Source organism: Sardina pilchardus, chromosome 10 (assembly GCF_963854185.1).
Source record: "Sardina pilchardus chromosome 10, fSarPil1.1, whole genome shotgun sequence".
In the NCBI taxonomy this organism is placed as follows: domain Eukaryota; kingdom Metazoa; phylum Chordata; class Actinopteri; order Clupeiformes; family Clupeidae; genus Sardina; species Sardina pilchardus.
Genome location: NC_085003.1, coordinates 6,493,327 through 6,614,706, shown reverse-complemented (window position 1 = coordinate 6,614,706; position 121,380 = coordinate 6,493,327). Strand labels below are relative to the sequence as shown.

At 44.5% G+C, this 121,380-nt stretch overlaps 5 protein-coding genes across 12 annotated transcripts; 2 read left to right on the top strand and 3 right to left on the bottom strand.

Annotated features, from left to right (window-relative positions):
• The first annotated feature begins 582 nt into the window (after nt 1-582).
• map1ab (microtubule-associated protein 1Ab) lies at nt 583-36,939 on the top strand. Its single transcript, XM_062547203.1, has 6 exons — nt 583-646; nt 19,173-19,255; nt 19,719-19,856; nt 20,010-31,851; nt 32,200-32,432; nt 32,535-36,939. The coding sequence occupies exons 4-6, from the start codon at nt 20,163-20,165 to the stop codon at nt 32,688-32,690; spliced, it is 12,078 nt and encodes a 4,025-aa protein (XP_062403187.1). The 5' UTR covers nt 583-646; nt 19,173-19,255; nt 19,719-19,856; nt 20,010-20,162; the 3' UTR covers nt 32,691-36,939.
• Nucleotides 36,940-38,349: 1,410 nt separating this feature from the next.
• Nucleotides 38,350-69,446, bottom strand: ppip5k1b (diphosphoinositol pentakisphosphate kinase 1b). 5 transcript variants are annotated; one of them, XM_062548223.1, is made up of 31 exons: nt 69,344-69,446; nt 65,762-66,179; nt 65,297-65,492; nt 64,872-64,962; nt 64,679-64,764; nt 63,552-63,706; nt 63,065-63,166; nt 62,342-62,503; nt 62,120-62,241; nt 61,440-61,541; nt 60,692-60,778; nt 60,501-60,576; nt 60,229-60,338; nt 59,040-59,063; nt 57,708-57,793; nt 57,235-57,360; nt 54,916-55,037; nt 54,300-54,482; nt 53,875-54,016; nt 53,448-53,671; nt 52,548-52,675; nt 51,848-51,962; nt 51,518-51,625; nt 51,147-51,263; nt 50,849-50,986; nt 50,395-50,494; nt 49,047-49,151; nt 46,643-46,705; nt 41,894-42,031; nt 41,043-41,168; nt 38,350-39,611 (listed from the first exon to the last, which is right to left on the bottom strand). In XM_062548223.1, the coding sequence occupies exons 2-31, from the start codon at nt 65,897-65,899 to the stop codon at nt 39,538-39,540; spliced, it is 3,546 nt and encodes a 1,181-aa protein (XP_062404207.1). In that variant the 5' UTR covers nt 65,900-66,179; nt 69,344-69,446; the 3' UTR covers nt 38,350-39,537. The 5 variants fall into 5 exon arrangements, with proteins under 5 accessions (XP_062404207.1, XP_062404208.1, XP_062404206.1 ...); XM_062548224.1 differs by lacking the exon at nt 49,047-49,151 and having other exon boundaries at nt 41,013-41,168; XM_062548222.1 differs by lacking the exon at nt 59,040-59,063 and having other exon boundaries at nt 41,013-41,168.
• Nucleotides 69,447-74,594: 5,148 nt separating this feature from the next.
• On the top strand, nt 74,595-90,170 carry acanb (aggrecan b). 2 transcript variants are annotated; one of them, XM_062548220.1, is made up of 19 exons: nt 74,595-74,632; nt 76,017-76,243; nt 79,561-79,647; nt 80,517-80,900; nt 81,095-81,269; nt 81,439-81,566; nt 81,694-81,987; nt 82,340-82,615; nt 82,990-83,164; nt 83,365-83,492; nt 83,609-83,902; nt 84,107-84,202; nt 84,305-85,402; nt 85,952-86,065; nt 86,427-86,585; nt 86,682-86,764; nt 87,772-87,916; nt 88,067-88,249; nt 88,344-90,170. In XM_062548220.1, the coding sequence occupies exons 3-19, from the start codon at nt 79,569-79,571 to the stop codon at nt 88,427-88,429; spliced, it is 3,897 nt and encodes a 1,298-aa protein (XP_062404204.1). In that variant the 5' UTR covers nt 74,595-74,632; nt 76,017-76,243; nt 79,561-79,568; the 3' UTR covers nt 88,430-90,170. The 2 variants fall into 2 exon arrangements, with proteins under 2 accessions (XP_062404204.1, XP_062404205.1); XM_062548221.1 differs by lacking the exons at nt 86,427-86,585; nt 86,682-86,764; nt 87,772-87,916; nt 88,067-88,249; nt 88,344-90,170 and adding an exon at nt 86,292-86,408.
• A 905-nt stretch (nt 90,171-91,075) lies between these two features.
• hapln3 (hyaluronan and proteoglycan link protein 3) lies at nt 91,076-95,860 on the bottom strand. 2 transcript variants are annotated; one of them, XM_062548246.1, is made up of 6 exons: nt 95,829-95,860; nt 95,001-95,431; nt 94,248-94,414; nt 93,530-93,901; nt 92,730-93,032; nt 91,076-92,384 (listed from the first exon to the last, which is right to left on the bottom strand). In XM_062548246.1, the coding sequence occupies exons 2-6, from the start codon at nt 95,141-95,143 to the stop codon at nt 92,098-92,100; spliced, it is 1,272 nt and encodes a 423-aa protein (XP_062404230.1). In that variant the 5' UTR covers nt 95,144-95,431; nt 95,829-95,860; the 3' UTR covers nt 91,076-92,097. The 2 variants fall into 2 exon arrangements, with proteins under 2 accessions (XP_062404230.1, XP_062404231.1); XM_062548247.1 differs by lacking the exon at nt 95,829-95,860 and having other exon boundaries at nt 94,248-94,410; nt 95,001-95,107.
• A 1,589-nt stretch (nt 95,861-97,449) lies between these two features.
• On the bottom strand, nt 97,450-118,229 carry mfge8b (milk fat globule EGF and factor V/VIII domain containing b). Of its 2 annotated transcripts, none has more exons than XM_062546958.1 (10): nt 118,059-118,229; nt 111,623-111,748; nt 111,102-111,233; nt 105,024-105,137; nt 103,376-103,557; nt 102,637-102,792; nt 102,003-102,147; nt 100,468-100,670; nt 100,038-100,193; nt 97,450-99,733 (listed from the first exon to the last, which is right to left on the bottom strand). In XM_062546958.1, exons 1-10 carry the CDS (start codon nt 118,138-118,140, stop codon nt 99,590-99,592), a joined length of 1,440 nt encoding a protein of 479 aa, XP_062402942.1. In that variant the 5' UTR covers nt 118,141-118,229; the 3' UTR covers nt 97,450-99,589. The 2 variants fall into 2 exon arrangements, with proteins under 2 accessions (XP_062402942.1, XP_062402943.1); XM_062546959.1 differs by having other exon boundaries at nt 100,468-100,652.
• Between the last annotated feature and the right edge of the window lie 3,151 nt (nt 118,230-121,380).

Below are 121,380 nucleotides of genomic sequence, written 5' to 3'. Positions count from 1 at the left end.
TCACAGTCATCTTAAACTTTTTTTCTTTTCTTTCTTTCTTCCTTTTTTTTTAAGAGTATTGAGTTACGTAAGGTGCGATAACGTTCTATGAATAAAAGCATGCTCCGGTTCTGGAGTGGGCACGATGTTCTCATCCAAATCAGCTTTTTAAAATTCACCAAGAAATCTAATTACCAACTTTTAAATGAATGGCCTGAGCGAATCAGGATCACTGAGAGTGAGAGTAGGGAGTGATAATAATCCATTTAGTGGAGTCAGGTTCTCATCTTATTCAACAGTCAGGGACTTCAACATAAGTAATAGACCCACTGACTTCCTCTTGAGTGCCTGCTTTAGCTTATTGGCCACTTCTCCTTATTTCATCACTGTGTTTGGTATGCTTGTGTTTGCATTTTACATCTTTACTATACTTATTTGATGTATAATAATGTATGTAACATGCTGTATAGCATACTACAGAAGGACTTTCAATCCCTTCGAAAGGCTTTATTTTAAGTAGTGTGGAAAGCTGACGTACTCTATGTTGCTTCTTTGTGATTGTCAGGCATCCGCTCCTGGGACATCAGCCTTGCGTCATGTGACCTGGATCAGCAGCTGCAGCTTTTTGTGACGCGGCACTCTGCCCACTTCTCCACCGAGGTCAGAGGTCAGTCACACGTCATGTGACCCGCATGGGTCTTTTGTCTCAGGAGACACAGCGCATCACACAGGGTGAGGGAGGCTGGAGTCGAAGAAGGGAGATCAGCAGAGTTTTCCTGCCACTCAATGGCAAACTGAGGGATCCTAGTAACAGCAATACATATGTGGGGATATTTGAATCTAAACAGGGGACATTTTATCCTTTGATTATGCACTGCTGGGGATTTTGATGAGATCGAGATGAGATGCCATCTCTCAATTAAGGACAGGGAGACAGACGATGGAAAAGGGGTATTCTGATGCATTGTGTGGAAATTGAGTCTGCCCTTTGAATTTGTTCAATATGGCCTGAGTGTCACATTTCAACAATCAGAGAAATGGCTCGCAATGAGCCAGAGAGAATATTAAGAACGTTATACAGCTATCAGAGTTATCTGAAAGAAGGATTGAGTTGAAACTCTGATTTACTGTAAGTAATCTCATAGTAATTCATGAAGAGTTTCTTAGATAAGTACCAAGTGTTAGCGTAAGTATTACTGTAACTAGTTAGAAAAATGTCAACGTTGCATGGTAGTTCTGAAGAAGTTACAGAAAAAAAGAAACCTTTGATGTGTTTGATCAATGTTGCACCATCATGTAGTTTACTACTGAACAGTCCCACTGGGATCTAGTGATTTGTTGTGATTATTTAGGACCACAAATCATGCAGAATTTCCATGATTCTGCGATTTCCACTGAAGTATGATGATGCAGAGACATTTGCAAGCTGTAATTACAATTGCTCCTGATAAATGTCTGTGACCTCAGAAGCAAAAGCAACAACAACAGAAATACATTGGATTGATATTGCGCTTTTTCAAGGCACCCAAAGCACTTTACAGTGCTAGGGGAGCCTCTTTAGCGACAACCAGAGCATCTTTAGTAACAGCTAAGTTACAGGTTCAGTGTTCACCTTCCAAAATAGTAGTATCATCTGTGCATTGTTCACTGTCATGGCAGTGAACCTGAAGTATAGACTGCAGACATGCAGAACTTGATAATATCATACTCCCAAGCCCTCCCCTCTGGTATCACTTTTTGCACATCAGTGCTCTCTTCTCAGAGATTGCTGTCATGTGCAAAGCTGTGTCTCCTCATCGTCTATCATCGTAGCGATTATCCCAGAGAGCTGTGTCAGGAGACGGGGCGCTGCAGAGTCAGGGCTGTGCCGTTAGCCTTAGCGTTAGCCTCGGCCTCTGCCCCTCTGCCACCACTGCAGTCTGCTTTCAGGGTTGCCCGCGGCTCAGTGTCTCTCTGTTGTGTGTGTGTGTGTGTGAGTGTGTGTGTGTGTGAGAGAGAGAGCATCATAGGCCTCTGCTGCCGCACACCAGCAGTCCTGAGATTCAGAGACATTAGCACACAATGTCTGCCTGCGGGCTCAGCTGGGTCTGACTCAGGGACTGATTCCTGATATGGGAGGCTTAAGATCAAAAGAACCGTGGTGTGTGTGTGTGTGTGTGTGTGTGTGTGTGTGTGTGTGTGTGTGTGTGTGTGTGTGTGTGTGTGTGTGTGTGTGTGTGTGTGTGTGTGTGTGTGTGTGTGTGTGTGTGTGTGTGTGTGTGTGTGTGTGTGTGTGTGTGTGTGTGTGTGTGTGTGTGTGTGTGTGTGTGTGTGTTTGTTAATGTGTGTTTGTGTTTGTATGTCAGTGTATTGTTTGTATTTGATTGTATTTGATCATCTCAAATAGATTATGCACCGTCATATTGTGTGATATAGGCCTAGTGATTGCTAAATGACCACTCACCAGCCTTAACAGAATTAGGCAGTAACTTTTGAATGTTTGAGCAGCCATCATCTAATTACACAATGTGCTTGCGGCACCAGATGTGAAATTGCTTGAAAGCTCAGCATTGGTTAGACATCCTTTTGTTGGTAGGATTGCACAATTTCTGAGGGCTCAAGACACCAATTATGATTGCTTACAATCAGCGTATACTCAGCGTTACCTATATTTCGATTTTTACAGAAACACAAAAATACAATTTTTAACTAGAACCTATTTATTGTGCTTTTCAATATTTTATCAAAACTGTTTAGTTACATACATATATACAACATGATTCATTTAAGAGATGTATAGCATAACAAAACTTAATGCAATGTAAAGCCATGTTGCAATAAGTACTCTCGCTAGTCTAGGACTACGCTACATCACCTAAAGCACCAAGATCCATAGATTACTAAAGACATTACATTAGAAACAAAACACACCATAGAACACCATCAACAATGAGCAGCAGCACAATGCATTTCCTGCCAGAGCAGAGGGCATAGAAGGACACGCAAGGCTGGGATCAGATTCTGTTGACCACACACTGAGGACATGCAAGGACTCCAGTGACGCGTCAGATTGTGCTTCCTCCCTGGCGGACTCAATCCTGTCCTGAGGACCGGAATATGGCAATATCGATCCTCCGTTCGCTGTCACAGTTCAACAGGGTGTCGATCAATAACTCTCTTGTTGAAAGGGGATACTGTGTCTTCAGTGCAGGTATAGAATCTCCCTGTCTCTAAGTGGGACCGTGCCTCTTTATAATAAAACAATAATCATATTGCCTGTTTGTCTCTGTGCTCTACTAATCTTGTTGTTGTTGTTGCCTTTTGGTCTGATAGAACCAATGTGGGAATAGGTATGCTGTAGTTCAAACTGTATAAATTCTATCTCATAAATATTCCCATAGACAGGCAGTGAATATGGAGTTAGGGGTGTGAGCACACACAGCAGTGATTTTAGAGCGTCATACCTTCATTATGCTTACTACTGCCCTCAGGTGATGCAATAGAGTACTGCTACAGTGTGCTGATATTCGCTGCATTGCCATGCAGTCTGCTCTACATGCGAGGCCCAATACAGTTGATAACAAGCACCATTTGGCCAATTATCTCACTATTGACTGAATCTGTGAGTTCTGATTCTCATACTCTGAATGGATTCTGTTGTATATTATGAAGGCTTAGTGAGGAATATCAAAGATGAGAGAAAGATGTGATGTGAATTGGAAACAACTGCTCCAACTGTATATTGGAATATATTTTATATATGTTTGTGTGTGTGTGTGTGTGTGTGTGTGTGTGTGTGTGTGTGTGTGTGTGTGTGGATGTGTGCATGCATGCATGTGTGTATGCACACATTTGTATGTGTGTATGTGTGTATGTGTGTGTGTGTGTGTGTGTGTGTGTGAGAGTGTGTGTGTGTGTGTGTGTGTGTGTGTGTGTGTGTGTGTGTGTGTGTGTGTGTGTGTGTGTGTGCGTGCGGTTCACAGGACTAACACACTTTCATTCAGTTGCCCAACAGACTCTATGCAGTCGAGTTGTGCAGTGAGGTTACTAGGTTGTGTTGAATTATCACTAATACTCCAATCCCCCCTGATGGCATATTGGAGAGAGTGTGTGTGTGTGTGTTTGTTTGTGTGTGTGAGAGAGAGAGAGAGAGAGAGAGAGAGAGAGAGAGAGTGACGGCAAACTTACGGGTGGCATTAAGTGGCTTAATATGTTCACCCTGCACCTCAAACATATGTGACCCAGATTTGCAGGAAGTTGCTTATGCAGCTCAGGCTGATCTGAATCACGTTCTCTCTGGGATGACGGTGACAGAGGGAGGGGGAGCGGAGCAGAGCAGAGCAGAGCGGACGGGAGATGCAGAGGATTACAGCAGAGCTGCACCGGCCGCGCAACTCAAGCGCTCCGTTAGCGAGGCGTATGCTGCAACTATTTGCCTCCGTTATAATCAATGGGCGTACACCGTACAGCGGACGGGAGATGCAGAGGATTAGGATGGTGCCGCGATCAATGGGCCTGTTCCGCTGAGTCGCTGCTCCTCGCTTCCTCTTGGCCCATGTTGCCATGGTGATGGGCAGTTGTAGACGGACAAAAGGTCTGGCCACTGACCTCAAGGCCGGGGAGGGGGGGGGGGGGGGGGGTGCTGGGGTTAATGCCTGTCCATTAGGCAGTCAGGGTCATCCAGGAAACTGGGATTGCACAAATGCAAATAAGAGAAAAGGCATCGTTTATCTGTGTTTGTGTGTCTGTTTGAGTCTGTCTGTCTCTCTCTCTCTCTCTCTCTCTCTCCCTCTCTCTCTCTCTCTTTCTTTCTCTCCCCCTCTCTGCTTGTGTGTACCTGTCAGACTCTCTGAGACAGACAGAGGAATAGGGAGGAATAAAGGTACACAAGGTTTTGGATCATATGTTTGCCAGTGAATTTGACTAATAAGTCACTGAGTTCCTAGAAGAGATGGATGCAGGACTCCTTTTAGTTCTCATTCTCTTGTTTTGTATTTCTGATGAGGTAATCTGGCACCTATTACCGTCCCTAGAAGCCTATATGATTAATCCTCCGAGCTGGTGCACAATGGATTCGAAAAAGGCAATCTCATCAATTCGCACACACTACCTCCTCATCATTTTTGCAGAGCAAGCAGCTGATTTTGCATCTCACCTGATATCATGTATCAGATTTACAGAATGGACTCTTTCAACATGAAATACAAAAATGGTATATAGATATTTAATCCAAATCATAATAGTGTTTATTATAGGAACAATCAAGTCATTCTTCCTGGTTGGCTCAGATTGAAAACCAACAAGAATTCAGCTCCAATGCCATGTCAATCTTAAGCCCAGGTAGAGAACCGCATCGTCACTTTCACACCCATAAAGAAATGTGGCTGAGGTCCGATTCCAGTATGGGCCTCGGGCCTTTGCTTCTCAAAGTGTACACAGTCAGCAACTCCATGAAGCTGCGCCAGCCCTGGAGCCGTGTCCCCATTTCCTTTGGCTTGTGCTGCTGAGAGTCCTCAGTCTGTGCTATCAGCTTGTGAGTGACCCAAGCCAGTCACCTCTTTGCAGCCCCTGTGTCCCATTAATTCTGTACTGTGACACAGCACACGTTCTTAATCGTGTGCTATCTCCGAAGATTTGGGTTAAGTTATATTTACCCCTTATACTCTATGTAGCTAACAGTAAGTCAAGATTGAGTATGATGCTTATCTCTATCTCTCTCTCTCTCTCTCTTTCTCTCTCTCTCTCTCTCTCTCTCTCTCTGTGTGTGTGTGTGTATGTGTGTCTTATCGTTGTGGAAGGGGTAATATATACTGATGTTTTGCCTAACAGGAGGTGAGAAGCTGCCAAACGCTATCATGACTCAGTGAATTTCACTAATGCTCTCTCTGTCTCTCTATCTCTCTCTCTCTCTCTTTTTCTCTCTCTGTCTCAGTCTCTCTCTCATCACACTCTCTTTTGGTTAAGGTTCACTGAGCTTCTTCAGTTTATGCTTTCAAGAATATCACAGCACAGCACCGTACCTCAAGTGTTTTTACTGTGCAAGATAACACATTTCTAGTTATGACCTTCACGCATTATGTGGATATGTCGGTGAAGAACTAGGCCTGCTGAGTTTTTTACAGTAATCGGCTAGAAAACATAATGAAAAGTGCAATAACCTCCCAGTGTACAGACAGGAGGAATGTAGTAATGCTGTAATGGGGCAATCAACTGTATCATCATCGCCTCCCATCATATCTCCACATGCACTTGTATCCCCAATCAAAAGAGAAAAACTACACCCGACTAACGTTGATGATTTGATCAATATTTCACATGTTAGTTGTAGATTGTTGGAGTTTTGAGGGGCCTGAGCTTCTATTGGGATGTACAGTACACTCGAGCTCCATGGTCACGTAACTCAGTGTTCTGAGTGTAAATCCAGAGCAGTGAAGTGCAATGTCATCATGGCTGACTGTTTTAAACCTCCCAAATTCACCAGCGTCAGACGTGAGAGAGCTTTTGGTGTGAGACTTTAAGCACTTCTCTGGAATTCCTGCCTGTCTGATCTCCCTTCTTAAGTCCAGCGCTGCAAATATTCATTGCTTTCAGAGCCTTTGTCATTTTTTGACAGTCTATATTTTTGGAAAATGCTTTTGATTATTCCATGCCAAAAACCGGTGAAGACAAAATTTAGGATCAGGACCTTAAGAAGTATTTTTCTGCATTTTGTCGTGAAATGCGAGCAGGGCTGACGTAGGCTCCAGCAGTGCTTTACGTCCCACTCCAGAGTTAAGTGGCTAAAATGACGGTCTAATTCCATATCACTTCTAAGAGAAAGGGCTGTAAACATTCGGGCGTTTGAGGAAACTACTTGGGATCGTTCGACAATGAACATTCTGTGACCTCTGGCAACAGTTAGCCCTTTTTTTGCAGTTAATAAATATTGTCCTGGATTAAGTTGGGGGAACGGACCAGAAATAGAATGCCCTCTATGTGCAAGGACGAACCAGTGGGAGAATGTTGATTCCACAGAGGCAAAGGCCTTGTGACGAAGACTAGCACATAAGGAGCCGCAGAAGAGAGCTTTTCTATTCAGTACACTTGAGACTGAAGGTATCGTCTCAAGTCTTTCAATTAGTAGCAATTACTTTGCAAGCATGAAACCCGAGCATCAGTACTGCCACAATTAAAAGCATGTCTGAATTACCCATAGCATTAACTGACAGCATCAACAGGGTGCATTAAAAAGGTCCATACAAGGCTTGTAATCTCAATGACGGAGTGTCCAAACACAGATGATAGGGATAAAGGGATGCTCATATATGAATTCACACATCTAGACTTAATATTCAGAGAACGGCATGAATTCTTACTGCTGTGCAGAGTATATAGACTGACTTGTGTTAGTATTAACATACACTTATTCATGTATACGGTTGAGACACAGTAAACCAAAAAGGATACTAAAATATACCTGCCGTGATATGACTGCTGATGTATTTGTGTTTGTTAAATTGGGCATAAATGTGTAGGACATTGTGCCAGAGGTCGTTTATAGTCACCGTTCTTATTGTTTTCCCAAGAACAAGCTGTTTCAAGAAATCCGTTTATGGCACTGTAGCCAAGCTGAATGCCATCTCCTATTCTTTGTTTATTGCCTTTTGAATTATGTATTACTTTTGTTTTGTTTATGAAATCAAAATGTAATGGGGCTTTCAGAAATACCTGATGTAGACCTTTTTGCACTTGAGTTATGAATAATTAAACTGTTCAATAATTTAGGTTGAAGATATTGATATGGCTGCACTTCAAGTCAGTCTTAGTGCCTTAGTGCATTTGCATTAGTCGTCAAGACACACAGGCAGGGTCTAGATATACAAACTGTTTTGCATTTCTTAAGAGTTTGACAGAATACTTGCAATCCTAGAAGATAGCCAGGTATATATTTCAGTTTGATTTCATTTAACCGCAAACTACATCCTCAGATATTTTTTCTCTCTGAAACCTGAATTAAGGCAAATCTTTCTTTTCTTCCATGTGAAATTGTGTGTGTAGTCAGCAGATTCTGAACACTGGCTGAAGTATTTTTCTACGTAGCGTGAATCTGTGACAAGACAAAGAGAGAGAGAGAGAGAGAGAGAGAGAGAGAGAGAGTGTAGGACAGTCTTACCACGCCTCTTTTGTTTATTACAGCATCAAAACACAAGAGAGGCTTTGCTACTGTGCTGGGCCTTACCTTCTGGCTAAACTGCTGAGTAAGGCTACCAGACATCTCATAACATAATAGCCATGGCAACTGCGCACACTCCTCACATGTGAATGAGCCCACATCAGACTAGCAGCTGGGCTCTGTGATGTGGAGTATTAGCATAGAGAATCGGTAAAATGGAGGCCAGAGAAAGAGAGATGAGTTTGCTCTTATCTTTGCTTTCACTCACCACTTTGATGTGCTGCAGTACATCTGAGGAACAGAGAGAGAGAGAGAGAGAGAGAGAGGCAGCATGGGGCGGTGAAAGAGAGGAGGAGTGAGAAAGGGCAGATGGTGGTGTACCTAAAGATAACAACCTCAATCACCTTCATGTAGAAGTGTTAATGAAGTAGCTGATCAAATGAGTGCGTTTCCACATGCAGAATCCCAACAACATTTGGGTGTAGCTCTGGTCTGACTGAAGCAATGGGGTGGAGGCTTCACCAACGGGCACAGACCAGAGGAGGCAGTACACGGGCCAGACTTGGTCTGGTACTGCACCAAGCAGCTGCCTGGGATTAAGACCTCCCATTCGAGCTTATTACAATAACAGATCCCTTCAACCGTTGTTACAGAAGGTCATCATTGCACAAGAGCCGCAGACGGATCGCTGTCTTTTGAAGGGGGGAATTTGTTGCTAATGACTGAATTCTTCCAAATAATTAATCCTGATGAGCTTTGCGCTTAGCGTGCCGTTTGGCTGGTGCTGGTGGCTGCAGGCCTGGTCCTGGATAAATCATATTGATGAGCCTGGGAGGGAATGAATCTACTGGAGTTTGTCTAAATAGGTCACTTGCTCTCTTAGCCATGTACGTGCCAACCATTAATATTGCTCTAATTTCTCTGCAGTTCAGACAGGGTTATTGTGACTGGGCAGAAAACGACAACAATCCTGCAATCCCTCTCAGACACAGCACATACAGTGCAAACCTTTTGTACATACACACTCACTGTGCCCATTCGGAGCAAATCACGATGATTTTGTTAACAATACTAATATTGTTGTTGTTAATTATTATATATTGTTAATTGTCAATAATAGTAGTATGAAGGAAACTACTTGTGCATGAATGTGATGTGTTGTATTATTATTGTGCCACTGAAATCAGTGCACTTTTGGATGATACAGCTCAATTTCAGATAATTAGGAAAACTGTGGATCTTTGATGTGTCATCATCCAAAGCATTTTTTCAGTAAATTAGTTAGCTGAAGTCTAGTTTACCATGATAATGAGTCAGTCATACCATTTTTGTTGACTATTTTTTTCCACAAATATAATTTTACATTTGACACAAATAAAATAACACGATTTATGAATGAAAGTAACTACCTTATAATAATATAATGAGTATAATGAATCATAATTTAAGTATTCACCTTATAATGTAGTAACCTATGCTTTCTGACCACTAGTGTGTTTGGGTTCTGCCTTTAAAGTCAGACTCTTGAGCGCACTTTTGGTCTTGCTATTCCTCAAAGCTTCTCAATAATTTATCTACTGCAATCTGTTGCAGAAGAACTTGTTACTCAGTTGTGACTTTGCTTTGCTCAGTATATGTGTACTTAGATGTTAAACCCTCTATTGCAAATAAGACGATTTGAATTTGCGCTGGTGAATAATCGATTCCAGATCAATTACCATTCAAAGCAGTGGGATAGTTGCGGCACTGAAATGGTTACGACTGGTGCAGTGAGTGCGTCTACTGTGAGCCGCCCCTCCTTTATAGTTCGAAGCAGCATCTGGAGCATAGACGGCTGGTGGCTGCAGACGATGTTGCTGCAGCCATCCCGTTTTGCGACTGAGCTGCGTCTATAACAACACCTGCCAATCCACCTCATCGCGCCCCTCCTACTCTCCGCCCGCCGGCCGGACCCACACACGACTGCGCTCCTCTACAGTTGCTAGACATACAACGCTCTCTCTGAAGTAGCCCTGCATCAGCACCGGTATGTATCAGATAGTGTTTTTATTTTTTGGGATACACTGAAAGGCAGTGTTGGAGGCATTGCAGAGCTATCAATTATTAGTGCTGATACTTTAGCAGTAGAGCAGGTTGATTGTTGAGGCTTTTCACAAGCAGTCGTATGACGTCGCAGATTCAGCGCTTGTGCCGTATCCTTAAATGACCGCTCTGCCTGCCAGACGAACTCATCACTGGGTGTTTTTTTCTTCACTCTGTACAGTGCATTTGCTAGTGAAATTTCAACTCGCATGCTTTATTAATGAAAATGAATGTAGCATTTAAAGAGGTTTGCTCCTGTAGTCCTGCTAAAATACTTGGTCTCTCCGGAGAATTAAGGCAATGGACTAACCAGTTAGTATAGTATATCTCAACTTATACGTGGGAAAATGACGCACAATGACATGCACCCATTCTCAAAGTACCTGGGCTAATAAGGAAAAAACAATAGATAAGAAACCTGTTCTATTTAGAAATGGCAATGAGACCAATCCCCATAGTTGTAGCCTACATTCTTTCTGAAACGTTTATAAAGCCTTTCAAATAACTTTTGGTTGGCGTAGTATTTTCTGTGCGTAGTATTTTCTTTTCGTTTTCTGCTCTCGATGAGGACTTGAGCTCCTCCATATGTCAAATTATACTGCGCCACACTTTCGGCACAGACCAAAAGGACCCTTAAGAATTCACTAGAAGCAATCGTCCTCAACCCAGATTTGGTCTCTCCTAGCAGGGATTTCTGCATAGCTACGGCACCCAGTCAAGTGATGATTCACTGAAAGAGGAATGTCAGTCAAAGATGCGGTAGCGAGAGGTGCTGAAATCAGTCATATGATAAATAAATATTAGGCTAGCCTACTTTAAATATACAATAATCGACTTGTGGTTAATTGGTGATCAATTGGAGTCAGTCTTGTCTTTTACAGTTTTGCATATACTTGTGATGTGAATACTGTCTGTCATTATGAAGTGACTTGATGTGCTGTGTTTGTAGATGTGTGGCCTTGGAAACTGTAACATTGGCCAACCTATCTGTTTTGTGATCTAGTGTTGTATTAAAGTTAGCATATAAGATATGAGAAAGATATAAGAAATGTTGGGCTGTCTGTTTTAGTTAATCAAACAAAGCTAGATATAGCTGGATTTTGGTACTGTAGCTGTTATTCTTGTTTTTCACTTAAGTGACATATTAGTGATTGCATATAAGCCCTTTTCAGAGTGATCTCATTGCACATATTAAAGTTTGGCAGGAAATCTAAAGGCAAAACCAGTCTAGGGTGGGTTATCTGGCAGCTGTTTCGGTGTGTGTCGGCTGAGTCATTCTGTGGTAGCCCTTTTCTGTTAAAGCTACACCCGAACTCAGTGGCGTCCATCCTGGTTGAAATGAGAAAACCCAGGTTAGAAAGCAGTTAAGTTTACTCGCAGGAAACAATGTTTGTGTCTTCCATGTTCCACGACTGCAATTGAAAAAAAAAAAAATCAGTTTCTGACGGCATTTCATTTCTTTGTATCTAACCCTTTGCCTTAGTTGATGCTTAATACAAAAAGGCTCTTGTTCTAACTGTTAGAACCACACAAAGTTGTTATTTGTGGTCTGGTGAGTCACCCTGGAGAAAATTGGCAGACAAGGGTAGTCAGCTGACCAAGTGATGTCCAATGATTCGCCAGTTTTATGTGTAACATGCTGGATACACCAACCATAGTTGTCACAACCACGGTTTGTTGTTCTAGATTGAAATTGAGGCCCTGAATGGCTGATTACATGGACATTAGCAACCCTACAAGGTCCCGGTTACCTTAATTAGCCAAGCTAGAGGATTGAATCAAGACAAAGAACCTCTGTCTCATGGATTAGTGGCATACATTTCATAACCTGAGTGACAGCTGCCTACCCAGGAAAAGCCCTTGCATATGCAGCCAAAGGGCTTGATGTCACCTCTGTATACTTATTATACAGATCGTTCAGAGCTTCACGCATCATGTACCAATCTCATGGGAACACATAAATGCAGTATTTTTTGTTAATTAGCCTGCCTCTTTGAAAAGTATCCTTCCGCCTGTTTTCCAAGCTTATCTGGTTTATACTCTAGCATTGGTTTATGTAATGATACGATTGAGCTGTGCCTGCATTTAGTGTTTTAGTATGGGCTGGATTTAGCCCATATCCTTTGGGATTGGCTCACTTTTGGGGCAAGTGGGAACTGAGTGCTGTGAGCTCTGTTCTGACAGCATAATATTGGCCTTGTGCTGCATTCATGTCCTTTGGCTGATTAGGATGGCTCAACACTGCACTGTGCTTTGTTTCTTCCGTTTTCTCTCTCTTGTGCTCCCTCCCTCCCTCCTCTGTTTAAAAAACAGTTCTCTTTCTGTTCAGTGTAGGTGTTATGGAATGTGTGGGTGCTCGCTAAATTTGCTGCTGAGAGCCTGTGTATCTTCTGCTCACACTGTTCCAGCTCAGTCTCTTGTTACCTGAGTCTTGCAGCAGTAAACATATGCTGGCCATTTTACACTGGTCCTCATAATGTTACCTCTAGGTTTGCTGAACACTCTGTTAAAGGATATCTTTTGGTGGCAATGATATCAACTGAAACACTGAAACTATTACCCCACTTAAACACCTCCAATCCACCTAATGAGGTAATATATTATGAGTTGTCAATGTTAGCTAATCAACTAAATTGCTATTGTTATTTATGTATAGAGTGTTGTCTAAATGTTATGGTCATTGCATTTGATAATGTTATATTTGTGGGTAACTAACCGGCCAGCATCTCAAACCTGCCTGCTGCCACATTTCAAATCCACCTTAAGCTGTTTGTTAAATCCCCTGGCCCTCTTACTTACTGTTAAGAGGCCGTGCTTAAAGCTGCTGCCCTAATGCATACGAGACTTATTCAACACATCTGCTCCTATTCGCCTGGACAGGCAGAGGCAGACTTTTCATGAGGCCTCTTTGGTCTGAGCAGAAAAAACAGGCCATCAGCTGAAAGCAAGCCAGCCTGACAGGTAGTTGACAACTCTGCAACAGCTTCTGCTCGAGGCGGTATGAGCCTGTGGTCTAATAGTGACTTCTTCTCTCCTCTGCTCGTAGTGTGTCTTGTCATACGACCTTGTGTGTCCCCTGAGACCTGTGATGAATGACTTGTCTGAGCACATTGATTCAGCTTGAGCCACATCTTCATAATCAATGTGCAGTACAACCTTACTCCCACCCCCAACCATTCTCAACCATAACCCATAGCATTGCCATCAAGCCTGGGTGTTCCCAGGGAAACTGTTTTGATAAACATTACCTAATATGACCTCTTCTCTCCTCTCCTTATTAGCTTCGTATAGTATGAGAAGCAATGTGATAATGTCCCATTGGAAATACTCGTTTTAGCCTGAAACACATACCACATTTTGGTCCCCTCTTCATGTTATTTCTGTGGATTAAGAGCATGACAAAGTAATGACGTGACTGTGCCACAGACATTTAAACCTTTCAGGTTTGCCCTTCAGGTCCGCCCTCGGGTTTGTGTGTCTGCGTGGTCTTTGAGGCGGAGAGATTGTGATCTCATCAGTGGCGTGGTGTGAGGCTGCTGACGTGGTGCCAGGTGCTGTGCCCTTGGCCCCCTGGGCATCTGCCTGGCCACTGACTACCGTGTTTGTTTGAGTCTTCGGCCCTCCCCTCCCCTCAGCCATTGTCTCCGTTCTCTCGTCCTTGATGGCCTGTCTGACCCTCTCTGCTGCTGCATTGACCGACTTAGTCCCCTCGAGTGGGGCCTGAGAGCTCCTGACTAGATTCTCCTTGACAGTTGGCTCTAGTGCTCTTTCTTTGCTCTGGCTTTCTCAGAATCGCCTTTGCCCTCCGTTCCCACCTCCTCTGACCATCCTGTCACCTCTTTCTCCCACCTTCTCTGTCTCTTTCTGTCTCTCTCTCTCTCTCTCTATCTCTCTCTCTCTCTCCACATTTTGATAGAGGTGAGATTCTAGGTTCATTGACATCTCCAGATGCTGACATCCCATTCCTTACCTCCATAGCAACCACTGAAGTGATGGTATTTGTGTGTGTACGTGTCGTATGTGAGTCCAAGGATACGGAAAGTTCCCAAGAAGCACCCCTAAACAGGGTACCACCTTTTGCCACACCCTTGCCCAGGTGGTGGTCAAGAGATCTAATGGACACAGATACAATTAGCATTGAGACTCTAATGGGCTTAGTTTTACAACATTCAGCTGTGCCAAGTCACAGGACTAGGATTACCAAGAACAAACTGGGACATTCACTCCCTGAAAATGGGCAGAGGAGAGGGAGGTTAATGCCAGGGGGGGTAGGGCAGGGCAATGGGACAGCATGAACTCTGAGACGTCTGGGAGTAGTCGGGATTGGCATTTGATCGGCAATTAGGACTGAAGCCGCCCACTGAGGCAACTTGTTTTTCTCTGGACAATTGACAAGTGGTGAAAGCCATTTGAGTTTGGTCAACAAATATTTTTGTGAGCAATTTTACGGTCAGTCTGAGCTTTGAACAGCACTTCAAACTGCAGCTGACTTGGTGGCCAGGAGTGGTAGATCTGTGCTGTTAAAGCGTATTGTGATTTATGGTTTCATTCAGACTCGACTTGATGGAGGTTGGTGCTGTCCTGGGTGCTGAAAATATCCAGAGGCTCTTGTTGCATGCGCACATACACACACACACACACACACACACACAGGCATACAGACACAGGCACACACACACACACACACACTCACACACCCCTCTCCCTCTGACGTGGCGTCTACTCATGTGGCTCCGTCAGCCAGCGGAGCAGACTAAACGCTCCCCATCACAGACACCACAAACTCAACGACCCCACCTGCTTGAATGAATACGATGTCATAGCACTCCGTGTGTAACAAAGGTCAAGGTTGGGTGGTGTAGCGACAAGAAAAAGATTTTCTTACAGAGAGCTTGCACCCAGACACCCTGCCTGGGGGCCACTAGGAGTCCAAACACTTCCTTTTGATTCCTTGAACCTTCTCTGCCTGTCCGTTGCTAAATCTGGAAGCGCTTATCTGGAGCAGTGCAGTGGCTGGTCTGTGCGCTGTCACTGCTCTGATTTGGGTTATTTTAACCGTGTGCTCTCATTTTAGGCGCCCATGCGATGGGTATTTATATCAAGCAGGTCAGTTCAGGTAGGACTACGTGGCAACATGGCGGCCAGTGAGGAAAAGGGCTGGCCCACCTCTGACCCTCCTGCTTCGGTGGCTGAGGAGCTTCCTGAGAGACACAATGCGCTGCGAGTATTTCGTGACAGCAGAGGTAGTCCTGTTAGGGAGAAAGTCTAAAACGTGGCTGATCACAGACCTGTCCAGCTAGACATAGTGTTTACCTGTCTCATGACCTGGAGATTAGCCGGTCTTTTGAAAGTCTCTGAACCCAGGACCCAGGCTGCTATCACTGGGCAACATAGCAGCACTGCTCCTGTGTCCTCATGCCAGGGATTATCTGTTCCATTTTAGTGTCAGTTTATTTTAGTTTGTGTGTGTCTGTGTGTGTGTGTGTGTGCATGCATGTTTGCGTTTCTGCGTGTGTATGTATGCATGTTTGTGTATATGCATATGTGTGTATATCTGTGCGCGTGCGTGTGTACTGTATGTACAGTATGCTTGTGTGTGTGGGTGCATGTGTGTGTATCTGTGTGCCTGTGTGTGTGTGTGTGTGTGTGTGTGTGTGTGCGTGCGTGCGTGCGTGCGTGCATGTGTGTGCCGTATGTTTGTGTTCATGCACACTGTTTGTGATTTTATGATACCTTGATATACAGTGTCATTTATGATTTATGAACATTAGGTAACAAGATTCTAATAATTACTTCCTTGGCTTGGCTCGGCTCCAACAGTCATTAGCCCACAGCCTCATTAAAAACATGCCGACACCAAAGCATGCAGCAGCACCTCTACACCCCCCCCCCCCAACCCCCCCGTTACTGATTCGTGGCAGGAAATGACTCAGCAGCCAGGGTGTGCGAGAAGCGAAAGAGGAAAAAAAAGACAGCAGCGCTTTGCAGATACAGCGCCAGAGTGTTGATGAACGCTCGCAGATGAAGCTGTGTGCTTTTCTTAGGCTAGCATGAGGAGCCTTTTGTTAAAGACTGAGCCTTTTGTCACAGAGTGCTTACTGGTGTGCGCAATGCTTAAGGAATTTCCCTGTAGACGGCTGGATGTTTTCCCTGGCGTCGCCGTGCCAGTGACAGAGAGCCAGAGGACTGAATAGCAGAAGGGATCTTGGCTGAACACTCTGGTCTCCAGAAAGGACTGTTTGAATCAGACCTGCAGGGGGAGTGGTATTGTCTGACTTACAGTCCCCACTACAGCACAGAGGAAGTGGATCCCTCTGTTTCTCTTGGCCTATACTTAAAGTTATATAATAACATCTCCCACCCACCTTTAGATCTGCTTCCTTAGTAGCAGTTACAATAACAGGGTGACTACATGGTCTGTATGACTAAGATCCAACTACAGGCTATTTTAGTCCCCTGATATGTGTTATGTATCTTATCCATTGCAACAGCAGTTCTTTTTTTCTAGCCAGCCTTTGCAGTTTTTTGAGCAGTGGAAAGCATCCTTGTTAGCTGGGAGAACTGTGCTCCCCCTCCTTTGTGTTTCTGTTGTTCATGAAACTAGTGCGTTAAATTATCTTTGTCATCTTAGTATTTCCATATAATGTTAGAAAAAGCTAAATAGAAAAATGTTGGACTGGCAGCTTGTTGTTGTTTTTGGTTAAATAGTTGTCATAAATCTGGCAAAAAAAACGTCAGTGTCAGAGGTCTTCAAACAGAAATGGCTACGTCTGAACAAGTTGCCATGGCCGCGTCTGTGGAGCTTGCATCCTGTAGGACAGTGTTTCTCGCAGCTCTGACAGAAGGAGGCCGTGCAGAAGGGCGTGTCCTCTGATTCGGCCGCGTCTCCCCTGGCTCACCTCAGCAGGCTCCGCAGGGGGGTACTGGTACACGGCAGACACTGCGCATATGCTCCAGTGTTGCCAGCTTATTAAAGGAGGGCTGCATACTCTACTCCATCACTGATATAGCCAAAGAATAGGCCATATATTTATTTTTAAACAATCACGTCTAGTCTGTAGACTGTTGCAAGCACAGTGCAGACCCCAACATTATGTTGAAATACAGCTGACATTTGAAAATGATGCCACTACATAACACCAGCAATTAATGACATTTTTGCTTATTTATTCAACTGACACCAAAACAAATAGCTGTTTTTTTTTTAGGCGGGGGGGGGGGGGGGGGGGGGGGGGGCGTTACACGAGGCAGGAGACATGTGATCTCTGCCCTTGGCAGTGCCTGTGTCAAGCTTTATCAGCCAAACATCAGGAACAATATATGCTCTGTGTGTTGTATATTCACACATGGTGTTACCATAATGTGTTGATTTAAGTTAAATGCAGATTTACTGCAGATTAACAATGTGTACTTACAAAGATCTCTCAGGACTTAGGTGAGGTTTCACAAAGTAAACACTCTCACACAGGCTGTCTTCTCAGGTGATTCCTGAAATCGACATAGTAGAAGAATCAAAATATATGTAACAGTGTAAGTCCTACCACGTGGGACAGAAAATGGACCTTTAAATAGTTCTTACCATCACTTTGAGGTGCACATGGTAGATGTCGGCACTTTTCATTACTAATCAGGCTCAATCACAAGCTACTCCCCCAATGCACCTTATTTTATTCCAGTAGCTTTGCAGGTTAGCTGTAATTCTATGTTGTGTGTACAGTATATAGTCTCTATTTCCTGCATTGCTTTCGTGGGGTCTGTGTATAGCTGTTTGGGACTGCATTGGGTTGAGTCCCTGCCAGATAAGCTGTTACTGCAGTCATGCTGTGCTCTGCAAGGCTCTCTTATTATTCGGCTAATTCTCTCATTTGGTGCGCTCTTGTAACAAGCTTTGTGGAGCACAAACACTGGACAGTTTGTTTGGGCTAGACCTATCTGAATCTCATGAACTGTCACACTGTTGACCGTTCTCAGCCAGATTTCGTGTAACATATCCTCTTAGTCATTTGCATGTTAAGGCTTTTGTCAGGGGTCATTATTACCCATTGTTGTGCTGTAATCAGCTCGTCTGTTGTATGGTCAATGACAGCACCTTTGTATGATCAATGACGACTACATATTGTCTGAATGGAGTGCAGAGAAAATGGAAAGACACAGAATCTTTTCTAACAGATACACAAAATGATGTGGCCAAGTCACATGACATTGCAGAGACACTGTGAAGTCTTTGTGAATTCTGAAAGTGGGCAGTTGGGAAATCTCTAGTACAAATGATTATGCAACTACAAATCAGACACATTTTTATTCACTTAGTTGCATATACTGTAGCCTCATTCCTTCTAAGCCCTGAACTAAGAGGAGCTGCCTGTTTTGTCAGATTCTCTCCAGCTACTGCATTGCTACTCTCATAGCTACTGCTGCACTTTTCTGCTTCCTCCCTGTGAGTTTGTTATAAGAGGCAACATCCAGAAGGCATTTGAGATAGTAGTGTCAATAACCTTTGTAGCCAGTGATGCTTTTCAAACATGTTTCAACCTGATCTCTAGAGCCTGAAGAATATCCTTGTTTACTGGTTTACACTCCACCCCTTAGATAGAGTAATGAATCACAGAATGAGTCACAGATGGCTGGTAAATTAAACTTGCATTCACTGATGAACCAATTCAGAGAAAACAGGCTGTGACAATGCAGTCTTTCTGTGTTATGTAAGTGGAAAGATTAAAATTGTGCTGCACTGTACACCAAACGAGATTCCATATACTACATCTCATGAGGCGCAATTCATGTCTGTGTTATTGGCTTTTTTTTTTATTATTGTTGGAGCATATGTTTATTATTACTGTAACAAGTGTGAGATGTCTTGTTACACAGACAAAGATCTACATCTACAAACAATTATGTGTTGTTTTAGTCTGACACCCTTAGACAATCTTTGTTCTTTTGTAATGTATAGAAAACTGAATGAAACATATTTTTCTTACAGGACAAAGAATTCTACAACACAAAAGCAATGTCCTTGAGACGGTGGTCTTAGTCAACCCTTCAGGAGACACAGTTGTCTCAGAGGTACAACATTTTCTTTTAAATATAGATATTAAGCATGTTTATGTACAATTGAATTGCAGAATGAATTTGACCTCTTTGTTAAAGCAACATTATGTAACAAGTTGCCACTTTCGGAGGTGTGCTTTTGTTAGCAAGAACTTTTGTCATGGATTGTTAAGCTCACCTGTCATTCCCAGTATCCACTGAAACTCCACACTGTAGTTCTATGGTCCGGGAAAGAAAACAAAATGAAAGAAAAGCCTTGACAGCATGGTTTTGCCAACAATACTGCAAAATTATGCCAGTTAACATGTTAGCTAGCCTGTATCAGTGTCAACTGGTTATAGTGTTTGAAAAGTTTTACATGCTTTTCATTTCACTTTAAAATGTCATAATATGATTTTTTTCTAAAATGTCATGTCATTTGTTATTCCCATGCCAAGCAATCTATTTTAACCCACTCGTGTTTCTTCCATTGTCCCAGATCCAGTCTCTTGTTGCTGACCCAGCTGCAAACAAACTCCTGGTCCTGAGTGGACAAAGCTCAGACCAAGGTGACCTACTTCTTCAAACTGGAGTATTCAGTTATCAAAGTGTATCACGTACATTCAGTGAGTTTGGGGTAAGCAAAAACCTTTCCACCTTGCTGATAATTACCCAGGGAATATTCTCTGTGTTAATATCATTTACATTAATAGCAATTCTATTTAAGTTAGTGAGTCATTTTTGCATATGTAAGTTTGCATATGTAAGTTTGATGTTTTCTCTCCTCTAGGTCAGTGGTCTCTTGGGAAAACTCCCCCCGGAGCAGCGCGCCACCCTCACTGTGTTCTGCCGAGGGGAGGTGGGCTGGAGCTCCTTGGGGCAGCATAAAAATCTTCGGGAGGTTCTGGACTACAGGCTGAACCCTGAGGCCATTCTCCCAAAAATGGAGGGTGTCACTGAGTTCACAGAGTATATCTCTGAGACTGTAGATGTTCCATCTCCCTTTGACCTTCTTGAACCACCAACCTCTGGAGGCTTCTTGAAGCTGTCCAAGCCTTGCTGCTACATCTTTCCTGGAGGAAGAGGGGACTCTGCTCTTTTTGCCGTCAACGGATTCAACATTCTAGTTGATGGTGGCTCTGACAGAAAGTCATGTTTCTGGAAACTTGTGAGACACCTGGATCGGATCGACTCTGTACTTCTCACCCACATTGGAGCAGATAACCTTCCAGGGATCAATGGCCTCCTCCAAAGGAAGATTGCAGAGCAAGAGGAGGAGCAGTCACAAGGGTCCACCAATTACAGTGACTGGATGAAAAATCTAATCTCACCAGAGCTTGGTGTTGTTTTCTTCAATGTACCCGAAAAGCTACGCACATCAGAGTCCAACTTGAAAGTAAAACGAAGCATTGAGGAGGCTTCACTTACACTGCAGCACCTTAACAAACTTGGCATCAAACCAGAACCTCTGTTTCGAGTTGTCAGCAACACAGTCGAACCCATTACACTCTTCCATAAAATGGGAGTGGGCAGGTTAGACATGTATGTCCTGAACCCTGTGAAGGACAGTAAGGAGATGCAGTTTCTCATGCAGAAGTGGGCTGGAAACAGCAAAGCCAAGACGGGCATAATTCTCCCTAATGGAAAGGAAGGAGAAATATCTGTCCCTTACCTGACATCTGTCACTGCCCTTGTGGTGTGGCTCCCAGCAAATCCCACAGAAAAAATAGTCAGAGTTCTATTCCCTGGAAATGCCCCACAAAATAAAATTCTCGAAGGCCTTGAGAAGTTAAAGCATCTTGACTTCTTGCGATACCCAGTTGCTACACAAAAGGACATTGCAAGTGGGGCTCCTCCATCAGCAGTGAAACAAACAAAGATGAGACAAAGGACTGACAGCAAAGAAAGTCTCAAATCATCCCCGAAAACATCATCTAAGATTTCCAAAAAAGATGCTGATGGACAAGAAGATCTTTCATTTGCTGACACAAAAAGTGAGTCAGTAAAAGATAACAAAACAGACAAACAAGAGGAGAAGAAGGCCAGTGACAAACCCACCAGGACATTAAAGCCCAAAACTGAGGGGACAGAAAAGAAAAAGTTACTAAAAGAGAAGTCACTGAAAAAACACACCAAGGACAGAGTGTCCAAGATGGATGAAAAGAAAGACAAGGAAAAGAAGGAGATAAAGAAACTAAAGAAAGATGATGCTGGTAAAAAAGATGACAAGAAAGACAGTAAGACTAAGGGAAAAGATGCTTCCAAACCTGAACTAAGAAAAATAACTAAGCCTGACTTAAAACCATTTACACCAGAAGTCAGGAAAACCTTGCATAAAGCAAAGGTGCAAAGTAAACCTAAGACAGACAAAAGCAAGGCTAAAGTGGCAAAGGATAAACCCACGCCAGATGCACGTTCTGAGGTAATCCAGCCCGAACCACAGCTGAATGGCTTGGAAGAAGTAAGATCTATTCTCTCCACGCCAGAGGATCTTACCAGAGACTTCGAAGAATTAAAACAAAATGAAGTTCCAGCCGAATTGCCTGAAGAACCAGAACAAACAGAACTACTATCAGAAGAAAAAGCTCCACTGACGTCTGAAGGGCTAGATGAGGGAATTGTGGCTCCCAGCACGCTAACAGAGCAAGAGAAACAAGAGGATAAACCTGAACCTGATGTCTCTACACCACGTAAGGGTTCTCTTCATGAAGATGTCAAAGTGACAACAACAGAGGAGAAGGAAGAATCCAAAGACCAAGAGCAGGAAGAATCTAAAGACCAAGAGCAAGAAGAATCTAAAGACCAAGAGCAGGCACAAGCTGTTGCTGCGGCTGAGATGGCAGAAAGCGATAAATTTGAAGATGAGGGTGCAGCCATTGAGGATGAGGAGGAAGATGAGGTTGAAGAAGAAGTGCCAAAAGTCCAGCGAGACCAAATGGAAGAGGAGGAAGACATGGGAATTGGAGAGGAGGAGGATGAATGTAAATGGAAGGAGGTAAAAGACGGAGAGGGTGCTGATAGAAAACATGAAATGGAAGAGATGGAGAAAACTGAAAAACTCAAGGCTATGGTAGAGGAAGCTGTCCATGAGCCTGAACACAAGAGAGATGAAGAGGGACCAGCTATTAAGAGCCCCACTCTCGCAGAGGCAGAGGATTTGGATGCTATTGCAGATGAAGAAGTTACAACTGAAGAGCATGTCACCAGGGAGTGGGAGTGTAAGGCAGCTGCAGAGATTACCGGAGCAAAAGAGGAGGAAGATACATACCTATCCCATATTGGAGGGGCTACAGCAGGCATCACAACTGTGCAAGGAGCTGCTGCTGCTACAGTTGCTGCTGCTGAGAACATCTCCTACATCCAGGACGAGACCATTCCAGGCTACTCAGAGACCGAGCAGACCATCTCAGATGAAGAGATTCACGAAGAGGCCGAGGACAGAATACCTCACCTCCAGTATGATGTAGGTTCCTACGATGTGTCTGTGCCAGATCAGACAGGTTCTTTTGATGCAATCCATGGAATGAAAGAGATGCAAGCAGCAATTCCTGATGTAACAGCCAAAGGATATATACAGGAGCCAGTTGTTTCTTTGTACACAAACATTGCTGCTCCATTGGCTGAAGAGGAACATGTGTCTTCAGCAACATCAATCACAGAGTATGATAAGTTATCCTCTTTCCCTACCTCTGTTGCTGAAGACCAGTCTATTGCATCAGTCACAACAGGTCAAACTGAAGAAACTGGCAGAAGTTCTTTGCTCCTTGACACTGTTAACAGTATACCTCCATTGGCTCAAGCTGACATTGCACAGGGAAAGGATTTCCTGCACTCTGCTGGAACAATCTCTCCTACATCTTCATTAGAGGATGACAAATGCTTCAAGTCCCCTCCCTCAGAGGAATGTCCACCCATTGCTTTGGATGTGAAAGGTCATGGTGAGGAACATGAGGAGGAGGAAGAGGAGGAAGACGAAGATCAAACTCCCAATGTTGACATCCCACTTGGGAAGCTACAAGAGGGATATGCTGCTCCATCTCTGTTCCAGGAAAGCAAGAAAGATACAGACAAACCTTCCGTATCTACTTTAGAACCTGTTACTGAGAAGAAATCAGATATTGTACCAGCAAAGGAAGAGACAACACTTGCTCTTTCCAAAGAAGAGACAATGATTGAATCATCCACAAAACCAATGTCTCCACCTCACTCATTTTCTAAAGCATTATTGTCAGAATCCAGTGAAGGAGAAGAAAGATGTTTCAGTCCAGATGATAGCACTGTGAAAATGGCTTCCCCAACACAGTCGGGACCCCCTAGCGCAACTCATTCTCCTGTCCACCAGTTGCCAGGCGATGAGAAAGCCAAGTCTATTCCAGGCCAAGAACAAGAGGAGCCAATTGGAAAACAGGCAAAAGAATCTACAGAACAAGGCATTCAAAAGGTTGAGTCAGCAGAACTCTCATCAGCTGGCACATCTGTGGCAGACAAAGAATCTTTGCCTGATGATAAAGAAAAAGCCTCAGTCTGTCAGAAAGAGATGCCCCCAGAAAAAGAAGATTCAGTCTCTCCAACACAGTTGTCCCCTGTCACTGGGGTAGAGGCCGCCTCAGCAGACAAAGAGCAACCAAAGGACTCTGAGTCAGTGGGTGTTTACATGGAGAAAACCAAATTTGAGAAGAGTGACAGTGAAAAGCAAGAGTCTGAGAAGAGAGATGCCACTGTATGTAGTAAGGCAAAGATTGTGGAAGGAAAAGAGAGCAGATTCCTGGATGATTATGATTATGATACCCAAGAGGCCATATCTATGAAAGAAATGGAGGAGAAAAAGGACAAAGAAAAGGAACATGACAAAGAGGAGAAAGAGGTGGAAGAGAAAGATGAGTTTGAACTTGAGCCCCAAACTTCAATTATCCTTGAAAAAGAGGTCTCTAAATCTGAAAAACATGAAGAGAAACATGTGGATGAGACCCAGTTACAGACATCAATTAAACCAGAAGTAACAGACTCAGTAAAGGACTCAGGGCTGGAAGAGAAAGAACTACAGGCACAACCAGCATCAGACAGTAAAGCCACACTCAAAACAGATACAAAGTCAGAGGATAAAAAATTGGACACTGAAACAGCTGGAAAAGACATTCCATCTACAGTAGTCGAAACAAAAGTTACTGCCAAAGCAACCCTTGAGGTTGAAGAAGAACATTTGAGTAAAGATTTGCAAGACAGCTCTCTTTCAGTGTCCCCTGAAAAAGCTGATGTGTCTTTGGTTAGAGATCAAGAGATTACTGAAGACAAAAAAGTTCAACAACCACCACAACCTGCCTCTAGTAAGATGGAGGGGGCTGCAGAGGCCGATGCTAAATCTGAAGTCGCCTCCCTAAAAGAGATTTCACCACCAATCAAACAAGAAAGCACAGCAGAAACCTCACAGCCAGTGCCTGAAAAAGCAAGCATACCCCCTAAACTAGATGAAGTTACAGAGAAAGAGTTGGATGAGCCTCCAAAACAACCTCTGCGTCTAGATGCAGAAACACCTTTGTCTGTAGAACAGTCAAAGCCAGAAACTGTAGATGTGTCTCCAAAAGCAGATCAAAAACCCGAAGAACAGAAACAAGAGGTTGCCTCCAGGTCAGACACGGAACATAAAGAGGACATTTCGCAACAGCTGATATCATCCTCAATAGAAAAAGAAGAAACATCTGTAAAGGACTCAGAAGACAAGTTGTCTGGAGCGTATTCAGAGATAGATACTGTGGCAAAAGAAACAAAAACAGATGCAAAATCTGAAGAGAAACAACTGGATGAGACCACAACAGCCCTGAAAGAAATGTCATCTCCAACAGTAACAGATGAAAAGGTGACTTACAAAGAAACTGTTGAGAAAATCCCATCTACTGCTGTTTCAGATGAAAAAACAACTTCCGAAGTGATTGTTGAGACTGAAGATCATTCGAAGGAGAAATTGCCAGACACCTTGCTTTCAGAAGCAGAAAAGGGTGATACGTCCTTGGACAAAGTTCAAGAAACTACAGAGGCACAACACATAGAGGAGTCTATTTCTAGTAAAATAGATGTGACCTTAGTGGTGGATACTGAATCTCAAGTCATAAGTCATCTGAGTTTGAAATCTCAAGACAGCTCACCAGAAACGTCACAGCCAGTGCCTGAGACGAAGCCATGTTTGTCAGTGGAACAGTTAAAGCCAGAAACTGTAGACATGCCTTCAAAAGCAGAACAACAATCAGAAGAGAAGCAATTAGAAAAAACAGAGGTCACATCCAAACCAGATATGGGACATATAGATGACACCGCACAAAAGATAACTTCATCATCAACAGAAAAAGAAGAACCAAAAATAAAAGACCCTAGTTTGGATGAGAAGCTGACAGGGGTAGATTCAGAGACAGACACCTCAGCAAAAGCAATAAAAACAGATGCAAAGTCTGATGAGACAAAGACTGAAGAGAAACAACTAGATGATGCCACAACACTCCTGAAAGAAATCCCAAGTGTGTCATCACCTGAAAAAACTAAGGTCCACTCAGAAGATAAGAAAGGTCCACAAGAAACTCCACCATCAGTGTCAGAGAAAACAGACATATGTTCAAAAGCTGATCATTCACTTTCAGAAAAACAAGTGCAACCATCATTGTCAGCTTCAGATAAAACTGTGGCGTCACCGGAGTTATATTTAGAACCAACAGATACGAGTGATAAAGATATAACACAGCAACCAGTTCAGGCAGTTCCTGAGAAAACAGATGTGCTAACTAAACTTCCAGAAGTGTCAGAAGAGAAACAAGCCCAAGGGATCACACAATCAGTTTCCACGATAGCAAAGCCATCTTCCAAAACAGATCCAGATGAAAGCGAGGAAGATATCCCTAGACAGCACATAGATACACTGTCTCCAGAAAAGGAAGTCTCCTCAAAATTAAGCTTGGAGTCTGAAAAGAAAGATTTAGATGTTACTCTACCACAATCTTCACAGGCAGAAAAAGAAGATTCCTCCAAGCATTCTCCGTCAGAGAAAAAAGAAAATGAAGATGTGATTCAAAAGACAGCATTGCTCTCAGAAGTCACAGATGGCACCAAGAAGGTGGACCTTGAGTCTCAAAAAGAAATCCCACAGACCCAAAAAGAAGACGAGATTAAAAAGCCACAGTCACCCTTGGAAAATAAAGAAGATACCAAAAAGGTGGACATTGAGCCTCAAAAAGAGATGCCACAGACCAAAAAAGAAGATGAGATCCAAAAGCCGCAGTCACCCTTGGAGAGCACAGAGAGCACCAAGAAGGTGGACCTTGAGTCTCAAAAAGAAATCCCAGTGACCCAAAAAGAAGATGAGATTACAAAAACACAGTCACCATTGGAAAGCAAAGAAGATAGCAAAGAGGTGGATCTCGAGCCTCAAACAGTTGTGCCACAAGTCCAAAAAGAAGATGAGATTCAAAAGCCCTTGGAGAGCGCAGATGGCACCAAAAAGATGGATCTTGGGCCTCCAAAAGAGATGTCACAGACCCAAAAAGAAGATGAGATTCAAAAGCCACAGTCACCCTTGGAGAGTGCCGAGGGCACCAAGAAAGTGGACCTTGAGCCTCTAAAAGAGATGCCACAGACCCTACACACAGATAAACAAAAGTCAGAAGTTGCCCCCAAGGCAGACAGTGAGAGTGAGCATGATGATATGGGGTCAGACTCAGAAGTAGCAGACATACCCTCTGGGGGTATCAAGAAAGACGAAATGACACCAAAGCATGAACAAGCTGAACAGTCATATGAATCTGGTACAGACAAAAAACAATTATTAACCTCAAAAGAACAAGACGTTTTAGAAGCTGAATCAACTCTGGAGTTAGATTCAAAGAAGAAACTTCTGGGGGATACTGAACCAAAATCATTCCAATCAATGCCAGATGCAGTTTGTGACTTGGATTCAGAAGCTAAAGTGAAAATGGATTTAGAATCCAAAGAGAAGGACTCTGAAGAAGTACATGAACAGTCACTAGAACCCGTTCTTCAGAAAGAGGAGAAGCCTTCCAGTTCTGATTATAAATATCCGCAGACCTTAGCTGAGGGTGCACAGTCAAAAACTGAAACAAAAGACATACCTAAACCTTCAGAAAAAGACAAACATGAGGACACTTGCTCTAGTGAAATAGCTTCAAGAAGATCTTCCGATGAATCCGTCAAATCTGATGGAATGGATCTCTCGAAAGATACATATCTTGCAATGTCCTCAAAGGAGGGAGACACTGTCCAACCAAGTAGTAGCTCAGAGAAAGTTGAGGTGCCTTTACCAGTTGTGAGTAAAGAAGAGGCTCCAACTCACTTGGATGCCAAAGAATGTATTAAAGACTCAGCTTCACTTTTACCTGAAATGTCAGAAAAGAAAGAGACCACATCACAACCTCTTTGTACTGAGGACTCTAGCACAAAGATATCTGCTTCTGAGATTCCCTCCTATTCAGCATCAGCCGAAAAAACAGCCTTGGATTCAACACTGCTTAGTACTGATAGCCAGTCCAGTGATGAAGTCCGCTCCCAACCTGAAAGCCTTCACTCCTATGAAGACATTAGCAAAGATTCATCTCATGATGGAGATAAAGCTGCACCAAGCACCAGTAAAGACAAAGAAATACCAGCAAAGGAGGCTGAGAGGGAGATGGAGGTGGAACGAGAAGTAGCCTCCCCAGGACTTACACCATCCCCCTCTTATTTCCAAAAGACAGATGATTCCAATATTTCAGAGGAAAGAAAAGTGTCTGGAGAAATGATGGATAACAAGGAAGCAAAAGCATCACATCTGGAATCTGAAGAGCTGGGTTTTGACAGTGCGGGTCTCCCCTCAGACAAAGAGGGGCATGAGGTCTCCAAATATGATCCGTATGAAAAACCCATTTCTAAAGAACATGAGAGGGATTCGGCAGAAGAAGACACTTATCCTCTTGAAGATAGTAAATTCGTTGAAGGGGGAATAGATGATAATAGGAGACAGAGTCCATCAGAACTTGGAGCTGCATGTCACATAGATGAGATAAGCGAGGAGGAACCCGTGTCTTTCAGTAAAGTAGACTACCACGCCTATTCTATCAAAGAGACTGCTTTTGCTGAGCGTGAACAAGATATAGAGAAAGGTCAAGAAGAAGAGTTTGAGAGGGAGGTAAGAAGCGACGCCCTGTCCTTGGATAAGGGCTATACACAAACAGCAACCACTGACAGCAGACCCTCTCCAGTGGCTGAGCCATCCTCATCCTCTTCAAGCATTACTCAAGTAATACCTGAGAGTTTAGGTAAAGAGAAAGATGACAAAGAGAAAGAGAAGGAACAGAGCAGTGAAAAGAAATCTGTTGATGAGGACTTTGGATCAGCTTCAGGTGCTATTGGGGGGCATAATGAAACAGAAATACCAACGAAGAAAGTAACCACAGATGTTAAAGATCAGTCTGTTCAGCTAAAGAAGGAGGAGTCTTCCATGAAAGACTATGCCTCCTCTGAAAAAGAAAAGGACAAGATTGAGATGCCATCAACCTCTCAACGAGACACAGACATACAATCATTATCATCAACAACTACTACTACTACAACAACAACAACAACAACAACAACAGCAACAGAAAAAGAGAAGGTGGCAGAAAAGGTAACACAACAGCCTCCTTGCTCCTTTTCCACTGCAGAGAAAGATGTACTCTCCTCTCAGGCTTCAGTGGCAGAAGAAGATCAGGCTGCTGCTTCTTCACTCCCAGAACGTCCTGAGCAGCATGTTGATGAAAATATTGCATCCTACAAATGTACCTCTCCTACCCGTAAATCATCATTCGGGTACGATGAGAAAGGAGCTGCTTCAGCCAGTGGACATCAAAGAATATTTGCTGAGGAGGAGGATGTTTATGATGACCAAGAGGAAGAGGAGGATGAGGATGAAGAGGAGGAGGAGGATGAAGAGGAGGATGAAACTAGTGATGTAGATATAGAGAAGGGTGCCAGAGAACAGTCTGAGAAGGAGTGCAAAGGTGCATCTGATGATTCAGTTAGTCCACAACTCTTGGAAGCTAAACCAGAGAAAGATGATGATTCTCACAAGAAAAAAACCTCTGACCTTGATACGAAGAAGGGTCATGACACAGCATCTCAGTCTGCTGATACTCCTCAACAGCATGAAACTCCCTCCTCGAGCCTGCTTCCTGGTGGATATCTTTCAATGCAGACTCCATCCATAATTGAGCACACTCGTGTAGAAGGCAGGAGAACTTCTGAACATCGACTGAATGAAACAGATGCAACACCAGCCTTTTCAGTCTTAACTTCTGTTTCGTCTGATGTGAAGCAACAATCTGGTGATCTGTCAAAGGAGAAACATGATACTGAGAAACATGATTCTTCTGTTTATACATCAACTACAACCCATTCTTCCTCCTCCTCCTACAGTTATTCTTCATCTACCTCTGCTTCTTACTCAATCACCCATCAGTTTGCTGAGGAATTAGAAACCTCTATCCATATGGCTGGTGGTCCCTCCAAGCCAGACTTAGACAGTGCGTCTTTTGAGTATTCTTCTTTCAGAGAAGACCATTCACTTACAATAGATTCTTCTCTCTCAAGCTGTGCAGCTCAGATAAAAGAGGAATACATGGAGGTTTCTGAAAAGCTGGCCACTGTTGCATCAACTGCTGAATCTACATGTAGTCCAGAAGAGATCAAACCATTTCCCCCAATAGCCTTTGCTGAAGGAATAAAACAAGAACCAATGTTATCAAGTACTGAAATGGACAAGAAACAGTCATCTGACTCTGTACACAAGTCTAGCAGTGAAGATCTGCCGTGTTCAGGTCCGTCAGCTCCTGCCCACTCGGCACAACCTGCAGCAGCGGAGTCCACATGCAGGACTTTGTTTGACGTTTCTCCACTAGAGAAGGCTGAAGAGTGCCCAGGGAAACAGGGAAAGACCTCTGAAGAAGAATCTCACGCGAGTGAACTTGAAGACAGCACTCTACCATGCCGAATTGAATGTAAAAGGTCTTCAGTCACTGGAGACAAGCCTGGAATGATTTCTTTGACCGAACAGCAGTCAGATACCAAAACCTCAGACTCCCTGACTCCTGATTCCCTGGCTGAGAGTTTCCCACCACAACCGCAACCAGCAGGAACCTCATCTAATGGGCCTACAGAGGTCAGCATGAGTCCAAAAGAGGACACCAGTAAAGCTGGTAAGGATGAAGCATTATCTGGCACCGTAGCCCTAACTTTACCAACAGCACAGGAAGCAGAAAAAGAAAAGCAAACAAAGGGGACGACAGATGTCTGTGAGAAAAAGGAGAAGGTACAGGAGAAGCTTGAAGATCAGAAAGAGAAAGAAGCCTGTAAGGTTGATGAGGCAGAGAAAAAGCAAGAGAAGGATGGACACGTTGGGAAGGAACCAAAAGACACAGAGAAGCCTGAGAAAAAAATGGATGCAGACAGACAAGATGACAAACTAGAAGAGAAGAAGGAGAAAGAGGACAGGAAGGATGGAGAAAAGGAGAAGCCTGACAAGCAAGAGAAGGAAGAGGTTCTTGGTGTTAAGCAGAGCATTACACCTGACAGCCAACTGCAAATGCAGAGTGCTGCATGTCCAGGGGCTCCTCCCGGGTATGAGGATGATGATGATGATGATGATGAAGCAGAGGTAGAGGAACAGGACAGATACAGGGCTGGGTTGTCAAAGCCTCCCACCTCTCCCGTCCTCATGCCCCCAGTGCAGAAGGCTGCTCTTCAGGAATCCTCGAGGAGGTCTGGGGAGGAGTTCAGCCGACCATCGGACCTCTGCATGGAGGCCACGTCCAGCTACTCTCCTTCAGCGTTCAAGAAGCACAGAGGTGAGATTTCTCCCTCATTCATCAATCCCAGCCCACATATGCTGTCCAGCGACGAGGGTGAAGAGGACCGAGAGAGTGAACATTCAAAGGGCGAAGACGACGACGAGAGAGAGCAGCATTCTGTCAAACGGAGGTCTCACAAGCAGCCACGTCATCATGCTCACAGTCACCACGGCGACAGTAAAGAGGGCTCTCAGCCACCCTCAAGCTCCACGACAACTGGACAAGCAACTGGGCTCGCTGGAGAAGAGACTCCTCCCACCTCTCTGAGTGAGTCACTGCCCTCCCAGTCCGACTCTGATGTGCCTCCCGAGACGGAAGAATGTCCATCCATCACGGCGGAAGGAAACCTGGACTCTGACGAGGATGCTGAGCATCTCCCAGTTGACAAGCTGTCTGGGTCTGCCAGTGGAAGTGGAGCAACACACCAGACCCCCTCCCCAGATTCATTAGAAAGGACTCCTGACCCCCTTCCAGCACCCATAAAGGACCCTGTCCCTCATCCTCCTCGCCCTGATGTGTGCATGGTGGACCCTGAGGCGCTGCCCAATGGTGACAGCAACCTTAAAGAGAGACTGGTGAAGAAGGACCTCAAACCGAAAGGGTTGCGGAAGACCCTGGGGAAGCCCAAGTCGGCCTCACCTGGGCGAAAAGGTGATGCCAGAGGCAAAAGATCCTCTACTCCTGTTAAACAGACCTCCAAGGACTCTTCACCCCGGGCCTCCTCTCTCATACGGAAGGATCCAGAAAGGGCATCTCGTTTGTCAAGGATGTCTGAAGGTCAGAGTTCACAAGGGGATCTATTCAATACAACCAAAGGGCTAGTCAATGATACAGTATAAAAAGCAATTGAGGTATATTATTATGACTTCCAACCTCTACATTCAAAATTTAAAATGAGTAGCAGTGATTAATGCTATTAATTATTCCTGTCTGAAACAGAGGTGTGACAAGTTCAAATGTATTCATTTAAATTAATTTTAGATAACTTAGAATTTGGGCTTTCTATTCTCACTGGATTGTATTGCAGACAGTGTATGAATGTATGGTTAACCCCTGACATTAGTGATGTTTTCTGTCAAAAATACAATATTGATTGTAATATGTATTGCCTTTGTTCTCTTTCAGGTTCTAATCAACAGAAGCCCAGTTCAGTTGTTCCACCAGGGCCACCCATCTACGTGGACCTTGCTTATATTCCCAATCACTGCAGCGCTAAGAATGTTGACCAAGAGTTCTTCAAGCGGGTCCGTGCTGCCTACTACGTTGTGAGCGGAAATGACCCAGGAAGCGGAGAACCCAGTCGGTGTGTCCTGGATGCCCTGCTTGAAGGAAAGGCACAGTGGGGCAACAACCTCCAGGTATGCACTTCTGACTTTGGGCTATGGCATGATACTGTGGGACCGTTAGATAAACAGGCCTAGAAATTACATATGGACCTTTTCGTCTTCTGACCCATCCAGGTGACACTGATTCCTACCCATGACACTGAGGTGACAAGGGAATGGTACCAGCAGACCCACGAGAGGCAACAGGATCTGAACATCATGGTTCTGGCAAGCAGCAGCACTGTGGTCATGCAGGATGAATCTTTCCCTGCTTGCAAGATTGAGTTTTAAATCTAGATCTTTTTTCTGTTGTTCTTAATTTCTCCCTCCATTGTGAGAGGAGCTGCTTTGTCTCTTTGTCGTACTACAGGTTGCTACATATTTTTAGCTCTAATCCTCATTTACAAGCCAGGCCACATTCTCAATTTATTTAGGCTTTCCTCTAACTTTATAACTGGTTTATTCATCATTTGAAAACATCTACAAGGGTTCAACATGAAATGTATACTTGGGGCACAGAAGCCACGAGAATGTAATCTAAACTGCAGACTGAAATTGTCTGTGAAGCTTTGCCACATCTTATACAAAAGCTCTAAAATGGACCTGCATACTTGATATGATAAAAACTCTCCTGAATTAGATATTATCAGAAGCACAAGAATGCCCTTTTACATGTCTTCAAATACACAGTCTCTCTTCACTCATGTGGAGGTGTATGTTTTATACCCATGTTCCTTCGCTTCCATACAGTTACGTAGATTGTAAATGAGACAGAGGAAAGCCTCTGATGGGCCATTTATGCATTGTGACATTTGGGTTATAGATGCCTACAGCAGGCCGATGACAAGATCAAATTGTATTTGAGCAATTATGCCATGGACAGTGTGCAAACTTCAAAGTGCAAGTGCATGTCTAGCCTTGTTCGGGGGTATTTGTGTGAGTTTCTGGGCACACAAGTGTGCTTATGTCTCTCCAGTTTAATGTGAACATGCTCTACATTGTAAAACCGATATTCCAAATTGCAAATCCAAAGGGTCTTTGAGGTGCCAAATTTCTGTCTGAGAACACTTCTTGAAGATGTCCAAATTGCACTCTACAATGTGCTACCTGCAGTGACGCGTGTGCACTGTAAGATGTATTTATTCCTGACTATCTGCCATCAAGCCATTGTGAAGTGTTTTTGGAACAGCTTTATTGCTATTGTTCTCATTGTATAGGCGTAATGCCTGGTATCAAGGCACCTTAGATACAGTGTAGGTCTTGGCTGATCTTTTCATACTGTAAAAGTCTGTGAGCTAGTGCAGATGCTCTTTGGCTGTGCAAGTTAACATATCCATGAGAGGCAGATATTTGGCTTGTTTCAGGTCAGTGAATGTCATGCCATACAACTTGTTTCTTCTTATCCATGAGCATTGCTCTCAGACGTACAGTACATTTATTACAAGATCACTGAGAATGTGAATTATATGTTAGCAACAGATCTTAAAATAAGCCACATTGTCTAGCAGATACATGGTAGAGGTATGTTGTAAAGGTAAAGCTGTATGCTTTTAGAAAGTTATTCTCCATTAACTGACTAAAAAAAAAAAATCTTCTGGTGACAAAATTGAAAAAGCATTTGTTTATCCAGAGCACTTGTAGCAGTTGGAGCGTTGTGTATTGATGTACTGTAAAGCGTGACTGACTGAGAGCACGCGAGCGTGCTTGTTCTGACGTACTGTAAGCTGGTTCATGATGATGTGCCTTCAGGGTGAGGTGGAGCTCCTCTTTGTTAGTGGGGAGGTGGAATTCCACCTCTATAGGGGTAAGACCTAAAATCACGAGGTATACAAGAACGGAGCAGGAGCAAATAGTCAACAAGTCAACAATATTGCAGAATATTGCATCCTACCAAATAACAGTAACCATTTCCCCAGCAATTATGGTGTTGAGCTGTGTGATTTGTTGTTGTTACTGTCAGACAAACCATGAGTTGTTTGGGCAGTTGCACTCAACGTATGCATTTGTTTCACCGTAGTGTGATATCCCCTATTTTAAAGTGTCACATGAGCAAAAGAACACCTGAAAACCAGATATTGCACCCTTTTCGACTGCACTTTTTCAGTGTGTGAGTAGAGGCTAATGAGAGATACATGTGCATGGACAGATTACTGTGTTCTTTAAATAGAGAACGAGATAGTTTGGTTTAGAATCTAACTAATAATCAAAGGTTACTGGAGGGTGATGCAGCATGAGAATGTGGTTGGCTATAGGTGGTAGAGGTATTGTATAGCATGTTTTCCCAAGTACTGTAGTAGTGTGACTAAGTAGACTGGTGTGTGTGTGTGTGTGTGTATTACTAGCACAATGGATCAGACTTGAGGATGTGTTTTTAGCTGGTTGTTTTGCTGGATGGGAAGAATGCTTTTGCATTCTTCAAACTACTTTGGCACTTTACAGTGAGATAACTGAACAGACGAGCATATCATGATGAGATCTTGAAATGAATGTTAGACATTTTTCATTTTTGTAGCATAATATCTTTATTTATTTACATTACATCATTTGCATCAAACTTATCTTAACATACATCATTTTACAACAGCATGTAGAATGTACATGTGTTTACAAATTATTTTGTTACTTGTACTCATTTTGTTACTTGTTTTACTTTCAACTCATCATGCTTAAAATACTCGGGGCAATGACTCACCTTGATGTCTTATGCCCAGTACATTCTTGGGGCTATAGTTTCTGTAGAGCGGGGTCTGAAGTAACACGTTTGAAGTAACATACTGATTTTCAACGGCTAATCTCAACCTTGTCTCCTTTTAAGAGATTGCTCTTAATATTAGTTCATACAGGGTCTGTTTGTTATTTTAGTTAATGACTAGGCGGAACATTCAACTTCAGACGAGCCTACCCCTCTGCTCTGAGAAACCAGCCAACTCATGAATTTCCACTCAGCTCCTCATATCATCCACTCAGAACACCTAGTGTAAGATAGGGGTTTACAACCCAGCCATAGACATTATGTATGTACAGGGTGTTTGAGTGGTTTGAGTGTTTGAGAATGTGTGCAGTCCTCATAGACTGACGGGAACTGTGAGGACTGCAAGCTATTGTAAGCTGTGTACGCACAAGGCTAGCATTATGGGCGAGGGGTCTGAGAGAAAAAGGATGTCTTAATCTAGCTGTCTTTGAAAACACAATAGAATGGCCTTGGACAAGTAGGTCTGCTGTACCTGTTTGTATACTGTAACAGTAAAATTATATTATAGACTCCTCACAAACATACAAATCTTCAAATCAGAGCTGGAACAATATGAAAAGGATATTTTTTTCATCCAAACAAGAAATGGATTATGAACTAGTTTGATATGATGCACTGTAATGTATGTCCTCACATTGTGGTATATTTTTAATATATGAACAGCTTAACTTACTCAATTCCGAAAAACTGGCCTTAGTAACACGCACTTCGGGGCCTTGTCAGTTTTCTTTGAACGGCTGCTGAATGCAATATATGGTGTTTAAAAGCAGAATGCACTAATCAAAACTAATCTTTTTGATTGTTGAGTTGATAATCTGAATGCTGTTTGGGCTCACAAAAATGAAACTTACAAGCATATCACAGATTTCTGAGGAAGAAAGCCGATAGTGTTGAATTGAAAGCCCACAGTGGCGTTGCTACATTGTTAGCTTACCATTGAATTGGTACGTGCATTAACAGTGTAGTGGAGGTTCACAGATTCATTGCTGACATATTTCACTGTTAACGTGAAGTATAACTGTTTCTGTCATATCTAGGATTCTTAGGGCTGTCCAACCACAACCACAATACTCTGATATAATCTGTATCAACTACAGTTACAAGGTTTGGTATCCTGATTATGACTTGAAGTATGAACTTTGAACTAAAGATCAAATGAATGGTACAGTATGGTGAAAAAACCATGCACACTCAAATGTGTATATACACAACAAAACAAAACATGATGAAGATGTAATCTAATTATTGTGAATTTTTTGGATTTTTTTTGTGCGTTTCATCCCCTTTGTAATCCTACTCTCTCAAAGCAAGCAAAAATAGACTGCAGAGATGAACCGCTGCTTCAAATCCATAATTTTATTTTGTCCAAATCATCCTCCCTCCCCCTCAGTCAGTCCTCCATCAGATGTCTGACCATTTGAACGTATACCATGCAAATGCTACCATCTTATCTCTGCATGTGATCTTAGTTATAATCTTGAATGTATTTGTTTCAAATGGAAATTAAACAATTTAAGAGCTATATTTGAACAAGCTATTTGTCTTAATGGTACCGAAAATAGCATATATTTACTGGGCTGTGCTTCTGTTTGCCCCAAGGTGTTGTTAAGAATATGCTGTGATAGTTCTTCTGTTTCCCGCCGCTGTATTAATCTTAGTTCTGTTCCTCCCGAGTGCAATACTCCACATCTCTATTTAAAATCTAAATGCAAAGCTAGACTCTCTGCTGATTTAATGTAAAAGGGAAACATCCTGGTGATCATCAATAAAAAAAATAATATTGAAATTCAACAATGTGTTGTGTGTCCTGTAACATTTCAAATCCATGTTATTAATTCAGTTAGGCTAGCTGTACCTTTAAAGTCTCTATTTCATATTTAGGGAGAGAACTGATTTCTAGTGAGTAAAGCCTTCCAAAGATGTTTTAACTTGCTGTATAAGTAAAGCCCACACATGCCTGCAGGAGCACCCACATTACCATTCACAGACCCACACTTTTCTTTCATAGCACATTTGAGAATGTAAAATGGCAGAAGAGAACTCCAGGTGATCTTCCCATTGCCATTTAAGAGAAAAGTAAAACCTCTGACATTTTGTTGAACTGTAACTGGAGAGAACACCATGCTGGCTATACTGGGGCGTGAGTGACAAAGACACAGCCTCACTGAGATGGCAGGGGCTAAAGATCTCATAGTGCTGAATTAAGAGGTGGCATAGTGTGTCCTCTGCCTCACCATCTCTAACAGACATCAGACTGAGTAAGCCTACACAGTTGCTGGGCTACCTGAAGCGCTGGCCCCATCTCTGCCTGGATGAGCTCACTGGTCTGGCTGCAGTCCCTGAACCCCCCCACCCCCACCCTCATCCTCAGATGAAATACCCACAAAGCACTTTTCCATCCCAGGCAACTCCACCACTCTGTGGCCCACTGAAAGCAGTTGCCATGACTACCACTCCCTTTTATTTCCAAAATGTTCAGAGGAGCGGGTTTGGGAGGAGGCAGTAGCCTCAATGTGGGCACTGCAGACTTCATGCCCGATTTCCCCCCCGACTGTGACCTGTCTTTAAAAGGCAAGCAGGAGAGAAGTCTGATGTTAGCACTCAGTGTAAAATCTCACTTTCACCAAAGGCTTACACAAAAGTGCTGATCTTTTAGAGGGAATATTTTGACAGTGCACACTTCATACACTAACCAGAGCCTGAATGTAGCAGATGAGGTACATGACATGACATGTCCTTGAGTGTCCACAGACAGTGCCAGTGGTCACAGAGCCCTTGGACAGCCTCTGAATCACTTGATTTCAGTCAGTGTCAGTGCAGTGAGTGACACTGCAAAAACATCATGGGTCTGACATCACCATCTGGCTTTGTCCCGACTCTGGTAGACATGACTTCCCTTTCTCTCCCCGTTCATTCAGAGTCCCGCACAGAGCCGAGTCAATAAGTGGAGCAGGGCCCGTATCCATGGCAACTAAACACCCACTGAAGACGGGATGACTCACCACTATTGCCTTGCATCACCTTTCAGTCCGACGGTGACTAACGTCCGAGACCATTAAAACGTTCCAAACAATCAAAACAAGGCAATGTTCACTTGCCGCGTTGCAAAACATTAAACACAAGCATTATTATCTGTTAATGCCAGTTTAATAATTAAATAACACTAAATAATTTGGATGAACCAAGCTACAAACCAAGTAACAACAGAAAGGGAGATTTATTTGGATTTTAGATGCAATGTAAATATTTACAGTAAACATCTAAAGCAGCATCACAATCACATGTGAATTTAAATAATCTCATAAATAAAGCAAACCCAGAGTTTAAACATCCATACATCCATACACACATTATCCACACATTTAAAACAATAATTAAAATGTTCTAGTCCATTGAATAAATGTAAAATTAACTACCCCTAGTATTGTACATCTTTACCACATCAATTTGTTGTAGAATACTGAAACAAAGAACATCAGGCTAGGTGAGTCTGGACTTGGACTCCCACTTGATACGACAATGATTATTATTCAAAAATACTCAACAAATGAATATAACGGAAAAAATGTTAGAAACTGACAAGACTGAATGTCTATGCAATGAAATGAAAGTACTCAAATTCTCTATAGCATCTAAAGGTCAACCTCTGTAATTATACAGTATAACTTGCTTGATGTCTTGTGAGTTTAAATTTGACACACTGGTGCAAAACTTTGGCAAGACAGTAGTTTGACAACATTCATCCACAAAGGAACATTTGTGCATCCCAAAAACAGTTGACTTTTACTGGAGTGGTTGTTCTTTTTGGATTAAAAAAAAAACTGTACAAAAATAGTTTGGGAAAAGCTAAACAAGGCACTGATGGAATCACAATATTCCTATGAAAATATATTACCAAGTATTTCTTTATACTGATAGGTTTAGAATTCTATTAATCCCTTCTTAAAAAATCCACATCAAATTAGCCAAAAATGCAAAGAAATAAAGGTAAACAACCGGTCTCGTGTTGAATGGGTCTCTCGACTATGATGAGGACTTGCTCCAGATGCTGGCTAAAGAGAAGGACATGGTGTCTAGCGCTCCACGGAGCTGCATGCTGACCGGGGGACTGGCCTCCCTCCTGCTTTACCCTGCTTCACCACGGAGCATTTCAAAAGTACTGCATGTGCTCCAACTGGCCAGTCACTTGCGAGGGGAAGGATGCCTCCCAGCCCAGCAGCTAACCTCGTCCCCATATATCCAGAGCCCTGGCTCAGTCAGGAGACAGGTGTGTGTGTGGAGGGGTGGTGTGTGTGCGTATGATCAGCCGGTCCCTGGATATGGAGGTGCTCCGAGATGTCCCAGTTGAATGTCTACTGGGCGAGAGGTCTGGTCTCTCTCACTCACTCAGTCACACAAAGGGTCCAACAGAGGGGAGGGGGGCCCTGGACTGGACATCGTGCTGGAGGGGCTACTGATATCTACACACACACACACACACACACACACACACACACACACACACACACACACCACACACACCACACACACCACACACACCACACACACCACACACACACACACACACACACACACACACACACACACACACACACACACACACACACACACACACACACACACACACACACGAACAGGAAGGGTGAGAGAGAGAGAAACAAAGATTAAGGACTGCTTCAGTAAGATGGCGGGTAGCCAACACGTTGCAAAAATGACACCTCATATCAACAAAAGAAATCCAATCAAAGGCTGGTTTGGTGTAGTGGGATCTGTCTGGTGTATGACTTGTTTAAATGCACCTGGCTAGATTTAGGATAGTCGAGCATACCGAGGGAAGTAATTTGTTTTGCCCCATATAGACATGTCCACGGAGACAGCTCCAAAAAGATGTTATGCAATGCCAATTAGACCCAGCGCAGTAGTTATAATCTGCAGGACACTCGTCTCCTCCAGCATGTTCCCATCTCATGCCCACAACAAAAGACATCACTGAAAACTGGGTTAGAAACGGGACCAAACAAAACTGGAGATGCAACCTAGATAAGATGGGGGGGGGGGGGGCGGGGCTCAGAACAGCTGCTAAGACACTCCTGATGACTTTAGAGTCCCGATATTAATCACTCTCTGGGAACGGAAAAAGACATCCCAGGCTGGAGAAGACTGCAGCCAAGTGGAGTACTGAGATACGGGAGACAGGATAAGTGGAATCAGAGGAGAGGGTGAGTGCGACAGCGAGAGCCCTACTTCGGTTCGACTTCCCATGGAGGAAAACACACACACACACACACACACACACAAATATCAATTCCCCCTGCTCTGGTAGGTACTTTTGGTAAATGTGTCAGAACGCGGCGTACAGGTCAGAAACTCTCCATAAATGTTAGCGAGGGCGCGCTGCTCACTCCCAGCGTTCCTGTTGCCCTATGGTGGCTTCAGAAGAGAGCAGTGTGTGTGATGGGCATTACCCTTACAGCAGTGTGTGTGATGGGCATTACCCTTACAGCAGTGTGTGTGATGGGCATTACCCTTACAGCAGTGTGTGTGATGGGCATTACCCTTACAGCAGTGTGTGTGATGGGCATTACCCTTACAGCAGTGTGTGTGATGGGCATTACCCTTACAGCAGTGTGTGTGATGGGCATTACTCTTGCAGCAGTGTGGGTGATGTGCATTACCCTTATAGCAGTGTGTGTGATGGGCATAACCCTTACAGCAGTGTGTGTGATGGGCATTACCCTTACAGCAGTATGAGTGATGGGCATTACCCTTACAGCAGTGTGTGTGATGGGCATAACCCTTACAGCAGTGTGTGTGATGGGCATTACCCTTACAGCAGTGTGTGTGATGGGCATTACCCTTACAGCAGTGTGTGTGATGGGCATAACCCTTACAGCAGTGGGGACCCTCTGGGTGGGGCTGCGGCGAATGCGGAGGGTCGGGGGGTGCCGGCGAGGTCTTCGCCGACTGGGAGTAGACGTCCATGGAGTGGGACTGGGACTCAAACAGGGCGGAGAGAGCTGGTGGAGGAGAGGACACAGCTTCAGCAGGACACTCATGACACTGTGTTAACTAGGCACTGTGTTAACTAGGCACTGTGTTAACTAGGCACTGTGTTAACTAGACACTGTGTAAACTAGGCACTGTGTTAACTAGGCACTGTGTTAACTAGACACTGTGTAAACTAGGCACTGTGTTAACTAGGCACTGTGTTAACCAGGCACTGTGTTAACTAGGCACTGTGTTAACTAGGCACTGTGTTAACCAGGCACTGTGTTAACTAGGCACTGTGTTAACCAGGCACTGTGTTAACTAGGCACTGTGTTAACTAGGCACTGTGCTAACTAGGCACAGTGTTGGTTAGGCACTGTGTTAACTATGCACGGTGTTAACTAGGCACGGTGTTAACTAGGCACTGTGCAAACTAGGCACTGTGTTAACCAGGCACTGTGTTAACTAGGCACTGTGTAAACTAGAAACTGTGTTGACTAGGCATTGCGTTAATCAGGCACTGTGTTAACTAGGCATTGTGTTAATCAGGCACTGTGTTAACAAGGCACTGAGCATGACTGGGAAGTTAAACAGAGTACTATATGTAATAGGGGCATCATGCTGAGGTCACCTGATACTAGAGTGCTTTCCCTTAGAAGGTATTGTACATTCATGATTTGTTTTTGTGTTGATGTTTATGTGTGTGTGTGAGTGTGTGTGTGTGTGTGTGTGGGAGGAGTAGTGTAGCTGATACCTTTGAGAGTCTTGGAGTGGGTGTCGCCTACGTCCTCACAGACGGCCGTGAGGAACTCGTCCACCTGCTTGAGCGAGAGCGAGTTGTGGAGTGTCTCCAGCGGGTAGATGGACGGCACCATGGAGCAGCCCTCGAACCCTGCAGCCGGGGAGGACACACACAAACACACGCCGTGTCCAACACACGCCTCCTTTGGGACACACCACACACAGAACAGCCCAACTCCCCGGATCAAGGGTCTCTCTCACTCTCTCTTTAGCACACACACACAAACACACACACACACACATAAACAATGGTGCTTTAGAGAGGCCCAGTCTTAACCCCCCCCCCCCCCCCCCCCCCCAGATGCCACATGTCTGAGAACCCTGACGGACCCACAAGCAGTTCGGACGGAGAAGCATGCCATCTGCACATCTGCATAGCACATCCTGTCTCTGTCTTCACAGCCTCACACACTGCAATACCAACCAGTACGATCATGACTTCTGTCAAACCCCAAACTGTGGCTACATGACTAATCTCTTGCTGGTGACAGCCCTGGCTGCCGCAACTGCAATGCCGCATTCGTGATCAGGTGTCCTCTTCAATGATCCTATGATCATACGACGCAACATGTTGCTGTTTCATGACTTCAAGAGACTGCATCATACACTATCAGTGAGGTCTCTCTTCTGCTGCATCAAGAGAAAGGCAGCTCTTCAGCTTTGCTGCTGTGGAAACAGCATTCCTGCACACACACACACACACACACACACTCACACACTCACACACATTTGCCATGGGAGCAGCACCCCCCTCCCCCTAAGAGTGCTGCGCTCCCCCCCAATAAAGTCACAATGGCTTAGCCACTGTCACAACAGGAAGAGAAAATGGATGAGGACAAGCGTTTAAGTGATGCATGAGTCCCTCTGAACAGGTGACATGCCAGAAAGCTGTAACCATCATTGGCGCCAGCTGCTAGCATTAGCCCTGAATCAAAGCATGACATTCCTGACAGAAATAATCACCAGCCCTCGAGTCAGCTCGTCTCTCCTTCAATACAATCAGCACTCAAAAACCAAGAGCAACAATGAGAAGTGCATCCTACAGACAGAATGCAACATTACAGAATCACAACATTATCCACAAACCTCTATTTGACCAGCAGAATAACAGAACAGCTCATAAGAGAGACAAATCCACCTTAAACCCCACAGTAAGATCTGTAGCAAAAATGATTAGGGGCCCTGGGCTTCTCATAATACTAGATAAATCAAAGTGGGAGTGAAAGGGAGAGGTGTTACTTGATGTGCGTAGAGCTCTAATTAATGACTTGAGCTTTAGTGAGGCAGCTCCAGCCTCATCAATCAGAAGAAAAGAACTGCAATGAGGAAGGGGGGGACTGGGGGGGGGGGGGGGGGGGTCTCTCTCATAACCACGGCGACGGGATTTATATTTGCTTTTACCTCTTCAGAGCCTCTATGCAAAGGTCTCTGCACTGAATTACAAGCGTGTTACTCACTCACTAACAACTGAATTAATTCTCCAAAATGTGGTGCCACTATCCCAAAACCCTCTACTCCCCTCTACCTCTGTCTTCATCTCTCCTCTCTCCCTTAACCTTGGTCTCCTTCCACTCTCCATCTCTCTCTTTCTCTTCATTTATTTTCTTTTCTCTCTCTCCCTCTCTCTCTCGCCCCCTCATTTGATTCGTCTCCAAATGTCTGTGCAAATACAACATTCAGCTCACATAGCAACTGCAGCTAGGAGCAAACACGACAATCCCGATCTGCTCCATCCCGTATTCATTTCCATGAAGAAGAAAAGGGGGAGAGAGAGAGAGATAGAGAGAGAGAAAGAGAGAGAGGAATAACACAGACAACACGGGGAGGAGGGTGAGGACCAGACAAAATGAGTAAGCAGTAATGGAGACTGATGTAAGGGAGAAGCTGTTTTATAAACAAAAGACGCAAGATGTCTGTAAGCCGATGTTCATTCTGCATAATGTCATACCAGATGACTGTAATACATCTTCACACTGTAGCATCTAAGACTGAGCAGTGTAATGAAATGACAAAACAGCTCGACAGGCTTGCCCAGCCCCACACTAAACACCGAGCTACTCTAGCCTATTCCAAAATCATACTCCTAGCAACAATCCGACCTCTCGACAGATGAAATGAATTTTGAATATAAATCTTCCTTTATCCAAAGTTTTCAGTTTGGTTTGCAACAGCATTCAGGTGCTCAACAACTGTGATATATACCTCTGGTGAGCACGCGGAAAAAGGAACAAAGCTTCTGTCAGCTCTGTGGAGGATTTGAGTCCTAAAGCTTATCCAGCTGCAGCCATGGTGTCATGCGAGGCTTAACATCTCATTACAAATGCAGTGCAGGTATCCGTAATGCCATTCATAAGCCCATTCACAAAGCACAGAGGCGCTCCATGGCTGCAGCAGATCCACGGCGAGTGCAGAGCACCGCGAGGGCAGCCTCGAGCGTCGTCCCGAAAACTTCTTTGCTCGCAAAAAAACATTCAAAACACGTCGGAAAAACGTTTTTGGATATTTTTAGCAAGTTCTTAGGATCTCATCTCGAGTGTGGCTCTCATTCTCGAGGGAGAGGGCTTAAAGTAAAAAGTAAGCCTGCTACTCTCCAACCACCGCCGCCTCCTGTGGCCCGCATGCAGAGCCATGCGTGGGGACGAGAGGGAGGACATAGCGGAGGCATGGAGGACAAGATGAGCCTAGTGCATGGTGGGTTAATACACTGGTCAAGGAGTTGGGGGGGGGGGGGGGGGGGGGGTCACTGCATTCAGAAGAAGAAGGGGGAGACAGGAGAGAAGTGACAAAACACAAAGAAGGAATGAAACGAACTGCAGAAGAACAAAGGAAAACAAGAAAGGAAGAGGAAAGACAGACAGAAGTAAGAAACAACATGAAGAGAGGGGACAGGAAGGAGGTGTGGAGAAGAGAAGAGAAGAGTGAGGAGACACAGAGGGGGGCAGTGGTGGTGGCAGGAGGGGAGAGTGTGGGGGGGTCAGGGTTGGGGGCGGGGGGTTAGCCTATGGGGCAAGAGGGGAGGGCTGGGGGACAGGGCTGGGGTGCTTGCCGAACCAGAGAGGCCCTCGGGCGGCTCCTGGCCTGAGCTCAGCCACGTCGTGAGCAGGCGGAGGTGGTAGGAGCAGTGCTGGAGGTGCTCGGCCAGAGCCGGGTCAACGGACAGACCCCGCAGCAGCTGGACCACATGCTGCTCCTCCTCTGGCTCTGGGGGAGGAAGAACGAGGGAAGGGAGAGGGAGGAGGAGGAGGAGAGGGAAGAAAGGAGGGAAAACAGAAAAGAGAGAGGGAAGGAGGGGAAAAGAGAAGGGGAGGGAGGGGAAGGAATAGGATTAGTGGGAAGAAGTGAAAAAAGGAGTGGACGATACGAAGACCATGGTAGTGGAGGCAGAGAGAGAGAGAGAGAGAGAGAGAGAGAATTAAGAGGAAATGGTTGAGACTGATAAAAGGATAAGGCTGAAAAGAAAGGATGTGCATACAGTGAAAGGGATGGAGGAGGGAAAGGCAAATAGAGGGGATAGGAAACGAGGGATCATGTGATGACGGCAAGGATGAGAGCACTGCCTGCTGCTCGCCTGCATCCCAACTAGGCTGACTCATCACCAACGCCCGGCTAGCTCTGCTGGGGCCCAGCCCTACTACTAGGAGTACTCTTCAAAACAAGTACAGACACAGAAGGTCATGGGAGATGGTCAGGTCAATATTCTGGACAAAGTCATTCAAAATCCACGCATAGTCCGTCATGCATAATGCTGTGATGGTTTGCATTAAAGACGTCTTTGTTCAAAAGAGGCAATAGCAAAATAGCTAACAATCCAAGTAAGCTTTCTCTCGAGCTTTACTAGTTACATAATCCAGCCACAATACACAAACAACATACAGATCACATTATGCATACAGAAACAGTCTCTCTCTCTTTCTCTCTCTCTCTCAAACAGAAAGATTTGGTTCCGCATGTCAGGACTCCTTTTGAAGAGGGAAAGCATTGAAATTGTCATTTTTTCCAGATGCTTTCTGGCAGAACACTGCAATGCCAGAAGGAAACAAGACAGCAAACACATCCAAATCTAACTTGTGTATCGGAAATCCGCCGACACAGAAGAGAGCTGATGATTCCCCTCCTGGACATGCGCCTGCTCCAGAGGACCTGCTGAATGGGCTTTTGCTTCGCCAACACTGACACATCAACTAGGGTGTGCTTGTGTCCCTAGAAAAAGCCATTCACACACAGATTCACACTGAAGTGCTGAAGAAGAAAACACATATATGACCCACAGTCATCTGACACTCAGGTGCTGTGAAAGGGTTAAACATTTCCCCACGGGTGTGGAATGAGAATGATTATGTGGATGAGAGACACAGTGCATGAAATGTTCATTGACACACACGGGAATATATCTCCAAAACCTCAGATATATTGATATACACACAGGTGCATGCATATATCCATTGGGGTGAAAAAGAGGCGCATCCACCATTGAGTCCAGAAAGCACAAGTGAATTAGAGAGGAGGTGAAACAGGGGGTGAAAGGTCATGGTGAGGAGAAGGTTCTGGAAAAAAAAAATCATAAAAAAAAACAGCAGTTGTCGGAGTGAACCACAATTTTGCCACAAAGTAATTACAGCGGAGAGATCGAGAGATGCTCCCCTCCAGTGGGCATGCAAGGCAGGGGGGACGGACAGGAGGAACTAGAAAACAGCAGACATACCGTTAGTCGGATGCCTGGCATATGACACAGAAAATCTCTTTACTGCCGGCATAGAGAACAACTCTGAGGAGATAAAAGAGGCAACTGGTGTTACTGACACAGCATTGAAAGGAGGATGTGTGCCTTTATGAGATGTCTATGTGTGTGTGTGTGTGTGTGTGTGTGTGTGTGTGTGTGTGTCGCTGGGGATTAGTGCAGTGCATCAAAATATAGATGTACAGTATACAGTACCGGTGTGTGTGTGTGTGTGTGTGTGTGTGTGTGTGTGTGTGTGTGTCGAGCTGAATGATATCAATGAAGACAGATGGATAAAAGGACATTCCTGATGATGGTATGGAATGAAAGAAGAAGCACACTGAAAAGCTGTGCTCAAAACAGATGATATCAGTTGAGAGACTGGTCCCTAGTTTGAGACGTTCAACAGACCAAAGGGAATCAAAGGCAAAAACTGCACCCCATCAATCCTAGGAGTCGTTGAGTTATTGCATTAATTACAAGCATAAACTACAATGCTCTTGAACCAAAAGTCTTTAAACTCAGTTCCTGCGTATCTTATTTTGGTGCATCTGCATCAGTGTGAAAATCCTATTCAAAGCAAAAATAAACACATCATTCAGCTTGCTTGCTTGCAAGTAAAGGAGTCTGTCTTTTGAGCTGAAACCAACACCATGACGCTGCACTATTTCACTTGACTGCCTTTTACGTTGAAACACGGTGACACCTGGTGGATAAGGATGTCATTGCACAACCTTTGTTCTACATTATATTGAACTCTCAACAGCAAGTATTCTGGGAAATGGGATGTGAAAGCTACTTAAAAGTCTTTCGCTGCCAGTGTAAAGGACACACATTTCCTTAGTAACTACCTTCTACCACAATACAAAATGCACTTTCCCCAGATGGACTACATATTAAAAATAAAGTTATCCGTGACTGAAATGAACGGTAGATTATGAAACAATTAATTGTAGTACTAAAATACGGAAACGACGCCTGACGTCAAGGGCTCAACTGTGAAATCCAAATTCTGAAGGTGACAGAATGGCTGGGGGGTAGAATGATACACAGCCATGCACGGGAAGGCTGTGATCACTTTCTGTTAGTTCGGGTGAGTGTGCTGCATCTCAAATTACACACCATGCCCTCTGCCCCCACAAGCAGGAGGACATGGCAACCAAATCACAGTTACACGTAGGTCTTTAAAATAACCTCTTGCGTAAGCCTGTAATTAGGGCTGGGAAAATCAAGTGATCTCACTCTCATGCCAGTCAATTCAATTCATTGGAGGGCTGCATAAAGAAGTGCTCATTGTCATGAACAGGATAACCCACTTTTCCTTACTCTCTAGACAAGCACCAGCCATCTCTAAAACTCCTTTGGCTCGAGTAAATGGCACTTACAACTTATAAACGCCATAGTAATCAGCTAGACAATAAGGCCACTAAGTTTCCTAAGAATAAGAATTACGAATCACAAGAAATAAACAAAGGCTATTTCAAAACAGGGGGGGGGGGGGGGGGTTGATGAGGGTACAGTGGTCAGAAGCGCTGGGTTTTTATTTGGGCTGATTGGGGGCATGTAAGGGTTTACACTGAAGTGAGAGTGTTATGGGCAAAGACGAGAGCTAATCCAGGGCCTGCAGCCGTTTAAGAGGTGGGATTGGAGAGAGAAAGACTCCAGCTGTGCCAGCTGATTACATGCCACTCAGGGCACCAAAGTGGGCCAGGCGTCCTCAGAACCAGCTGCCACAGACCGTCCTTCAGGAGGGGGACTAGACAGGGGCAGGGCAGGGGGAAGGTAACAGTGTGGCTGGCGACTAGCGGTGGCGCAGTTTGGCATCGGGACAGACATGCCAGACAGCAAATACGGGAAGCTAACAAGTACTCGTTCTGAGTCCTTAGATAGAGAATGTCTCGCAACACTTCATATTACATAAGGCTTACTTCAGCTTCACAACACAATTAAGAACTGTGGAACAGTTTGAGAAATGTTAAGTAACAGCACATTGATACTTTGCACATTTAAACCAAACTAGTGTGAGGATTGAGTTAGAGTTACATCACACATAGGTGCAACTGTGATGGAAATTGGGCTGTGTCATGGAGGGTGTTATCTGAGCAAAATAGACTCCTAGACTCCAAAGATCACTAATCATGTTTTGCAGTAGGATCATAATGGGAGGAATCAAGACAATCAGGATCTCAGAGGATCAAATTGGGAAGAATCTAGACAGTCAGTATCAGAGAGGCTGATTTTGAGAGGAATCTAGACAGTCAGTATCAGAGAGGGTGATTTTGGGAGGAATCTAAGACAATCAGGATCAAAGTGGCTTTATAATGGGAAGAATCTGGAGAATCTAGACAGGGGTCTGGCGGGCTGATCCTCAGGTGCGGGCGGGACGTACCATCTGCTCGGGGGCTCCGGAGCCCGTGGCCAAGGTCGCTGAGGTTGGGGGCGCTGCAGGAGGCACCCAGGCCCGCGGCACTGAAGAGGCCCGAGACCAGACTCCCTGTGTGGAAGAGCCATGGAGCATGGAGGGGGTGGGGGAGGGGAGGGAAGGGGAGGGGAGTTATGTTAGTACTCAGCACTAGACATGCAGATCCTCCCTCAGTGATTTAAGTGCTTGTGTACAGGGGTGGCTTATGGGTGCTTTTGCCATCTGAGCGGCACTGCACTTCAAACACCAGTTAGGCTCCACCTGTGCCTGTCTTAAGCACAGTGGCATGTGGCCATATGTTTGCCTGTCTGGGTATGTGTGTGTTTGTGTGTGTGTGTGCTGTTGAGTGAGGGTGTGTATCTCTATGTGTGTGTGTGTGTGTGTGTCTTGTTGTGTGAGGGTGTGTATCTCTGTGTGTTGGAACAGAGTGAGCGTGCATGGCGGTACGTGTGTGTGCATTAGTGTGTGTTTGCATGTGATAGTTTTAGCAGTCACATAAACAGTTGTTAGGAGGACATCAACTGTCATGTGGCTTTAATACACTGAAATATCCTAAGAGCATAAAGGGGAGCTTAACAATGCTTGCTTCTGTTAGACATTCAGAGCCCATACCACGTTAAGTATTAATGGAAAGCTCACACACATTTCATTTGCCAGTTCAGGACGAGCTCCATTCCTGGAGAGGCTACGTCCACACGGTGGCACACGGCAGACCACATGCATTCCCCCATGACGTCAGCACATTCCAACACCTTCAAATGTACACCCTTCAAAGCCTGTCAGGCGCGTTCTACAGCCAGCGGCAACGGCAGGCTATCCGCAGCTCGGCCCACAACAACAGAACTGGCGAGTGGCCGGGGTACCGCGCAACATATCACTCAGATGTGTTACCGTCGGAAACCAAAGCAGCTGACAATCCTACGCTGGCGGGCGGTGAAGCGTTCCTCCCGAGCGCACTGACAACGGGGCTGATGCAGGAGCGATAACACAGGAACAGAGTCTGGAGAGGGCGCCAGCTTCCTTATTTAGCTCACAGCTGGCAGGAGGGACGTATATTCCCAGCACTACTACCCCCCACAGCCCCCCTACTGACCTCCAGCACTGACCTGACAGTCTACCGCGGAGCTCGTGACCGCGCTGCCGTGCCACCAACGCGGGCTACGTGCTCACCCAGTGCCCAGGCGGCTTTCGCCAGGCCTGGAGTCGGCACATGCTGCCAGATATGGTGATTGTGAGGGGTGGGGGGGTGGGGGGGGCACTTGGGCGCTTGGCCCGTCCTGGTGGAGGGGCAGAGCGGGTGAAAGGTGATACCCACCCAGGCCACTGGTCTTGATCTCAGGGGACTGGCGGGAGCAGGAGGGGAACAGGCGGTAGGCCGAGCCCCGCGAGGAGGTGGACGAGCTCTCCGACAGAACCTGAGGAGTCAGGGACACAGCCAAACAAACACAGACACACACGAATGCACACAGACACATAGACACAAATAAACACATATAAAAATACACAGGCATGCAAGCATTCACAGAAACACAAGGGAGAGCATATACATTAATGAGCATACTGTACAACAACTGACATGAAACAACAGGCACACACAAAGTGCAGACACTATGAGTCATGGGGACATTAGTGCCTACACACACACTCAGCTCATTTCAGAGATAACGCAAACCCTGATAATGACACTGGCCGTTTGAGTTACAGAGTGCAATGCAGTTACAGAGTTGGACTTTGCCCTACACGCGAACGCGGCTGGTTGGCTCGGTTACCTCCATGGAGCCAGTCTTCCTGCTCCGAATCAGCTGAGACTTCTTCAGGATGCTGATGGGGTCGGAGAGCGCTGCCCGGTCCGGCTCATCCTGGGACAGGTCCTCCAAGCTCCCTGGGTCCGTCTGCTTCTCGTGATTCTATAGGAATCAGACCAAACACCTCAGATTGGCTCTAACATACTGTAATCTGTGCGATCTACAAGCAAAACACCAGCAAATAAGCCACCATAAAAAACACACACACACACACACACACACACACACACAAACACACACACACACAAACAACAACGCTCACCTCAGATGAGGCTGGACGGAAGCCAAAGCCCAAGGGGGCGTTCTCGTCGTCCTCTCCTCCCTTCACTCCAGGGCTGAAGTGCAGCTCAACATGGAAGCGCTCCTCAGAGGATGGATCCTGTCCAGGACCAGAACACACACACACACACACACACACACGCACACGCACACGCACACGCACACGCACACGCACACGCACACGCACACGCACACGCACACGCACACGCACACGCACACGCACACGCACACGCACACACACACACATAAGAGGAACTGAAGAGCAAGAACAGCAGCAGATGGAGTCATAAAAAGCAATGAGGTATTGCAGGGCCAGGCTGTGGGAGGGAGGAGAGTGGAAGATGGATGGCTCACCTTGTTGTTGTCTTCGTACAGCATTATGACTATTTGAGTCATGTAATTGAGCTCAGAAACAGCGCTGAGGTAATCCATGGCCTGCCTCCACTGCTCATCCTTCTCCTCCTGTCACACACAAACACAGACACAGACACAGACACAGACACAGACACAGACACAGACACAGACACAGACACAGACACAGACACAGACACAGACACAGACACAGACACAGACACAGACACAGAGACACACACACACACACAAACGTTCGCTTTTAGTAGTGGGGGCGTCAGGTTGCTTTTGCGTTTGCCGCATTCCGACTCCTGCGCACACTCTCAGACTTACGCTCAGCAGGCCACCGTAGCGGAAGATGTTGAGCAGGGAGTGGACGTGACTCTCGCTGGTGAAGTAGAGCCGGGTCCGGACATGCCGACCCGGAGACATCACGCCCCGGGAGTACCTGAACCACCAGAGGAGATGAACGACAGAGGCTGATTACTCACAGAGGTCCCCCTCCAATGGACCCATGTCGCTCAGAATACACCAGACCGCATCTACATGAAGAGCGACCTCCAAATGTCCCACGAGCTACTTTCATCAATGTCGAGCGCATAATCCTATCACTGTTTGATATACACAACCTCAAATGTCGGGAGCATCATTGATTATCTGCTAACTGATTTAGATTAAAGCAACGGTGTACTTCCACTGTGCCAAACTGAGAGGCTGAAAGCCTAGTTGATCAAGCCTGAAGCAGAAGTGTGATGGTGCCTTCAGATAGCATCAGAAAGCTCAACACGAACAGCACCACAGAGGGAGCGTGAGAGTGAGCGTGAGAGAGGTTAGAGGTAGATAGAGATAGAGATAGAGATAGAAAGAGATAGAAAGAGATAGAGAGAGATAGAAAGAGATAGAGAGGGAGTGAAAGAAAGATAGAGGGAGAGAGAGAGAAAGAGAAAGAATGAAAAAGAAAGAAAGAAAGAAAGAGAGAAAGAGAGAGAGGGGGGGTTGGAGATGTCAGGTGCAGAAATGCACGGATGCTCACAGTGGGTGAAGCTTGTTTACAGCCTCGTCCTCGTGGGTCCTCTGCAGATCCAGCTGGATCTTCTTAGTAAGGGGCAGGCAGTAGGCGTTGGCAATGTCCAGCTTTTCTGGCTTGCTGATGCCATACTCCTGCACGGTTAACACAAACATGTCTCAGAAGCACCTCAAGATACCTTGGAAATCTACAGTAGCCTGGGTGTTCCCATCCTGCCTTGCGCGGTGATTTCATTCACGCTGCTAAGGCAGTCTGGAAACTACCGCCCTAACTTTTGCCTGAGATAGGGAACCAATCACAGAGTAGTGGAGAAAGCAAGACCATGATGAGCTATGCACAGACTTGATAGACATCCGTGGCGCCCAATGAATGGATCTGGGCTTTTTTTTCAAATACGAGAAAATGAATGTCTGGTTGCCAGACCACGTCTCATTTGAGAAGTGGTAGGCGCTAGCCAGGCTATTGGAAATCTAGAATTCTCGCGAGAGCACAATTTGAATAGTGTCTGCAAGAGACACTGGCAATGAATAATGATGCACGTTACTTTTGCCCCTTGCATCGGGGGAAACCAATCACATCGGTGTGTCTGATATAGGCGGGCCAGAGGCGAGCTAAAGAGTTGACGACAGCGCTGCAACGTTGAAAGTCAGTAAACATTGGTCATAGTCTTATTCAATTGTGACGAAGTTCGGAATCAGTCAGAGTAAACATTGGTCGTAGTGTCGTCCAATGGCATGCAGTGAGATTTTCAAATGCATGCTTGGTGCTGCCCCTCAAGTTGGGCCTTTAAATTATTCATTACATTATTGACTATTCATTTTTCTAGATTAGCAGGGTCTGGATTTTCCAGGCTAACCTCAAGATCGAGGAGCACCCAAACCAGTCACCCCCCGAGAGGTGAAGTACCTGGGGGATGATGATGTCCGCCAGGGCCTTGGACAACTGGAAGAGCTCCAGCGTGTCCTCCAGGGCCAGAGAGGCGTTGTGCTGCGTGTCGTACTTGATGCAGTCGTAGATGTCGGGGATCTTGCTGATGTCGTAGCGGCCGCTCTTGGTGCGGAAGTCGCGCTCCAGCTTGGACCAGCGCTGCAGCATCAGCTCCAGAGTCTCGCTGTGGTACAGCTGCAGGTCTGAGAGAGGGGTGGAGGGGGGGTGGAGGTGGTCAGGGGACGAAAAAAGGCAAAACACAACTGACCTTCATATATTATCACCATTTTAGAGGTCAAACAAACTCAACTAGGGCTGCTACCAAGGAAGCTACAGTAACAGCAACTGCTGCCTTCGCAAAATGATTCCATAACTGCTCACACTGATCCAGTCTCTGAGGACTCACTTGCAGATTTGGGGTCCTCCAGTTTCCTACGGATTTGGCGCGTGAGACTCTGGATTAAGGCGTAGACCAGGTCACAGGTCTTCACTGGGTTGCCGATGATCTTCATGGAGTTGATGAGGGAGGGGCTGCCAGTAGGAGCCAGCTGTGGCAACAACAACGAGTGAAGAGAGTAGAGAGCAGGGTGTCATCCACTACACTAAATTACACCCACTCGACTCATTACCTTATGTTTTCATCAACAGCTGTCAACTGTGCCAACGACAAAATACATTTTGTCGAGTCCATTTTTTGTCTATTTGATTGTTTACCATTATACAAGTAATGCATTGTTAAAAATATAACTAAATTTACTGTGTATCTTGAAGAATGTCTTTACAAAGTGCTTAACGGAACCTGATACTGCATGCCATGCTACAGTAGCTCACCTTCTCGTAGTCCTCCTCAGTGAAGTCCCGCTCCCGCTGCATGATCTCATGCAGGTGGGCTTTGACGCGCTGCTGGCAGTCGGTCAGCGAGTCGCTGTCGCTGTCCAGCAGGCCGTTCATGTTGGCACTCTTCACCATCTGCACCAGGATGGGGGTCAGTTCGCCCTCGAGTGCCAGCAGACCCTGCGTCCAACAGAGAGAGCCATGAATTTCCAACATGATTCCAGACATGATTCAGGGGGACGTGATTCACGCCAAATCAAGTGCTTACAAAGAAACGTCTGAAAATGTATTTCAAATGTTTCTTTTTAAGTCCTAGCACCATAGTACATTTCCACCAAATACATTCATACACTCTCCCACACACTCATTCACACTCTAACAGAACACAAGGTATAATTGTGTGTGTTGGGAAATGTGCCGCTTAGTTCAGTCAGTAACCGAGTTGAACTGGAATGCATCAGGATGCACCGGTTGTGTGTCAGATTTGCGGCTTAAGAAAAGTGTTTCAGGGCATGTTAAGTGGTGCCCACCAGAGGTCTCCTAAGAATACTGTCCCGCAGATATCATCATCAGCCATGTCATCAGCCCAGCCCGTCAGCTCAGATAGCGTTACCTTGGCAAACGCTGCGGCGGTCATCTGCACGCGGCCCTCGTCCGAGGCGTAGATCTTGAGGTCGTGGCGGTATGTGCTGTGGAGTCGCAGCAGGCCGCAGCCAGGGAAGCCAGCGTAGTCACCTAGCAACAGAACGCACAGGCATTCCTCAGACACACAGCACCTGTCTCAGTTCATACAGTCTACACAGACGGCACGACAAGGGGAGCACAGCTCACTGTGTGAGACAGGGTCCTCTAGAAGAACTCTCATTGCTTGCCATAATGGAAACAGTAAGCTGCAAGTCTAAAAGGAAACGTAAATACATTAAAAAGTATTTCAATTTTGAAAAAGATTGAATCAAAGGTGATCAATATTCAAGAAAAATAAAAATACAAACTTCTGGACATAATGACATTCATTTCTAGACATTTTTCACTGAACAACAAATTAGTATCATATCATATTAGTATTTTCAGACCATTTGCAGCAAAACAAAGAGCATAAAAGATCCAGGACTAAAAAACTCAGTAACAAAATATATGGATATATATTATATATATGGAATATATGATATATATAGGACCATATCATGAATAAGTATTCTACTACTTTTAATATAACCAGGCATGGGTTAATCTAGACAGAGCTGTTCAGTGACTGTAAAAAGTTTTGCTTTTTTAAGTCATTGGAGCAGTCTCACTAATGCTAGTCAGTCATCTCTTTCGAATTGACACGCTTCTCGATCCAAGTCCCTTCTTGCAATCCACTCCCAAGCAAACAAAACAAATAAAGAAAACACGGTATCATAGATGAGAGGACACAGATGGTGGCAGTTAGAGTTGAGTGCTGAGGTTTAGGAGGAAGCCATGGAGTGGAAAGCCACAACCCGGATGTTAATGATAAGCCCAACGTCCAAAGCCCTTCTTACCACAGTCAATAGGGGATTCGCAGCCAAGGGCCTTGCGGTTACCATCTAGTTTACAGTTCAGAAGGTGAGAGGAGAAAAGGAGAGTGAACAAGCGCGTACCCAGTGTGACCGGAGAAAGAGATGATTTGAGAGCCACTGTTAAATTGACTTCAGGTGTGGTACAGTAGGGGACTGCAGAGTGGGCCAGGCAGGGCTCAGCCTGGAGCATGCACTCTACAAGCAAACTGCTTGCTTGGTTCTCAAAGTGACTGAACTCAACAAAATGCATTTTTTTAGTTTAGGACTTGCAAGACCTTTTGCCATATTATGTACTGGTACATTCATATAATTTTATCAAAAGTAAGGTGATAAAACATGACAAGTACAAGGCAGCCTTTCACATTGGCAGGCATAATATACCATACAAATAGCATCATGTGAGCAACAGCACACTTTGGGTAGTGATATTTATATATTTTCAAATGACATATAAATATATTTTCAAAAGAAAAATAAATGGTGTGACAGAAACAACATCTTTTTCAAATTTACATTAGTAAAACAGGTGAGTAATGAAGATTCAGATGATAATAACAAATATTATAGATTAATGTAAAGAAATGTAAATATTTTAGAGACAAAATACTGTACGTAGAAGGCTGATAGTTAGAGCAGACAGACAAAAACAACTTTGAAACATTACAAATGCCGGTAATCCAAATTCTGGTTACTCATCGATCGACTGTATTTACTGTAAAAACTGAAAATAAAACCGACGTGCTCATCCCACAGGTGTGAACATGAGGAATGGATATGAATCTGCGAGGAAGAACAGATGGAATGTGTGGTACAGTATACCAGAGATTAGTCACAGGACAGGCCTACCCCACTTCATCAACCACGTCACAAGCACCACAAGACAGGATAAGACTGGCATCAGCACTTCAAGTGTGTACATAATATGCAGCCTTTACGCCAAAAACAATGTGTCATACCCTGTGTCTGTGCACTATAACTCAATGGCCTGACAATATGCCAATTTATGTGTAAACTGCATTGCCCATGAAGTGATTGAAAAATGTACTTAATCCTGATGTACTGTAGGAAGTTAGAAATCCTGCCTCTTATATACTGTACGTATGCTATAACTTCCTTTTATCCATATACTAGAACCTGCTCTTTATCTAAAGAACCCAATAACACTGGCCTTGGCATGATATAGAATACTATCTGTCTACTACACACTTTACCAGAGACTAATGTGCACCTCACTGGACACACGTGTCTAATGAGAGCAGAGTGTGCCATACAGAGCAGCAGTATCTCTAAAGCCTCTAGACTTGCTCTCTCTCTCTCTCTCTCCCTCTGTGCTTTATCAGTGGAGTGCGCTGATAGGCCGGGCTAATCGCTGGACGCCGGGCACACAGTACCTTGTCCTCCGGGGTACATGCAGCGGAAGGCCCTGCCCAGCTCCTCAGCCTGCACCCTGCCCGCAGGGGTCAGTTCGCCTCCCCACTTCAGCACCAGCAGCAGGGACGGACCCTCTCTCTGAGAGTCTGCCGGGGGAAAAGAGTAGAGATAGAAGAAAGTCACCCAAACACTCATGGTTGCTGAGGTGCAGTTAACAAATGACACTTCACATGTGCTGTTGGGTTATGGTGTGAATTGGCGACAATGATGCAGGAGTGCTTAAGACTGCTATTGCATGTTTTCCTGATGTGCTGCATGCACCCTTTTATGTCGCATATTGCTTTCTTAGGCTTGAGGGGGTTACAGACATATTTCTCGGATATTAAAAACCTTTTGCTTATGCAATCGTATGCAATTATTTGAAAGCCACTGGCATCATCTTTCATACACATAGGTCCAGAATTTCTACTACATATAGAGAGGACAGCCATACCCTCTTCCTCACTGGAGGCTTTGAGCTGACCGTTGGGCAGATACGTCAGCTGCACCTTCCTGTTGATCCCTGAGAAATGGCCATACCTGCGGGGGAAGACCACAGCACGTCAGGACAACCCTGCTGCCATTTTTACATCCACTCTGCTGTTGTTCACAACCAAGGGCACACAAGTCCCTGGCACTGCAGCCCCGGTCAGTCCGTCCAGCCCCACGCAGCTATGTGGCGCGGCTGCCCGACTAGCTGGCACTGCCATGTTTTTGTAAACATGTGTGCGGGTGACCTTCTCAGGGCCACCCGGGTGTTAATCTGTTTCACGTGTGCCATGCCAGAGCAATCCCGCGGACTATGACAGGCTTTAATAGCATGTAAGACGAAACCACTCGGGGAAGGCAAATAGCCTCTTTACAGCTACGCCCCGGACTGTGAGGTGCACTGCAAACAATCGGACGGCCTCAGTGTCTCAAGCGATTGTTTGGAGGGTGTGGGGCGGCCACGATGAAGTGATGAGACTGTTTGGCAGATGCCATGCATTCCACTTCATAAGAGGCAGCAGCAAAACAGACTAGCTAGGGTCCAAGGTCATGGGGAGGGGGAATGTCCTATTTCATATTAGCTCATTTAAGAAGTTTGTGGACATGGGAGCACAACTGTGTATGAAACGGGCAACTGTTTACTCTTGAACTTAAAAAGACTAACAGTCTACCATCCTGAATTAACATAACCTTTCTTGATATATTTAACAGGAAACTTAACTACACAGACAACAGGAGTACAAGCACATTAAAGTCTGCCAAAAATCAACAAAGATCAAGTCTCTGTTGAGCCCTCTTCTGATCTATAGTCTCCCTAATGTCTCCTACCTGAACCTGCTTAAGTGAACACATCTTCATTCTTAATGGAGGACGAGCTGAATTCAGGTTAATACCCACTCACTGATTCTATAGCTCGTAACATAGTGATAGTGAGTGTGTGTGTGTGTGTGTGTGTGTGTGTGTGTGTGTGTGTGTGTGTGTGTGTCTGTGTCTATGTAGGTTTGTCTGTCAAAGGAGTGAGACGGGTAAGAGGAAGGAGTGAGAGATTAGGGACACTCTCAGGGTCTCATGCACATGACAGCACACAGAGGAGTGGTGAGCACCAGGCCCTGCAGAGATTACATTAACCCAGCCCCTAGGCAGGGGGCCCCCTTCTGCACACTATCTCTAAGGGAACAGCTAGTGGAAGGGCTCTGGTTAAAATGTCAGTGCATCCCAGGGAGTCTAGCAGTTAAAGGCGGTGGGTGTTACAGTGCTAGGGAACTACAGTACACACAGGAACAAAGAGGGTGCGTACTGATTGTCATTCACGCTGGATTCCCTTTGGAGAGAAACACAGGGAGAGAGGAAGGGAGGGAGGGAGAGAGGGAGGAAGAAGAGAGAGAAAAGGAAGGGCAGTAAGAACCCAAACCACTTGGGAGATAACACAGTTAAAGTACATACAACAGTTACCAGTCTTTCATATCTGATAACATACTGGCATTCTCGGCTACAAAAAAGAAGAAAAAAAAACAGAAAAAAAACTGCTACTCAGTGTTGTTGTATAGCCATATCAATGTTGTATCTATCTGCATTTAAGTCATTACACAATACAAGTAACGCCAACATCCTATCCAACAACAAAAGCTGTCTTTAAACCCTGGCTTTGGACAAAGGCGTCTGCCAAATAGCATAACCGCAAACTCTACCCTACACAAGGACCTCGGTCAGAAGAGAAAAACACCTGCACACTTACTTCAGGCTTTTTAGTACGTTCATCTGTGGTCAAGCTTGTGACAAAAACAAACAGAATGTAGGCGTCCAGATACTTTTTATGACCACATGTTAACCAAACACGACATGAATAATTATTCTATTTTAAGACCAAACCCTGATGTGGTACTGTTTAAATGCAACAGCTTCAAGGTGAGCTAGTCACAAACAGAAAACATGTTTCAAAACAAATCGAGTGCTTGGGCCCCAGTTAAGGACAGGTTCAGCTTGGGATGAAACACAGAAGATTCAACATTACAGGTGACAGGACCAGTGAGTGAGTGCAGTAAGATCTGCAGTTGATGTTATGAGAACATTAGGATTGTTATTTAACCACTCACACCATTAAATACACTATAGCCATCTACTAAATCTGTTTCAACTGGGATTTCTCAGTCCAGTTCTTTAGGAACCCGGAACATTGCATTGCTTTTGATTTCCCTCTGGCTTCGCTTTTGAGGAATACAACCAGCTGATCAAGAGTTGCGTTCCAGATGTTCTAGATGAGGACTTTAATAACGGGCATCAACGGAGTGACGAGACCAAAACCATGTATTTCTGTGGGTTCCTTAGGGCAGGACTGAGAAGAATGAGTTCTATTTAGGGGATAACGGCCGCCGATATATGGAATTAATGGACGAAGCGGAGGCAAAGAACTCCATGACACTATGCTGTAGCAAAGTCTATGTGTACGCTGATGATCCGGGTCAACAGCAGGCTAACGGCTCACTCACATCTCCAGCACGGTCTTGAGCTGCTCCAGTTTGGACTTCTTCTCCTCGATCTCACAATCATTGTGCTGTCTAAGCTCCACCAAGAGCTGACGGGCAATATCCAGCACTTCCTATCAACACAACGGTCTCATGTTATACAGTACTGTATGTTCAGTGTTTTAATTCAACATCATGTTTCCATGGCAGGCTATGTATGAATTTGCATTAACCATAAAGGTAATACATTCAGTGGATAACGTTTTGTGAAACAGTATTAGACCATATCTCCACACCTGAAGTTGTTTTGGCTTTTTCAATTTCAGCTTTCCAGACTTGTACCCACCATACTTCTCAAAAAGGTCAAAGAACCTGCAAACAGTATAGCAAATGCAGAATTGTTTTGATGCAACTCTATGAATGTGAGACTTTTCACTCATGGCGTGTGACAGTGCAGGTGAGGGTATGGGGCGAGGAGGCAACTCACAGGGCGTTCCGCACCTCCATCTTCATCTTCTGTTTGGGTGTGCGGTCTCCATGACGGATAACGGCTATGACACAGCGCAGCTCCATCCTGTGGCGACGGGAGGACAGGGAGAGAGAGGGAGGAGGGAGGATCTGAGCTGATGTTTACACAGCCGGCAAGGACGCCTGCAGCAAGCTTGGGCATGTCACATGTGCAGAATTAGCTTAACTCTGTTACAGTGGGAACATCTGGCATTTTGCTTAGCACCGGCTTTATCAGTGTGTCATAATTTACAGTGGGTGGTCTGCTGTTACACTATGCTGCCTTCATTGAACATGGGAATCTTAGCCTCATTACACTACAGGAAACAAGCTGAATATAGTTAAATATATATTCTAGCACATAATTCCCAACTATTAGCCACAGGTTAAACATTGATTTCGCAAAAAAATCTTCAGCGATGAGGCTAATACACGCGGGCAGTTAACATAATATTAATATGATTCTATTTCTTTAAACTTTCTTTATACACAATGTGGCTAATACACAGGAAATTATAGATAGATAGATAGATAGATAGATCGATAGATTGATAGATCGATAGATCGATAGATAGATCGATAGATCGATAGATCAATAGATCGATAGATAGATACAGTAGATAGATAGATATACTGTATCTCTGAAAATATCTAAAGATCTGAAGGTCAAAACACTGTTGAATTCAAGTCCCTCATTTGGTGGAGCTTAAGGTGTAGAGAGCACTTACATGGTTCCTGAGGTAGTGGGGACTATGGGGATGTCCTCAGCCTCCATCGGGATTGACCAGGGGATGTGAAACTGAGGGGCCAGCTCCCGCATGATCATGTTTCTAAAGGAGAAAAGACACTTCTGTAAACCTATTTATAATTCATTACATTCACACAGAATCAGCTTTTTATAGATTCATCACAGAATCTGTAAACTAGCCACCCAATTAAAATGTAGTCTTAAAAATACAGAATAATGAGAAGTGTAGTCACTATCTGTTCCCCTTTCTTTGTTTGGAAACGGATACTATGTTACAACAGTCACTTAAAAAGGAAGGAAGGAAGAAATGAAATGTTCAGTGGCGTGTTGCATTTTTTATTTTGAATTTATATTTTATTTTATTGCTTTGTATGTGAAGTTACTTAAAGTTGTCATAAAAACACTGACATGACACATGAACTCTCTAGAGCAAAGTCTAGGGACCAAGTTAATCCTTTACAAGTAAGGTCACTCAATTAAGCTAATGTACAAATTTTACATAATTAATGTAGCTGTTTGGTGTTAGAGTAAGTACCCATGGGCAATCTCAATGATTACAGCAATCGGGAGAGTGAGTCACCTGACCAGACTCAAAATCTGTATGGATTATACACATGGACGGAACACATGACCAGCATTTCTTCATTTGAGATAGCTTACCCAAGAACTTTGGCACAATCATCGTAGTACTTCATGGAGTTCTTTACAAAGCTGAACCCATTGACATCGCACACAAAGGAGTGGCCATTGGCTCTGAGGAGGTCGAAACCGCACACCGTTTGCTGTAGGGACACATGGCCTAGGTTAACACCATAATACCGATGACATGAAGCCACAGCAAGTCCATTTGAGGACATGTGTTTGGTCACTGGCGGGGCTTACTTTGAAGGCAAGGGACACTTTGCGAGCCACCAGCTTCTCCATGGCAGTAAGCATGACAGGGTAGCGAATCTCCTTTCCCTCACTGTCTCTCTCCACCTTTCCATCCAGGGCTGGGGACTTACGAGCCTCAGCATGGGCATAATCTGGACCCACAGTGTACACCTGCACACACACACACACACACACACACACACACACACACACACACACACACACACACACACACACACACACACACACACACACACACACACACACACACACACACACACACACACACACACACACACACACACACACACACACACACACACACACACACACACACACACACAGAGAGAGAGAGATTCATATCTACTCCTCATCATGAATCTAACATTACACAATTATTGAAAAATAAATGGAAAATGACGCGCTATGAATCAGGCATCCATGTAAATAAGCAATAGAAACCACGGAAAATCAAGAACAGGAATTGTATTGGTTGTTTTGTATTTCAGAGTGAATACCATTAACATTTCTGATGGAAACCAATACAAACATGTAAACCAAAGTTAAATCCTAATGGAGCGTGTCCCAAAACATACTCGCAATTTGTTGTGGAAACAATCGGTGATGTTTCTGTTGTGTTTTATTATTATTATCATTATTATTATTATTCCTGCAGGGATCTGGGATCAAGCAAACATAAAGAAAGTCCAACAAAAAAACGGAGGCAGCCACCTTGACGTCTGTGCCATCAGTAGGCATGAACTCCTCGTAAATGTACGAGCCAGTCTTCCTCACAGTGCTCTCGGGGGAATACACGCTGCTGCGGCTCCCGATCTGCACAGGAGAACACACACAACCAAACATGGCAGAGTGCGTTAATGGGTTTTTAAAATAACTCTGAGTGACTGTCATCTTGGTAGCCAGGGTATTTTATCTACAAATCTCCATGGAAAAGGGTGTGTACGTCAAAACACACTGCTGCAGGGTAGACTAGTTATAAAACTGATAAGAATTTACATCTTGAATGAAGTCTGTAAACAAAGACAAAATGTGGTAAAAGCTCTACAAACGTAAAGATCCAAACAAAACTTTCTGCATATCAATGATAAAGACAATGATTAATCCCAATAATTCGCATTCGGAATTATGTCTTTTTCCTTAATTTGCTGATATGTGATAGTTAATGTTCCTAACTGTGTGGTCATGCCAGCTTGGATACCTTTCTGAAGAGGCGCTGGCTGCCCCCACCGGCTGAGGTAGGGTAGTAGATGTAAACGTTGTGGTCCTCCGCGGAGACAGGCTTCTCCACAAAGGGCTTGGGGAACACCTCTCCATTCACCTCCACCTGGTCCTCCCCCTCCAGCAGGTTACATTCTGGCAGGACAACAAAGTGGGCAGTTACCAGTCAGTTAGCAGTAACGACAACTATTAAGACTGTAACTATAACGACATAGAGGTCCACACACTGACTGACAAGTCACACGACACACACACACACACCTCATGTTGATGAATGTGATGTCTACAATCCGATGGATTCTGATTGATAGCCAGCCTTTATATCCTCCTCAAAATTGCTCTGAGAGTGATCAATATAGTATGTGGTGTGGACACGCTCATTCATATTAGCTGAAGTGATACTTAAAGCAACACTAAAGAGTTTTTCATACCCTAAAATAATGTTTCCGAAATTATTTCAGCGGTTCATCAACTCGTAACAGGGTGAACGGCGCTTCTGCTTTCACTTCGCAGCCCTCTATCAGCTATAACCCGCACTATGTAACTTTACGAGGTGGGGTAGTGTATCTGTAGTTCGATGAAATGAGACATTAGAAACTACCAATTTGACTTGCTTCGATGTCGCAATACATCATACTTTCATGAAATCATGCAACATATTCTACCTTGTCTGTTATTTGCTGGATAAACAAATAGCGTGTGTGCGACAGAGGAAAAGTGCTTTAGTGCTGCTTTAAACTGTTGGATACCACTACCATACCGTATATCATAACATGAAATACATACTATTGAGCCAATCTCTATAAATGGGAGATGCAAAATACACAGATCAAGGATCCTTTTTTGCCCACGCTGAGTGTCTTGATGTTGGTCTGGATAGTTACCGTGTATCAGTTGCTTTGAGTGCTTTTATACAGATCACTGATTTTTATTGGCAATTTCCCAGCAAGAACAACAGCGGAACAACAAGGCCTTTTGATTGCACTGAACAATATTGTCTCACTTTACGGACCTTTGTTGACCTAGAGAGCGTATCCACATGCTGTTTCCTGTTGTAATGTGGCCATTCAGGCCAGTGAACAGGTCACTCACTTTGTAGATGATTACCTTCTGGTCTGTCGGGGTCTCTGTTTAACACCACATAGCGTGGCAGGTCAATCCCCTCTTCAAGCAGGATCCGGTACACCTCCCGCCTGCACAAACCAAAACAGGACATGTTTTTCCTCTGACCGCATAGATCATGGGTGTGTCCTGCAATGTATACAGTAAGTCATGATGATGGTCGACATGCCTATCATACCTGTCTTGTATGAAGTACTGCATGTTGAGATCATTGATGAGAAGAGGATTTCTCAATTTGGCATAACTCACAGCTTTGTCCAGTGGGAATCCTAAAACACACACACACACACACACACACACACACACACACACACACACACACACACACACACACACACACACACACACACACACACACACACACACACACACACACACACACACACACACACACACACACACACACACACACACACACACACACACACACACAGAGAGAGTAAGCAATAATAAAGAAACATACATACTGTAGTAAACATAGATAGTTCTGAAACAAAGATATATGGTCCTCGTATATATATTGTATGTGTGTGTGTGTGTGTGTGTGTGTATGTGTGTGTGTGTGTGTGTGTGTGTGTGTGTGTGTGTGTGTGAGTGTTGCACCTTTGGAGTGAAAAGAGATGAGGCAGTCACAGAGAGGCCACTTCTCCACAGGCTCGTTGAGGATGACCTCCTCGGGGAAGATCTCCACGGTGATGTACTCAAACTTGCAGAGCCGCTCCATGATCTGAGTCATGGGCTTGGACGTGGACTTCTTCATCATGGCGCAGATGCCAACCACAATCTGCCTCTCAGACAGCTGGCATTCAGGAAGGGGAACATACAGTAAGCGTCAGCAGACAAGCTCGATCCGGAGGCACAGATTTAACTAACTACAGGCCTCAGGTTAATCATTACGCTGATGCATTTCCTCTCCCCAAAAAAATGGTACTATGTGATGAGCATCTTCCTCTTTCTCTCTGGCTACACGCGTCCACTACCGTCGGCTAACATACAACAAACGTTTGACGCAATACGATTCAGGGTCGGGTTTACGTGAGCTCTCCCGCCTCCTCTCTGTGCCCTTACCGACTCGTCATCGTCGTCTTCATCGTCGTACAGCCCCATGTTGTTCCTCACCCCTCCGTCCTCCATGTCCTCGGAGCCCACCACGAACCCGCCGCTCCCACCCTGGCCCAGCTCCGCTCCGCCCTCGGGCTGAGACATGGCCGTCGTCAGCAGACGGAGCCGGACGCAGGGCCCCACAGAGGTGCCATCCCGAGCGCTTACAGACCAGAGGGGGCAGGCAGGGGCAGGCAGAGAGGGAGAGACTGAGACCCAAGGAGGAGGCGCTGGGAGGTGGGGAGGAGGGGGGACCAACCCAGATGCTGAGGTTTGGGCTGCCTTTGGTCAGAGTGAAGTCGGCCTGGTTTTCAGAAGACCTGACATCCTGCCTTAGCACGGCCCATCACGAGCTTCACTATGGCATCTGGGGAACATCTTCTTGCTGCACACACAAGTCAAACACATGGATGTCATCAGCCAACAAACCTTAAAAGTATGAAGCTTAACGTTAAACAACTCTGTAACATCACCTCGGAACAAGTGGAAAGAGGAGTGAATAGTGGACCTAGCCTTGGCCACCATAAGCCTAATAGACCTACAGGCAATTATTATGACTGGCCCACTGCGTGTGCTTATTAAAAAAGGATTTGAAGTGGGTTTTTTTTTATCAGTACTGTCCCACACACCTTTAAAATATGGAAAATGGAAAATAACTAGTACATTGAGTACTTCTCATTAATCGTAACTCTCATTAAGTTATGCGAGTTGTTTCTCAGATTACATTTTTCACTTTTACTTGAGTTCATTTTAAGGGAGTACTGTAGGCTAATTGTACTTTTACATGTACTTGAGCATAAGCTTCAGTGCTCAGTGCTCTATCCACCACATATTCCAGTATTCCACCAATGACCCTTCAGTTAAGTTTCCCAAGCCAGATTTGTATCTATGAAATCAACATGTCCATGGTATGTCTCTTGGGGAAACACAGCATTTAACCTCACGCATGCTTATCAGAGGAGTTGAAAATAAAGATGGGGTGGATAGAGTATAACTGTAATATACTATTTACAGTATAACTGTAAATAGAAACTATGGTCAGATTTGTTTGTAATCCCTTAAAGGTAGACTGACAATAGCAGACATGCCAAAGACTTTCATACAGTACCTCTGACCACCCAAAAGTCTTAAATAAGCTTGAAGTTTCAAGAGCAATCTCGTCAAAACTGGATCACAAGTTCCTCTTCGAAGCCCCCCCCCCCCCCCCCCCCATCCACTGGCCAAACAGCAGTGCAAAGGGGAAAACAACACGTCCAAGAAACTGATACCTGAGCTCACGTTTCAGCCTCCGTACAGACAGACGGCTGAGGGCAGTACTTAAGGTTGTTGGAAGGTCATGGAGACCAATGAATCTGAGGACCCGCATGAATTGCAGTTGCATTTCAGTAGGAAGCACTGAGTGCAACCTAGCCGAAGGGATCTAGCCCTTTCTGCCATTTTTAGGAAGAAAAAAAAAAAACACAAACTGGAAGTTGTGAAAACACTCCCCCACAGACAGCCACAGCAATGCAGCCACATGCCACCCAGACAACAAAAGTCATAATTTAGCTCATCCACACTCTCTCTCTCTCTCTCTCTCTCTCTCTCTCTCTCTCTCTCTCTTTCTCTCTCACCCTCTCTCTCTCTCTCCCCCTTGTTCTCCCTCTCTCGGCTCTCTCTGGCTCTCTGCTCTCTCTCGCCCTCTCTCTCTCTCTGATCTTTGCCAGGTACCAGAAATAGCCCTTGGCTCTTTGAAAGGGGCCAGGCCTCTGACCAAGGGTCTTTATTTCCCCAGCAGATAACTCATCTCTGCTGGTGTTGACAGGTGGATAGGAAGAGAAAAGAAGCCATGTTTTGGCAACCCCGGGTCAAGGCACACTCACCATGATAAACAAACTCATAAAAACATGTGCACAACTACCTGAGACCCCGCCACACCAACACCTTGGGCACTTGCCAGGTGTGTGTGTGCTGCTAAAAGAGATCCAACAACATGATTAGACCTTAGGGTGACAGCCACCTTCAGCCTGTATGCGGAGTAGGCTATGTTACACATTTCAACATAAACATATCATACCATGACAGTTAGTAAAAGCAGTCGCTGTATTTCAACATGACACACAAATCCACTGTCCACTCTTCTGCACTCTATAGACATCCAGTTATAGATCAAGGCACACTGTCGAGGGTAGGCTATCTCTTCACATTGGCGAAAAAGAGAACCCTATGGGTTCACAGAACAATCCAAAACATACATTCTGTAATTTTATGGCATTTATAGGGTGTCATTTTTCCATTTTAATCTCATTTATAAATGATAAATTACAAATGACAAGCCTGCACAACTGATAATAAATCAGAAAGTAACATGCATTTAGGCAAACGTTTAAACAGGCGTCTGTAAAAGTTGCTGTAAAAGGACCATGGCATATCATTGCTGTCAACTGATTTGTAGCCCACACTTTGTAACACTGTAACAATAAGCTACAGTAGTGCAACATTAAGCGTCTCGATATCTGGCAACAATCCTGCAGTCCTCATTGAGATAACAGGGAGGCCTACCTGTGGTTCTGTGGTTACATAACAGTAAAATCGATTCAGTGACGTAAATTAAGACATGAAAGAATCCCCGTCAGATAAATGATTAACCAAATTGTTAATGATTATATTTCACAATCGATCGATCAACTTGCTAATTATCAGATATTCCGACCTATGCAATAACACGCAAGCCTAACTGTATGGACAAATGTGTATCATGGACAGATACTAAGCTTGCTGCATCGTAGCCATCCATCCCTCTTGCTTGGACAGGGTTGCAGCTACTGTTTGAGTACACATGCATTCTCTCACTGCCTTAAAAGTAAATGATGCTTCGGTAAACACAGCTCACGACACTGAGCCCGTGGAAAGAGGCCAGGAATGCATCCACATGCACACAGCGCCCAACATCTGACATAACAGAAAGTCTAGTAGTAGGCTAACACGGAGATTCATTGCGCTCTCTCAAGTAGGAAAATAATTGCAGTTGTTGACATCGCCCTTTTGTCACAAGGAAGTAGCCAGAACGCAATGAAACTGAAGGGCCCGTCATGTCTTACAAATCTAAAAATAGAACTTTCTAAACTGAAAGGGACCAATCTGTCATTCCTAACAATTTACCAATACACTAAGCAAGCATTTATGAAGAGATTAGCAGTTATAGCCTAAGCTTCATTTAGCGTGTTTAGCTGCACAATTATAAATAAACATTGTGGACTAATTAACTACCGAAAATAAGTGTTTCAGTGTTAAGCTAGCCTACTCAATGTAGTCCATGACAGACAAACCCAAGTGGTTGATATTGCTGTCAGTCTCTAGAAGGCTACCGCATCTCACCAGTCAGCCAAGTTCAGCTCTTCCTCTGGTTAACGCGGAGGCAACTTGGTAAGTTGGTAGATAAGAGATTGCTGTATGCTTGAACAGTTTTAATATAAGTTTTGTAACCAACATATATAAAATCAGACAACTTGTAATGAATTTGAAGTCGGGGAAACAAGCAAGCCAAAGTTATGCATTGATTTAACTCACTTCGCGGGAGAGGGCAGGCTGGCAGTAGGCTGCTAGTTGACTTCCCTGTAGGTCTCTTGACATCGATAACTTACTGCTCTAGAAACTTACCTTCGGAGAGAACTTGACAGTCTTCTTCTTCTCCATAGCCTTAAACTACAACACCGATGGGTGACTAAAGACGTTTACGACCGCCGCCTACAGTACTGGATGGGTAGTAACCTGTCTGAAATTGTTCTATGACATTCATAAGGACAATAGTTAGGTAGGTAGGCTGTTTCTTGTTTTACCAATTTCAGCTAGTGTGAATGCGGTGTTTAGCTGGAGGCTATAATTTCCATAAATAGGCTTCTTGATGAAATTATAGTTGTTTTAATAAATAAATAAACGAGTGATAGAGAAGATTAGATCGGTGTCACCAAGTGATTGTTAGAGATAACAGATTGCTCTTTTTTGTATTTCAGCACATTTGTGGAAAAATCCAGTTTCAGAAAGTAGGCCTACAACTCTTCAAAGCAGCTAATTGATGAGATCACTTTTGCTAAGTGCACAGGTAGAACCAAAACATGATCAGACTTTTACCTCTGAAGCTGGAGTTTTCCACCTCTGATGAAATGGTCACGGGTAGGCCTACAGCTTTCGAAGAGATGGGGTCAAAAGTGGTATATGAAAATACTGTTGTTGTGCATAAATGTTCTCTGGTACAATGCTAATGCATAAATTAGCATTAGGGTAGCAAACTATGTCCAAGGCTTAGAGTAAGCCCTGGGCATGATGGAAAAATCTGAGCTGGCAGAGAGAGAGGGACATCCATAAAGAGAAATCATCAAGGGAACAGATTGCAGTTGGAGGGGTGTGTGTGACAGGCGAGGGCTCACTCCTGAAAGGAGAAGAGAGGCAGGCAGTGTTCAGTGAGGAACAAAAATATCCCTATAAGACACTGCAATAGAGAACTGTCGTGTGCACTAGTAGGCCACACAAGTCTTTCTCTCTCACTCAGTGACTTTTATTAGCTGTTCTGTGGTTTTTTTTTGGGGGGGGGGGGGGTTGTTTTACAATGGAGACAGCTGCTTATCACAGCAGTCAGTCATGGTACAGTTTTCCATCAGAGTAACAGAGCTGACGGTGTAAGCATTGTGTCAAAGCATCAAACAAACACGAGTCAATGAGTTTCATCTGTGCAAATGGCCAAATGTGGAGCCGAGACCCTCTTGCATCGGCCGTACCAGGTCCAAAGCAGTCTGGCTCCCATTCAAACCACAGTGGGGAACATCCCAGACCTTTCCCATCATGCCCCTGGTGCCATGACAGAGCAGAGTGTGCTGTGGCATAAGGCAACAGTGTTCCTGCACCTCGGGACCAATGCCCCCCACCCCCCACCCCCCACCACCCTCCTCTCCACGGCAGGCCAACTGCTGTTGGGTATACATGATTATGTAATGGGGAAAAAAGTAAAGCACCTCGGCTCCGGGGTCCTCTGTAGACCCTTTATTCTCCCGCGAGGAGGCTGCTAGAACTGCTGAGTGTCCTATGGCTCTATGGCTTTAGTGTGCCTGGACTAGATAGTAGAGAAGAAGAGAAGCCATCGTAGAGTTAATATACAGAGAAGAGAGTACGGTCACAGCCAAAGAAAGCATGCAGTGGAGACTATATTGTGTTTCTTTAAGATATCTTTACCATTATCTTTAAGTCAATCTTTGGCACAGATCTCTAAAGTGTTCACAGCAGCATAGCACTTGTACATGCTTAGTGGGCCCATATTTCATTTAATACAGATTAATGGGAAACCTGTGTATTGAAAATAAATTCCACAGTTTAGATACAGAAATGACTCCATCTACCTTAGCAAGGTATACTGAATAAACTGTATAGTCTGATGGATAATATAATATTTGGATTAACATCCTCTATTAAAAGTTAATATACTGTACTGTACATCTATAGAATTGTGTTAAGATTAAGTTAAATCCTAATGATTTTACTCATCCATTAGGTTAATCATGATAGTCATTTTAACAGATCATCAAGGGAATATTATTGTATTGCAGTGTACCTCTTTTGTTATTTGTCCTTGTTTGTTGTGTCTGGACACAACAAACTTCTGTGTGTTCTTTTGCAAATGCAGGGCTCCTTTGGAAAAGAGATGTAAGAACTCAATGGGACTCACTTGGTAAAATAAGATGCAAAAAAGATAAAATAAATAAATAGATAAAACTTTGTTTTTACTGTACTTTTCTAGAAAATGTATCTTATGGAAACTATTATGCAAAAAATAGTGGATGCCACCTATCTCCTGGAAAATACTATTTTTGTGCATCTCTTTATAGCAGAAGCTATGCATGAGTCAATGCTGTAAGCTTGTTCCTAATATACCTTTTCATTTTTAGAGAACCAGACAAAAAGAGCACTTTTCCATCCATGATGGACAGTGAGAGGCTGTGTCAATCCCTGGGCCGTCGGGGGAGATGGGAGCCGCAGTCAAAGGGCTCCTTATGAGCGGAGCCCACCCTCACGTCACTGCAGGCCTGAGTGATGAGAGGAGCCGCTCCGCTGGAGGGACTGGAGCCGCAGGGGAGGGAATGTACACGCATGCAACATGCAATACACATGCATACACACACACACACACACACACACACACACACACACTCACACACACAAACTCTCTCTCTCTCTCTCTCTCTCACACACACACACACACACTTTAACCATTTCTTTATGCCCACACAGAAAAAAATGCACGGATGCAAATATTAAATAACGGGTACAATACATACACAAACTTGTGGACCAGTGGCATACAACAAGATCCCACAATATTACTTGGTAATATCATAATACTCAGTTCTTATGGGTATAAGTACACACACGAAAAAGAGAGAGAGAGAGAGAACCAGGTATGTACAATACTGTCCATATTACAGTAAACATGCTCTTGTTTCAAACCACTGCCCTCTGGTGGGAGGCCAGGCATCCTGCAGCCCTGACCAAGGCTCTTGGCCACTGTCAGTCTTCCTGCTATTTTTAGAAACTATTGTTTCTTACTGAGACACTTAGTCCATTACTACAAAAACTTGACATTTTCATTGGTTCCCTTTTTTGTTCATTTGTTTAGCTTTGTCTAGCCTATTGCCTGTGCACTCTATTTAAATACATACTATAAACTGCATGTATTACAGTAAATGTATGTAGTTCAGGGCATCATGTCAAATCAACTGACATTAAGCTATGTTAAAAAAAAATGGGAAACTGTCTACACAAACAAAATGGGCAAAAAAAAAAAACACTGCTGTGAATCTAAGTAGTCCTCCTCCGTGAAGAATGTCCTATTTCAGGTGTGCAGCCAAAAGACAAAAAAAAAGCAAACAAATTCGGAATGGTATTAATCAGGTGTGATCTGATTGTGGCTAAGCTGCGCTGACATCTAATACATGGCTGAGTAGTTGTTCCTTATGCAGCAGAAACAAAAAAAAGCGTAATTAAATATGGTTTCCTATTTATAGATTGGGCAACTCTCATGGCTCGGAACATTTAGGTATTCATACCAAGAATAACTTCAATCACATGAATATGTCTATGGAAACACTTTGGAAGCAAGTTTGGTCTGTAACTGAGAGTGTGCGTGTGTGTGTGTGTGCATGTGATGTGTGTGTGTGTGTGTGTGCGTGTGCGTGTGTGTGCGTGTTGGGGGGTGTGCACCGCAGTGTTTGTGAAAGAAAGATAGGCAGAGAGCAAGACAAGCACATATGATCCATACCCCAGTCCACTGAAATCTCACGTAAGCTAACACTCTGAGTAAAATCTGTCACCTCAGCAACTTTGGTCTGGGTGCAGGAGAGTTGTCAGCTCAAAGGAGATGCAGGGGGAAGAGAAAGGCCCTGTTGCACCCGTGTGAGTGCAGGCGTCAGCAGAAACGGCTTTTTCCCCCCCAGCCGGCCTTCCTCGCTCGCTCATGAATGGCCTGCTCATACCCTCAGACCCCTCCTCTCCTCTGTGTCCAGCAGCATTTGGAGGCATGAACATGTGTCTGTGTCTGGGGCTTAAACTGACTCCTCTGTGTTCTGCATTCAAGTGTCTGATTACCGCACCGTGCATGACTAAAAATGCTCATTAATGATGGCCACTCATACTAGTCTGTTATTGATCGGCATGGGCTTGCCAGGAAAAGGACATTCCACTGACAGGATGTTGAAACAGAGTATATAGGAAACTCCTTAGTGATATTCTCTAGAGATATTTTTTTGACTAAGCCCATTTTGTTTTAATGCTCACATGAACCAAAACCATTAACACACTGTAAGGCGGTTAATGTCAACACTGGCTGCCCCTGTGCACCCCACCTTTGCCACCTGGGCTTTAGGGGTACAGACTCTGGGGGCCCTGTCAGAGCTCCCCCTGTCTACACATGTGGTGACACAACAATGATAAACTATGGAGAGAGGCTGTAAAGGCGCTGAGTCACGTTTAATGACTACGCGCACTGTTTTGTTTTATTACGGCAGACAAAAAGCCTACATGTCTCCAGTTTCTCAGACTATAAAGTGTGACATTTTCCGGCTAAAGGTCTGTGCCACAACATTAATAAAGAACTGTGGCGAGCTACCTGGGGGTTGCAAATCTTTCAGTCTCTTGCCCCCATATTACGCAGAGCAACTGGTATAAATGGTGTATGCTATACAAACAGCCAGTGTTCTTTCAGACACAATATAGGTTTATTATTGCTTTCCTTTTCAGCAGGCCTGCTCACACCAAATAATACTGTGTTCTCAGTGAGAGACCCCGGTACTCAATATCATATCATAAAATGCATTATCACATTATCCGTTAACATAATACATTACTGTAACACATTTGGGAAAATAGAAACCCTTCAAAGTCACATGGAATTATGCCTTTAACTTTCTTGTTTAAAAAATATTGCTTATGATCATATTTACCTATTACTACTTATTTTCAGTAAGAACTGAATTACAGACCTCCAGTATCTATCCAATGATGAGGAATGAGTGATGCATGTATACCTGGCCAACAAAGATACATAAATCATAAAAACGGTTCTCTTCTGTCCATCTTGTCTATTCTATCAGTGCCTCACTTTGTCCCAAAAATCATGACGTTGGCAGAGGGAGAAGGAGAGAGGGTGGGGTGGGAAAAACTGACCACATTTTGTCCTGTCCATTTCCCTTTGAGTTGGCAGCAAAAATCCTCCATACAGTAGAGGAGAGTGACGACGGTGCACATGTTACATCAGGCCTCGTCCAGTCTGGACCTGGACAGCAATGTGTTGGCAGTGCAGTGCCCTGTCCTGCTGTGAGTCTGCACTGTATAGGCTACTGCACTGTGTCTCTTCTTTGTTGTCCAGCTCATTCAGTCCCTCTCCCATGAATCACATCTTTCATTTCTGACCATAATTGGCCAAACCAGAGGCTTCTGGCCCAGCGGCGGCCAGACTAATGTTACTGGCCTCTGTGGTAAATTTCACTGTTGTTGCATCATGAGAAGTCACAAGGTAGAAGCGCTTAAGAATCAATCCGACGCTCGTGCATGGAGGATGTGCCAATCAGGGCGTGCCTTGAATCCTGCGACCTGACATGAGTTTTTATTTCGGTACATCCTGGCTGTTGGTTTAAAACAACATTGTGCCACATTCCCCAACCATCTTTGAACTGCATTTTTGTGCTCTTTGCAGGCAGCCTCTGGCCTGGTGTCTATCAGGAAACCCTGGCACTTTTACAGTGTTTTTTCATCCTCCACAGGGGCACCGTTTGGAGGCTAAATTTAAACTCATAGTTGCTGTTGTTATGTCTGCTTGTGCTTTGAGGAATTGAGCTTAAAATGATATTTTTATCAAGTCAGTATTATCAGGAATGTTAGCTGATTTATGTACAGTAGAATGCAATTTTGTCATCAAAACATAAGTAAAGTTCATCTAATTTTAAATAATTATCATTGTGTGGGTAAATGTTTTCTCTACTAAAAACAGTAACATAGACTTTCAGCAGCTGGTAGTTTTCTGGTTTTCTGCTGCCAGGGTACTGACTCTTGTCATTTTACACCCCTCTTTTGGTGACAATACACCTTAAACAGTTATTGCCGGATAATAGTATTGCTCAGTTTTATTATGTGGGTGTAATACAACAGGTAGTAGAGTTTTCAAAGCTTCTTATAACTGGTCGCATATATGGCTTTGCGACATGCAGGTCTAGGCTATAGTTGATTTCTCAGCCCAACTGTCACTTTTGACTGTCACCTTTGACCCTCTCAGCCCAAAGGTCACCATTTCACAGTCCTTTAATTGCTGTTGTGAATGGGATATAATGAATCTGAGCATACTGTATGTGGAACAGAAGTGAACTGTTGCTTTATTACTGTAAGAAGATTATTGGGCTGGTCATTTATCTGTCAACAGCTATTGCCAAAATACTCATCATGGACAACTGTTTATTTTTAAAATTGTGAAATCTACTGTATGGTCAAGGTATGACCTCACTCCTTATGGCCTCACTCCAAGAACCTCGTGGCCTCCATCCCTCCTTCTCTCTCTCTCTCTCTCTCTCTCTCTCTCTCTCTCTCTCTCTCTCTCTCTCTCTCTCTCTCTCTCTCTCTCTCAACTTCTCACTCCCTCCCTGCTACTTGCTCGCAAAAACTTGTGTCCAGGTTGAACAGAACTTCTTTCTGCTCCCCGTGCACACAGGAGAAGCAGGCAGTCGCAGGAACACCAGGACCCAGACTGCTGAAACATCCACGCGCGGCGCCTCATGACCAGTGCCCAGGTCCAGTGACCACAGCAGAGGACAGCACTGTGACAGAGAAGTTACCGCGACCCAACAGTGTGTTCAAAATCTCTCAAGATTTTTTTTTGAAAGATCTCCTGGTCCTGTGAAGAAACTGACAACTGGAGCTGCCACCTCTCATATCAAGGTAACACAGCATTTGGATGCAATCAAGATTTATTATTTAACTGTGATTGTAAAACCAAATGAAACTGCACATTAAGAAAATGATCCTGATATTGTAACGTAAAGTAAAGTGCATTTGTATACGTAATGGTGAACTGTAAAATAATAGATCAGTATTTTACATTTCTTTGTTTGCAACACTTCTTTGAACAGAATATGGAACAGAGGTAATTCCATTATTCTAGGTGTAGATTTACAGTGAGCGGTGACCAGATGATTGTAAGAATTGTTACTGTAACAGTGCTCATATCAGAATTTGTGATGCTTCAGGTAGCACAGAACAAGGTGACGCAACAAAGAGAGTGTAATTTGAATGCAATTTCTCTGTGACTGTACTGTACTCTGTTTAACTGTTTGCATTTAGGTGACCTTGTTGCTCATGAACTGAAATTTGCTCGGGAATGGCACATTTTATTGTAAAGAGTTATTAATTAATTAGTAGGCTAGTTATTAACGTTGATCAAATTGCAGCAGAAAGTATGTCTAGCATCACTAGTTATCTGTGAAAAGAAAATACACTGGGCATGTAAAATCAAGTTACTAAAATGGCATCATGGTGATCACAGTGTTCTTATAAAATAAAACAGCAACAATGAAGTAACGACTGACAGAGGAAGGACTTGTCATATGGCATGCAATATGTCTACTTCAAATATCTACACATCTATCATCAATCATCTCTAGGGGTTTTGCGTCTATACCACATTTCTCCAGATGTACAGTATTGTACATATCATAATATATACAGTGTTGAAATAGTATACTGTATGTGCCAGCATGTGTTTTCTTTTCTTTCTCTCTCTTTCTATGTCTTTCTGTTTCCCTCAGACTCACTCTCACTCATTTCTCCCATTTTCACTCATATACAGTATTCAGTAGCTCTTCCCCAGTCTCCATCTTTATCAACGGATGTGTCTCTCCTGAATGCAGATGTGTGTAAATAGGATCTGTTTACCTGTTGCCAGCTACATTAACAAGCCCAACTACAGTATATGACTGCTGCACTGTACTACTCCTTGGCCACTGTACATGTGAATATGTGTCTATTTGCATGTGTGAGTGTGTGTATGTACATGTATCATGCATGTGTGTGTTGTTAGTGTGAGCATGTGTGTGTGTGTGTGTGTGTGTGTACATGCATTTGAGTGTGAGTGCATATGTGTGTGTGTCTGTGTGTCCGCATGTGTGTGTGTGTGTGTGTGTGTGTGTGTGTGCGTGTGTCTGTGTGTGTTGGGCGAATGGGCATGCATGTGTGTGTGTGTGTGTGTGTGTGTGTGTGTGTGCATGTGCACGCTTGTTCGTACGTCTGAATGCGGACACTGTTCTATTGGCGTGGGTCTCCAGAGGATCAGTGGGTGAGGGCCTCTGCTGGCATACGCGCCTCTGTTTACATTGGCCGCCGCGCAGACTCTGGGTCCATGCACGCCGACCACAGCGGGAACAGACCCCTGCTTATTGGCTTATACCGTACGGGAATGGAACATGGCACACCAGCTGAATGGCGATACTGTGGCGGCCTCAGGAATATGACTACGGCCGTTTAGAGGCGTTTTTCAAATGATGCACCGCGGCAAGATGTGGGCCCACTCGCTGGCAGTCCAGGGAGGTCATTTGATTGGCTACACTGAGCTGTGTTGTCTGTGATGTCCCTCGTTTAGGGATTTTTACGCATTTGAATGTTGTCTGGATGTGATCCAAACCTTTCCTGAAATTCTAGAATTCTCTTCAGGACTTCAGACTGTAGACTTCAGGATGTTCTGCCAATGAATAGATGAATGAATGAATGAATGAATGAATGAATGAATGAATGAATGAATGAATGAATGAGCATATAATAATGATACAGAAAAGAAACAGAAATGATCCTCAACAGATACAGTATCTTATATTTGCCCTGTTTTTCACAGCAGGGTGGAGCTCAGAGAATGTGACACTTCTACACCTTTGTGTGGGAGAGAGAGAGAGAGAGAGTGAAAGAGAGAGACAGTGAAACATGCTCTCTATTTGTTTATAGTCTTGTGAAGTTGCTGATTATGCAGTTTTGGCTGAAGACAGACAGCCTAAAGCCACACAACATTCACATGGTGCTTAGAAGATACTCTGACATCAAATTAATTCTCAAGGGGTTAGCCAGATGACTTAAAACAAACCTGAACATTACTGTAAGCGATAATTATATACAAGCGCACGTCTAGGATATGACATGTGAACTCGTTTGCCAGCCTCTGCAACCGAATTAGATTGAAGATAAATAGGCTATGACTTAGACATAGAGACATACACGCGAAACAAACATCCCAAACACAATGCCTCAGGCATTTAAGATATATATATTAGAAATTACACATAGATGATAGCTAAGTAAAAATTATCAAATACAGTATGAGCGCTTATTGAGTCAGATATGTGCAGACAAAAACAAAACAAAGTCATAGATGCTTCATGTCAGAATATTGGACCTACATCTGTTAGAGCCGGCACATTTAGAATTCTTAGATTCTAATCTTCTAATGGGTAATGTGGCTGTGGGCTCAAGAGGGTTAACTCTCATGGTGGGGTGGGTGCCCACACGAGTACACACACACACACACACACACACACACACACACATACAGTACTGTACATACACACACACACCACACACAGCTGGGCCTCAGCCAGCTGGTCAGTGGGTACAGTAGTGAATAGCGCACAGAGGAGGCCACTATCTTTGGAATGTAGCCACTGATGGAAGCTTTCCACTTTAAAATACACTGGACAAACAAATGAAGTGTGAGGGGTGGATTCAATCAATACCCCTATACTCAGAAAAAGCTTCAAGTCTGTTTTGTAGGCTGAACACATTTCCTGTTCCAAAAACAGAGGGCCTTTGTGTGTGTGTGTGTGTGTGTGTGTGTGTGTGTGTGTGTGTGTGTGTGTGTGTGTGTGTGTGTGTGTGTGTGTGTGTGTGTGTGTGTGTGTGTGTGTGTCTGTGTGTGTGTGTGTGTGTCTGTGTGTGTGTGTGTGTGTGTGTGTGTGTGTGTGTGTGTGTGTGTGTGTGTGTGTGTGTGTGTGTGTGTGTGTGTTGGATTAGAATCTGAAAAGTAAACGTTCTACTTCTAAGAAAGTGTTTGAGAAGACTTCAAATTCAAATCACTAAATTATCCAGTATAAAGTCACTGAGGGCCTTACCACTCAGCCTTCTCCTTAAATGAATTTAAGTTGCACTTTTTCATGCATTATTTTACTGTAACTTGTACTCATTAAACCCATACTGTACCTGCTACTCTTCTCCTATAGGGTACATCATGACTACCTTGCTTCTTCTGTGTGCATGTTTACATGTCATCTCAGCAACTCCAACCTTTGGAGACCTCTCTGACGGAGGTAAGGTCCAGGCCAATCATGCATTTCCCTTTATTGAAAAGAGCAAAAAATAGAGATCGACAAAGATTACACTCAATAATATGACAAATGCCTTCATTTCTGAAGTTGTCTAACTGTGTTAGATAACAGTACAGCCACAGTGAGATATGTTGATAGTCACTGCTGTGTTAGTGTTGATGTTCATAGCGCATGTCCCTGCTGTCACAGTCACTGCTAAGATAAGATAAGATAAGATAAGATAAGAGAAGATAAGATATCCTTTAATGTCCCCCAGGGGGGGATTTGTCTTGGGCTGCAGTCACTGCATCACACACTTACAACATACTACATAAAATATTCACAAAGTATAGACAATACAAACATGCCTCACTGCATCCTCCACATCAGACACGATCACAATGCTGTGTGAGTGTTGGTGTTCATAGCTGCATGTCCCTGCTGTAACAGCAGTCACTGCTGTGTGAGTGTTGGTGTTGATAGCTGCATGTCCCTGCTGTAACAGTCACTGCTGTGTGAGTGTTAATGTTCATAGCTGCATGTCCCTGCTGTAACAGTAGTCACTGCTGTGTGAGTGTTGGTGTTGATAGCTGCATGTCCCTGCTGTAACCGTCACTGCTGTGTGAGTGTTGGTGTTGATAGCTGCATGTCCCTGCTGTAACAGTCACTGCTGTGTGAGTGTTGGTGTTGATAGCTGCATGTCCCTGCTGTAACAGTAGTCCCTGCTGTGTGAGTGTTGGTGTTGATAGCTGCATGTCCCTGCTGTAACCGTCCCTGCTGTGTGAGTGTTGGTGTTGATAGCTGCATGTCCCTGCTGTAACCGTCCCTGCTGTGTGAGTGTTGTTGTTGATAGCTGCGCTGTTGCTCTGCAGATGTGGACAGCACGCTGAGCGTCAGCATTCCCTTGGAGAATCCGCTGCGCCCCCTGATGGGAGCCAAAGTGGTGATGCCCTGCTACTTCCAGGACAACACCGTGCACGACCCCGGCGCTCCGACCATCGCCCCGCTCTCCCACCGCATCAAGTGGAGCTACATCCACAAGGGCAAGGTGTCCCTCATCTTGGTGGCCTCTGATGGCCAGGTCCGCGTGGAGACTGACTACCTGGATCGGGTCCACCTCATCAACTACCCGTCCATCCCCACGGACGTCACCATGGAGATGACCGAGCTGCGCTCCTCGGACTCCGGCTCCTACCGCTGTGAGGTGATGCACGGCATCGAGGATAACTACGACTCTGTTGACGTCCAGGTTCAAGGTACAAGAAAAAGAGAAAACATATAACCATCATTAAATAGAGGGTCTTTATTGTATTTGTTCATTTTTACAATGTGGGCTTTTTGCCATGGCATATGGGAACATACTGTACAGTATACTGTACTGTACATGGCAAGGGCACCTTAATTCTGAGAAACTGGCAGCTGATGTTTTTCCTTCATGCCTTGTCTGAAGGGATTGTGTTCCACTACCGAGCCATCTCCACCCGCTACACACTAACGTTTGAGAAGGCCAAGGCTGCGTGCATCCAGAACGGCGCTGTTATCGCTACCCCTGCTCAACTCCAGGCCGCCTACGATGATGGCTTCCACCAGTGTGATGCTGGTTGGTTGGCTGACCAAACAGTCAGGTACAGTTGATCTATACAGTATACCATACATCAATATCAATATGTGACTTCATGAATGTATCTATGATAATAATCTATTGTAGAATTCACATGCACCTGGCACATCAAGTGTCATAACAGCATAGTGTAAAAATAAACCCAGACACTAAAACTGATGATAAAACCTCAGGTATCCGATTCTTGAGCCTCGTGAGGGTTGTTTTGGAGACAAAGAGGACTTCCCTGGTGTTCGTACCTATGGCGTGAGAGATGTCAATGAGACTTATGATGTGTACTGCTTTGCAGAGAAGATGTCAGGTATTTCACAGTGTACACACACGTACGCATTTGAACATGAAGTGTTACATAGCCTATGCATGTATGTGTCTGCGTCTGTGTATATTTACCTACATATTTTCATTGTGATTCCCCATGCCAACTCTAGGCAAGGTTTTCTATTCCATGTCTTTTGAGAAGTTCACCTTCATGGAGGCGATTGACCAATGTGCCAACCTGGGGGCCCGACTGGCCACCACTGGGGAGCTCTATCTGGCCTGGCAGGGTGGTATGGATGTCTGCAATGCAGGCTGGTTGGGCGACAGAAGTGTACGCTACCCAATCAACATCGCCCGTCCTCAGTGTGGTGGTGGCCTTCTGGGGGTACGCACCGTGTACTTGTACCCAAACCAGACTGGCTTCCCCTATCCTGACTCCCGATACGATGCCATCTGCTTTGAAGGTAAGTCCAGTTTTGTAGCAATCCAGTGTGTGGCAGGCAAACACAGTAACATTACATGCCATGTCTTTAAAAGGGTATTTAACACTGGAATTGGGTTTGTTTTGAGAGTAAACCCAAGAGCTCTATTGCTCCGTATTCATGGGTTTCATCAGGTCCCTTTCCACAGGTGTATAAAATCAAACGCCTAGATTATGAATGCAGACTGCATGGTGCTTGATTAATACACCTGTGGAAGGGGACCTGAAGAAACCCATGAACTACTCCCTCCCACAGCCATTTGATTTCCACGTGTAATAATGGGCTGGGTTTAGTTGTACTGTATATAAACTGTGCTGCTCTGTGTCTCCTGCAGAGCATGAGGAGGAGGAGGTGCCACCCTTTCCGTTCCCAGAGCCCGAGAGGAGCACTACGGAGGGGCACTTTAGCGTGGGCACCGTCACCAGCAGCCCTGTGCTCTACCCCGGCCACTCCACCACCGAGGGCGAGGTCCGCGCCCAGGAGCCCACCGAGGTGCCCCTGCCCTTCCCCCCCGCCACCTTCACCAGCACTGTCACGGAGGAGGTCATCACCATGGCTACCGCCCGGCCAGATACGGGCATGGAGCGCCCCAAGGAGACTGGCACGGCAGGTTGGTGACATGAAGTGCGTCTGTGCCTTGAAGAAAGCCAAGTATAGTGTTGAGATCATGGTGTTGGCATTGGTTTATTGGTTATCAACCCGCTGGACATATCAGGTCTTTACATTTATTACACTTGTTAGGAGTCATGACACTTTAATGATGTGGTGACGTGGTGTAAAATGGTAATACACACTGACTATTGGTGGCACTAAAACAGAAATAAATAAATCAGAAATGTAACTACTGACTACAAGAAACGTAGAACACAGTGAAAGTGTGTCTGCTGGAGGACGATGGGAAACAAAGTGAATCTAATGAGAGCCATGAAACAATATTTTTCCAGCTTAAGAAATATTTCTCTCTCTCTCTCTATCTCTCTACAGGTGTGGTGTTCCACTACCGTTCTGGTTCCAGGCGTTATGCTCTGACCTTCGTGGAGGCCCAGCTGGCTTGCCACATTCAAGGCGCGGACATCGCCAGCCCCCAGCAGCTCCAGGCTGCCTATGAGGCAGGCTTCCATCACTGCGCTGCAGGCTGGCTCAGTGACCAGACCGTCAGGTCAGTCACCCAACACTGGACATTGTACTCTCCCCAAACACTAGAATCATAAATAGCCAATGTCAGTCATTGAAATTTGATCAACAAGTCAGCTTTGCAGAGTTGCACTGCTAATCAATCAGTGTTTTAACATACAGTACTAGGCCTACTGAAGGATATTGGTTTGTATGTAATATAACAATGATGTGTTCTGTACTAAGGTACCCCATTGTGAATCCTCGAGCCAAATGTTCTGGAGACCAACATCAGCAGCCTGGAGTTCGCTCATATGGCCTTAAGGACGCCAGGGAGCACTACGACGTCTACTGTTACATGGACCGACTGAGGGGTGAGCAGCGCTGGTCTCCTCGTCTCTTACTGGGAAGCCCACACCTTGTTTCAGCTGAGAGCAACCTCTGTGATTCTCAGCGCTCCAACTCATGTTTGGCATGGCTCTTTTCTCAGGTGAGGTCTTCCACGTCAGCAACCTGGCCGGCTTCACCTTCTACGAGGCCTCGTCTTACTGCAAGAGGCAGAACGCCACGCTGGCCTCGACGGCCGAGCTGTACGCGGCCTGGAGCCAGGGCATGGACAGCTGCCAGCCCGGCTGGCTGTCTGACCGCAGCGTCCGCTATCCCATCCGCAACCCAAGACAGAGCTGCGGTGGGGGAAGAGTCGGGGTCCACACCGTCTATGTGTACCCAGGCCAGAGCGGCTTCCCCAGCCCCTACTCCAGATATGACGCCTACTGCTACAGAGGTAGGACCACTAGAGTGAACCAACAGTTCACTCTATAGGGTTAAAAATGACATTTTACAAACCCTATAAGGTTTATGTCTATGTCTTAGTATGTCATGATATATGCTACCTATGTTGCTTATAGCATTTTTCATATTACAATTACAATTCATTTAAATGATTGGTTTACATTTTTGTGACACTGGTTGGATTTTGCCTTTGTAGCTGACCTGTCCATGCTGATCTCCGAGGGCATAGTGGACACAACTCAGATGGTTTCGGAGTGGAACATGACCGTAATCACAGATCTTCTGAGGCCTGGTACAGTGCTTAAACTCAGTCTAAACTTGTATATGGATCACTTAAAGCGCACTGAGAGCATATTTATATGTCCCTGTGCATGTTTCCCTTGTAATCCTCTAGTGCGCCCCACCATCTCTCCTATTTTCGTGGACATTTCTGGCTCTGGGGAGTTGTCCGGAAGTGGCTCTGGAGACACGTCCGGGGACGTATCGGGCAGTGGCAGGGCCAGCGGCCAGGAGTCTGGATCAGGCGTTGACGGATCTGGCTTCCCCGTGAGATTCCAGGGCAGTGGAGAGCGGCTCTCTGGAGAGGGCTCTTCGTCCGAGTTTCCTGAGGAGGCATCGGAGGGCAGCACCGTCACCTTCCCAGCGGCCTCCGGAGACTTGTCTGGAGACGCCAGCGGCGAGCGCTCCGGGATGGGAGAGGGGAGCGGCTCGGCCACCGTGGACTTCCACTCGGGCGATCTGAGCGGAGAGGAGAGCGGCGGTTCCGCGGTCGTGCTGGTTGACCGGGAGCTGGTCGACCAGTCCATCATGCCGACGCGAGCAGAGCAGGAGCTGGGCAGGGGACCGTCGGACATCGGCGGTTCCGGGTTCCTCAGCGGCGATGTCAGCAGCAGCGGGTCTGCGTCCGGCCTCCCGGATCTGACCTTTGTGGACCACAGTCTGGTCCACCTGACGGGGAGCGGTCAGGAGGAGCAGGAGGTGTCCGGCTTCCGGCCCCTCGGCTCCGGCGACGCCAGCGGCTACGGCTCGGCGTATCCCTCCGGCTTCCCGTCCGGCGGCTCTCGTCGTCCCGACGGGGTCATCCTGAAGGAGGACGAAGTGTTCGAGGTGACGGAGCACCCCAGGGAGACGGCGGAGCAGGGCCAGGGGTCAGTGGAGGCCAGCGGGGCCGAGACGGCCGGGCTCTCCGTGGAGCTGCCCCCCGGCTACACCTACGAGCGCTACATGAGGGAGTTCATGAGCGGAAGAGGACCGCACGGGCACGTGAGCGGGCACGACGCGGAGGCGATGCCCACCACGGTCTGGATGGAGCCGGAAGTGTTCCCAACAACATGGGCTGACGTCACCACAGAGTCCCCTGTCACCACCACCAGCAGCAGCAGCAGCAGCGGGGCAGTCAGTATCAGCACCACCACTGTGTCCAGCATCACCACCGCATCCTCCGTGCCACTGCAGACCCCAGCCGTTGTGGAGGAGCCAGCTGTTGAAGACGGTATAGTTGCTTGATATTCTTTTTCCCTTTGCACATTTCACAATTTACACATTGCACACTGCATTTAAGTTCATGAAGGTACTCCAGTAAATCTGTTTTTTGTTTGTTCTACAGGAAGATTATCCTGTAGTGCAAAATGTGACTTCAACCATGAATTTCAAACGTTTTAAATATAATAAAAAAAATATGATAGAAACTCATTCATGGTATATCTAGCACGTTGTTGAAGTATATGTTTGCAGTCCATAGCAACTGCTACATGGCAAACTAGTAAACTTAAAAAAGTACATTCAACTTGTCCAATATACATTTCTTGGAGGACATCAAAACATAAACATTACCTGGAGTGCACAAAATATATTGAGAAGAACTGAATTTATTCACTTTTATGCACAAAATCACCTAGCCTGAATACATTGTCCATAGTTGATTTTGTGCAGTAGCTTTCAGTTGAAGCTTTATTAAATTAGCAGTTTATTTATTGTTTTACTTTAAAGGCTGACCCTTATATTGATTCTGCCATATCTTGGCTCTGTCGTCCTGTTGTAGGTGATGCTGACCCCTGCGAGCCCAACCCCTGTGGCTCTGGGTCATGCTCCGTCCAGGATGGCATCGCAGTGTGCCAGTGTCCTCCAGGACAGACAGGAGATGACTGTGCCACACGTGAGTCATATTTGAATAATAATTTTAAAAAACAACAACAAGAGAACTACTGTGTGTAATTTGATATTGAATACAGTATATTGATTGTAGTGATATATTGTTTTATTTGCTGGCTGAGGGACCAAAAGGTACGAACTGCTTTTTTTTTACAGCTGTGCCAAGATACCTCGAATGTAGTGCCATCACTCGGCTCTGACTCTAGCCTCTCTCCCCATGTCTCCTGCAGATGTGCATGCGTTTGACACTCCACTGATAAAGTGCATGCCGTGTGTGTGAGGCGTGAAGATACTTCCTGAGTTTTTGTGACGCCAGCTGTGCATGACAAATTGTGAACATGGGTCTATTGGTGGTTCCCCCACAGCAACGCAGGGCTGTGAACAGGGCTGGGAGGAGTTCATGGGGAACTGCTACCTGCACTTCTCCGAGCGCGAGACCTGGGGCAGCGCAGAGCAGCGCTGTCAGGACCTCAACTCCCACCTGGTCAGCATCACCACCCCGGAGGAGCAGGAGTTTGTCAACTGTGAGTAGGCTGACGAGTACACGATACTATTCGGTGTACCTGTGTGTGCATAGGAAGGTGCTTGAGCTCTCTTGTACTTTTTTTTCTGCTGGCCAGCCAATGCACAGGATTATCAGTGGATCGGACTCAATGACAAGGATATGCAGAACGAGTTTAGGTGGACGGACGGGACTCCTATGGTAAGTACTCCAGAATAATCACATGAAGTCAGTGAACAATTCTATAGGTGTGTATTTTTGGCAAATATTTTTGGTAAAACCAATTATTTTGATGGTGTGATGACACTATAAAAGTGCAAAACAATGAATGCAGCCTCTGACTGGTGCTGATTTAGTCATTTCCCCTGACTTGCTGTGATCGGAATATTGAGATTTAGGAAGAGGATCCAGTGCAAGATGAGTAATTTGTAGGTTGCTCACACACACAATGCATTCCCTCACACACCAACCTCAAGTTTCTTGAGAACTTTAATCAGTTTCTTGAGAACTTGAGTCATCCAATCGGAACATATGGTACCGGTTATGTCGTTGTTCTGCAACTTTGCTCAAAAAATTGGCCCATGTATCGCCTAGAGTTAAAAACCAACTAAAAGGAACATGATCCTCCCTGATCAACAGCGTTACACAATATCAAGCAATCTGGGCATGCATTGACAATGTACCACTTGACAAGTTCAATTGTGACATCTCTGTGCATCTCTGATACTGTATAGGCTATGAGGCAGGTCAGCACTGCACGGTTGACTGTTTGTAGGTTTATGGCACGTATAGGCGGAAAGCTGTTGCTCTCAAACACTGTCCACCTTGAAAAGGGTATTTGATGTGTTCCAATTCATTAACGTTCTCAAGATACTAATGATTAACGTTCTCAAGAAGCTTGAGGTTGGTGTGTGAGGGAGTGTATTTTGTGTGTGAGCAACCTTGCACTGGATCCTCTTCCTGAATCTCAATATTCTGATCATAACAAGTCTGGCCAAATGACTAAATCAGCACCAGTCAGAGGCTGCATTCATTGTCTTGTATAGCATTTAGTTACACATCTATCCCTAAAATAAATAAATATACTGCAGACTCCCCACACTAATGTTCAATTTTAAAAGATTCCTCAAAAACCTACTGAAGTTATTTTTTATCTTTAAAACAAATTATCTTTAAAAAAAACTGTATGTTGATGCCTTCATTGACAGAGCTTTGAGAACTGGAGACCAAATCAGCCCGACAACTACTTCAACGCTGGAGAGGACTGTGTGGTGATGATCTGGCATGAGAATGGCCAGTGGAATGATGTCCCCTGTAACTACCACCTGCCCTTCACCTGCAAGAGTGGGCCAGGTCAGTGTCCAAGTCTTCACCCATATATTCTGCAATCGATGGACAAGGGTGATGATATGGCATTTAATGTGTGTCAAAACATCTATGTTGCAGAATAGGAGATATACACCCTCTTGTAACTTTGTGCTGTTTGTATCCCCCTCAATATAGTCATGTGCTCTTCGCCTCCTGAGGTGGAGAATGCTAGGCTGATGGGCAGCCCCAAACATCGCTACCCTGTCAACTCCATCGTGCGCTACCAGTGTAACGGTGGCTTCGCACAGCGCCACCTGTCTGTGGTGCGCTGCATGCCTGATGGACGATGGGAGGAGCCCCAAGTGGAGTGTATAGGCAGTGAGTTTCCACCTTTCAGCTAATTCATCAATAGTTTGCTTTTTGAAACCTGAGTGATATTTAAAAAATGTTATGTTCCTTACATCCTCAACAGGTAATACCAACATCAGACTAAGGAAACGATCCCTGAAGCAGCAGTCTAAAGCGGCCAGCAGTCGGACATTGCGAAAGCACCTCTAAACAGGATAGAAGGGACTAACATTAGGGAAAAAAGGATTTTGTTGTTAAAAAATATTTCTATGAGACATTTTTGCCTGACGAAAACAAACACACCTAAGAGATATTGCCCAACTTTTTTTATACTTTGTCAAACATTAGATTTTGTAGTCTGCCTGGCTAATTGGATTTAAAAGTGTTACTTTGAATTGGATTTAAAAGTGTTACTTTGTTCTTAATATAAAAGGGAGTGCATTTAGGGTTTTTAGCTACATTTGTAAAAATGTACAACTGTTCTTCTGGAAACCCAATGTTTGTGTTAATTTAGAGAGAGAAAGTAACTCCTCAAGTCCTACTGTAGCACTCGCCATCAAAGACAAAAGGCTGTCTTGACTACAGTTGGTAATTATGAAAAGCTCATTGGTTTTTTGATTTTTTGTTTTTTTTGTGTGTTTTTTTTGTTTGTTTGGTTTTTAATTTGCAAAGTTTAGTATATTTTTGTAATTTGTTTTCTGTTTTACTCAGGACCACAGAGAGTACAAGTATCTTTTCCTGAGAAAAAGACAAACAATTCCCCATTAGCTCAGCCACTGGGATCCAACAAAAAAGACTTACATTTCTTATCTGTCTTACATTTAGACAGACCAACTAAAGTTGTGGTCAATCAGATCAGTGAATTAGTAATCCTGAATAGTGAGATCTAATTTGTTTTCTGAGATCTTACAGATTTCACTTTGCAGTGCATAGCACTTCAGTTGCACCACAACCAGTGACCATAGCCACACTACCGATATAATATTTCATTTTAAAGTCCATAACTGTTAAATGGTTAAAACAATCCCTGGTTGTGATAAAGTAGTTTCTTTCTCTATACGGAGAAGACAAGTCTCTAAAAGAGACCTTTGTCTGGTTGACATTTACTGTGAATGCCTTTTGGCCTGAAAGATGGTACTGAACCATGCTTGATGACAATGCACACTATTTTGGCCCTCTTGGCAGATTTGACACTAGCGACTAGATTTCACCAAGCCAACAGAAGTATTGATCAAATAAGATGATTGTGTCCAAACCAGAGTTTGAGAGAATGCTTCAGCCTTGAGATATCTGTCGGTCCTGTAGGATAAATCAAAAGGCAAGAGATTGCCAATCCATACTGTTTTACCTATTAGACTGTACAGTAGAAGAAAGTTTATGTCAAAAACATTGGTGTCTAATAATTGTCAAATTGCCATCACTGTCTAACCCCTGAAATAAATATTTGGCACCAAATATATTGTATAATAGCATGGTAATTTATGATCTTGGGGTGGAAAAAAAAGATATGTGCTGAAGATTGATATAAATGTCTTGCTTATGTTGACCTTACCATCACTGGCCAGTTAGGACCTAAATGCATGTTTCTGAGAATGTATGTTGACGTGAGTTAAATAAGAATGTACTGGGTAAGTGTGCAAAAAGGTGCATGCGTGCTGGGCATGCATAGGTGTGTGTGTGTGTGTGTGTGTGTGTGTGTGTGTGTGTGTGTGTCTGTGTGTGTGTGTGTGTGTGCGTGCGTGCGTGCGTGCGTGCGTGCGTGCGTGCGTGCGTGCGTGCGTGCGCGTGTGTGTGTGTGTGTGTGTGTGTGTGTATGTGTGTGTATGTGTTAATATGGGGGTAGGTATGCAGTCCTTCAAAAGCACACAACAAATGTGATTCAATATGTGCTGTAAATGTGTGCCTCTATGTTTGATGAAAGAACCTGGTTTGAGACGAAAACACAAATAAAAGTTTGAATACCAATCCTCTGCTCGGTAACTAGATTTGGTAGATTAATGATTTTGATTGTGATTTTGAAATACTAAAAACTGCATGCTTCTATTTAAACTATTGAATGATGTTGCATTTCACTTTATATGCATTTTTGATACTGTTTTGATAACGGCAAATGAAATAGAGTACTCCTGTACTGATTCAATATTTACATGTAAAATAAGCACATTTGCATTGCTGGCATATTTTAGTGTAAAGAGACTGTAATTCAATTAAGAGTATCTTTGATACACTAAGACCTTTTAAATTCAACGTGCGTCACCCTACAGTATATATAAACAACCTGATGACACATCCCAGAAACCTTGGACACAAATTCACCATTTAGTGTATTTTTACCTCTGGCATCTAATGCAAAAAAAAGAGACAAAAAACAGCATGAATGTCCCTCTCATACTGTACAGTAAGGACCTTCATGCAGGTCTGGCGTGGGGATCGGGTTCTGCCAGGGAACACAAGTCTCTTTTCATGCGCCTCCTCTATCCAGTGGCCGTGTTTGGTAAGCAGGTGTAAATAGGACGTGTCTTACGCTCAGAGGGATCATAAAATGTCTGTTTGCATTGCAAAAGGTTTGGGGGGAGGTTAAAACTCTCCTGTCTTTCTTCACCCTCACACCTCCTACACTTTCTCCTCAGACGAAGTGGCGCTTGTTTAGGGGTTCGGTTTTGTACTTATGGTGGTCATCTTATGTATCGGAGATCCATTTTTTCTCTCTTTCCCAAGATCCTTGGTCATCTGTCAAAGGTCAAAGGGAATTGTGCCTGAAAATGTCGCCACCTATTGGCACCATTGGAATCTTCCATTACTAGAGTATGTAGATGCAGCATGCCATAAAGTTTAATGATGTTTCCATTGAGCCAGTTATGGAAAAAATATTTATTTTCAAGATGAGGAATATTACATCTTTCGTAAAAACCAAGTTTGATCAACTCATGCTGACTCAATGGTGTGATTCGTAAGACTTAAATTCAGTAATGGCTCCTGCGGTTGTGCACACTATTTCTGCTGGCTTTCACAGCAGCATTGCGGTTCTGTTATGACACTCATGTGGGCTTTCATTTCCAGACTTTTTCCATTTTCTGACAAGGAAGAGCAGACTACAAGTCGTTCATGAACAGAAAAAAACAACAACATACTAATACCCAGTAATATATATGAAAAGTAACTACAGGAATAGCACAACTCAAAATCAACCTCCTTTTACCATCAGAGTGCAACTCTGAATTTGGGTATCACCACAGAGAATACTGAAGTGAGAGCTTTTGGTGACCCAGATAAGCAGACATATAAGTGGTGTAGTAGAAATACTAGTTATGGATGCTAGCATACACACATTATAGGCTCCCCTGCTGTTATATATCGAAATGTATTAAAAAAAAAAGTTCAAATAACCATTATGCTGGGTCGTATTAAGTCATCCGTACATCATCATTTTGATGATGTGTGTGTGTCCCAACATCTGATAACACTGATAACCTGTTATTATATTATGATGACATTTTGGGGCAATCTGGCGGTGGCGGCTGAGGTGTATCTATATTTAAACAGGGAGCTTGGAATAACACATAAAAAACATAATACATAATAAACATTAAATGATTGGTAATTAAATGATCGGTAATTGATCCAATACCATAATCATGTAATAACAACCATAAAAAAGAGTCACAGTTATTTAAGCCATTTCTAAATGACTAGTGTGCCATCAGCGTAGTCAGTAAGCAAGTATGATTTGTCAAAATACAATTCGGCTCAATAGAAGTTGTATGACATTGGCATCATGTCCTGAGGGATTCAGCAAATATTAGCTACCAAATGACGACGTAGTAGAGAACTGTGGAGTGGTAGTTGGCACTGCCGGGCACATTAACACCGACCCATGTTTACCAGTGGGGCATGTAGCAGTAAACACCATGCTTCTGGTGGCGTGGAGGATAGCCAAACGTGCGCACTCCAGCTTCCTCTGGGCCACAGTTTGCTCGGGGCCTGGTGATGGAGTAGCGCACGCTCCCGTCGGCGAGCCAGCCCGCGTCACAGCGGTCCAGCCCCTGGAACCTCCAGGCGGCGTACAGCTGGCCCACCTTGGCCATCTCGCTGCCCCTGTCCAGACAGGCCTGCGCCGCCTCCGTGAAGTTCACCCTCAGAGGCTGCTCCAGGAAGTACACAGTGCCTAGGATCAGACAAGACAGGTCAGACATCACAGGCTGCCACTGCAACTGAAGTTACGTGTGATCGGGTCATCTGTATTCCTTTGCCATCCACGACTAACCCATTTTTGCACCTGTGTTCCAGTATCTCAACCTCTATACGTCTTACTTACTTTCTCTATATTCATTTCATTTTTTAATTATTATTGCCTTGTTTGTTTGAATTATTTTGGTTATTTTAATATTCTTATATTTGCTATTTTATGTGATTTGTTAAGCACATTGGCTTACCTTTTGTGTAAGAAATGGGCTATACAAATAAACGTGCAAATAAACTTGCCTTGCCTACGACTGCAATTATCTGTTACCTTTGAGGGAGGCAGTGAAGCAAAAGGCATCAAAATGGTCAAGGTGTTGATGACGCAGGCCATAGCTGCGGACGCCAGGGGCCAGGTCTGAGCCTCCGCAGGCCTCTCTTGGGGTGGACACGGGGTACTGGGCTGTGCCATCAGCCAGCCACCCTGCATTGCACCAGTCCAGCCCCTCTTGCCAGGCGTCAAAGAGCTGGTCAAATGTGGCCAGTGTTGCACCCTGCTCCTCACACACCTGCTTGGCCTCATGGTAATTCATCTGATAGCGCCCCCTGGAGGAGTAATAAGGGAACACCACCCCTGGGAGGAGAAAGTAAGTCAGTATTTTTTTCCTGTGCCAGAGAGAGTTTATTACTGCAGTGTTTGCGTTCTGTTTATTGGCTTAATTAGAACAGGAAACTCAAACTCACTGCTCGTACATGATTCAACACATTCAAGCAAAAATTGTAATAAGCCATAGCTGACTTCTGTACCTACTGTACTAATCAAGTCTTCTTCACTTTTTATTATGATCTTTACTGTACCTTTTAAACTGTTAATATAATTGTCCTTCTATGCTTTTATCTGTTATTACTGTTTGCTTTTATTTATGTAAAGCACATTGAACAATTTGTTGATCCAAGTAAACTCAATAGCCTACTTATACAAAGCAGGATACATAACAACAGAAAGAAAATGTGATTTTACTAATGCTTTACAAAGCTGAAAGCTGAAGTTTCAGTACCCTAAATAATTGATGTAGACGGCCGCCTACATTGAGTCGTGTGACAAACACGATGTTTGATCAATGGTGATACCTCGGAATTCTAGCCCGACGGTGACGCTCTCGTCCTCGAGTCCGTCGATCACTTCACAGCGGTAGAGGCCATTATCATCCACGGTTAGCGGACTGATGACTAGGGATGCGTCCCCAGGGGCCTCACGGCGAAGGCGCACGCGTCCCCGAAAGCCACCATAGCTCCGGTGACGAGTGCCTATGGCCACCATAACGTCCTCCTCCAAACTTCTATTAGTCGTAGAAAGTCGAAACCACTTCACCCTGGTCCGACGAGGTGTGTGAATCTCCGGTTCATATCGGTAGTGACAGGGCAGAGTGGCATTGCTGCCCTGAACAGCCGCCACCGTCGACCTCGGGCTCTCCACATGAAGGCGCACGCCGCTGAAGTGTACTGCAACATGGAAACAACATTATACCCACAACAGTTAATAGAGTCAGTGACCTTGACTTCTACTCTGTCAATAGGGCAGTTAGTCACTGACTGTGTTAAACTACATTTGACTTTAGTCATCTCAAATTAAAAGGGTAGGTTGTAAAATCGTCATGCAACTTCGTAGTCTGAGCAAATGAAAGATAAAATTGCAGATACATCAACACTCTGATTCTGACAGCTACAACACTTCCTGACACTTTGTAGGGCTGCTACAACTAATATTTCAGCCCCGCTAAAGTATTTGATGAAAATGAGAAGATCTCTTACAGTTGGCAACTGAAAAAAATGATCATATGTAGCCTACTCTCTCCATTGCCGTTTCCATTCATTGCGTCTTTGTAGAAGAAGCCGTTGGAATATCTTGGCGATGCTTCGCTGAGGTGCAAGTAAAGCCAAATGACCACCAGGTGACGTGATATCCACATGTTCATCATCTCAACTCGATACCGGCAAATTCTCTGTGGGGACTGGCTGGACCACATAAATTGATGTTAATATCTATATCTGTATGGGATGTTTTTATGCTTATCAATGTTAACACATCATTTAGTGATACAAAATGTTCGTTGAGCAACCGCGACACAGTGCTGACTTAATCAAACGCAGATGCAGTGAATTACAGATGGTGTCACTAAATTTCGTAAGTGTTTATTTCGGTAATGGAGACATCAATAAGCCATAGCCTAACACTAACTTATGGTCTCGTAGAACAAAAAAATAAACCAAATAGATACGATCAGGCTGTGCTCATTTCCAATCGCGTTAAGTTCTCTAAATACATATTACAACTCCACGTCAAGGGAACAAAATACAAGTTTCAGAAAGTTGGATTGAAATCCTCTTCAAACCAAAAGAGTTTCTAAAATAACAGACGTGTAATATGTCCCACGTCGAACAAACACTGGCTGTAGGACTGGACCACACGTAATACAAAGAGGTATTTATGAGTTTCTTTAATGGCAAGGCGGTCTCGACATAGTAAATGTGCTTGTGTTCATGTCTCTGGACATAATTATGGGACTTAAGAACTAGAGAACAAAAGATATTATTTACTCACTGTTTTAGAATCTCAAAACTCAAGTCGACGAAGGGCGTCCTCCTGCTGACTTGGTGCTTCTTTATGTGCGTGATGGAGCAGAATACTGTGCCCACCCTTGCCTTTTCATTGATATTTTGATGAATTACGAGGGGTGACGTCATTTAAGAGAGGCATCCCCTTTGAACTTCACCACTGTTGTAACATCTCCTGAGAGAACGCTCAAGTGGCTTGTCTGGTGTCTGTGCTTCGTTTGGATAACATCGCGTGCGTACCGCGTGTGTTTAACTTTGGTTTGCTCGTAAGACGATTTCAATTGTTTACTCAATATAGACAGTGGGTTAAACCAAACAATGACGGGATACCTTTACAAATGGAGTGCATTTAACCTTGATTGTAGTTTCAAAATCCCCTGTTGTGGCGCTTCAGTAAAGTCACAGGGTGTTGTTGATCTGAAATAGAACACAGAAAGGATACGCATAAGAGGACTGAAATAACAGTCGGCGGGAGGAAAGCTGATAAACAAATTCCACTTTTCCTCGGAGATCCTCAGAGAATATCAATTTTCCGGAGCAAAAGACGGAAAAGTGGTAGTCTATAGATAGCTGTGCTGCAGATGTTCAATGTTTTCCATCTCTATCACATGCCCACATCCACCCGAGATTAGATGCGTGTTTATTCGCACACCACATTCCTACTATGAACATAAAGTGTGTCAACTCTCCTTAATTCCACGCGGTTTCATATAGACTTTGACCTTACACCTGCTGTTTTTGTTAGTCTATCGTTGTTTGTCGTTCTTACTCACAAGTGATTCAAGTGTCAATCTGTCAACAGTGGTTCAAGTACCTTTCGGTCAACTCAGCGTCGCGGAAAAAGCTGTTACACAGCCTTTGGAATGGGCAGGATGTCAGGTTAACTTTCTAGATTTTTTCCCTGTAAATGTATACCCTGTTCTTCTCACTTCTCAATTGGTCAAATTCCTGCAGTTTTTCCGTCACTGAGGGACGCTTTTCTAGCAGACACAGACCCATTAGTGCTGTTTGAAGCTCGGTGTGAGTCCGTTCCCAAGATACAGATGAAAGCTCCTGCCGGAGGACACGAATACCAGTGTTGTGGGTATGGGTGAGGGCGAGAGCAGCAACTACATTCCTTTAGAGATAAATCATTATTTATTGCAACTATAACGGCAAACCACATGATGCATCAGTTGTTGTCTTTTAAAAGACTATTTTCAAAAGAGAGTGCGAATATTTTAATAGTGAAAAGAAAGACTTGTGGCTTCTGGATGCTGATTCGTATGCAACACACAGTACTTGCAATAAAGTGTGCAGTCACTTTTAATGATGCACTCTCAGGCCTGATGCGCCTTGAATAGGTTATTATATAAGTAGAACACAACAGGAGCATCAGAACAGGAACATCATGGGATGCAGGGTGGTTTGACAATAATATACTATTCAGTTAGATTGACAGCTAGCAATATTTTAATGTCCAGTGGCAGCCTATTTAGAGCATCAACGTGCAGAATTCACTGTATCTTTTTCAACTCAAGGTAAACCATAGAGTTTAGGCCTAATTGCCTTTAAGTATAGATGTGCATCTCAAGGTATATGGTTTCCTGTCATTTGCTCATTGTAGAGGAATGTCCTCTACAATGCACTATAGGCTATCTTTTTAGAACGAGTGCCACTGTATGTAAAATGAATGTATAGGTTGTTTAAGATCATGTGTATGCCCCAGATTTAACCATTCACTCTACGTTTACATTTACTGTCACTTTTTTTCATCAGAATGAATAATTAATTGGCCCATAGCCAAGTTTGGGGGCATGATATAATTACTATAGGGTTACAATCTGTAGAGCGGTCTGTACTATACACTGTTGTACTCACTCTTATTTACCTCTGGGTCTGAGACCAGTACTGCATGTATAAGAGGAGACAATGGAGGCATTGAGAGGAACCGTTGGACATTGAGGTCAGCTGACACTGGCATGACTGGACTCGTTTAGTTTGTCCACGCTGCAGAATGACAGACTTAGGAACAGCAGCAACTTCAGGTGGCTGACTCACTACCTAGTCTATATTTTAGTCCAAAGATACTCCTAATGATTCTACGTGTGATGACCAAAGTGTGCTTTGATCAATGTATTCAGCTATTACAAGAGTATGAGCATTAAAGAAGTACAGCCTATATTAAAGGATGAAAAATCACAGTATTAAAAATCTGCCATGAATCCAGTAGTCTTTGTCGGTCGGTTTAATTCTTAATTTGTCCAGAACAAAGCAATCCTGGCCACTCTATTCCATAGTGTAGGACAAGATCAGTCCCCATAAATGCAAGCCAGCATGAAGCTACTTGCATACTGATGTGTATGGGGCAGAATGATCTGTATGGTGTAAAACCCATTTCACCCACTTACGATGCATATGTATCCTATCACGCAAACACAATGGAAGGCTGCATAAAATAATTTAAACTCTTTATTATTTGTGTCTTCATTTAAAGACCAAACAGGAGAAAACTGTTTAAGACAGAAACATCAAGAGTGCATCAAATCTACTGTATGCTTAGAACACAACAATGACAGCAATTTGTATGAAGCATAAAACTCATTGGTTTAGAAAAAAAACAGGAACAAACACAGTCGGGGAGTATTATGAAGCTAATATAGCAAAGATCATAGCAACATCCTCAAATAAATCTATCAGAAAACTATATAATTGGTAATGAAAATGATCAAAATCCACAGAATGCATTCGGCCTTAAGGAAACACTGTTGTGGTTGATAAGTATTTATCAGCTTGTGATAATAACCACCATCCCCTCTATTCTCAGTGGAAAGCAGTGCAGAGAAATACTGATCTTATTTTTTAACCATTCATTAATATTAAAACTCCTATCATATTGCACAAGCCCAAAATTCATAATTCATGGGGGTATCACAATGCCAAAGCCTGGACTTATTATGTAGAGTGACACCTCGGACGGACATTAAGTGGAAGCGTAAAAATCATTCTTAATTTGATTTTTACCCCCTATTCATCTTATCATTTGGGAAACAGCCTCTCCTTTCCAAGCAATCTGTTTCTCAAAAACAGCCTTTGACTGTAAGGTACTTGGACTAATTCATCAGCCATTATGCGTTTATCTTCTATTGCTGAGCAAATCCCACCCCAAATAAATCCTGTGCTATACAGTCATACAGTTTCAACATGTTAAGAGATGCCCCAGCAAAGCAACCACTATTTCTGATCCACTGATGTTGTTTCACTATGCTGGGTAATGGTGACACTACCCAGCATTTAAATTGGCAAAAATGCTGGTGCCAAAATGAGATTAATAGAGCATCCAAAGAAAGGGTATGTTCCAAAAACTGCATAAAAAAAATTATATTTAGCTTACATGCACATCATAAAAACCTCAGTAGCACAATGCAATAAATTCATCTCTACCTGAGAAAAATATTTGGCAGTGTTGGGCCAAAACTTTTATTGGCATGAAAGTTGACCTGTATATTCCTTAATTTAGTCACGCTAGATCATATTTTGTTTGTTTACAATGAGAGTGACACGAATGGATCATTTTATCTATTTATAGTAATACTTAGTAATTACACAGTAAGTATAAACAACTTACATTATTAGCACAAACAGAAATGTATTCTCTAATCATTGTCTGTTAGAATATCATCAATAATAAAGAAATGTTAAACAAACTTAAAAACCCATTTACAGAAGCAGGAACAGATTTCAGAGCTTTTCAATTCCTAAAACATATTCACAATCAGATTACTTTGCTCTACTCACTACCTAATGTTTTACTGTACTGGGGATATCAAAACCCTGCAACGACAGATTTACAGCTACTCAACTAACACTAGAACCATGACTTTAAGTGTGACTATTTTGGTTTATGTACATCTCTCGCTAAATCAATGATATATTTTGTCACAAAACAGGGACAGAGCAGCCAAGCATATCCAGGAACAACTTCGGCAAAACCAGAGCCTCACACGGCACTACAGTTCCAGAGACCAGCGGTGCTAAGACTGTACATGGAAATACTGTGCAAAGCCAGTGTGAGAATTGGGCTAAACTCTGCTTCGTTCAAACATGTCAGAAACACCTCTCTAATTAATTTTGGATACTGGCAATACTTCAAGCTCATAAACAAAACCTTTTTCCAAGCCATTCAATTGCTACAAATAAATGAGCGTGTGACGCGTTTCAGCACCTCAAAGTGGAGTTCAATTCTCATCGCTCAATGAGGCAGCATCACTGTGGTTTGGACTGTGTAGTATGTGTGTGTGTGTGTGTGTGTGTGTGTGTGTGTGTCTTTGATAGAAATAGAGAGAAAGAAAGAGAGAGTGAGAGCGTGTGAAAAGAAGAGCCAGGAGGTCACTGTGTGGCGTGTGGTTAGAGATGCAGGCTGTGTCCGAGGAGCTTGACTCAGAGGCCCTCCAGCTGTGCCGGCTGGTGGGGCAACGCTGCCCTCTGGCGCTGGGAGCAAGGCAGTGCAGGCATGGCTCAGGAGGTAGGGAGGGAGAGAGGGAGAGGACAAGGAGAAGGGAGCGGAGAGAAGGAGGGAGGGAGGGAGGAGAGGTGCTACTCGTCACAGCCCAGCAGCTCCATTCGCAGCGTGATATGCTCGTGCCACGCCCATGGCAGGACGCGAACGAATCGGGCGTAGAAGGGCGGCTCGAACACGTTCTTCTTGTGGACGTTGTTGTCACTGTTGCCGGGGAAGATCTGCAGGTGGAGAGCACATTAACAGTGATGAAAATGAGAAATGAGATGGAACAGACTCCTAGGGCCATCTTGCCATATGCTGGTATGTCCCACTGAAAAGTTTAAATCCAAAACACTCCCTATATTTTTTAAACTAGAGAATCATCACAAGGATTTGTTATTTTAAATAATAATAATAATAATAACAATAATGATAATAATAATAAACATGAGTATTTGGAGATTACAGTAAGATTTGTGATGTAGTGATGTACATGGAAAAAGGTGTGTGTGTGTGTGTGTGTGCCTGGTTTTGGCCCCTCACCTTGTCGTCATTAGTCCTCTCATCTTTGATTACAGTCCAGGTCTGACCGTCATCGCTGTAGGTCACCTTGAAAGCGGACACAAACTGAACGCTCCCAAAGTCCTTGGCCCCCTGGGTGATGATGCCTGAGATGCGCTTGGGGGATTTCAAATCAACCTAACGGACAACAACAGACGTGTTTATATTTATATGCCAGGCGTATTTATATTTATATGCCACGTTTATTTACCCAGCATCTTCTTGAAGAATAACTCAAGTGATTTCAAAGGGTTCAATTCAATTAAACAAATAAAAAAATAAATATTTTCCATGACGAAAACGGTGAGGACAACTCTCAAACTTTCTCTTTTTTTGACCAACCAAGTACTCTCAAATGAAGTCATTTTCTACTTCTTTTTAGTGCGTGACCAATCCTAGCCCAAGAACTCACCTGCAGCCACTCGGAGCGGCTGTTGATGGCGGCGCTCCAGGCGTTGGTCTTGCCCTGCTTGTCCAGGCGGGCGTAGTGCGGGTGCCAGGTGAACGCCTCGATGCCCCACGTGCGGAAGGTGCTGGACGCCGACAGCTGAGCGTCGCTGATCAGACGCGACTTGACGCCCAGGGGCTCGGAGCAACCTGTCGTGTTTAAATAGACTGTGGAGTGAGGACCCCGGACAGAGAGAGAAAGGGGAAGGGAGGTAGAGAAAAAAAAAATGATAGACAAGTGGACAGACAGCTGAAGCGCAAGCAAGACAAACCGGGTTAGTGGCCAATGAGGGCGGCAGTCGGTGGCATGCAGCAGACAGGAGTCGAGTGTGTGTGTGTGTAATACTAATTATATGTAGTTTGTGTGTGTTTGTGTTATGCTCATTATATGTAGTTTATGTGTGTACGCCATGCATGATGTTGAGACAGCACTGCCAGTGTATGTGTGTGTGTATACGTGTTAGTATGTGAGGCATGCTTGAGAGTAGTCTGTGTGAAGGCCATGCATGATGTTGAGACGACACTGCCAGAGTGTGTGTGTGTGTGTGTGTGTGTGTGTGTGTGTGTGTGTGTGTGGCATGCTCATGACTAGTCTGTGTGAAGGCCATGCGTGATGGAGACGGCACTGCCAAGAGAAAGAGACAGACAGGCGTGGGCATGGAAAACTGCATAGTATGCAATGACAAGAAGGAGTCGGAAAAGCAGCAGGGGACAATTCCATTTTCCCATAATGAGGAACCCTGGCTGGAGCCCATCACTGTGCAGGGCTAATGCCTCTGCTGATGTAGCACCTACAGCAGTTACAATCCAAACTGGAACTGTCCCAAACCCTTACTAAGAGAAACGAGACACATTTTCTTCACCAGAACAATCTCATCATAAAATGTGTCATTTTGATAATGTGTGCATTCTTTCTTTTCTTTATAATTGTTTGAAGTAATTTCCAATCTAACTAAACACCGCAAGAATCTAAATAGAAAAGTATGTGAACACCTTCCATATTTTGCTGTGGCTTGGAAACAATAGCATAACTTATTTTGACCATATGGGAGTTCCAGCTGCAAAAATCTACATCAAGCTCCTGTCATGGCTCATGTGGCATAAATAAACCAAAGGACTGTGGACAGAGAGGGTGTGTTCCCGTGCTCCTCCGGGTGTGTTGTTCGTGCGAGTTCAGTGTGAGTAACAGGCCTGACTCAAATGGTGGGTTCCTTCGTTCTGGATCTATACATGCCTGTGCACATTCACTAGTGAACTGTATGCCTATAACTAAGTCTGTACTGTTTTCCATTCCTTATAATATACACAATGCAAATCAGTTGCCTATCCAATACAGTACACTCTAAAACAATTACACATTACACATTTTGATTGAAGCTAGATTTAAATGAACAAGACAGATGAATGTCTCAAATTAAGATTCCTCTTAAATTGTTCCTTTTCTAAAAACAAATCCACTATGCGTCTATGAGCCATTCCTTAAACATGACAGGAATTTACCGTTGAGCTCGCAGCCAACCAGCTCCATGCGTAGGGTGCAGGCTTTGCGGCAGACCACAGGGATGATACGGAGGTGCTGTGCAATGATGGGCGGGTCGAACAAGTTGGTCTTGGTGCCATCGTTGTCCATGTTCCCGACAAAAACCTGGAGGGCGGTGAATCAACACACCCATTAATCCAGCTCATGCATAAAAACTCCAACCACAACTATGCTGGTACCCACGCACTGCTGTCTAGATTCACTGGATAAAGCTTGCCTCCCCCCCCCCCCCAAAATCATTTCTGCTTTCAAAAAATGTTCTTCCTAGTTTTGAAGGACAATAGAGTATGTTTGTCTGTAAGTTGACATTTGACCTTTGCTTTTTTGTGCATGTACTGCTACAAACAAATTTCCAGATTTCTTTCAAGACCTTAAAGGAGAAATCCAATGATTTTTCACATAGATCTCTGTTTCTCAAGGTAATCGAGGACTGTCGGAAAGGCAGCAGTCAGGAAGCTACAGCGCATGAACATCTGGGCGCAGGGATGTGAGAAAAAAATCATGTCAAACCCCAATTTCCATCCTTTGGATTTGGATGTCTAAAACAAACAGGCAGTCATTCATAACTTCATGGGTAACATGAGTGATGCTCACTGTGTCTTTCTTCTGGCCCTCCAGTCTGTACATAGTGTAGGTGCGGCCATCGAGGCTGGACGCCACCTTGAAGGCTTTGATGTACTCGGCCACGCCCATGCGGCTGGCGCCTTGAGTGATGATGCCCGTGAAGCGCATCTTCCTCTGCAGGTTCACCTGAGACGAGAGAGCGAGCCGTTTAAACACAGAACCAAACAGAACAAAACAGGCTGGAGTCCATGGAGACGAAGCCGGAGCTGGAACTATAGAGCTCAACGCGCTACATTTTCCGGGGACAAACAAATTAGGGACACATCTTCATCTGTTCAACACATGTGCAGCATTCAGCCTAATTCAGACGACACAGAACATTACAGAAACATGTTGCCAAATCAGAGATCATAAAACATAACAGGGACACAACACAACACAACACAACTCTCTGCTTCTCAGAAGTTGGAGTGCATTGAGCTCTCATGGCAACCGTGAGATTCAGCTGAAAGTCTTTACATGTCTACAGTGCATACTAACAGTGATGGACAAACACAGTCACAGACATACACACACAAACATTTTGGGAATGCACATACATGATGCATGCAAATCATTCACGATCCAGTGAATTCCTACTGACTGTCAAACCAATGCTAGCACTATTGTCGTGTCTTAGGAATGAATAGTCTTCATATGTTGCAATGAATCATGGGACATATGTGGTTCTCCAACCAGTTATTGGCCAAGAACACTTAGCCCTGTTTACCTCGATCCAGGGGTTCTTGTCGTGGCCAGCGGAGGTCCAGGCGTTGACCAGGCCCTTGTTGTTGAGGCGTGCCTTTTCAGGCCCCCAGCGCTGCAGGCCCAGAATGCCGTAGTGCACAGAGGAGGCTGTAATCTGATGCTCGGCAATGCCCCCACCTTCCATGCCCAGCAGGGAGATGCAGCCTGACATACGCACACGTCCAAGCACACACGCACATACACACACACACACACACACACACACACACACACACACACACACACACACACACACACACACACACACACACACACACGCACACGCACACACAAACAAAAAACTGTTGTCAACACAACCATGATGCCTCCTTGTTTTGCTTTGTTTAGCCTTGGGTACTAAAATCACCCAAATCTCAATAACCACTCTTACTGAAAGGCTGCTTGGCATGTCACTGAGGTTATACTCAGTGCTTAATTTGTAAAGTGGGAGGTGCCGGAACGCAGAGGATGGGTGGATCCGGCGACTCAAACATAAATAAATTAATAAATAAATAAAGGGTCGGCGGGACGACGACGCACAACGATTCTGTATGCACTAGCCTAAACCAGTTACCGAGTGCGGAGACAGAGTGCAGATTCGCATGTTTAAGGCTTTATTTCGCCAACACTGCAAGACAATAAGCTATCAAAGGTTATTTTAACCACAACGGACAACGCTCAGAGTAAAAGGATGAACTCCAAACAAGCACACAATACTCACTCAAAGTTCGCACGTTAACTCTCCAAACACACGTTAACGCAACACAATGAATCAATAATTAGGCTAACAAATAAAACAAAGACTACAATATATTGAGAGTAGCCTACCAGCAGAGAATAATTAAGACTTCATTTTACTTACACATAGGCTATATCTTATTTGTCCAAAACAGCCCATACAGTATCCATAGATAGACACCTGCCTCTATTTCCCTACTCCTCAGATCCCGTGCAGATATGTCCTTTGGCAATCCATTATTTCACGTAGGGAATGGGATTGAACCGGGTAGCTTAAGCAGTGGGCCGACAAGGCCAATAAAGCGTTGTGAGGAGATGGTAGTATAGAGGGGAAAAGAGATGCTCTATTTGCTGCGCAAATCAAGTTAATCTGCGAAAAACCCCGCTCACTCTGCACTTGAGATGGGGACAGTGTTGACCGCGGCCAAAAGTTCCGAACGAACTTTTATTTAATGAATGAATGAATAATTGTTTGCTTTATTTCATTGTGATATGGTCATGGAGGTAGTGGATCTAATTTAATAGCTGCCGGATCCAATGTCGGAGGTTCCGGATCTCAAATTAAGCATGGAATAGCTGCCGGATCCAACGTTGGAGGTTCCGGATCTTGTTCCGGCTTGTTCCGGCTCAAATTAAGCACTGGTTATACTGCCATGTGGCTTTCCTTTCTTTCACTTTATGGCCCTCTCTGCTTGAACCACAGCACTATATTTGGGTTGCTGGTCATTTTCATGAGCATTTGGGTTTCCCCACTCTGCTCGGCCCTGACGGGGAAAATTGCTAGGAGTGACTTCTCAGCACTCGCACAGCGGCCACATACAGAGTCATTTCCTCTCCAACGGACAGACTACGACAGCTAGACGTTTGCATACATAGACGACCACGATACTTACGCAGGTGGCAGTGCTTTCCAACGTAGGGCGAGGGGCACTTGCAGTTGAAGTCTCCTTCCAGGTCTCGACACACGCCTCCATTCTTACAGGGCTGACCAGCGCAGTCATTGACATCTGAAGAGAGGGGAGCATTGTATACTTGACATCAGGTGCAAAGGCCACAAAGTCAACATGGGTTTTCAGTTTAGCTTGCTGATTTTCCTCTACCACAAGATGGCGCCCTAGCTGTCAGCGCAAAGCGTCTTTCTGAAGTAAGCCTTTAAGTGTTGTTTAGCAACACACAGTGTTAATTATGGATGAGGCTGCCAAACAGGCAAAAAAAAAAAAACTATAAATAGAGCATAATAAAAAAGAAAGTAGTTTCCGTAGCTGCAGAGCCTGGGGTGCTGAAGGACATTTCTCTTCACAAAGTATTTCTCACCGCAGGTTAGGTCATCAAAGCGCCAGGTAAACCACAGTACTAACAGCATGGACGCACATGTCCCCCTCCTCAACCAACCAAAACAGAACATAACCTGAGGTAATCCTCGTGGTCAGACAGCACTGGAGTGGTCAGTGTATATTTTCCTGTGTCGTAAGAGGATTGCACCAACAGTCTGCCCACTCTGCAGACACGCTGGGCCATCACAGGTCACTAATCCACTTAGGAACGCGGGGTCAAAGATGCCTTAGGACACCCGCTGACATCAGGCAACCCTCGAGAGCCAGTCTGTCACCACCAGGGTCAATGCCCTGATGTTTGCGCCGTGGGCCACTGGGAGATCAGAAGACAGGCCTTACTGGCAGCCGGCGGGCAACAGAACGAGCGGCGCCCTGATGCCCCGACGCTCAGACGGTTGGCAGAGTCCGACTGGCAGGACATTCCAGAGTTGATGAAGGGGAAAGGGGGTTGGGGGGGGGGGGATTACCACACGCTAGAATCCAGATGGGGACAAGGTCGGGCCGGCCACGCGCAGCCAAGACAACCCTCAGACACGCCAGGGCAGCCAGGAGGCCTGCAGGTTAGCCAGGCCGCAACACCCGTGCTTACTCTCCAGCTCTGTGTCTGTCTTCTGTCAGGCTTTTGTCTGACTTTGTGAGCAAATTCCTCTAATGTGTCCTCCTCCTGATATTCCCTCTTAAAATGTCCTCAACTGTCAAGAACAATAACAAGTGTCTTCAATCACCATGGGAGCGCCTTTGCTCACACAGAATACACTGATGCCTGAGAGGAGATGGCTGAGCTGATTGGTCACTTTATTGAGTGCCAATACAGTTGTAGATGACAATTGCATGGGAAGCGGCGGAATATCAATAGGGAACCCATGTTACCTCGCAGCATGACCCAGATCAATTTCAGCCCAGTCAGCAGGCTCTGGCATGTGATGCTGGGAGCGCACTCGCTGGTGCAGGGGCCACTGCGAACACAGGCGGAGGAGAACAGAGGAGCGCTTTTGTTTGGGGCCCCTCGGCCCCCCGCGCCATCTTAATGGCATCTTGTGATCCCGCTGCTGCCGCACAGGCAGGGCCTGTGGGACAGGGCAAGAGCGGCGAGATGAGCTGAGTCATCATATTCCATCACCTTAACCGGCTCCCCCCTCGGAGGGGCCGGGCTCCCCTGCACCTATATCATAGCCACCAGGCAAGTCATGAGCCTCGCGTGGAAACTGGCCCAGAATCAGCCGCTTGCTGGGTCATGCGGACCAGTCTGATCTCAGTAACTGCCAGTAATTCTGCTCTTGGGACAGGAGAGTCTTTCACTGTTAGTTGGGAGGGGGCAAGGGGGGGTGGGGGGAGTACAGGAGCATTCCTACAGGAATGTGCTGGTAGGTGAAGACATCAGAGTTGATGATAATGATGATGTTGATCATATGATGCCTCTGTGAAGTGAGTCACTGCACTGGACATCGACAGAAGACTTAAGTGGCCTCTTGGAATATGGGACTGGTGGGAGGCTGCGGTGACCACCAGTATGGGGTCAAAGAGCAGTCATCTGCCTTCTGTGTGCTAGATAAAGTACACTCTCAACCTGTTTACTGGTTTACTGGTTTGGTTACCTCCACCATGATTTCTGAGGGGCTTGTCTGTTTGTGCTGGATTCCGCAAAAACGACTTAAAAAAAGCTGTAACAAGGTCCAAGGATGAACCCATTAAACTAGTGGTCGCTGTGGTGGAGGAGTGGTTTGGAGGTGGCTCAACAAATGTAGCTTTACTCTCTCATGTTGCAAAATATTCCATCTGACCTTGGTGGTGGTCTGAGCTCTAAGAGCGTTTGTAAATATTTACAATTCTGGGGTAACAGCTCAATAAGATCAGTAAAAACACTAAAAAAAGAACCACAGACATCTTAATTAATTATAGAAATCACATAATGTAGATTAGACAAATTTGTTTTACACTTGCAGGTTCATCAGTGCACATCAGCCAAATGTCAACTCTGCCATTACCGTAACAACTTGTGGTTAATGATTAACTCAAAAAAAAAAGCAAGCGAAATAAAGACAGGAAGAGAAACTGAAACAGCAGAAGAGTGACGCAGAGGTACTCTATCCCCGTGGCAGACAGCCCAGTCAAGCTGGTTTTTCACACATCACTTGGGGAGCGGTGGAACATGCTAAATGGCCGTTAAAGATCATAAAGATCTTAATCTCCCATTTTGAAAATCTTTCAAACTCTTTCATACCTTTATGCTTAGAACAATCAACACCCCCACTTCCCTGCACAGATACAGATACACAAACACACACACACACACACACACCTGGACAAAAATAGGCAGCCATCAAACCAGGGGACTCATCCAATCCCAGCAATCAAAGCAAATGTGGCTGGCCATTAAGGCCGAGTAAAAGCTTTTGACACAGATTTCACGGCTCTTCGGCGAGCTTTCAGCCCAATTTCACACGGCGGCTGAGGCCCTCCTGTCAGACTCCACTCAAACCTGTCACACTGTTAGCGTTAGCGCAGACTTCATTCACTTGCCTGCCTCCACTTTCCATTTTACCCCGGCAACAGGGGTGGTGACGGCGTGGGTGTGCTGCTTGGAGCTAGAGGCCTCCCGCTGTTGGCTGGACAACAACAAGCGTGTGCACGTGTGTATGTGCCGCATACATACTGTATGTATGTCTATTTAAATTCAAGCGTTAAGAGGATGAGAAATCTGCAGTAGTCAAATCTACATGGTGCTTGCACAGTAGTTTCATCTGGCACTGGCAGTTCCTTGCAAAAGTATTCAACCCAACTGAAAGTCATTACCATTTTGAAACCAATTAAAAGACACTTCCACATTATTCCAAATCAGTATTTTTTTTATTTGGACATTTATGCTCTTGAGTATTTCCAAAAGCAATATATTTTCTTCGCTTGATACTACTAAAATGAATGTACTGTTTGCATAAGAATTCAAATCCCCGTGCTTTTGAATTCCAGACAAGCTTATTACAAATGACACAGAGGTGCCACTTAACTAATTATGATCAGTTAAGTTACTAGCTATGCATGGTTTAATTAGACCCCTCATTTTAGATAGAAAATCCCTTTAAAAGGCTCTATGATTAAATCCAAGTGTTTTGACATTCTATTGAGCATCATAAGAATAAAGTGGAACTTGCTTCACACCACCCAGTGGCTTTGTAAAAAAGCCTTTCCCCCAAAATCAAGGAAGATCTTAACTGGCGATTAAGGTCACCACAGTCCAGTCCATGCTCAAATCGGAGCTGGAGCGTAGGTCTAGGAGTGCACAATCGTAAAGGAGAAATCCGCTGAGTTTCCACATAGATCTCCATTTCTTGAGGTCGCCGAGTACTGGGGGCATGGCAGTGGGCCTCCATGTACATACCCACAGAGTATAGCGATTGTTTTCAAGAAACAGAGATCTATGTGAAAACTTACCGGATTTGGCCTTTAAGAACTAGCCATATGACTCTTCTGGAGGCTGGCAAAAAAAGAGAATCCACAAAAGCACGTATGGCAATTGTTTAAAATGTGGGAGAGATTTTCAATGGTTTTATAACTACAAAATAGAGCTTTCTGACCAATCCTCAAAAGCGTTTCATGTGGTAAATCTAACGCTGCCAATCATGAAATACAGAATGGGAGCATCATGTTGTGGGGGGATTTCTGGTCTGCCGGATCTGGGAAATGTTTTAGAATTAAAGACAGAATTAATGGAAATACGCTACACACAATATTGCACAAAACTATGGTCTGCTGTAAAAGAATGGAATCACCCAGGACACCTGAGAACAATTACCCAGTGCACAAAGCTAAAGTGACAACGGAGTAGCTCAAAGCCCTTATGGTCAAAGCCCTTATGAAACTCTTATACTTATCGCGAGGGAACGCAAAAGAATTGCTAGTAGAGAATAGAAAACTCAATGTGAAGCAGCGCAAAGGGGGCTCTAAAAATAAATTCCCACCTCTAAAAAGATAATTCCCACCATGGTCCTTCAGGGGCTCTGTACATATGTATTTGTCACAACAAGAAATAAAAAATAAATGCATGGTAACAGTCATAAAGAACCGTATATAGAAAGACGACAGAAACAGCCCTTTCTGGTTACTACCATGAGGTTACTCCGCTCAGAAAAAAAGCAGCAAAGCACACCCGATGCACCCCACCTATCCTATCAATTACCAGCGACATTATCTTCACTCTTTACACATCACCAGTGTTTAGTGGCGCTGACGAGGATCTGCGGGGTGTCATCACACTCTCTCCTTAATTGCGAGAGAGAGATTTGAGGAGCTTTTCTGGGACGCAATTTAAAAAGAGGCAACTGCTGAAAACAGGCCAAGGAACCCGGCGTGCTTGTTACATCCGGTTGCGAGTCCCCCTCTGGGGAGTTCAGAACACCATCTTTGAGCATTCTTTCACATTCACATGAATAGGACTAATTAGGGAGGACGTTAATTAGGGATGAGACATCCGAAATGTGGTCAGCGCCTCATGATGGCGCATGCGCAGGACCTGAGGAGATCAAGCGTGTCCAGCTGGACGCATCTGCAGTTTGTGTGTGTGTGTGTGTGTGTGTGTGTGTGTGTGTGTGTGTGTGTGTGTGTGTGTGTGTGTGTGTGTGCGTGTGTGCGTGTGTGTGCATGTGTGCGAACATCCGCTCCAGGCGCTGAGCGGAAGCTCACGGTAAGCTGATACGCCACCAGTTTGCTGTATCTGGATGTGCTTTTATGGCAGAAGAGCACACTGATGCAGATGACTTTCAGAGAGTAGTGTGTGTGAATGTGTGTGTTGGAGAGTGTGATGTTAGTTGTTGTTGGTAGCGTGCGTGCGTGTGTGTGTGTGTGTGTGTGTGTGTGTGTGTGTGTGTGTGTGTGTGTGTGTGTGTGCGTGTGTGTGTTGGAGGGGGCCCATTTTGCTGAGGGCAGCAGTCCTTATGCGGCCCCATGCCCTGCGGGCCGTGTGTCAGTCGAGCAGAAGCATCGGAGCAAAGAGCATCAGAGCATCAGAGCTGACACACACGGGCCGCGGAGCATCACCCAGACGCACAGAACACAGAACACAGAACACAGAACCCGCCCCGGGAGGAAGTGGACCCTTGAGCTTTGGTCACACTGCGTGGTTGCATAATGCATGCATGAACAGGAGGCTTCAGCCGCTCATACATATAAAGCGCATGACCGCCGCCACAGACAGCTCTGTGTATAATGAGGTCCACTCCATCCTGATACCCGATACTGTCTGCTGTTTGGGAAGAGCGGTTGTGAAGTGTTCCGCATCATGCTTAAGCCTCTTCTTAAGCTCATGGCATGCAAAGGCATGTCTACATATAGTTAACAGCACTGGGCATCCTAAGTTATTTCACTGCTTATAAATAACTCTCAAATATATTAAGGACAGCTCCATAGGGCCTACTGGAAGATCCCGCACACACACACTCACACACACACGTACACCTTCTAGAGCATGGGAAATGTTTGTTGCTGGGCCTGCACATTTCCCCATGTTTCCATGATCTACTACCAAGACTATTTGTCTCATAAGGCTAAGTCTGGAGAGAAATGAGAGATGTCTTTGGGTAGGCAGCACCACCAAGCCAAGCACCACAGATGAAGCTCAGTTCAAGGCTTTGGACCGGTTCTTACTGTTTTGGCAGTGGACGCCATCAAAGCCCTCCTGGCACTTGCAGACGTACTCGCTGAAGACGTCGCCACGTCGCGTTTGGCTTATGACTTCACACACACCGTCGTTCTTGCAGGGATTTGGCTTGCAAGGTCCTAGAGGAGGCATAGACCAGACATGAGTGTATACAGAACATTTTCAAAGCCAAAGAACATTCAAACATTAGCTGGAATGAAGGGCCGGGGAAACAACTGCTTCCAGGCATCGGAAGCTTCAGGACTCACGCTCACTCACACAAATTGTCATTGTCATTTGTCATGGTCATTGACAAATGGTACACCAACCGGTGCTAGTTTAAGAACTTTAAAAGCCTTCCAAGAGGAAGCTGACTCTCATTCCATATTCTACGTCAAAGTCTCAACCACATAACCGTTGCTTTGTTTTAGTTTTTGTTTCATTTCATCTTTAATTGCTTTCTGGAATATAACCATGACCCAATTTGAAGGAGGAAAAAAAAAAAAAAAAACATGTGCTATGAGGTTACCAGTCTCTGTTTCGTTGCAGGTCTCGCCGGTGAATCCATCTGGACAGATACAGATGAAAGGATTCTCCCCCACTCCAGTCACGCAAGTGCCTCCGTTGTGGCAGATGTTCACTTCACAGTAGTCACCTGAAATGGCAGATGGGGGAAGAGACAGGGAGTGAGACAGACGGAGCGACTGACAGACAGACAGACAGACAGACTTGTTTGGCTTCTATTCACTGAGTGACACATGAAGAGACGTGTTTGTTCAGTTGCCTTTGTTTTTCACAGTTTGCCCTCAGTGGAGAGATAAATATTTCAAACAATGCTATGGCCTGATGTAGTTTACACCGTGACAAAAAGAACTGTAAATGAGGAGGATTCATTTTGCTGGGTGGGAGATGAAAGGGCCCCATAGAGAAGACAGAGTGTTCACAGTCTCTGTGTCTAGTGTGGCTGTGGACTGTCATGTGTGACTGCTGGAGCCTGACATGCTGACACAGCCAACACGAGCGTCAGTGCTGGAGGTTTCCATACCGACCACACCAGCGAGCTTCCCCATGACTCAACTAATCCATGTTGAAACATGCTAGCGCCACTTAGAAAGAATCCTCATCAACGCTACCACAATGGCTTTCTGCACCGTAGGGTGTATATGGGGTTGTTGTAGAAAGAGATAGAAGAGGTGGATGTGAAAGAGGTAGCAAAAAAAAACAAATGTCACAGTCAATTTGAAAATAAATCCTAGCAATCTCTAAATGGAAAAAGCCACATTAGTGGGTGGCACTTAAACCAATATCATAAGTCTCCACCGTCTGCATTGGCTACTACAAGGGGAAGTGCCTTCCAGATTTGGCCATATTTGTTCAGGAGTAAATACCAGTGCACATCATGTGGCTAGGATGAGCGTCGTCGCCAGAGACACCTCTTGCTCACTGTAAAAGTGTGTGGGCGAATGATTCTCACCCCTTTAAGTATCTGGTAGGCTAAGTACAGGCCTGGCCAATTTGCAGTGTCTATAATTCTGCTGGAAGTGACACTTTTGGCTGTCGAAAGTGACATACAAGGCTTTAGCCGTTTCCTCTGCATTCCTCGTCTGCGAGCTGCCCAAAAGCACACAAACAGATTCATCCGGAAAACGCGGGTACAAACAGTCCCGGACTCCCGGCCCGGGACGTGTCTTGGAACTCGACCGAGGCCAGGGCTCGCTCACGCGTGCGCTCTCAGGGAGGAAGTGCTCTGGGACTGTTATCGTCGAGCCTCTGGCCTCGGTGTCGTTCTGGGCTCAGCCTCCCCGGGGAGGGTGACTCAGGCCTGGCCCGCGCAGAAGCATCCTTATCCAAGCGTCGCGTTTGTTTATCTTCGCCAGAGGAATGCGTCCTCCCATCTCGTAGCTGGAGCGGTAAGCGCTGCCAGCCAGCGAGCGAGCCAGCGAGCGAGCGAGACCCTTAACTCCCACACTAGAGCGTGGGCTCAGCTCAAACGCCGCAGCTGCTGCAGCTGTTACAGTCGCACTACGCAGGGCCTGTTAGTGGAGCTGCAGTGGAACTCACACGTGGCCCTCCTGCTCACTGCAGTTGCTTTGTTTGGATGACCTTCAACATCTGCCAGAGACATTTGCTGAGACGGGAGTCGCTGTGAAACCGGAGGGGAGTCGCGGAGATGGACGCGGGGAGACACTCCCACTGTGAAAGTGCAGAGATTACCACTGAGGTCTCCGGAAAGGAAGCGAAAGTTATGCTTGGACACTGTCGATGCTTTTGGGTGTCAGTGAGACGAGGAAAAACAGAAGATCAGAGTCAAACACGAGCATGTCCAACCCTGTTACCACTGCTCTCACGATGGTGTTCATTTCTCATCTTACAAAGCTACTTCAATGCTATGTAATAGATCAATATTTTCCTGGCTCTACTGGGCTACTCTTCTGAGTACAGTGCTCCCTGAGGGGTTATGGTATGCAGCTCTGTGTAAAATGCAGCATGGCAAAAATGGAAAAAATAAATAAATAAAGATACCCATGAGACCTTATTTGCATGAGACTATGGATGGTGGGTCAAAAGGTCACCTTCGCTTCAGAGAGCTTTCATCTCAAAAAGGCCTGACCTCATGTGCCTGTAAAGGAGCGAGGCTTGATTAAGACACGTGAGGTGGAGGAGGAGGGGGGGGAGAAAAGGGTCCAACTCATCAACAGAGAGGCCGGTTTGATCAAATGAAACATTTGATCTGCGTGTCAGCAGCTGAATAAGGCTTTTGATCCGCACAAGCGCTCCAGCAAGCGTGCGGGCAGACAACCCTAAGAGGCCCGCTGTGGCCACCTCCAGCACTCTTAATACATCACTCTTCATTCTGTGGGAGAGCTGCAGAGAGAGAAGACGGCACTTTCACTTCTATTTCTGTGTAACAGCACATATGGTTAAGCAGCGACTTGCTCTGTGCACCCAAAAAATGTGGTGGTTTTTCTTTTCTTTTCTTTTTTTTTTTTTTTTTTGAGTGACAATGAAGGGTGAAAATTTGGCTTGGAGAAGAGATGGAATTCAAGCACTGTATTTTTTTTTTTTCGCTTGAATAGCGATCTGGATACTAAAAGTATGAGGCATGCCATGGATGGATTTTCAGGGGCATAACTTCTCTGAGTCAGTCAGTTACTGAATCAGGCAAACACAGATTTGAGAATGGAAAATGGCTAAAGTAAACAGGGTGTGACACTATTATAAATGGCCATCCCAATGCTATGACTAATACCTCGGTGGATATTTAGTTGTCCCGAAGTCCACATATGGTTTCCCTGTGCCGTTATGTCATATGAGTCACCAGCCATACTGAACCAGCATGGACAAAACAGACTTAAGCTCTGGGGTCAGGTCAGAAAGCTCCACATGCCGTGCTGAATGAAGAACAGGGCTTTGAGCGGGACATATCCACGTGGATGTCCAGCCGGAGATTTTTGGCCTATGAGTCTCCCTAGTCACAAAGGTCAAGCATTCAGTAATTAGCTGTAGAGAGGACAAGGTAAGCTCAGCACCATACAAACACCGTGGCTAGAGTATTTGAAGCAGGTGGGCACCACAATAACAACAGACTTGCCATAAAGAGACACCAGACTCACAGGCTTGTGGGAACATCCAATGTTAACAAATTCCCATAGCTAGAATTGTAAGTTGTGCTCTTATATGGGCTTCATCCGCTTAATGAAAGTGTTAATTAACCAGACCACCTGGTTCTCTCTGTGACACTGTGCCAGTCCCCATTCGGTGAAGGTGGTTAGTGCTACACTTCTGCAGTTTTTTATGTTTCATGGTCCAGGCTGGACCATGCTGTTCTTTTTTTTTGTGGTTTTCAGAACCTGGGCTGTCCACAGCGGTTTTTACACCGTATGCAGCCAGTGGATCATGAGGAGATGTTTGCTGTATGTGACAAAAAAAGTTCTACCTTATAAACCGTGTAATAAGACTTAAAGAACGGTTAAAAAACTAGATTATCCCCTCTTTACTAGGCAACATCCCATAGAGCAATGAATGCACATACATGACTGGGCTAATCAGGATTACTTACAGCTGTCTATAAAAGTCACTTTAAGGGTGTTGGCTGTGCAAGTGTTGTAAATAGGCTCGCATGTCAGCAATAGGCTTTACAGGACAAAGGTGCATTGACTTTTGACTCATCTCAGCTGTATGCGTGTGGGTGCATGTGAGACAGCAAGGATATCTCTGTCTGTACTGTCTGTGTGTGTGTGTGTGTGTGTGTGTGTGTGTGTGTGCCTGCGTGCGTTTGTGTGTGTGTTGGTGTGTGTGTGTGTGTGTGTGTCTCAACGTCTATACCTTTGCTTCCTTGCACAGCCATTTACACAACACTTTCCAGCATTCCAACGCCATATAGCCATGTGGGAATATGTTCCAGAGCTCGGTGAACAACCTCACACCGGCAAGCGGACAGTCAGGGTTGGTGACCTGTGGAGTGGAGTGGACGCCCCCCCCTGCTACTTCTCCTCCTGAGAATAACCTGCACTTTCCAGCACACCATGCACAGAGGCAATTCATGGAGGCGTACACGGAAAAACAAACCGTGTGTACACCACTACAGCTGCAGGTGAGATTTCAGTAATCTTAAGAGACTTTTCCAGAGAGGCATAACCACCTGCTTGGGAAAAAAATAAACAACCAACCCGTCTAAAAATACACCTGCACGTAGCCAGACTTATGCTGGGCTATTCTCTGAGGTTGCCACCATGTTACAACGAGCAGGTTACTCTCAGAGGTAATATATACATCATGCTCATGGAACTAGCGCCCAATAATCAAACTCCCTCACAGTATTACTAGGCCAGGTATCTATAGGCTACATCAGCGGTGCTCTTTGCTCTCATAAAATAAACATGAATGTCTGTTTTACCACAACAAAGACTTTTTTTTGAGCAGTGGGAAATATCTTAAGGTGTCAGATCATGGGAATGGCTCTTAAAAAATTCATCACAGCAGATTGGAAAGTGGGACAAGACAGAGACAATGACAGAACGGCTCAAATGAGAGCTTCCAGACTGGGAAGGCACAGAATGAAACATTGATTAGGCATGATCCAACATTAATCTGGAAGAAGCCCGGACTGTAATTGGCATTGCAAGTGAAGTAGCAAGGAAAAATGGAACTCTCCCCCGAGGAAGTGGCTCCACTGCCAGATGGTAAAAGCTATAGCCCAGGCATTTTCTCAATGGCTCAGGGAGACAGACACACACACACACACACACACACACACACACACACACACACAGACACAAACACACACACACACACACACACAAAAAGAGAGGAGTTGGTGGCAGTTTGCCTTTCTAAATTTAGCAGAAACCAGCTCAGCTGACCTGAGACAAAGAGAAAGAAAAGGGAGTCACACTTTCCTCACCTCATGTGTGAACAGAATGAATAATTCAAGTTGTGCCTTAGAGGAAACCTTTTTTTCTTGCCAACTACAACTCGTAAGGAGACAAGCATGGCAACTGATGAGGCCCTTTGCAGCCAGCATTTGCCTACAGATGTAAATCACCCCCGGTTGGTTCAATGGTGTTTTGGGGCGGAAGGGCACAGTAAGTACAGGCATGTCCCACAGGAGTGGTCATTAGTGGCAGGAAGTGCCCGAAGCTTTGTCAGATTTCAGAGCATGTTTTGGTGGCCACATTCAGGGCGGTGAGTCACTCTTTTTGGTTGGTCACCGAGCCACACCTACAGACTGAAGCCAGGCCCATGGCCTGAGGCACACTGCCACAACAGGGGCAGGCATACAACCATTTGTTTGTGTGTGTGTGTGTGTGTGTGTGTGTGTGTGTGTGTGTGTGTGTGTGTGTGTGTGTGTGTGTGTGTGGTGTGTGTGTGTGTGTGGTGTGTGTGTGTGTGTGGCCGTAACTCAACTCATTTGGAAAATAAAAAACATAAACAGTTCAGGAAAACAAGAATAGCACTCCTGTAAATAAGCACATAGGCATAGTGTTGTAGTTACGACCAAGTTGTACAACTATAGCCCACTACGTTCAAAGAGCGATCAGAAGACTAAGGCAGACTATCCAAAATTCAAAACAATCAGAGCCCTTTTGAGTTTTTTTCAAAACAATCCGATTTGACAGATTTGAAGTCTTGAACATGGGCTTATTGGCCTTATTAAGCATAGATGCATGTCAGTACAAAGCTTGAGGTCAAATGACTCCACACAAGCACTGACTCTGCAACAATGGCTTTCTAAAAACCTATAGCAAATCAGAACAAAACATGAAACCAGGGCATGTGTCCCTCTCGGTCCATGTGAAATTCTTCTCTACGACTAAAGCAATGAGCCAGAAGGATGTGGTCTCAATGTGCACATACATAATAGACTGCATTATTATTAGAGTCTTTTAAGCAAGGACTTGCTATACATAAGATCAACACAGAGCCCTGAGGTAAGACCCATTTTTTTCAGTGCCAATGCGCACAAACACAGATGACAGTTCCACATGCACATGCAATGAGAGCAAGTTAGAATATTAGAACATACAATATTAAATAACATTGAATAACAACTACCGCTTTTTCAAATAAAGCCAGCATTACAGTGTGATATTGGGGGTAGGCAGTGGCAGGCTTCCATATTCAACTGCCGGCAAGAAGAAGGGACCGAAATGGTTTGTGTAACGGTAAGAAATACATCGTTACTGAGCAGCCTACATATTTTGCATTGCACTGATTTCTCAAATTAACGCATATGAAAGGAATTAGAAATTAATTATTTCGGAGCTAACTAATTTCACTGGTTGCAGAGAAGTGAAGAAAACAATTACACAGAGTGAGTGACGGTAAATGATTTGGGCTGCATGCTTCCTTGTCACCTACTCACAACAAGTAAACAACCAACGGTAGACACCATTCCCCGAGAAAGCGTGGAACGCTCTTTAGTCTCATTGGTAGCTATGAAGTCTAGGGTAAATTAAACTTACCGTTCACAGCAGATATGGCACTCAACACAAAGCAGATGGTAAAAAGCGGCAAACAAAGTGAGATGCGATTTTGGCGCTTCATTTTGGCTTTAGATACTTCTCTTTCTCTAACTTGCGAATGTTCAACTCGACTCCGACGACAAAGGCTCTGAACTGTTGGAGCGGCTGAAGTCCGTGTGGAGGACTGGGAGGCGTTAGTGCGGCAGCACGTGTATGTGTGCTTTCATCCAATTACATCCTGTATTATAATTATAGGACCTCCCCCAGGGACTGATTAAGCTAACAGTTAAATGTAGCGTCGCAGCAGAGCACAGTAGCAGACTTGACAATATACTGTAAACACCACTAGATTCAGCTTGCTTTGATTTTAAATGATAAAATAGCTTTAGGCTATAATGCCCTTCTAAGTTTATAAATGTTGTCTACAGGCCTACATTATCACACACCAATTATCTGTCAGCCAATCATTAATGATGATTACATTCAGCCAATGCAAATAGATGTTTTTCTGATATGTAGATATTTCTACATTTATTTGGCCAAAAGATCAATGCCGATGCCGATCAATCTTTAGACTTATGTGAGTTACTAGAGTGGTGTAAACTTGGACCTTCATTTAACTAGAAAATGTAAAAAAAATCATTGCAACATGGAGTAAATGTAGGATTTGCAGTTTGGTATGACATTTTCAAAAAAAATATATAGGCCTAGATCTCAGCCTATTTGAAAATAAATGGTATTGTTTCCTCTGAAACTAAAACAGGTTGTGCCAGTGATAGCCTAGGCCTATATCCTGATCATATATCTATCAGGAATTAAGGCCTATTGCAGAAATGTTCATATCTGACTGTCAATAATACAATTTGTAATATCTGCCAGTACTGATGTCGTATCAATACCAGCATCATCATGCATCCCTGAAAAATACCTCACTCACACATGTAGCCTATCTCTTGTTCTGTCACTCTTTCTCATTCCTCTGTCATGTGTGTGTATCCTGATTTTATTTAGAGAGAGGAGTATAGGTATATGCACCAGTAATAGCAGTGATATAGCTATAGCATACTGAATTAATCTTTTTGGAAATATGCTATTGGTAGGGGGCCAACACTGAGCTGATTGAGGTCATGATGGTGGGTGGACTTGAGTCAGAATCCATCCTTGATCTCAGACCAAGTTTGTATGTTGATTCAGTGTGTGGGTGTTGCTTAAGAATCCCCCTTCCTTTGATGGTTTTGTTTGTTTCAAAGCAGAAGACTGGTCCTTGAAAGCAGATGTTGAGCACTGATCAACCATAGCATAATGTATTGATTTATTCATTATTTCAGCACAGCTGATCAGATGCATGGGTGTGTTTTCTCACACAAATCCCTTTGATGTAGCCTACTCTAATAAGAAACATCTGTTAGTAAGAGTGATCATGAACTTAAACTGTGACCAATCCACTGCCAATGTAATTAACCATTGTGTGTTATTTCCATATCTCATGAACAACCATCTGAGTTTAATTAAACTGAAACCTGCCAGATGTCAACCATGCAGAATGTTCTTAGTACAGAAGCAATCAATGCATCTTGCTTGTGCTCAACCCATAAATTAATTTAATATCCTCCAGGTATTAGAAAGTATAGGCTATCGAGTGATAGTGAATGTGGTGCTTCAGACAAATGCATTGTGTTCTGCCTTGCAGGCTAAGTGCTTTTAAGAGGGCTTGTCTCCAAGTGCCCTTCATTTTCTTTGGATACTTTGTCTCGGATAATTTGATTGAGGTTAAAGTGAGTCATAGTTTTCCTTTCTGCAGAGCATTTCGACGTTCATACTGTAATGCACATTAGTGGGATGGTGAGATCATTGACTGGGGCTGCCATTCATATAGAATGATTAGATCACCTTGAATAAAATATTAGGATTAAGCATGTGTTGCCCTCAGTTCTCAGTATCACTGTCTTGTGCATGTGGATAGGCCTACTTTCTACTAGATGAACACACTTCATGATACATCTGTGATAAAGCTGTGATTTAGCTGGAATTCATCACAGATTTATTTGATGACCAGTGGTTTGGATAATGAAAAAAATAATAATTTGGGTCATTAAAAAATGATATGAATGACCTATCTTAGTCTAATAGGCCTAAAAAATACTTTATTATAAAGAGTTCCAAGTCGATATAGACTGTATTTTTTTTTATTATTTAATTATTTATTTGACACGTTTTAACACAAGGATTTATGATCACTGCTGTTAAAAACTGAGATATCAGAATAAAAGGTGAAGAAGTGGAGCAAAAATAGAACTTGATGTCAGTACAGTAGTTGTTTTTTAGGTGAACAGCTCCTCCCAATGGTCATACTGTATATTGGAATGAGAAAAGATGAAAATAAATTGTATTATAATGTAATATAATTGTAATTCACAGTAGCCTAGATTAGTTTTTAGCAGGCACTGTATTGGTCATAATTCTTTGTTGTCTACTATAAGCCATGTTAACTGTGTTATGTGCCATTAATATCAACCATTTCCAGAAATTTGCAATAACTACAGTCTGTGTCAATCTTATTGGAATGTGTGCTGGACCGCAATATAATAGCATATTTTATGGAGATAACTTTAAGTAGCTGGTGGACTATTGTTGTTCTCTTCATATGTTAATTTCCTTGTGTATTTAGGGGCCTGTGGCTTACTATCGGCTCTCCAGATGGTTGGGGTGGGGGACGACCCCCCTCAGAGGTCCAGACCACTATGGTTGAGTTGAGTAAAATAGTTGAGTATTGTTCCCAGTTAGAATAGGAAGGGGGTGGAGCGGAAAACCCGATAAAGAGTTAAGGTGAGAAACCCTAGTGACCTTGTGTTTACGTTCACATTTATTTATATCCACGATATACTGTTATCCAAAGTGACTTATGCTAATGTTATTGTTCCCGGAGCAACGTAAGCTATCAACAGGCACACAACCATCACTCGATAAATATGACTTTCCCACAACAACTGGAAATAGGCTACCATATTGTCATCATTTTATTTACAGTATTTGAATTGGAAATAGTTTACTCTCAGGGTCAGCATGCCAAATGGTGACCCTGATTGGGTCGTTTCTGCTATGATTCCAAATAGCCTAATTAAAAACGAACACGCGTTATGATGCTTCTGAAAAGCTGCCTTGCATTTATTCATTTATCTATCTATCTATCTATATATATCTACATCTATCTATCTGTCTGTCTGTCGTTCTATCTATCTATGTATCTATTTACTAAGAAAATGGGTGACTAATCTTGAATCATGTCACAAGGAAGGTAATTGTCTTATAAGTCAAAAGTTAA

What these genes read in the sequence shown, in the direction of transcription:
- hapln3 (XM_062548246.1), bottom strand. Translation starts at nt 95,143, where the DNA reads ATGACGTCACCCCTCGTAATTCATCAAAATATCAATGAAAAGGCAAGG. An exon ending in AGTTTTGAGATTCTAAAACA is followed by an intron (nt 94,415 to 95,000) that starts GTGAGTAAATAA and finishes TATGTGGTCCAG; the next exon opens with CCAGTCCCCACAGAGAATTT. An exon ending in CGTCGGGCTAGAATTCCGAG is followed by an intron (nt 93,033 to 93,529) that starts GTATCACCATTG and finishes TTCTCCTCCCAG; the next exon opens with GGGTGGTGTTCCCTTATTAC.
- acanb (XM_062548220.1), top strand. Translation starts at nt 79,569, where the DNA reads ATGACTACCTTGCTTCTTCTGTGTGCATGTTTACATGTCATCTCAGCA. An exon ending in CTCAGTGACCAGACCGTCAG is followed by an intron (nt 83,165 to 83,364) that starts GTCAGTCACCCA and finishes TTCTGTACTAAG; the next exon opens with GTACCCCATTGTGAATCCTC. An exon ending in GGACGGACGGGACTCCTATG is followed by an intron (nt 86,765 to 87,771) that starts GTAAGTACTCCA and finishes CTTCATTGACAG; the next exon opens with AGCTTTGAGAACTGGAGACC.
- map1ab (XM_062547203.1), top strand. Translation starts at nt 20,163, where the DNA reads ATGGAGGGTGTCACTGAGTTCACAGAGTATATCTCTGAGACTGTAGAT. An exon ending in TTTGTCAAGGATGTCTGAAG is followed by an intron (nt 31,852 to 32,199) that starts GTCAGAGTTCAC and finishes GTTCTCTTTCAG; the next exon opens with GTTCTAATCAACAGAAGCCC. An exon ending in AGTGGGGCAACAACCTCCAG is followed by an intron (nt 32,433 to 32,534) that starts GTATGCACTTCT and finishes TGACCCATCCAG; the next exon opens with GTGACACTGATTCCTACCCA.
- ppip5k1b (XM_062548222.1), bottom strand. Translation starts at nt 65,899, where the DNA reads ATGTCTCAGCCCGAGGGCGGAGCGGAGCTGGGCCAGGGTGGGAGCGGC. An exon ending in GCCAGCGCCTCTTCAGAAAG is followed by an intron (nt 63,167 to 63,551) that starts GTATCCAAGCTG and finishes TCTCCTGTGCAG; the next exon opens with ATCGGGAGCCGCAGCAGCGT. An exon ending in GGAGGACCCCAAATCTGCAA is followed by an intron (nt 53,672 to 53,874) that starts GTGAGTCCTCAG and finishes CCCCTCTCTCAG; the next exon opens with ACCTGCAGCTGTACCACAGC.
- mfge8b (XM_062546958.1), bottom strand. Translation starts at nt 118,140, where the DNA reads ATGAAGCGCCAAAATCGCATCTCACTTTGTTTGCCGCTTTTTACCATC. An exon ending in GGTTGGCTGCGAGCTCAACG is followed by an intron (nt 100,671 to 102,002) that starts GTAAATTCCTGT and finishes CTCACTCCACAG; the next exon opens with TCTATTTAAACACGACAGGT. An exon ending in AGAGGACTAATGACGACAAG is followed by an intron (nt 99,734 to 100,037) that starts GTGAGGGGCCAA and finishes CTCCACCTGCAG; the next exon opens with ATCTTCCCCGGCAACAGTGA.